The sequence below is a fragment of the Podarcis liolepis genome (assembly GCF_965112155.1).
Source record: "Podarcis liolepis genome assembly, chromosome: 4".
Taxonomy (NCBI): domain Eukaryota; kingdom Metazoa; phylum Chordata; class Lepidosauria; order Squamata; family Lacertidae; genus Podarcis; species Podarcis liolepis.
In genome coordinates, this window is record NC_139558.1 from 65,920,611 (window position 1) to 66,064,789 (window position 144,179).

Below are 144,179 nucleotides of genomic sequence, written 5' to 3' on the forward strand. Positions count from 1 at the left end.
TTTATGGTAGCATTTGCCAAAAATAAAACTAAAAAAGATTACTGCCTCACTTTTATCCACTGCTGGACTTGCCTAACTAGGCGTTAGCATGGTATTAGAAAGTATTGCATAACATGTTTAAATCTCGTCTGTATTGGGATTTGCAGCTGCATTAGCATCTTATTAAGAATCATAATCTTTAAAAAGTTCAGCTTCCAGATGGTCAGAGCTGAAGGGGTGTCACAGGTAACTGGCCGCCTTCCTTCTAACCTCATGACATACTATTATGGTCATTTTGCTCTATTTGTCATGGAGGCAGGGGGAATAAGAGTCCTGTTTAACAATAATTCCAGTTTTGCTATAAAAAGTATTAAGTGCTAGGGAAAGAAGCTGGATTTTAATATTAAGCTGCTTATTTAGGTCTCTAAGTTCTGGAGATACTTGCATTTCAAAACTAATTAGATTGACAGAAGCTTGGGTTCCATTACAGCATTTCTAGAAGCAGAAGATTTAGAAGGGGGAAATTAAATGACTCTTAAAAAGGCAGGATTTAAAAGTATGCACAGCCACCAATTATTATTCATCTAAAAAAACCCAGCAGAGAACAACAACTTGATAAGGCAAATTTCAGACAGCGACAGCAGCCCCAAAGCAGCAGAATTTCAGGAAGACAGTGATTTCTAGATTTTGGAGGAGCCCAATGAGGAATTCACGTTAACATTGTGGGGACCAATAAAATAACTTTTGTTGTTAGACTAGAGTCATTTTGCAATCCAACATATTTATCTTCAGTCAGCACTTGGAATAAAATAAAATAATAATAATAATAATAATAATTTATACCCTACCTATCTGGCTGGGTTTCCGCAGCCACTCTGGGCAGCTTCCAACAAAAGATTAAAAATACATTAAAACACCAGTCATTAAAAACTTGCCTAAACAGGGCTGCCTTCAGAGCAGAGTCTGTTGGAGGGAAAAGATTGCTGCATGTATAGCAATTACCAGTGCTTTTTTTTTCTTTAAAAAAAATGTTTAGAGGTATTCTCATTTTGACTCAAGAAAATCACCATTTTATAGTTCAAATCGGGGGAAATAAATACAGTAAATGGACAAAAGTGCAAAGATTCACAAAATGTTTAGGGGGTATGCGTACCCTTGCGTCCCCACAGAAAAAAAGCACTGGCAATGGATTGTTCACATGATCTTAAGAGAGTGAACATCACCTGTTTTAATGGATACAGGCAATCAAGTGAGGAACATGCATATACAAAGCAGTCCTATTGCTAGCCTGATTTCAGCAGCTTCTCTTCATTCCCATCAGCATTAAGTGATTCTTTTGTTTCAGATTGTTAATAGAGCCCCCCCCCCACAATATAAACTGAATTCTCTTCCTGCTGCTGCTCTGAATATTTAACTTGCTTAGAAGGGACTACCCACAGGCGTCTGCCTCTATTTCTCAAGGTCCATTAGATTTTGAACAGCTTTGTCTGGAAGCCTGGAGTTCTTTTTTCCTCCCTTTCTAAAAATGCCTCTGATCAGGTCTGAGCTTTTTTATATTCATTCACGTTTGTGCTTTCTGAAAGGGAAGTAGATGGATCAACCAACAGTAAAAAGAAAAGAGAAACCCGAAGCTTTCCGCTGCATAAACTGACCTGTATCTAAACACAGAGATTTAAAACAACTCTGGAACAAAGAAACGTAACAGCTACGGGGCAGACTGCGCATCGTAGTTCAGTGAATCTCATTCACTCCACACGAAGGCTAAGCTTCGTTCAGGAAGAACGATTCAGACCCTCTCAAAAGCTACAAGTGCCTTAAAGAGTCGAACGTTTATTAGAACAAAACTTCATTTGTTCTCTCCTTCCTTGCAAACATTTGACATAGAATTAGACTTGGTCATGTTTTCAAGGTTTCCCCTCAATGCTTTATATTCAGTAGACAAGCAGCTTCAGTCAACACCATGCTGAAAGTGTCTAATAACGTACAGTGGCAGTGAGGAGACATGAGGGTCAGCCTCAAATAGCAAACACCTAACTCAGCCCAGTGTTCCTATGGAGAAGCAGATGAAAGAAGCACTTGTATGCCCATCTGTAGGATCTAGCGGATACCGTGAGTCAAGGACAGAGTCCCTCAGAGGTTATTTGTCAAATATAGGGATTTTTATGGGCCTGTGACAGAATCTGGATTCCACTATTGGGACTCAAAAGTCATTCCAAATTTTGAATGGCTTAGCTCCTTGGATTATGCTATTCACCATCAAAGATTTCTTGATTGCAGTCTTTGTGGCCACACAATTTTACAATTAGGCATATACATCATTTCACTGGTGCCAAAACTAATTTTAAAGACTCTGGAACATGGAAGAGTTCCCTCCCTAGCCATGAATTCTCCCCAGGCAGGGCTATAGGATTGTGCTTACAATTCCCACAAATTCTTTGGCCATCACTCGTAGCTGTGTCTTCCATAAGATGGTCTTCCATAAACACGGTTTTAACAATGAGTCTGTAAGTGACTGCGGAGGCCAATTCTGGATCCACACGTCCTTCCACAGTGGGGACATTGGTTTCCAGGCGGGAGTTGATCACGGTGTGGATTTGCCAAGCGTGCCTTCCTCTTAGCACATTTCTCCCTTGCATCCTGAGTTTCAGTGTCTTCAAAGCCCATGATATCTTTGGTAAAAGCTGTTCTCCAACTGGTGCGCTCACAGGCCAGTGTTTCCCAGTTGTCAGCGTTGATACTACATTTTTAAAGACACTTTTGTACAGTAGTTCAGAGCACTGTAGCATCATCAATGTGATTAAACGGAGCATGTGGGCTGTCAATTCAGTTTCAGCACAAGAACCAAGCACCACACAGGTTGAGGACTTCTCTGTGGCAAGCCCTTCCCCCTTCTTAATCTATTGTTACGCACCCGCTATAAACCTTGAACACAACCCTTGCTTTTCTAAAGCTGCCTGCTCAAGTGTGAATCCTAGGAAATATGAATCTCAAAGTAACAACCACCTTTTCCTTTGTGTGGAAATAACTAGTTTGAGGTGCTCATCAAATGCAGCTAATCATCCCTTGCCAAAACGTCTGCCCATCCCTTAATCATGTGAATCTTTTTTTTTGGGGGGGGGGGTTGAAACCTGCTAGTCTATGAAGGAGATACAGTGAAAAAGTATTTTTTAACAGATTACGTTAGCTTCAAAGGAAGGACTGTCAATGCTCACCTGATCAATGTCTTAACATTAATTGACCCTAAATTGGCCTCAAATCAACTCATCTCACAGTATGCCTCTGAGGACCAAGTTGGAACGGACCCTCAAGCCACTTGTAAGAACTCCACAGCAGAGCACTCTCCAGATACAGCGGTGGTGGAAAAGTATTGCTTCTTCACAGCCATGGAGCTTTGAGTTGTGTGATCAGATTCTCAACTTGCTGCCTACCACTTACGTTCTCCACATCTTACCTACCTTTCATTTCCCCTCGCTTTCTAGTAAACCAGGAAGGTGAGGGGGCTCGACAGGACAGCGCCCAATTGTGCCCATTCAAAAGTGGTCTTCAGTCCCCTAGAACAGAGGGGAGGAAGCGCAGGCCTCCAAGCCTCTTTAGTTGCCCTCAGGACTCTCCAAAGACCACTCCTCCTTCTAGGCCACACACTTCACTGCTCCTGCTTCACACCCTCCTTGAATGTTTTTGCCAAGCTGGAACTCATCCTTGCATGCCTAGATGGAGGACAGAGAAGGGTGTTCAAATGTAAAATGCACATTAGCTCCTCCAGCCACTTTTGCTTCTCCTCCCTGCCACCAGCACTGGCATTTGGCCACTGGAGGGTTGCCCAGAAGTCAAGGTGCTCTATGGTTGGGGGGTATTCCCCATTCCTGCCCCACAGCAATTAGGACTTCAGCAAGAGCTACAGCCCATGACAAATGCAAGCTCTCCAAAAGCAGACAGGAAGGCTTCACATTCCTTAGGCCTCTGGGGGAAGACCATTCCAGTAGGTCCACTGCCCCTAAGGAAGAAAATTGCTGAAGCAAGTCTACATCTCTACAGGAAGTGCGTTGACCAGGCATAGGCAAACTCCAGCCCTCCAGATGTTTGGGACCACAATTCCGATCATCTTTAGCTAACAGGACCAATGGTCAGGGATGATGGGAATTGTAGTCCCAAACATCTGGAGGGCTGGAGTTTGCCTATTCCTGGGTTTGACTATGACGAGGGATTCCACAAAAACCCTCCCAGATCCAGACCATCCCAGTGTAAGAGAGGCAATTTTGTCAGCAGGACTTTGCCGTTCAGGGATGAGAAGAGCTTTATGTGCCCAAGTTTCCTCTTCTACATAATCATCAATAAAACAGCAGCTCTGCCATCCTCTGCATCCAGCCATTCCACTTAATTCATCTGTCAGAGAAAGAAGGAAAGTGAAGCAAAGAAGAACAAAAGCAAGTAAGTGGTACGGAAATTAGGGCTTGAGAGCAGTATTTCTGCAAGGCCTCTTGGCAGATTTTGATACGCAGCTTGAACTGTCAAGATATATAGAGATGCCTTCGCTTGTCTTCATCTTGAGGAGAAAATTGCAAGCAGTTCTGGATAAGAAGGGAAACAGGTCATGACCAGAGTCCCAAAACATGTGCCCACTTAACTGTGGCTTAGCTAATGAGCTTCATTGCCACACAGGCACAGATCTAACTCAATTTCGCCCGTTACCAGCTCATTCAACACATCACTCATTCGTTTTATTTGTATGCCTCTTTTCTGCAAAAAAATAAGATAAAAATAATATTCCAAGCAGCTTACGACAAATAAAGCAGGAAGACATTTTAAACAATTTCATAATAATGTAGCAAAACAATAGTGAATATAGTAACATACAAAAAAAAAACCCACATTACTTAAGCAACAAGCAACATCCATTAGCAAAGGAGAGTTGCAGTTTCATCTTAGTCCCAGAAACACCTCTCCCATTATATTGCTCAGTGTCCATTTCCTGTAGCCGCTTGCAAAGGCAAGGTGTGGAGTAGCTGGAAACAACCCTCCCATAAAGTTCATCTGATCCATTCCAAAACTGCAGTCTACATATGGCAGAAAGATCCTGCTGAAGCTCACTGCCCCAGACTCAAAATATACTGAGTACCATTCCCTGAACAAAACTACTACAGTGGTACCTCAGGTTACATACGCTTCAGGTTACAGACTCCGCTAACCCAGAAATATTACCTCGGGTTAAGAACTTTGCTTCAGGATGAGAACAGAAATCGTGCTCTGGCGGCATGGCAGCAGTGGGAGGCCCCAGTAGCTAAAGTGGTGCTTCAGGTTAAGAACAGTTTCAGGTTAAGAACGGACCTCCAGAACGAAGTAAGTACTTAACCCAAGGTACCACTGTACCAAAAAAATCAATGAACCTTGCAAATCAACCTAACTATCCTTATCCTAACTATTCAACTTCGGACTCAGTAGAATTTGAATGTGTATAGTAAAAGAACAAGCATATTAACAAACTTCTGGGACAATTTGTTATTGTTGGCAAATTCAATAATGATAATGGTACAATTGTGGTAATGTGCTAACTATGTAAAGCAAGAGATTGTAAACAAAACAAAAAAACCCTTTCAGAGAAAAACATTACAGGGGCATCTCAAGTCAATACAGAGCGGACCGTAAAGCATCAACTAATGGTGATTTTGAGATATTCAGTGCATCATTTTAGAGCAGGATGCAGCAATATTGACATTCCAAAAAAGGGGACTGGTCAAGAATGAAGATCAGGGCTGCTTTTGACAACATAGACAAGCAACAACATTATTTCATTTTCCTTTGACTAAAATGGGATAATACACCACTCCATGCAGTGGAAACCATAAAGTACACTGAGCACCACATATAAAGGGGGAGAAACATGTAATTTAACACAATGACCACAGAACACGATTTTATAAAAAGACAATTTATTTTCAATGTAAAAAACACATTACACAGCATCGTTTAACTGTTCAACTCATATCTTCCAAAGCCATGCTGAACACATTTCTTTAAAAGCTTCCAGAGCTGTGCCTAAAACCTTTCTTCAAAATCAACCAAAAAGATTTCCTGTCCTTTAAGAAAGATGCTTTTGAAATGTTACCCAATTCGTGTTCCAAATGTCCTGAATTCCCAACTGTGAGCTAGAAGCATGGAAAGAGACAAATCAGGATTGACAGGAGCCCTTAGAATGTTTGACTGTTGATTCCATGACTGCAACTCTGACAAATACTGTTGAACACCTAACTGAATCCCATGCAACTTCTTCTCCACAGAGATACCAGAGAGAGTTAACACAAAACAGAAGCAACAAATATTTTCTGGAGAGACAGAAGAGCTACTTTTTAAAAAGAGGAACAATATAAAATTGGCACAATTGGAAGGAGACTCTGGAGTGGTACTACTTCAAGGTATACTTAAGTACAAGGGAGAAAGCATAATCCCAAATCAAAAGGAGCAGTTGAACCTATCAGCCAGATTTGTTTAGAAGAAAAATAGCTCTCCACCCTCTGGTCTAAGAAGTGTGGACAACAACTTGAGAGAACCTTGCTATGAAAGGCAGGGAATCCCTGAACCAAAATAACCCTGAGTTTCTTTCCATGGAGAGGCAAAGTGTGCAATAAGTGTTCAAAGAAAATTAAACTTTCCTGGGCTAAGCCATTTCATAATTATTGCATTTAAATGTTTTTGTTTATCCCTCAACATGTGAGAACAGAAAGACTCAAGACACAATATGCATGGAAGGATAATTTGTGCTTTAGACAACTGCTTCTGCTCCACTTTAAAAAAGAAAGAAATAAGTCTTACAACGTGGAGAATGCAACTAAAACGTTAGCTTGCAATGTGAAAGGTTAAGACATAGGATTTGTCTAGATGGGTGGGATGTCGGATTAAATATAAGCCACCTGGGGCAATGTTCTAAATGTCAAGTGCAAAAACGGTTTGCCACAGAGAAGGCCCCAAAGGGGCAGATTACCATGGTCAGCCAACCAGAACTCTCATATTTACTAAGCCTTCTGGAGGACTCTAGCCATGTTGACTCCATACAACTTTAAAGTTTGCAGATTTCCAGTGGGTTCCTGCAGCTCTCAAGGAACCTTTCAGGAATCTGAGTTTGGACACCCCAGAATTAAAGCTTGCAAACCTAGCAATATGCACAATCTTACACTGGAGTCAATGCAAGCTGAAACTGGTGATTTGTGAACACCATCTGTGTCTTCATATGAATGTGCTAAGTTGATGTTCACACACGTAACATCCTGCATGCCTCCTTGTGTATGTGCACAATCTCCATTCAACTTGTATTAACCAGTTTACTCTGCAGGTCAACTTCACCTCCAAGCACAATAGAGTAGAATGACCATTTGCTCTTTGCATGAACGTTCCACTTGAGTGTGGAACTCAAGTCACACATGTTTAATGCCTAAAGTTTTCTGGAAAATGCCTCTGTTCTGAATTCTTATTGCTTAGATATGCTGGCTGTGCTGGAAGATTTAGATGCCTTAAGTCACAGGGGCAGCTCCTTGGATAAGGGATAAAGGTATGTGGAAGACAAGATCTAGGTCCCTCTACTTTAGCACCAGAGATCCCTATCATGATCATTTATCCTAGTGTGTCAGCAAAGGATATGCTGCATTATGCGGCATGCACAAGGGAATCCAGAAAGGGAGCACTATCCCCACGTATATCCACTGTATTTCTCCCTCCCTCTTTACCCCTACCCTGAGTTACAACTGCAGACACTGATCAATGCCAAAGTCTACTTGGTGGCTGCAAAACCAATTGTGTAAGTTCCCCAATAACAAGCTGCAGATCTAGACTCTTGTTCACTGATCTGCAGGGGTCTTTGTCATGGTGCACCTTAATCTGTCATGGCACACTGCTCTCTGTGACTTTTTTCTACTTGCCCCGAGTCAGGAATGTTTGTACAAGGAGGATTCTGCCTCAATTTTAGACCTTCTGGTCCTTGAGTTAGGTAGACCTGTGATCCACCTAAGAACATCTAGCAGTCTCCATCCAGTTTCTAGAGGTGACATGTTCGTTATGAAAAAAAATTCACCAGCACAGTGAGCAGAAGTGGGAAAAGTGGTGGCACTTCATGTTGAGGCTCTTAGGAATATGCAGGGCACAGAAGCTCAAGCCCCTCTTATCAGTATGATAATAGTGGGCACAATATGAAGCACAGTGGGAGGCAGGGCACTGTAAGAAAAGGTTTGTATTGCTGCCTACTTCCTTTGCAGGGCTGCTAAACCAGCACTATTTAAAAAAAAAGACTTCAGAAACTACAATCCAAGTTTTAGTTTTGGATGAATTCCAATCCCACCAACAGCAGACAAGAGGATTTCCTCGCCAGATTCTGTCCGGAGTAAGGGAACCTGTTCTCTCTTCTCTAGGGATCAGCTAGTTATAAAGGAAGACATTTATTGCCTCTGAGCTCTTCCAATTCCATCTTCCTATTAAACAACAAGGGGAAACGTTTTAAACACAAGCCTTGATAGTGAGTCTTAGCTAAAGGTCTGCAGGAAGCACACTGTGGAACAGTTTGCCTGTGGGGGGAAAAGAACTATCCCCCAAAAAGTGCCACTTGAAGAAGAGCTCAATGCTGACAAACACTACTTGTGCTCTAAATGTGAAACACTGGTAAAAGGAGAAGTTCTATGTCCAGGAGAGAAGGTCAGACAATTGTTGTCAGGGCATTTTGGCTTGACACACTCAAGTCTGAGTAGCCTCAGGCCTTCCAAAATCCCCTCCCTCCCAAAATCGTGTGCATCCACCTCAACTTTGAAGCTCAGTCCATTTCCATAGACATAAGTCGGCGTCTCTCTCGTCGGGTTTCTTGAACTTCCTTCTTGCAGCACCAACGGGAACTGCAGTAGCCAATCAGACAAGATAAGAGTCCAATGATTGTGGACAGGCCAATGCCAATCAACAGTGGGAATTTGAAAGCATTCAGCACTGAGGGTGAGGGAGAAAGAAGAAGAAGAAATGTTATGCACAATCCAGAGAGAGTAAATGTTTCTTGCAAGTTAGAAAACGTATTCCTTTGCCATTTGTTACTTGCACCTGACCTGGACAGAGAAAGTAACATAGATTCATAAGGATGTCAATGCAGTCCCAGGTCAATTTATAAAGATTAAAAATGTTAAGAGTACTGAAAGAAATATTTGTCAGCTACTGTTATCTATGATTACCTAAACATCCCACCTTCCATTCTAAATTTTAAGAAAAAGAATCAAACACTGAGACTTTCCACCAGCAAATGTCCAGTTCAATCTATATTTAAAAGGCAACCAATTACCATGAAGGCCAGTAATCGAAACAACACTGTAAGCCAGCATAACATGGTGGCTTGGAATGAGCATCTGCCTGTAGAGTAAAATGTATGTTGCTTCAAACAACTCACATTCAACAGAAAAACAGCAGATTTCTGCAGACTAATTATACAAACTAGTTAAATAAAACAAATAGAAAACAGAGCAACTACTACTACTACAAGAAATCGAATTGCAAGCATATTAGTGCGTTCTAGCAGTTTTGTCTGATTTTCCCTGGATCATCACTTAGTGATGCAAGAACGGGAAAACCCTCATGGGCAGTCATAAAAACCAATAGTGGTAGAAAGCATTATGTTGTTTGCCATTATGCTGAAAGACAAAGTATGTTGATTACTTCTCAATGACAACTGATAATGCTATATATAAACAAATTGGAGGCACTCTTACCATCCATTTTCACAGTTACAAGGATTGGCTTGGATTTGACCTCCATCTCCTGTTGCCAGATCCCTGCAGTTGACCGTACCCAGGGGGTTACCAAGCAGTAGTGGTTGCCAAAGTCCTGGTCTTCACAGCCATGAATCCTAAGACGGAATTCCATGGGGCTGATTCTTTCCAAGCTGACATCACTGCTTCCATTTCTTTTGGCCTGGGTGACTATCCCTTTCCGATCTAATGAAGCGAGGAAAACGGGGTCTCTGTCCATTGCGATTGAGTGCATGGCAAACCAAGAGACATCGAAGGACATGTCATCTGAATTGGGAAACACCAATGTAAAGGGTAGGTATCACTAAACACAACAGTCCCAGGTAGGTACAGAGTTTCCTCTTGCCCTTCCCAGAGTCAAGTTTGCTAAACTGAAAAGCCTTAATTGCATCCAACAATGAATGGTGTCCAATTTGTGGGTCCTTCTGAGCAATAGCCTCAACTCTAAGCTTGTCAGGAGCAGAAGGAAGGGCTAATGCAGGGGTCAGCAACCTTTTCCAGCTGTGGGCAGGTCCACCGCGCCTCAGACCATGTGGGGGGCCGGACTATTTGTTTTTTGGGGGGAGAACGAATTCCTATGCCCCCAAATAACCCAGAGATGCATTTTAAATAAAAGCACACATTCTACTCATGTAAAAACACCAGGCAGGCCCCACAAATAACCTAGAGATGCATTTTAAATAAAAGGACACATTCTACTCATGTAAAAACACGCTGATTCCCAGACCGTCCACGGGCTGGATTGAGAAGGCGATAGGGCCGCATCCAGCCCCCGGACCTTAGGTTGCCTACCCCTGGGCTAATGTGATTATTAGCAAAAGAAGCTCCATTTGCAGCAGTACATTTGGGGCAATACTACACAGTTATTCTGCTTCAGACTGATATTCTGCTTCAGACTGATGGGGAAGCAAGAACTCAGAGGGGCTGCATGAGACAGCCCTTCAACCTATGTTAATCTCCAGCTACACTGCATTTAACTCCACTATATTCACTGCAATATCACATAGATATGATCTAACACTGGTTTTGATGGCATCACCACAGTCCTCTTTTTCCAGTCTCTGTTCTCTAGCTTGAATTACTGCAAAGTTCTTTTTACCCACCATCTGGGTAAACTGCATAGTTCAAAAACTGAACCTGATATTCCCGTTATAAAAGGGCTGTTTTAAAGCATAATCCCCAATTCATATGTGATGACAAGATTATTACAGGCCAGTATGTGTTCATTCTTGCATCATTTACTGTAGTTTTAAGATATGCTTGAACTGTTCTTTATGAGGACATGGGAAGAGAAGAGGAAAATGTAGCATGGCTTTAGGAAAGTATAGTAATGCTCAGAGGAATATCCAACCTGTTTAAGGTGGAAGGGCAAGCTATTGCAACCTTCAAAACAAGACATCAAATCATGGGTTATGAAACAATATCAGACAGCAGTATTCCCCTAAAACTGAGGTAATGCGAGTATAAGCAGGTTGCCTTACAGACAGTAGAAACAAGTTTCTGTGACATTGCAAGGTTTGTTCCCTGTATGCATTGCCCCAATTCAGATCACCTACCTACCTACCTATCTACTTTGCGTGGTGTGCCATTAGGAACAAAGGCCTCCAATTTCACTAACAGACTAATCTCTCTCAAGTGTCTTTGCACTGACTTCCACCTCTAACACTGGATGACAGGTAGTCAGAGTCCATCAGTATATCCTGCATTCTTCCCTCCAATGTGCAAGATTATACTAAATCCATTAGCAGATCTGCACTTTTAACCTCATTAGACTGGTAGCTGAGGATGCAGTTTAATCGTTGCAACTGTCTTCTAGGCCTAGTCTTCAGAGAGCTGGAAAGCAAGTGTAAGATCCATCACATACTACAAAGAATAGATTTACCGTAACTATGCCTGCTACAATATTGCTTGGGCTGTACCCTCAAAGTCAAAGTTCATTATGACAATCTTTGCATGAAGTGGATGTCAACTGATTACGTTCATGATAACAGAAGGCAGTTGCCTCATCTGAAAAGAAGCATGATGCTTATCCATTTTTACTAGACTTGTGAAAGATGCTTTACACACGAGGCTTAAGTACGTGTACATTTTTATATCTTTGTTAAATTTATATCCCATGTTCCTCTGTGCAATACTCAAGGTGGCTAGCAATAAAATAAATCATCTTAAAATTACACTCACACCACAATCTAAGAAGAGAAGTTGAAAATCGTCTATCAGCATCCAGTTACAATAATATCAACATGGAAGATGTACAAGGCTCTAGAAGAGTGTAATGAAAATGTTCCCAAAATTACAAAACCAAAATCAACAAAAGTTTCATTGGAGGAGGGGTGCAATTATGCACATCCTGGGTTTATCTGACTGCAAAACTACGCCTTTGTCTACAGGGAACAGTAGGGAATGCAAATCAAAGCTTCATCAAAAGCATAAAGATTACAGAGGCATTAAGACATAGACTGGGAGCCAGAAGGAGGCTCCCAGTCTATATCTTGTAACTCATGAAAGTTACCCTGCCCATGTGAAATACAAAATGCAGCCTAGAGAACTCTAGAAGTCTCTAGCTTGGTTTTTGCCGCATTAAGATATTTTTTGCTGTTATTAGGTACTGCCATTTGTCATAAGCTGTTTATTGATTGCCCTTGTGGAAATTATGTTATCCTGCCTTCTGTTGCAGATAAAAAGGTACCAGAAACAAGCATTATTCACAAGCTGTGCACCCTAATAGGATCATTTCTATTGGATAACCTGCATCATCTGTGCAGTCCATTCATCCGCTGTAGCTGAAGGGAAGCCAATTAAAAAAACCTTGCATATTTGTAGTTTGTCATGTGGACAGCCAATCCGAAAAACTGCCCAAGACCCAACATTAAGATGTCCAACAGATGGGAACAATCTATCTTCATCCAGATGGGTTATCAGAATCTCTGACCAGAGGGATGCGAATGTCCCAGATACCTTACTTACAATCCCTAAAGCCATTCATTACCCACATATCTATCCATCTCATTCCTGGACTTCACATTTCTGACTAACTTGATCCAATTACACTAGAACACGCCAAGAGACTTAACTCCTAGGAAGAGGAGCATGTCTTAAGCTACTACCTATCTTTTCCACAATTTCATTTTCCTTTCATCTCTCACGGCCCTGACATTAACCTTTGTAACTTTATAATACATGTGGACAATATTTCAGTAAATCTGGTGAATATTTTGTGAGTTGGGACGATATTGGGGATTGCAGAAGCAGCAATAAAAGCAGAAACAGTGGCAGAAGCAGGAATAAAAATATCAGTCAGAAGCAAGATGCAGTGGAATCTAACAGAAGTCCTGGTCGGATTTAATTTTTATACTAATGGACTTTAAAGAGAGATGGCTGTAGGCAGTTACTATTCTAAGATGTGAATAATATTTGTCACACTTTGGAGAAGCTCTTGTGGCACTTTTGGGGATAGAGAAAGATAGCATTTGGAACTGTGACAAATTAAGCCTTAAAACTGTGCACATGGGGCAAATTACAGTGGTAGGACACTTCCTTCCTGGAAGGAACTTTGAAGTGGATCAGCATGTAAAGCACACAGTTATATGCATGTTTTGATTTGGCATGCAAATCTAAACTCTCTGACCTTTAGTCAATTCCCTTGGTCAACCAGCCTTCAAGATTCTGAGTCCCATCCCCAGCCTATCTGCTTGGCACTGTGTACATTGGCTTGACAGAATAGAGCTCCTTAAGCCTTGCCAAATCTCAGTGTTGAGACCGTTTGTATTTAACAAAAGAAAGCAAGGACATAGAGACTTTTCCTTCATTTTGTAATTCCCACGGTAGTGCTTACAAGTTGTAGTTGCAGCATATTAAAGTCTTCTATTCAAATGCTTCTCCATAAAATATGAACTCTGCACACGGACCTATGGAAAAGCTAACCTAAAAACCTGCGGCCCTCCAGCTGTTGTTTGACTACAACTTCCATCCCCCCGATCATGGGCTATGCCGGCTGAGGGTGAGGAGAGCTGAAGTCCAACAACATCACAACAGCCACAGGTGACTCACTCCTGCTTTCAGGGTGTATCTTCTCTACCAAGGACTTTAAGTCTACTACAGCAAAAATGAAAATAGGAATGATTCTGTTTATCAGAAACCAAGTGCTAATGAAATATCTGTAGAGTTATGGCTCTAGTAATCCAACTTTTGTTGTGAAGTAACAGCAGCAAGTATGTACTGCTGAATGGTGGAAAATACAGGTGAGGCTCCATGCAGCACAGCCAAACTATCCGTACCTGTTAACTCTCTATACTCCGGTGTAACTGAATGGGGTTGGTGATCACACAGACTAGTGACAGAACCAATCCCGAGGGAGTGTGGGGATGGGACATGAGAGACACAAGGACAAGGAAAGCAACCACTTTCCTCTGGCCTGGATAGAAACAGCTGCAAACATGGCAGCTGTACTCCTGGTTCCTTCCGGGAACCTTAAACCAGAAGGCTGAAGAAGACTTATAACAGTAGACACGTTTGGTAGGAATACTTGAAGAATTTGACGTTTGTGAATTCTGATACAAACTGACTGGATCTGTAGTTCTCAGGTCATAAAAATTTCAAAGTATGTTTTGAGAGAAGGCATTTAGAAATATGTATACAAACACAATTCTTCATTATTAACGAGGAAGAAGGATGTACTAGGCTTATGGGTGAACACATGCAAAAGTGATATGGACCAGAAATAGTCCAATTCACCCTTCCTTATTGTGAGAGTGATTAGCAATAAGGGTATAAAGTTGCCTGTCAGATTGTAGGTTTTTGCCTTTTATTGTCTGGACCAGTAGTTAAATGGAGTACTTTTGGCAGTACCATTCACTGGACATTAAGTAACTTAAGGTATTGTGTTAACAAATTAAAGGTCCAACACTTATAGTTACTGAACAAATTGATTTTAAAAAAAAGTTTTAAGGAAAGGAGCAGGCTGACAGACAAAAGGGCATTTGGCTTCTCAGCTCAGCAAGGTTTTTGAAATACTTCCTGTAAGCACTTTGAACACATCAACACAAATACTAAGGATTAAGGAAAAATGAATTGTTTGCCCTAGATGTGTCCTCAACATACTGCATAAAAAGTATAAACACCCATCAGAATTACATTTGTATAGGTGAGCTGCAAAGCTTAACTGAAAATAGCTAAGCCCAGATTTGTGTGCCGAACACCCACAACGACCAGGCTGCTCAGTCAAATAAGCATATTCTGAAATGTGCTGGGTGTAGTGTGTTTTCAAGAGGTATACAGTGATGATTAAACATGCAAGTCTTCCACAGGAGAAACAAAAAACAAAAAACACCACAGCAGGATTTTGAGTACAAAAGTAAAATTTTATATTATCTCACGAAGGACTAGGATTCCTTACTATGTGGACACTTTCAGATGTACTGTTTTGCTGAGATTAGTTATTGAAGACCTGCAATTCATCACAGGGTTCCATTCTCAACTGAGACACAGTACTCAGGTAATGAAAGAAAGTCTTAGTTCATTGCTAAACTATTAATTAATAAGCAACCATGTTCAAAATTAGATGGGCAGGCACTACAAATTGGCCTGAAAGATAGCTCCAAAAATCATCTGTCCTCTGGGAACCATCTCCAGTTGTGCACGATAAAACTTCTGTCCACAGTTTTTATTCTGTCTTGACAGCTGGGCAAACAGCTGGCATCTCATAGCATACAGAAAGGGTTTGAGTTAACAGTGGATAATGAAGTGTAGGACTGTGGCAGGTGTGGATCTCTTTCCTCACTTCCACGAGTTCTAGGGCTGCATCAACTCCATCTATGCTTTCATGGAAAATTCAGACCCAGAACTCCCTGGTATGACTAAGAAAGTGGGACTCACCCAAGCACAGCTGCAGCTTACAGAAGCACCTGATAATTATAATCCAACTCAGATTATAAGAAGTTTGATAAAGGGTGAAGCTAGCAAGTTATGTAAGTTAAGAGAGTCTTCAAGATTTTCCATGGTATTGTGGAAATGGATCATTTAATTCCAACTTCTACTTGCAAGCATAACACATCCGAAATTGTAAGCATGTTCAAAAATAAAAAGGGAAAAAGGAAAAGCCATTATCATTCAAGAGGTTCAAATCATACCTGGACTGATTACTGTCCCTGCAATGGAGATGATGCAATCTAACTTCACCAGCTCTCCTCGATAAACTGTTGTTTTATGCGATTCGACAGAGACATTGAAAACAGGACCTATGAAGAAAAACACATATTTCTCATGTGTGACCTCATATATTACACACAAACGGAAAACCTTTCCTAGTATAAACATATATTCATAAGCTGCATCTGGCCAAAGGTTCATGCCTCTAAAATGTACTTAGGAAAACTGAAGCAAAACAAGAAGTGTTCAGGCCCTGAGAACATTTTATGTGCTCAACACCATCAGAATTAGCTTTTGCACCAGTCTGTAGAGTATCAGACTTAATCTCAGGGTCGTGGGTTCGAGCCCCACGTTGGGTGAAAGATCCCTGCATTGCAGGGGGTTGGACTAGATGACCCTCATGGCCCCTTCCAGCTCTACTATGATTCTATGAAAATTCAACAGTACTTCACACATTCTGTTGTCAGTGCTGACATTTATGAGAGCACAAGAGAGCTCTTAAGGCTACCTGTTAGCTGTACAGTGGTACCTCAGGCTACATACGCTTCAGGTTACATACGCTTCAGGTTACAGACTCTGCTAACCCATAAATAGTACCTAGGGTTAAAAACTTTGCTTCAGGATGAGAACAGAAATCGTGCTCCGGTGGCGCAGCAGCAGCAGGAGACCCCATTAGCTAAAGTGGTGCTTCAGGTTAAGAACAGTTTCAGGTTAGGAACAGACCTCCAGAATGAATTAAGTTCTTAACCCGAATTAAGCTCTTAACCCGAGGTACCACTATACTTGCTTTCGAGCTTGGCACCACTAAAACTAGGATTTCAAAAAGCACTATAAATCCAATGATATTCCGTGCATATTTTGATGGTACCAGGGACATAATTTTTGCTACATTATTATGATTATTTGATGTATTTATATTCTGCCTTTCTCCCGAATTGGGATTAACATTATAAAATACAAAGTAACAAAAGCAAACTAGTTAAAAACAGTAATTAAAATGCAGCGGAACGTATTTTAAACCAGCCATTAAAATACAGTTCTTCCTGACAGCATTCCAGTGCAGCATCGCCTGCACTTTAATCTTCAAAGGCCTGTCTGAATATGAAGCTCTTAGCCTGCCGGTGGAAGGTTAACAAAGAGGAAGCCAATCTAACCTCTCTTCAGAGGGAATGCCAGAATACGGGAGCAGCCAAAGAAGAGGCTCTCTCTTGTGTTACCACCAACCATGCTTCGGGTGTGGATGGGACCAAGCGAATGTGCTCACGCTCATCCGAAGACCTTAGTACCCAGGCAGATTCATTATCTTTCAGGTTGCCTGTACTCAAGCCACAGAAAGTTTTACACGCGTTAAGTCCACCCCAATTTTGCTGCCTAAAACAAAGGGCAAGAACACCCTTCCTCTTTATACATACAGGACTGGCAATAGGACAGCATACTCCACTGCAGGGGCCAGGCTGTGAAAGACACACACACAGTTCTGCGCTCGAAATACCTTGCTCCAGCTCACTCCCTGCTTTGCAGCACCTGCTCTCTCCCCACTGAAACTGGTGGTGCCAGTGTGCATCATGTGGGTAGAACGATGCACATGTTGGGAATTCCATTCCACTCTTGCTGCAGATATGAGGGATTGTTACATGTCACATGTCTGTTTACATTCTGGCACAGATTGCTGGAGTCCTGTGAGCGGAACATCCGTTCTGTATTGCTTTTGTTTTCTCTCTCTCCGAAAAGAACGTCAAGGAGAGAGGACATGTTTTTTTTGTGTCCTGATTTATGTGTAATAAATGCGTAGTTTAGTATAGTACCCACACCTCAAGCCTGATCTGTTGTGTGTTTACTCTGCTAAGTAATGTGTGCTCTTGAATGCACAGCAGCTTGAGTCGCAGACGCACGTCGGAGGATGACAACTGATGGATCTCCGCAGCAGCAAGGCTGAGAAGGGAGATGCTCCGGCTGGGGCCAAGCCAGCTGGCTTTCCATCCAACGGTTCCGACAGCACATACAAGTCTGATGCTTACTAAAATGCATGGCCTCGTCTGCCGGCCACTCTGCTTACTTGCCCAATGGCACTGTTTGTAATGTGCTGCAGGAAGCTGATGAAACAGCATGCCAGCCCAGGCAGCTACAACCAAAGACCATTGCCCAGAATATGGGACTTCCTAGGGAGCTCAGGAGGAATGCCCATGGAGGGATGCCACCCAGCATCCACACCTAAGCTGCCTTCTTATTCTCCATCTTGGACCTTATACCTATTAAAGCCTACCCTTAACTTCCAGGAGCAGAAAGCAGTTATGAGAGAGGGAGAAGAGAGATGCTGAGAAGAAGAAAAAAGTTAATATCTCTGTTTATTTAAAGCATTTTTACTCCAATCTTTGGCCAAAAAGGCTCCAACAGAATCTTATGAAGATCAACAAAAAGATTAAGATTAAGAAATATCCCGCTCCCATGGTGTTGAAGATCACAGCCTCCAGGGTTGCTCCTGGCTGGCTAAAAAAAAAGATGGAGAAAAGATATATGTTCCTGCAACATGGCCTTAGTCTTTGTTGAGATTTCTGCTCTTTCAAAGTGAACCAGTACTCCAATATTTGCTGTTTCTCTTACAGTCAGGCTAGGCCAGTATTCTCAAGGGACACATTCAACAGCAAAGCAAGTTTCTGTTAAGGATGTTAGCAGCTTGCAAACCATGTTATTTTTTTCTTGGTCTATGCTGAATCAGCCATAGAAGTCAAACCTCTGTATTGCAAAGAGAATTTATTTTTATTAAGATAACTTTTTTAAAAAGGAAAACCTGATATATAACCACTCTCAAAGACACATTTTACTGTGACCAAATTCAACTGTTGGAAGCAGTTACTACCTCAATGATTACTTCAAAATTAACATGGTACCAAATTTCTCTTCTAAATTACATTTTTGTATCGTACAGCATGAGATTGAATTTATCTATTGCCCTAATTACTTAGATAAGAAGGATGCCCAACAATAGCAAAAATATTTTTTAAATAAATAAATATTTACATATGAGTACTACAATAACACAGAGGATGTAGTGAACCCACATAATCAAGACCATTCCAATGATTCACAAATATAAATATAAGATGGGCACATTTTCTTCCTCGCTGCTGAATTTTTGTACCGATAAAGCAATTCCTACATAAGAAGAGTGCCATAAAAAAAATCTGTTCTACATGCTTTCCACTTCAGACAAAAATAGTTACATTAAATTAATCCTGTATCAAGTTAAGAGGGAATTACTGCATTTTCTAGTGCCTTATCAGCCTATAAGAGGAAAACCAAATTTATGTCCCTGATGACAGCTCTTCCCTAGAAATTACTGCCAATCGTTAAAAAATGATGGAAGGCATTCCATATATTCAGTGTCACTTAGAATGGTCTATGCATAAGCAGGCACTGCAGAAAGCAGAAGGAACATGGCTAGAGCAATCCCACCTCACTCAGTAGGGAAGATTCGTAGGAGAGCCACTGCCATATCCAGAACCCTGCTGGCTTGCTACAGAAAGGACAGAGTTGCCATTTTCAGAGGTGGCATATTTCTGTCTGGCAACCCTGGAATGCCAGTTCCTGGTCTCAGGTTGTTCCCAGTACCGGCAGCACGTTAGTGATAGCAGCAGAGCTTTCCATGATCACACTGGCAACTATAACCCAAGAACTACCATACAACTCAATTGGTTTAACAGACGTTAGTTGCTGACCTCTGCTCCTCATCCAAGTTCCCAAAAGAGAACCCTAACAATTGGGCATCATACAAATCAACAGGCCCATGAGCCATAATCCCTATGCAAGACTTAGATATTGTGCAGATTTTACCTTAAGGAATACACCATCATGTAAAACAGGAGATAATATTGATACAGTGGTGCCTCGCAAGACGAAAAGAATCCATTCTGTGATTCTCTTCATCTAGCGGTTTTTTCGTCTTGCAAAGCAAGCCCATTGACAGATTAAAGGATTAGCGCTATTAGCGGCTTTTAGCGGCTTATCTGCTGATCGGATCAGCTGATAAGCGGCTTAGCGGCTTAGAAGAAAGGGGGGAAAGGGGGGGAAAACAGCAGGAACTTGCAAGACATTGTCGTCTTGCGAAGCAAGCCCATAGGAAATTCGTTTTGCGAAGCACCTCCAAAACGGAAAACTCTTTCGTCTAGTGAGTTTTCCGTCTTGCGAGGCATTCGTCTTGCGGGGCACCACTGTAATTAGTAACCTCCAAAGAAGATCTTTTAGTTTTCACTCATGTTATCATCACTGGGGAAGCTGCATTATTTTATTAGGATGAAAACAAACTGCTGTGATGAAGTATTATAGAGAACTCTATTCTTATTAGAACTATATTTGTGTGTGTGTGTGTGTGTGTGTGTGTGTGTGTGTGTTCTGTTGTGAACCACTTTGGGATCTTCAGATGAAAGATGGTATGCAAATTCAATAAATACTAATAAAAATATTTTGTGACATTTTAACTTGTTCTAGTGTAGGTATTACCCAGGTGTAGCATTAAAAGGCTTCTCTGTGGTACTTATTATCAAAAAGTGTTCATAATCAGGATGTTATGTATGTTTGCAGACACACATTTGATAAATGCACTTTAATTCTGTGTTGCTTGTCATTTTATTAAGTATTATGATTCAATGATAAGTGTGTTTTACTTTTAAATGGCACTGAATTTACAAAGGAGGGTGTGTGTTTTTTTAAAAAATGAACAGTGTAGTAATATGAAAATGGGAACAATTTTTCAATCAGAACTGTTGACAACTCTAAAAAGATTCCTATGGAGACGTTCTCAGCTCTTGCACTGGGTTTAGGAAATATGATTTGCCCCAAAGGTGAGGGGCAGAGTTCTGCTGAAACAATTGTTAGACTATCTAGTCTGTCATGCACCATTATTTGAGGTAGGATAAAAAGGTAAGAAAAGGTAAAGGACCCTTGGACGGTTAAGTTCAGTCAAAGATGACTATGGGGTTACGGCGCTCATCTCGCTTTTCAGGCCAAGGGAGCCGGCGTTTGTCCACAGACAGTTTTCCAGGTCATGTGGCCAGCATGACTAAACTGCTTCTGGCACAACAGAACACCGTGACGAGTGCCAGAAACGCCGTTTACCTTCCTGCCACAGTGGTACCTATTTATCTACTTGCACTGATATGCTTTCAAACTGCTAGGTTGGCAGAAGCTGGGATGAGCATCAGGAGCTAACCACATTGCATGGATTCGAACTGCCGACCTTCCAATCGGCAAGCCCAAGAGGCTCATTGGTTTAGATCACAGCGCCACCAACACCCCTACTGAGGTGAAGTATGACGTATCAGTGAGAAACCTGATTTAAATTGGATTCCCCCTCCCTTTTAAAATTTCGTAGATTTACATCAATCCACCCTAAAAAAGGGGGTGGGGTGGGAAGAAGGAATATACACATAATTGCTGTGTTGATCCCATCCTAACACAACTAAATATGCATTAAGGATCCCAGTGAAACAACTGTGACCTTCACAGAAATACAGTGCCAAAGCAGCAAATTATATTTAAAATATATCCTCCCCTGGGACAGAAAGAGACACACAAAACTCGATCCAACAGACAGTAGCAGCACGCAGTTGCTGTCTGGCCATCCTAGGTTCATAAGAATGCGACTTTCAATGCTACATTGAACACAGAGCATATAACAGCATGCCCATAGTATGAGATATAGGAAAAACTGATGTCATCCACAAGCCCTTCCTCTTCCAAAATATTACTCACATCTACCCTGGCCTCAGACCTTGCAATATTATTGTGAAGCTGCTATCATCTTGTCATTTAATAGGCCCTTCTCTCACATAATTCTAGTCATAACTGTTTTTTCTGTGTACATTCTTCGACCAGCACTAACCACACAGCAGAAGATATTACAAAAACAAAACGTTGTGTGTTTTAGCTGCGGCTTGTATTTCCAGCCACCAATTGACAAGAAGCCGTACCAGAATTATTAAAGCACTATCTTGGGCCTGTGCAGGGGAGGGAGGCTGACAGTCTCTCTTTTTGCTTCGCCTCAAAAAGAAGGAAAAGGCTAAGTAAGATTGTGTTGTGTGAACATAAAAATAGCCCTGCTGGATCAGACCAAAAAGTTCCATTAATCCAATGTCCTGCCAGTGGTCAACCAGATGCCAGTGCAAAGTCAGCTAGCAGGAGATAAGGCAAGACCCCCTCCTTCTTCACAGGAACTGGGACTCAAGAAGTCCACTGCTTTGAGTACAGAGTTACATAGCAGCCACTCGCAGCATTCTCCTTCATGAGATTATCCAGTTCCCTTCTAAAGCCATATAAGCTAGCGGCCATCACAACTTACAGCAGCAAACTCCTTCACTTTGTGAAGTTGTCCTTAATTTTAGCTGCCTTCAAGCCAGTCAGCTTCTTTGGATGAACCCAAGTTTTAGGGAGTAGGAGAAGAATAACAATACTTCTCTCTAACTACTTTCCCCGCGCCATTCATAATTTTGCAAACCTCCACCCCCTTTCTCTACAAACTTTTCTAAATCTATATCAAGTTTCCCCTAAGCTGCCTTACTATGATTATTTAAGTGAAAAGTGCAGATTATTATAGTCTTCTCTCACAGAAAAGGTGAAAGAGGGGAAGGAGCTTTAACAAACACAGTTCCAAAAGGAATTGTTGTGAAAATAAGAATTAATAAATGGGGTGGGGTTTATTTGGTGTTTTGGGTGTGTGTGTGTGTGTGTGTGTGTTTTGGGGTGTGCCAGCCTTCTTGTTCCTGATAAATTGAGAGGGGTTTGGCTGAGAAATACAGTATACTGTCTCTCTGGAAGAAACTGCTTTTGGCCTACCTGGGAATTGTAAGGGTTAACAGTGCTTGTGGAGTCAGCATTACTGAACAGTGAGGGACGCAGCTGCCCTTTCTTACAATACAGTGGGCGCAAGGAAGGGCATAAACAGGCTCTCCCCTTCCACTGCAAGCCCCACAGACTGCAGTGACTCGTACCGACTATAAGGGAAAAGGCGGCCTCAAATTCATGACTGGCTCATGGTGGCTTCATTTAGCCAGAGCTGCCTCGAGAATTCTGTAGTGGAACTGGAAGGTGGGATATACATGTTTAAATAAATACTTTGATGGTCTCATTTTGCATGCTGTACAAGCAAGTCCCAGGTACGTGCCCCAAGGGTAAACACCGACAGTGTGCTCACACACAGTTCTAATTGGCCACATGCTGAATATTAGTGCTGGGCTGTAGGCAGGCAAGTATAGAGACTGCTGAACACATGGGTCCTGGTTGGGATGAAGCACAAATTTGCAGAAGGGTCTAGGAACAATTTAAGAAGCTGTGCAGGGCTCCATAAGCAAAGCACAAGGAGGCTGGGATGCTCACTGCCCGGGATATTAAGCAGGAGTAAGCTAAAAATAGTTAACAGCTAGCGTATGGAATAGCACCACCAAGCGCGGAAACTGGGCATCCAGGTCCTGTACAACATTTCAGGATAGGACCTATGTGTGCAGTTCTCGCAACCCTAGTATTGAACATGTTGTTCTTCTCTTGCTAGGGGACATAATAAATGTGATATCACACTACCTAGAGCCCTGAAAGAGCACATACTACTTTGTTACTGAAAAGCCAACCTCTTTTATTAAAAGATATAAAGCAAGTTAGACAAGATGCGTCTGAGGTTTTGCCCTCACGTATTTTCGTTATGCCTCTGGTGCTGAAGTGTTGCCTTGTGCTATCTCTTGCCTTCAGGGAACTCAAGAGTTCACTGGCCAGGTTATGCAGCCATGCTTGCAAAAGGTTTCCTTTTGCAGTTTGCAACCATACAGCTCTCATACATCTAAAGCCCAGAAAAGTAGTGCTGAGCAGCTGAACGGTTAGGACATGTGCTTCAGGAGATGGGAGCCTCTCAAAAGCAAAAAAAACCCAAACCAACCCTACCCCTTAGATAATTGGCAGCCTTGTTGACAAGAGCCCAAGAATGCCCTGGAATGTCCTAAGACCAACATGATGTTCCAGAAACAACAATGGATCCATTATAATAAATGAGAGATCTTGCTACCAACCTGAAAGTAATTCCTCGTTCTGCTTAGCAGAAGGATATGCTGAAAGGGAAAAGAAAAGTACAAATGTGCCCAAAACCACCACACTGGCTCACATCATTACGAGCTCCAGGAATTGCAGCACCAAATGTTAAAGAAGGATCAGATATACTATTAACAGTTAAATTTGTATTCTGACCTTCCTCCAGGCTCAGACCTGCTTACCTGTGGTTTCCAAGATCTTGCAGACAAATTGGGGTGCCTGCATCATGCCAAGCCTTGAACAGATTTTGGTGCCTCTTGCCTTTAACACAATTTGAGGTGGGGTGTATATATAATTAGCTGAATGGGAAGTAGAATAGGGTTATGACTACAGCTCATGATTAGCGAGGAAAGAGCTGAACCATGAGCCCATGTGTTTGGAGAACACACTAATCCAAACCTTGGTTTAGAGTGGTGAGAGAATAAAAACGACTAGGGAAGAACAAAGCAGCCGCAACGCCACACAGTCCCGTTAAGGTACTGTTTGACTTACCAAGTTGCGTGAGTCAGGATTGTAAGTATGAGGTAGAAAAGGAAACTCAAGAGTACCTAAAAGACTACGTCAATTGGGTGAATAGAAAATGGAAAATTTTCGGCTGGTGAAAATAAAGGATCATTTGCTAGCAATGAGAACTCTTAGACTGTGAAATAGCCTTGAGCAAATTAGTGATAGTTCCTGTTTTAAGAGTCTTAATACAGTAAATTGAACAGAGGTTTTTGTTGCACAGTTGGGAACAACCTTCTATTGATACCGAATGAACGAGAATATAGATTAGAGCTCTTGTGTGTCCTGATTTATGAGCTCCAGGTTAGAAGATGTCCTTGCTTCAGACAAGTGTTTTAAAAAGATGTGCATTCATTGCACCACAGCAAAACAATGATCAGTGAGTGAGAGTCGTAGGGAAACTTTCCGTCTCAAGCTGGCAATTCTACTACTCCTGGGATAAACAAGGAAGCTTTGTGGCAACTAGAAGACTAACAAATGGACTAGGGCATAACCTTTCAGGGACTAAAATCCACTTCATCAGATGCAACCGATATCATAATAAATCTGTTTGGCTTTTAAGATCCTCAAGACTCCCTTGTCAAAATAAAAAAATTCCTTCCAGTAGCACCTTAAAGACCAACTAAGTTAGTTCTTGGTATGAGCTTTCGTGTGCATGCACACTTCTTCAGATATCTGGAAGGAATTTTTTTATTTTGACTATGGCAGACCAACACGGCTACCTATCTACTACAAGACTCCCTTGGTTTTTCTGCAACTAACATTGCTTCTCCACTGGAAAGAATCTGATACACATTCTTCTATGAGAGTTCATGGAAACCTTTCTAAAGCACATCTGCGTGTCAGGGCTCCTAGGGTAAAAATAAATAAATAACTTGGGTTGGAGCGCAGACACCAATTTACACAGGGGAAAAGAGACAGAGAGACCTCCTACAGTTCAGCTAAATTGCACATTCACATCCTGAAGAGCTTTTCTTGAAACATGAAACCATTCAGACAAAAGTGATGCTCCAAACAGCTCTGGCAGTAAGCCAAACCAGTGGTTGAAAAGTCTTTCGATCCAAATAAGTCCTCCCAGCTCCACGCAAAAAATCAATAAGAACAGACATCTATTGCAACAACCACTAAAAGCTTTTATGTGGAAATCTTTGAGATTTCCTTTAACCGTAGTCCCTATACCCTTTATTAGCTTCTAAGGTTACACAGGGTATTGCCTGAGTTGGGCATGGTTCAGATTGAAGGTCTTGTTTTAAAATAAAACAAGGGCAACATATTAGAGCCACTTCACACGTTTTGTTTTCACCAAACACTGTCATACCATTGAAGCTGTGTGTAGCGTGAAGGGAAATGACTGAGCATCTTCAAACACTGAAGAGCTACCGTTGGGTATGGCTCCTTTGGCTCATACTTCTTGCTCACACTTTTGGTGTCTACTGCAGCAAACTCTGGTGCACTGTTGAGTGGCCACCCATGTGCTTTCACACTTCGGAAAGGAGCTAGCACACCAGCCACAGTAGCAAAGGAAGGAATAAGTTGTAACACAACATTCATTTCTGCAATCCTGATTTAAGCCACAGCTACCGACAATTGTTGGTGGTTCTTGGGGTGGTGGCAGCAGTATCACCTTTCCACTGGTGCTGGGCGGATGCACCACTACTGGTACCTAACAGTTCTAGATCTGCAGGCTGCTTTCTAGGAAGGCTGCTGCAAGGAAGTTATAGGTATGTTTGACATTTTGCTATTGCTTGGGAAGCTGTAGCCTTTTCTCCTTTCCCAGTACCTTATGAAACATAACCTACCCAGCAGAAACAGTTCATTGAAGGTATGATGAGCAAATCTCTTCACACACACAGCTTGATCTCAACACTGCATAATGGTTGTTTTCCTCCCCAGAAAAAATTGTCAATATTATCCCCTTTTCACACAACACTGACTCTCTAGCTGGCAAGTGAGGCACTACAAAGAAAAGGCATGTGTCCTGACTAGCAATGCTCTGACTCTCTCAGCTGGACAGAGGGCACTATGTAGGTGTACATGTGCCAACCAGTAGGCAGTGGGCCCCAAAGCAGATTTATTTTCTTCCCGTTTTTGTTATTTATTTAATCATTTGACAAATAATCAGTAATCAACAGAACTCTGCTCCAAAAATATTACTTAATATCACAACACTCTGCAAGTAAACACAAATTAACGCAAAATTACAAGATTTATTCTATAAAAAATTCAAACCTGCTTGAATTTGCTTTTGCGGGAGGTAATTATTTCCTTGTCAATACTGTACTGGGCAATCAGTTTTCCCCAAATTTATTTCTATATTCACCTACAATTCTCGCTCTTAGGTGTTATTTTTTCTGTTACAGGCAAACTTTGTTAAGCCTTTCTTTGCAGGGAGGGAATACTGTAACTTTATGATTTGTTTATTGCTCCAGTAGTTATGGAAGCAGTCAGATGCCATAACTTTAGAACAATTTCCACTTACATTGGTGTTCAAAGGTGTTAAATGAATGATCAATTCCAGAGTTTGGGACAAACCAAGTTAAGAAGCAGGGATGCCGGAAGAAGTATAATGGCAAGTACTGGAAGTCCATGGCTACTTGCTTCTGAATGACCTTATAAAATAGTTGAATGCGCAGCTAATTATGTTCCTTCCTGAAGGGTACCAAGCTAGAGAAGGCTGTCTGATATCTACTATGACTAACCCAAAGAGGATTCTCCATTCAAGCACATCTGACTTCAGAGAAATTTAAGACTTCAAGTGACCATCTTTAAAGGCTCAACAGGCAACTGGCAAACATACAGATCAATACTCGGATGCCCGAGTACTGGTAACTTTTATCAAATTCATATGGAGAGAAGTAATAGATGTGTTCCTAAGAATGGCATTTCCATCCCAATTTCCTGGATTTCAACCAGCTATAAAGACTACAGAAATATTATTTGACAATACCATGACTGTAGGATTTCTTTGTGGAACAGAACTTCATGAATTTCTTAAATGCATTTAACACAGAAATATAAAGGGGACATTCTGATCCACGGACCACAGCTTTTCTGAATGAATCTCTGGGACAGGCACTATTGTCATGTTCTCTCACTGATTAACATTTTGAGCTTTGCACTGACCTGAGGTCTGGAAGTCTATCTGGATCGGGTTGGATAAACCATTGACTGCCTCTCGCCACATGCCTCCACCCCCTGGTGACCATGCAGTCACCACACAGCGATACAGCCCAGCATCAGAAATCTGTGTCTGGTACATCCTGTAGCGGAACTCGTTCTCCTGAACCTTTTCCAAGACCACACCATCCACCCGTTCCTGGTCTGTCCAATCTTCCCGTCTGACCACTGAATCTTGATTGAGAGAAATTATGCGAGTGGTCCCATTAGGAGTTGACCGATCATTCAGATGCTTCTCGGCTGTAATGAGGACTGAGTAACGAGGAGTCTTGATGTTCTGGGAAGACACCTTGCATGTCATTTCAAAGGTGTGCCCTGCCATGAAGAATGGCTTCAGTTTCACAGCCTCTACGGTCAGCATATAATCTGAGAAGAGCAAAGGAGGCACAGACATAAACTACAAGCAAAGGATGGACAAACATATACAGCAAGCAAGGGGTTAATGCTGCAATCTAACATTCAGCAGTGCATTTCATGTTAAAAAAAACTGAGGAGTGGGCATCATAGTCTGTTAGAGGCAAACACACAAAGAATCTGAGGACAATATGCAAACCTAATAGCATAATTCCCACTGTGTTCAAGTACTGTATGCACAAGACCACAGCCTATGTGACACAGCCCTTAGTGGCTACTTAGCAGAATGTTGTGACAGTACATGAGGAACAGAAGCAGCAAGGAAAGGTAGGCATGCAGAATAATTATATACTGAGAATTTAATCTTAATGCTTGGGTGAAGTCCTAATTGAGCCTTAATAAGAAGTTAGAGTTTCAATTTAACACTATGCAGTGGTTGCCTAAATGGGCATGGGTGAACTTAAGAGTCTGAAAAAATAGCTTTACCAAATTTTGTTTATTTATTGTATTTATTAATTATCTATACCGCCCTCATCCGAAGATCAGAGTAGTTTACAATATTTTTTTAAAAACCACAAAAATAAATAACATAGTAACAAACAAAAACAATATCCCCCACCACAGTTCAAAAACCATACATTGGGTAATTAAACAAAGGTCTGGGAGAAGAATAAAGTTTTTGTCTATTGCCTAAAGATATGTAATGAAGATGCCAGATGAGCCTCCCTGGGGAGAGCATTCCACTAATGGGGAGACATCACAGAAAAGCCCTGTTCCCCTGGCAGCAAACGAAGAAGGGCCTCAAATGATGGTCAGTTCATATGGGGAGAGGTGGTCCTTGACATATTGCATACTTCTGTCATTTAAGATTTTACAGGTCAAAGCCAGCACTTTGAATTGGGCCTGGAAACTAATTGGCAACCAGCGCAGTCAGGCCAGGATCAATGTAATATGCTCAAACCGTCTTGCCCCAGTGAGTAACCTGTCCACTGAATTCTGCACCCACTGAAATTTCCAAACCATCTTCAGAAGCAGCCCCAGATATATTGTTTTGCAGGAATATAACCTAGAGGTTAACAGTGCATACGTGACAGAAGTCAAGCTATACTGGTCCAGATAGGGGCACAGCTGGGCCACCACCCAAAGCTGATGGAAGGCACTCCATGCCACTGAGGCCACCTGAGGCTCAAGCAACAGCAATGGATGCTGAAGTACCTCCAAGCTGCGTACCTGCTCTCTCAGAGAGAATATACCCCCCCATCAAAAGAAAGCCATCTCCCATCCATCCGGTCTAGGGAACTGCCCACTAACAGTGCCTCGGTCTTATTGGATTGAGTTTCGGTTTATTGGCTTTCATCCAGTCTATTACCAAGGCAAGACAACAGTCCAGCACAACCATGGCATTATCTGCAAGTAGAGCTGTGTGTCATCAGCATATTGCTGACAGCAATATGCTAACAGTCCAAAGCTCCAGATGACTCCACCCAGCATGTTAAACAGCATGTTAAACAGCATGGGGAAATAAAAATGGAAGCCTGAGGAAGCCTCCATAGGGTCGAAGAACACTCTCTAAGCATTATCATCTGGAATCGACCATCCATGTAGGACCAGAACCACTGCAAAGCAGTGCTACCTACTCACTAACTCGGACAGCCGATCCAGTTACATACTATGGCTGATGGTATCTAAAAGCACTGAGAGGTCAAGGAGAGTTAGCAGGGACACATTTCTCTCCTGACAGGTGTAATTATACAGGGTAACTGAAGCAGTTTCTGTGCCAAAGCTGGCCTAAACACTGACTGTAATGGATCTAGAAAATCAGCTTCCTCCAAGATCATCTGATGCACCCACAGCACCTCCTGTTGCAGATGATTTAGGCGACATTTGAGTGAAACAAGCTTAATTCAGGATACAGCATTCATTTGGTTTTCGGATTAATCTCACAAGAATTGACAATACTTTAAAAAATCTGTAAACTTTTATCATTCTGCTATTATTATTTTTAAAAAATAACCAAAGTCTTCTATTTGATCTTTGACTTGTTTGCAAGAATATCAGATATGCTTCCACGATTAGGCAGGTTATGTTCCATTATCTCAGAAGTACTTTATCTCAGAAGTTACCTACTTGAAACAATTCAGCATAGTGTCAAGTTCTGGAAAGACACCTATTCACCATCTGCATACTGCCTCACCTCCATTTTTAAGACTAAGGTAAAAAGGTAAAGGTAAAGTACCCCGGATGGTTAAGTCCAGTCAAAGGCGACTATGGGTGTGGCGCTCATCTTGCTTTCAGGCTGAGGGAGCCGACATTTGTCCACAGACAGCTTTCTGGGTCATGTGGCCAGCTACTGGTGCATGGAGGATTGTGACAAGTTCCAGAGTGCACGGAAACACCGTTTACCTTCCCGCCACAGCAGTACCTATTTATCTACTTGCACTGGTGTGCTTTCGAACTGCTAGGTTGGCAGAAGCTGGGACAGAGCAACAGGAGCTCAACTCATCGCACCAATTCAAACTGCTGACCTTCCAATTGGCAAGCCCAAGAGGCTCAGTGGTTTAGACTACAGCACCACCCACGTCCCTCTTTTAAGACTACTGGACTTCTTAAGGCAGAATTGGGATAGAACATGTGCGCAGTCTGAGATGGTGGTGGCAATGCAGTCTCATAGGCCATATGAATATAAGATTGTTGACATTTACATCATATGTATAACGAACAGACAGAGAGAAATATTAAGGGACATATCTGTTTGGGAGGCTTGAGCATTATTATTATTTTGAAGATATATATATTTGAAAAACAGGTTAGTATCCTTGAGCACATAAGTAATGTGATGTCTCATTTTGTCCCAAAGATGTATAATTTTTTTTCTTACAGAACTTGCTATTGCTGCATTAAAAATAGTTACACACAAACACACATAGAGAATAAGAATTCCAACAGCAGTGAAGGAATTGCTCTATGAATCTGAGGGGGGAAAACACTATTAAATAGAAAAATACGTAAGATTTTTAGTGAATGCAAAGTAAAAAGTTCCATGAACTACCACAAGAAATTATTAGCAGACCTGCATTTGAATATTTAAGGAGAAATTTGGGGAGGGCTAGGAGAAAAAAAATAGGTAAAACATTAATTACAGCCAACCTTAAGGGGGAGAAAATATAAAACCATGCATCAATGGCATCTGACATCATATAAACTGAACCTAATTTATAAATCTCTCTGAGGATAACTGCATGATAAACCTCATGCAGATTATATGCCACATATTTTGGAGATGAAATAAAATTAAAAGTTTTTGACAGTTAGTGCTGTTTTATAATCAATCACAATATACAATATTCCAAATAAGATGGCTTAGCCTCTAAACCATTTTGAAGGCTGCATTGAATGCCAAAAAACCAATAAATCTGTCAACAGCAGCTAAAATATCAATTGCCATGTATTGAAAAAAGAAAGAAGTTCCAGCTCTACTTGATTGATACTGTAGGATTCAGGTTAGACCATTAATGCAGAAATTATAAATATAATATAGCATAATATAAATTATTATATTTAGGCCCATTAAAATAATCAAAGATCAACACTTATCAATGATAAAGTTGGTGATGATGTATGGCTGTTTATGCTGTTTACGTTGTTCTAATGAATCATCTTGCTTTTGCTTTATGCTACTTATTACCAAACTTGAAAGGACTTTATTTATATTTGTAGGTATTAATGCTTGTTTGTTTTGTATGTTAATGAAAGTATTAAAACTTCTCGTGGTAACCTGAGAGTTTAAATAAACAAAACAATTTGAATCAATAATACTGTTTCTATACTACTAAGACACATCCTGCAGTGACATGGAATACAGTGCCAAAATAAACATTTTTCACTAAACAGAAGTTAATATCATGTAGAAATGAGCCACATTCTGAAGGTGCACAAATGTAAATAAGATGAACTGTAAAACCGTATAGCTTACTGCTCATTTCCTACCATACAACCTGAGAAGTTGTTTACCAGTACTGGTAGTTATCACGGAGAGCTGCGATAAAAAGGTATTAAATGCAAACATGTTCGAAAGTATTGTTACACACTTCTCATCTACCAATATGGGCATGATAAAAAAAGCTTAATATATTATGAAGAATGAAGTCAGTATCCAGATTTATAAGATGGATTCATACCTACATTGGAGGGATTTTTTTTTGCCTGATCCTGCAAAAGTTTTGTTACAAAGTAGGGCAGCTTAGTTCAGATAAAGGCACTTTGCCAAAACTGGTCATATGTAAAAGCAGTAACAAACATTACATCTAGGCTTTGTGATCAGTTCACCACAAATCATCAGGACTACAGCTCGCAGGGCCCTTCATAAGAATATCAAATCTACTGCTTCCATCACCATCCTATTTTAGCAGGCAGAAGCTGACAATTCATGAAATATAGCATTTTAGTCATATTTTTGTGACTAGTCGATCAATCTAAAAAAAAAAAGTATAGCCTGTTGCTGCTATCTGAAAAGGGCTTGGAATTACACCAGGAAATGCAATTTGGTGGTGCCAAACACTGGTTTTCCCTCAACCTGCTCCCTCATTTGGCCTCTACATGTTTCTACAGGTACATCACATACATTTTAGCTTTTCGGTATGAAAGAGGCAGGTCACGTACCATGAAAGCAGGGCTTTTATTTATAGATTTGAACTAGCTTGGCATTTAGACTGTTTGAACAACAATCCATTTTCTTCCAATAAAAAAGCTGGCTGAATATTAAACACAAGGTGAATCTTTTACAAGGCAACAGGGAAATAAGATATACCAAGCTCGCAACACACTTCACAAAATTAAAACTACATACAATAATACTTTTGTCCTCCCCCAAGAGATCCGCAAGGTACTTGTTTGTGATTACATTTTGCAGTGCTTTTGCCTTCAAGCAGCAGTTTTCACAATGAGTAAACACTGGCTAGAAGATGAGAAAACTGGGTATGACAATCAGCCCTGTACAAAGGAGATCACAGTACAATGCTATCTAAAGGAAACAGCAAAAGGTGGGGGAAGCTCAGTGCGCAAACTGCTAAGCACCAAACTGCTCAATTGCTCACATTAAAAATAGTTTGATGCTGCAGACTCAATTCCTCCAAGGTGAAGATCATTTTCTTGAATGGAAAGCTCTCAACTTCCTACCCCCAAGAAAGCATGCAAGAGTGTCTCCCGTCCCAACAATAATTAGCACAGATACATAGTGTTATGCCTGGAAAAGGGGTGGTTTACTTGGGCAAGGAATGTGGCAATGTAGAACATACTTTTAAAGTCTCTATGCTGCCCTGCTGAGTGGCGTCGTTGTCCTCAAGCTATGAAACCTGGAACTGCTGAAAAGCGGCAGAAAACTAGAAAAGGGCACAAAGAAAGAACAGTGGTGTGTTTTGTGTATGGAATGAATAAATAATAGAATTCTGGAATTGTAGACTTGGAAGGGACCGTGAGGGTCATGTAGACCAACCCATGCAACACAGGAATCACAAATAAAGCATCCCTGATATATGGCTATCCAATTTCTGCTTAAAAACCTCCAATGAAGGAGAGTCCACCAACTCCCGAGGAAGTCTGTTCCACTGTTGAACAGCTCTTACTAATGTTTGGCATGAATCCCCTTTCTTGTCATTTGAATCCATTGGTTTGGGTCCTATCCTCCAGAGCAGGAGAAAACTAGCTTGCTCCATCTTCCATGTGGAAGCCCTTTAGATATTTGAAGATGACTATCACATCTGCTCTCAGTCTCCTCTTTTCCAGGATAAACAACCCAACCCCCTCAACCATTCCTCATAAGGCTTGGTTTCCAGACCCTTTATCATCTTGGTCACCCTCCTCTGCCCACATCCTAATTTGTCAAAACTCCAAATGTGGCCTGACCAAGCTAGAATAGAGCGGTACTATTACTTCTAGAGGTATAGTCTCCAGATCAAGAGAATAGCATCAGCTTTTTTTTTGCTGCTGTATCACCCTTTTTTGCCTCCTGTTAAGCCTGTGGTCCACTAAGAACCCTAGATCTTTTTCACATGTACTGCTGGCAACCCCATGTGGCATCGTAATTTAAAGTTGTCAGCCTACTCTTTCACATTTTCTCCTCAACTTCCATGTTTAATATATTAATAAGATGCCAATCACTTTTGTAGAAGACAATTAAGCTACTGTACTTGGGGATACAGAGAGATCAAAACCAGGTACCTTACCCAGGCACTTTTGTCAGTAGCGTCACAAGCGAGGGCAAGCTTGACCCCTACGTCACTGATATCACGGACTGTAGCCATTTGCAAGAAGGTAAAAACAGGCACAACACTTCTACCTCAGTGGTTCACAACCTCAACACCCAGGACCATGTAGAAATTGCTGAGGGTCTTGAGGGACCCTATAGAACTCAATTCCCCAGGGAGGCAGTTATGGCCACCAACTTGGATGGCTTTAGATGAGGATTAGACAAATTCATGGAGAAGAGGGTTATCAACGGCTACTAGGCCAAGGTGACTTTGCTCAAACTTTTCCACAGATGGAGGCTGCAATGCTTCCAAATACCAGTTGCTGGAAACCATGGAAATGGAGAGGGCTCTTGTGCTCATGTTCTGCTCATTGGTTTCCCACTGGCATCTGGTTGACCACTGTGAGAACAGGATGCTGGACTAGATGGGCTATTGGCCTAATTCAGCAGGCTATTATTTTATTAGCTTGTTGCAGCAACTGTATGTAATGCACTCTTCCAGATGCTGCATGATTTTTAATTGTATTTTTACACATTTAGGTATTTTTACACATTTCACCTAAATGAAGCTCGCAGAACATTGGTGCTCCATGGACCAGAGTTTGGGAACCCCTGTTTTACTTCATACCAACCCTTTGCCATCCAGACATCTGACTAAAGAAGCTATTGGGGGGCATGAGGGACAGGATGAGAGCTTTGCTGATCACTTATTAACAAAACATAGAGAGAGCAGTCAACTGATTTCCCCTCCTAAGGCCTTATAGGTAAGCATCTGCATGCTAATCTGAGCCAATGAACTGTCCTCATAGCACTTGGGTATGAAAGCAAGCAATCATATCCTACATTGGCCACTGGTATTCCATTAAATGCTGCATCTAGCCAATAAATGTCTAATACTAATAAATGTCTGAGAATGATCAGCATCACTGCCACAAACTCTTTCAGCCTGTGAATTCCCAACTGAGGGGATTTGCACTTGATCCCTTGGAGAGTCATCTTTGAGGCTCAGTGGAGATCTATAACGAAAGCTGCAAAGAAAGGGAAATAAATTTCCATTCCTCATTCTGTCCAGACCCTTCCCTTACTGGCACTATTCCATGTCTCTATTTGTTGAAAAGAAGAAAATACTGCCTTCAGGAAATACTTTCTAATGACACCTTGTTGCCACAAATCACTGAGTAGTTTTATAAACTTCCTAAGAACAGTTCATTGGCTACATGAATGACAACAACATGAATGGTTACAAACAGAAAATTTTAAGCCAAACATATTATAGTATGCATAGTATAGTATAGTATAGTATAGTATAGTATAGTATAGTATAGTATAGTATAGTATAGTATAGTATAGTATAGTATAGTATTATAAGCATGCATGCAGAATGTTCTTTTAGTTAAAAATATCATCTTCATTTACAAGAGGATTATCCAGTGGCTATTATATAGATTGCCTTAAATGCTTAGTAGTAGTAATGTTGGTCATCACTTACAAGCTCAATTACTACTGCATTATTTGCATTAAATAGAACAGTTACATTTCTTATTACAAGAGAGGGTCTCCTACACAGTTTTAACATAGGCATTTCAGAACAGTTATGTATGCAAGTCGGTCCAATGAACACCATGTAATATTTGCTGCACCAGAGGATTTGTGACTGTGCAGTACACTGCCCAAACAAATGCAGTTGCCTCAAAATATTCACCCTAATTCCAGGCACAAAATGCATCACACATTGGATAAGCAACGTTCTGACCAGATGCCTGCCAGAGAGGCAGTAAATGATTATGCCTTTATTTGTTTCAGCAAGAGTTTACCACTGACTTCAGGAGGCAGCCTCAAAGGCAATGTGAGTACTGCATTAAATGCCTAAATCTGCAAGATTCTTCTTAAGGGGTAACATCCAATCTCTGCAACGGACAGCTCAAACAAACTTGCATCTTATCTCATTAATGGTCTTAGCTGTCCTTCAAAGACAGAGTCAATTCTCTCCAAAGATGTCTCATGTGTCTCAAAAGAGATTGGGCCCAAACATGCTGTACTTGGTGCCTTCAGAGGTCTCCTCTCTCTCTGGTTCCTGTGTCTTCCCAAATTCTCTTCTACTAATTTCTTAAGAACTACAAATCAATTGCAATGTGAATGCCTGCAATAAACTCTCCCACAAGTACATTTCTTTGTGACAGTATTTTGACTAATCACTTAAGTAAGGATACATTCTTCTAATGTGCTTTCCCTATGAACTGCCCTTGACTATTTTCATTTTATAATAAAAACAGACTTTAAAAAAAAACTGGAGGCAGTTCAAGCTATTAAACTCTCCAGAAGCTCCAAGCTGTTTACACAGCTTTTACTTGCTCAGTGTTGATTTTATATTTCCAATTACGCACAAGCAAGGCAAAAAGCCGAAACATTCCATAAACCAATGTTAAGATGTGCTAGTAGTTAAATGAAGAGTATTTGATTGTACTTAGCGCTAATAGTGTGGATTTACAATGATGTATAATAATGAGAAAACTATTAAGAGTAGTTCCTGAAAATCATTACCATTATAATTAAATTCTGCAAGGAAGCAACAGTAGGCAAGTTGATTGTGAAGGTTGTAAATGACGTTGCCTTGATTTTACATCTCAAATCTATGCACAACAAAACATATTAGGAAAGAATATGACCACTCCAGAGCCTCCTTCCTCTAGGCTTCATTGAGATGAACAGCAGTAAACTCGCTGCCACATATTGCAATATTCTGCATGCTTTACTACCAGCAAAATCATTTCATTTTTTTTACCCACCCTTCACTCTAAGATCCCAGGGCAGGTTACAATTTTAAATACAGCATGAAAAACCATTTAAAACAGCTTACGAACACAAAAACAGAGTGGGTCCAAAAAAATATGCCCCTAAAGTGTCAAAGGCCAGGTTGTCCCCAGCATTTGCTGAAAGCTATATAGTGAAGCTGTCAGGTGCACCTCTGTGGGTAGAGAGTTTCACTACTTAGAGGCTGCAGCACAGGATGTCTCCAACCTTAAAGCAAGGTTAAAGATTCCTCTCCTCTGAACTTCATTTTGTGGCATTTCGGAATCCAACACGGCCTTTGGTTCCTAGAGCACCTGGGTCCCAAGAAGCAGCTTACCATCACACCTAAGAACGAAGACTATGCTAAGCATCAATACAATACAATCTATGTGGGTCTGTCCTTGTGCTTGGTCTGTAATCTGCAGTCAGTGCAGAATTATGCAGAGCAATTGTGGACAGGAGTGAGACCCTGTCACAATATTACAACTCTGTTCAGAGATCCACACTGGCTGCCTGTTTGTTACCAGACCAAATGCAAGGGGCAACAGTTGGTATTGTTGTGAATTTGCACGAAGGGGAAGGGGGCAGGCTCCTCATCAGAGGCACCAACTTCTCAAGATGATTGAGGGGGCCCAACACAATGTCCTGATGTCACACACGCAACGTCACCAGGGGGTGGAACCGAATGCCCTTTGAACATTGAGGTATGGTGGCTGCAAAGGGGAGATCACCTTTTCAGCTGTGTCATCTTCTCCTTGGGATTTCCCTCCCCTTATATATTAACCAAACACCCTCATGGATGGTGCTCAGAAAACAGACAAAATATGCTTTATTCTCTCACTGGCTTTTAATAGTATTTTATTTTAATGCAGTTGCTGATGGGCTGTTTTAACCCCCTTAAGGTTCTTTTACATTTTACCATGGTTTTTATTAGGTGATTGTTATTAGCCATCTTGGCAGAGGTGGGACATAAATATTTTAACAAGGAATAACTAGGCAAACACTTCGTCAACTTACTATTATGCAATTGCTATATAGAAAAGTAGAACAGTACTTCAAGACCAATTCTGTCTTTATAAAAAGCATTTCAAGTGTGGTATTTCACATTTCATGCCTATGTTATCAAGCTGAAGCTGGTGTTAAGTGCTGCAATTATGATCCTGAGACTAGGAAGTAAATGTCTAAGACTGACTTGGTGTTTTTTTTCCCCTTAATGCCCACATTCCTGAATAATAATGTACACTGAAAATAAATTGTTTGTGTTTCCATGTTTTATCACCTCAACTAAGCTATTGTGTAGAATAACTGCAGCACATTTTTGCTGGTGCACTTAGGCCACTGAATATTGACTCAGGAGGTGGAACTAACTGCAAGTATCAGATTGCAGTGCTCTGGGTTTTGGATAAAGCTTCAAGGCCCTCCCCCCCACCCCAGAAATCCCCACTTATTTCACTAGAACTGCTGCATAGTACAAAGTTTAAGGGTAGCAGCCTCCGTAGCATAATTGCTTTCTTTTCATATAAATTGCTTCCATGATCTCCAAAACGAGTGCACTGTTAGCATCTTTTCATAGTCCTTTTCTGTACTGCATTTCAGAAATACAAAGGCAAGGGATCATTTAATTTCAGACTGAAGACAAGGAGACAGAACAAGTTACATTATCACCACCTCTCTCTCATTTTCCTTGTCTTAATCTAGTGCTCAAAACCAATGATTGCAAGAACACTGAGGCTGTATACTTCTTTGCAAATAGTTTAACAGATGCCCCCAATATACCACTGCTTTCCTCTCCCGGAGAGGAAAAAAAATGGGCATGTTTTGCAGAATTCATGAGGCAGCAGCGTTCTCTGTATCCAGACTCTCTAGGAGGAAGTAAATAATCGTGGGACAGAAAACAGGGTTCTCATTACAAGGTTTCCACCCAAGTAACTTTCAAAATGTATTTAAATACCCCAGGGATACTAAATGGTGTTTGGGAGAGCAAGTACCCTATACTGGCACCTGCAAGCTAAAACAGATTAAAAGGAAACCCCCATGTTCACACATTTGTCTTCCAGATGCTTCTCTGCAGACTGGAGAGTAAGGCACACGGTAAGCGGATCCAAGGCCAGAGATAGTGATTTACAAAAGGGCTATTGCTGTATATAGCAATTTTGTCTTAAGCTTATCTGCAGTCACAGGGTGTATGGGGTGTTAGGGGAGGGGTAGTACCTCTGGTGAGGGACACACTGTGCTCCTTCTGGGGTAGTCTGTCCATCTTTGGTCCCCACTTTGAACTCATCTCTCACCTGTGGCTCATGGGAACTGTCAGCATGTGACAGTGGCCACACCTTGGGAACGGCTTCGACTGGCTGATTAAACCAGGGGAGGGTAGCCAAAGGGTCTCAAACCCTCAGTGTACGAAAGATCTGCGTTGTGTGTGAGAGGGTAGGGAACCCAAGCTGCATTGTTACAAGTTTGTACCAAAGCCTCCAACTTGGAAAGCCCAACAACCTAGTTTTAAACACATCCATTTGCTCACTTATCCCCTGGGTAAATTTGAATTTGACACCTTTCCAAATCCTGCCCTTCTGTTTTCCCGTGGGCTAATGTTAAGTACTTTAATAATGAGAGAGGTAGCCTGGCCTTCTGCCCTCCACTGCCCAGACAAATGCCTGCCTTCCTGTAATCACAGGGCAACAATCCAACTCCCTATTCACATTTCCTCCCTTCTTCTAGGTAAATTGCTTTTGCTATAATAAGATGCAAGTTTGTTCAGTTAATTCCCTCTCCTCTCCCTCACCCCCCATCTCACCTTGAGTATACTCAAGACAGTCTATACGGAAACCAAGAAACACTCCTCCTACATCTCCTGGTATCTCCCTTGTTCCCTGAAAGACAAGACATGCCAGAAACAATTTCCCCTTTTTAAAAAAGTCTAGGATTTTGGACAGAATTTTTAAACAACTAAGAACCAATGCCTTCTTTCCCAGTAACAGAAGGGAGCAATAAATACATTTATTTTGTTTGATTTTCTCTGTAATGATTTATTTTATTTTATTTTATTTATTTTTTTGCCAGAAGCAGGTTTCAAGGATGTTGATTTCACAATTCAGTGTCATGCCTGGCCCATATTAGAAACTCCCCTAGTTATATGGTGTTCCCTTTAAAGTGTTCGTAATTACTCCACAAATATTAGGGTCAGTTGTATACGGTTTCCAACAACCCTAAATTGGTAGGCGGTAGCACCAAGCTGGAGGTAACAGGAGACTTTTGAGTACCAGGGAAGAGACTGTCCCAAAGTAGTTCAGCCCAGCTGAACAGTACTGAGTGTATGGCTCAGTTATGATACTTAGGACATCTTAAAGATAGATCTTGAGAAAGCCAATTCTGCTGACCCTTTAGACCTTGTTCGCTCCCAAAAATATGTTCTTTTTTGCGCGGGGGGGGGGGGAGTTGCTGTCTAGGGAATTTAGATTTGATACACAAGATCTAAGATTGTGTTACTGAATTAATTTTGAATTAGCATCTCTAACATAGATCAGATTATCAGTGTTTAGCCGAACTGAACTGGCATTAGGTTTTCTTCAGCAAAGCTATACCCAAGGAATGATGAGTTCTTATGGCTACCTCTATACATCTAATTTTAAGCTGGGAATTGAATTTGGCTGATGAGCCACATACTTATTCCCCTGAACTCCTGTGGGTCAAGTTCTGACAGGTGGGTAGCATTGTCAGTCACCTGACATCACAATGATATCAGGTGAGCCACTTTACCAAAACAATCAGTTGACTATCCATACTTACAAACCACTGTGTACAGGGAATTGCACATGGCTTTGAAGATGCTGTCACTCAGCTGATCAGTGATCCTGGCAAAGCCCCTTTAGGCCAGATACATCTTTATCTGACCTGCACCTGGCATCATATATAAATAGTTTTTTTTAATGTGATGTGTAAATTGGACCAATGGCAGGAAGTTTAAATTAGAGATCCGCAGAGCTCCCTGAACATTCCATATGTTATATATGATGTCAGGCCTAGGGCAGATGGACATGGCTTGGTCAAATAACCTAGTGAGACAAACTGGGATGTCTTGAGGACCAAATTATGTCTGTGGTCTGCAGCTTCTTCACTGCTGTTTTAAATGAACTGATGAAGTAGAAGGGGACTTACAGAAACTGATTGACTTTGGTAAACATTTGTTTTCATAAAGCTTGAATCCTGTGTCAGTGTCAGTTTATGCTGTCCATTTATGACTATGCGATTTTAAAAGTGAAGTGGGCAGGGGATGTATGTTGATTTTGCTCACTGATGTTTAACCAATTTAATGCTTCTTTAATTTAATAGTTTATGGTATTGTAAATTTTAGTTTCAGGCACCGATCTCTATAATTTGCTATCTTCCTTTATCTGTTCTAAGCTGAAAATCGAACCAGTTTCCCTACTCCTTTACAGGATAAAATTTCAGCTTCAAAAAGAAAATCAGATTAGCAACAAGGGAAGTAGTTTATAGTGGCTTGACTGGTATATTGAACTCCTTCCGAACCCAGCCGTAATTTCTATTCCTCCTCCTCTGCCTCTAAAAACTTGCCTTTGATGATCAAGAGATATTAAATATGAATAAGAGATAGGAGAAGCTTGTCAGTAAAAAGCTACTGATTCTTGTCTCTGAAAGGCAGGCCTGTTCTTAAGAAGTACTCCTTGATTTGCCACTTAGCTCTCAGTTTCCGTTTGTGATCGATCTTACAAGGACTAAGTATCCATCTTAGACTTGTCAGTGGAGTACAGTATTTTGCATTTAATGCAATCCACAGTGCTCTAGATACAGTAGAGTTAACCTTCAAAAACACCAAGCGCCTACACTCTTATCAAGTGCATAGTGGCGAAATGAAAAGAGGAAAAATTTTAAAGGCTGAGAGAGCCTTACTAGTTTTGTGGCATGGCCACATACATACTTACACTGTGTGTGTGTGTGTGTGTGTGTGTGTGTGTGTGTGCGCGCGTGTGTGTGGTATTGTTGTTTTTTTAAGTACCATAGGTCAGTCCCAAATATGATGCTCACTTAGGATAGCTATTATGTCCTGCTCTGCTTTACTTTGAAGTCATCCTCTGATTGAAGGGCTGATCAGTCCAAGTCCAGTTTCAAATGAAAGAACTATAAGGAGGAAGAGCAGAGGCTGCCCATCAGCAGTTAGCTCCTGGATGGCAGAGTGAATAGGCACACAGGTCAACTGGGCCAGCCTTGCCCTTGACAGTGAGAGATGTATTGCACTTCTAGTTCTACTACAGTCATTGGGTCAGATTCACCTTACAAACCCTGTCAGCAGAAGGCTTCACAATAGGACTCTGCTCCCCTCCCCTGTGCCTCCCTAAATTGGTTTGGGGTGGGTGGGTTGGGAGAACAGTAGCGAAAGGAGAGGGGAGCTGATATGCTTGTGCTGATGAAACATTTGTAACAGTGTGACGTCAAATTCCACCCACTATTACTAAGTTTGCATATTATATAAACACATGCAAATTTATGCAAATCTGTGCCCTCTTTTTGGCAATATGTAAGCTTACCCAGCACGCTATTTATTTATTGGAAAACATGTAAGGGACCCTCACCGGCAGGCAATTATTCTCAAGCAATGTTTTAACATCCTACAACTACTGAAAGCATGTTTGAAAAGGGATGGATTTGTTATAATTCTGCTCTGGCAACATACAATCAGATAAATGCCAGATTTAGTTTTCTATTCTAGATGCAAATCTTCAGATTAAAAGGAAAATGTCTGGTCAAGATTTGCATTTTAACTAGCTGGCTGTTAAGTCTTTTTTAACACTAGGCACATTGTCTCAGTATCTTCAATATCCCCCACAAGCATCCCTTGAAAGCGCAGGGGATATTACAGACTCAGATTAAGTTACCTATAATTATTGTTGTATCAGCATGACATATTGAGAGAACGCCATTAAAATAGTCAAGTTTAGAAAATAGTATGTTAAAGGATCCAGGAGTACAACAGACATCAGGTACAATGTAAGGTGGGGGGGGGAGAGAGAGGTCAGTGGATATTGTTAAAAATAAGAGTCTAGTGGAATCCTATAGAGTATTTCAGATTGAATATTCCCTTTCCCCTTAGCCTCCTACCTATTTATTCTGCCCATCTTTCGCATTTTAGGGCTGGCCAGTGTAGCACATTGACCTTTTCTTAAGGTCACTACAGTGGTACCTCAGGTTACAGACACTTCAGGTTACAGACGCGTCAGGTTACAGACTCCGCTAACCCAGAACTAGTACCTCAGGTTAAGAACTTTGCTTCAAGATGAGAACAGAAATCGTGTGGCGGCAGCATGGCAGCAGCAGGAGGCCTCATTAGCTAAAGTGGTGCTTCAGGTTAAGAACAGTTTCAGGTTAAGAACGGACCTCCAGAATGAATTAAGTTCTTAACTCGAGGTACCACTGTAATGCCACTGCCCAATCTTCCTCCCCAGATATTCAGGTTTGCAGACATAGTGAAGGGAGTCCTATAGCTTCCTTAATATTTCCAAAAACTGGAATGTTCAGAGTGAACTCTACAGATCTCTAGTTCAAGTATTTCTGCTTCTTCAAGCCATTGGGCCAATTCACATTGCCTGGGAAAGTTTTGCCTATAGTCACAAATCGTCAGAGGAGTTGAGGGAGGTTCAACAAACTAAAATATGTGATGTGGAAAACGGAATGATTGAAGTTTTTATGGAAAATTTAATAAAAAAACTTTTTAAAAAAAATATTGTCACAAATTGTGGTTAAAAACTATAGGCAAAATGTTCCTAGGTCTCAATGGTTCTCATAAAACAAAATTTAAAATAAGTAATAACAATAGATATCCTTCAAACAAGAGCTGTGTGTAATCCACAGAAACTTAAGTCCAACACAGAGAACCTCCAGCCTATGAACAGCAGTGGGCCTGAGGTACTTAATCTTAACAAAATTCAGATTGCCACAAACTCTAGAATGCAATGCTGAAGGCTAAATCATGAGATAGTGTTACAGAGATGGTGGCAGACAACGGTGAGGAAGCTGTGAACACAGGACCTCAAATACTACATGACCTACCTGGGTCAACAGGAGGTCAGGACTATCGCAAATATGGAGCTAAGCCACATATTCTGACTGGTTTTATGTCCAAATCATCTGCCTGAGGCTAGGACCACCAATGTTCAGTCCCTGCAGAGAGCCATTCCACTGCAGATCATAATCAACAACCCTCAGGTCAAGTGCTTTAAGGAGCTGCAAAGTCTAGTAAAAACATATGCACAGATCTATGTAATTCAGTTAACATAGTTTAGTTTTAATGTTATTTGGTTTACACAGAGCAACTCAAAATTAAGTTAAGCACATGAGACCCAAACTCATCACTTGGTAAGAAGAAAAGGGATTTGAAAAGCAAAGGGGGGGGAGGGGGGAGAAACCAGCATCAGAAACAAAGATGAACTGTCAAAATACTGTTTTGCACATCTGGCAAGAAATGGAACTTGCTAAAATATCAAGGAAAACTGTGTTTACTTTAAAATAAATAAAAAAGCAGGGGGAGAGAATGCCACACATGCAGCCACCACATTTCAGATCACTCAAAGCACATCCAAAAGAGTATAAACAGATTTCCACAGTCTAACAAAAATGGGATAAACCTGTCTTTCACAAACAAGGCTACATTTTAAAGTCTGAGCAGCTATTATACTGTTTATGCTACATTTCTCTCAAGAGACACAGCAGCTAAAAAGCCTCGTATGAGTGACAAGCAATTTGGATACTGTACTTTACAAAGAAAAGCTTCCATTTCAGTCCAGGAGGAGGAAAACATTCTTAGCCCAAGTATGTCACACAAATTTTAAAATGTCACATTTTTATCAGCCACCAGAGGAATCCATACATTTGGTGCATGTATATAAACCAATCTGCAGACTTGTTTCACACAAACTAACTTCAGGTCACATCTGAAAACCATGTGCAATACCGCACAGCAGGCCCACATGCTCCCCCCCCCATCCCACACTGCCTGTTCTATATTTTGCTTTAGATGTTAGTCAGATCAGGGCTTGAGTTAACTAAGATTGCCCTGAAACCATGGTTTGCAGTCTACCAAAACTACTTTTTAAATTTTACTTTACAAAACATAGGAATTGCAGAGTTCTGTTTTTAAAATCAGATTTGGGTATTTCGTATGGATGTGGTATACACTTAGCTCCCCTCAATGAACTGGATGTCAGGAAATCTTGCCTCTCAGGAGAAACTGGCCAAGAGAAACTGACATAGAGAGGCTTTTGCCTTTGCTGAAGCCATCTCTTATTTCCCCACAGGATTCTGGGTCCCAAATATGCTAAGAATAAATTGTACTAAGGAAGGAAAACTATTATCTGAGCCACTGAGGTATATTAGGTCAAAGTTGCCTCCCAAATGCACCCTTGATAAGCCAGAGGCCCTGCTCCATGCTCTTCTGCCAACAGGAACATAGCAGGGGCCTATAAAAGACAGGGCCTTCTCTGCTGTGGTGCCAACGCCTGAGAAACAGCTGATCAGCTTCCAGCAGGCAGCAGAAACTGCCCTGTTTCACAATGTTTTTCTGGATGCTGCTTTAAAGCAAGATCCTATCTTATACTGTGATGCTTTTTGTTACTTTAATATTAATTTATTGATGCGTATGGGTTGTTGTGTATTTCTATTGACCAATGTAAGCTATCTTGATTATTATAGGAAGGCAGGGTACAAATGCTGGAAATAGATAATGCCACTGAGCAAATGGGAACAGGTCACTCATTATAATAAAAGAGGAAGGAGGAATAGATCACAAGCAGAAGGACTAGATCACAGATATTGTTGGCAATTTGCCATCCGACTCATAATCTAGAAAAGGTCAGAATTTTTAAAAAGGTCAGGCTCTCTTGGAACAGCAATATATATGATAAAGACTGCACTGCATCAAATGTATGAGAAAAGGCATTTTGTTTTTCAAAGGTCTTATTTTTCATGCAACGCTTTTGAATTTGGACACATATTCAAGGCACTGATCTCTCAGTCTTGCTCTGTTTGCCTGCACTGTTGCTGCTGCCTCCCTACTGATCCCCTTCCTCCTGTACTGCAGCAGGCACACAACCATCCCCGCCTTGTAAACCATTTGGAGACAATTATAGCTTTGCAGTATATAAATTGCTTAAATAAATAAATAAATAAATAAATAAATATAATAATAATAATAATAACAACAACAAATCAACAAACAAACATTAGTTTAAGGTTGGAGAACAGACCACAAATGCATCTGCAATACTATAATCCATTAGATAAATTTTGGACTCTAGACCTAATGGTATGAAAAGTGGAGGTGGGGTTCTTTAGATGGTAATGGACATTACTCCAGACAATCTTACAGGGACCCTTCTTTAATTCTTGCTTTGAAATGTGGCAAGCCAGTCCTGCTGCATCTAGGGGAATCCCTTGTCCAGAGGGGCCCAGGACTTCTGCCCCAATTCTATCCCTGACGGCAGCAACAGTGATGGCCCAGTGCTAAACATGACAGCTGTAGGCATGACTCTCCTCTCCTTTTTAGCCACAAAGGGCTACTAGCTCCATGTATGCAGCTGATGCTGCAGTGGACCAGCACTGCTCACCTAGCTCTCTGGTGAGCAGCAGCAAGTACGTGGAGAGCACAGGGTGAATGTGTTGTTTGCCACTCAAGTGCTTGCCCATGGGCAATACCTGCTTGGCCCAATGGAGCAAAAAATTGCAGAGCAGCTTGGCGGTCATCAGGCAGCCAATAAGCTGCTTTTAAAACACAGCAAAACTTAATTCTATGACCCAGAAGGATATCCCAAGAGAATGAGTTTTAGTGTTTGCGATGGAAGTCTGGGCTGCTAATTTAAGCATTCCTGCCTGACGATAGCGAGTTGTGCAATGCATACGTGTAGTTAGTTCTTCATCCTTTGAAAGATATTACTTTGAAAGATAGAAGCCCATGGCCAAGGAACATTCTCCTAGTCCCGTCCCACAGCTGAAGTGCACACTTGCTCTCAAAAAGTTTGCCAGTGTGGTGTTAGCGCCAGAAACTTCAGCTCCAAGCTTGGATGTTTCAATAAGCATCTAGTTACTAAAATAATCACTGCATGCCCATAAATTAAGTGAGCTACAGATCTTTCCTCCTGATCCACTAATTTATTCCTTTTGCACTGAACCTTCTGCACTGAGCTGCAAGCTGTCCATTCACTATGTGACACTCTTAGACACAAAGCCAGGATTTCCCTGCTGACTTGGTCCCTTCTTTATCAGTTAGTTAACTTTTCGTTACCAAGCAAGAGGAAGAAGGAAGATACCTATCTTGAAAAGCATGCCTCAACCAATGAACGGCACAGCAGAAACTAGTTCAGATTTTCTGGTGCCAGATTAAGTTTCCCCCCAGGCCTTTTAAGGTTGCTGCAGCCTTTTAAATCTGTTTTAGATTTTCGGTTTCATTCTTTGCTCTTTTAGCTTTTGTTTTAAAGTCTTGATTTTTACCTCCTCCCATACTTTTATAGTACTCATTGTATGACTAGTTTAAGCACAAAGCTTAAGTTTTTATTTATTTTATTTTAATTCTGTAAATGCCAAGAATGTTTATTATAGAGTGGCTTGTAAATGCCGTAAAAAAAAAACCTCCTGGTTGGCAGTGGGGCTTCAGTGCTCTGCATACCTCTTTGAACCACATCATTAAAAGAAACCAAAATAAAATTATGTAAACTAATGAAATTTGCAGAATAAGGGAAATTGTACAAAAAAATTTGCTTTTTTGCACTGTTAATAGAAAACACAGGGGTGTTTTTTATTTATTTATTTATTTTTGCCTTTCTTGTAATGCAGGGCTTTGACAATGAGCCTGTCTGCCATGACACTGGGATCATGACATCCTTCTCCAGGGTGGACGAGACCAGGAACTTAGGGTGGAAGACGGTCAGCCTCAAATTTACACTTGGGAAAAAAGAAGCCCATTGTGTCAGTACCTCTCCAGCTGCTGGATGCTGCACCGCCTTCCTCTGAGAACTTCAGCTCAGAAGCCTTAGAAGAGCCACAGCCTTGCCTGCTCTGCCAGAGTCAGTGAATAATAAAGCAAGCAGAGTCTGTTTAAATGAACTGCTCCCACGAGAGACAGAGCTAGCAACTCTGGTAAACTGCAGCTCTGAGACCTAGTCTGGGGATGACTGCTGCTGAATACAGCCTCCAGCCTGGGCCATACACAGAACTGTCCAAAGTACCACTGAAGCCTTGCCTTTGTATTGCTGAGACCATCACTCAAGAAGGAATAATAGCATGAATTGTTTCAATCGAACACTTCAAGCCCAGATTCAGTGCTTTAATTGGATACCTGGTGCAGCATACTGTACACTATCTAGCCTCATGGCAAAACTGCTTCTCGACTGGTTCAGTAAACACATACTCAAAGCAAGTTGACAGAAAAAGAACACAGCAACTCTTACAAACACCTTGTGGCAGATCCCCGCATGTAAAAATGGAGACAGAAAAACTCTGGTTCAGAAGTAGCAACTTGTCCCGGGCATTCAACAAGAATTGAAGCCATTGATCACATGAACTTTCAAGTCAGCCCTTAGTGCAGAGTATGACACAGTATTGTAGCTGCCGCCGACAAATAATTACATTCTGAAAAATCTTCATGAAGGTGACTGTTGACAGCTCTGAAGCTTGTGGATTTGGAAATGCTGTTTCTGTTTCTTCCACCCTTTACAGCCCAGACTTTGAGGCTGCTTTGGTCTGTTCTTGAATATCACAGGGCCAGATCACAGGGCTTTCGGGAACTAATGCAAGTTTCTGCTTGTGCTTTCTACAGGCAATGAACACAAGGTGTTCCAAGGAAAAGGGCAGTTTGCCTTTTTAAAGCATGTTTCCCACACTCAAGTTAAGTTATGTGCAGGAGTGCCCAATCAGGACTGTTGGCTGCTGTCTAGACACAACTTTCCATCAGATAAAAGCTCTAACCAAAAACAGCTGTTAGTTTACTGTATTAAAAGAACAGGAATCTGATAATGATCCAAGTCAATTACTTGATTTCCTTCATTCTAATCATGATGCCGAGGGGGCTGGATATCCAAGGCCACCGTGGCAACCAGCATTGTGGTCCATCTTCCATGTCCCCACCTCCCACATCTACTTAAGAGTAGAGAGTTGTGATTAAATGGTCTGCAAATCGTTCTAAACAAAACAAACGTAATATCATTTTTCAAATTTTTCTCTTGTCGCCTAGGTGTGAAAAAATATCCTGACTGTGTAGTCTGCATCTGATGAACTCTAAGAATTCCAAATATACCTTCAATCTCTTGCACAACTCCTTGCACCAATTCCCTGCGGCTGCTATTTCCTCAGGACTCCACCTTCACATACATTTCAAGCTGCTTCCTGGTACATTGCCAGAAGGAGTTTGGACAAGAGTTTGTGATGGTGTGGGTGATATTCAATTACGCTTTACTAAAAGCAGACTTGCTGAAATTAATTGACCTAACCTAGCCATGTTCATTCATTTCAGTGGGACCACTCTGAGGAAATTTTAGTTGAATAACACCCTGTGGAAGGAATTCAGCATTGCCAGAGTGCTTGCTGGATGGAATGATTTTCCCTCTTCTCCCTCCACACATTGTTTTGGGTGTTCTCCTGATGCCTCCAAGTCAATTGGGGGGGGGAGAGCTGGAGCTGGGGGACAGGAAAGCAGGGAAGCCCCAATGCATTAGTGGAAGTCCTTATGTAGACTCCTCCAAGTGAAACACATTAGTTAAATCCAGCCCTGTGTACGCTGTCCTAAAATATTTCTAGCACAGGGCTCTTAGCAACCTTAGCTTGGAATTATTGTGTATTGTGCTGAACATTCCTAAATGGTACTGTGATCTTTGATCTCATCATTAGCCACTTTCATCCACTTTCCCATCCAAAGATGGCAATGGCAGATGTATATACATCTATCAAAACCCTTTAGAAATTTTCCATCTCGGAGTCTCTAAAGGCAAGCCACTGAGTCACCAACAATTTGCATCACAAGTTTTTAAAGTCAGGCTGTACAAGATTCCTACCTTGTGTAGACCATAAAATGCTTACAGGCACAGAAGCCACATCCTTGATCTTTATCCAGCTGTTATTTCGTTGCCTGCTCCATGAAGAAATTACACAATAATAATCTCCTCTGTCTGCTTCAGAGGTCCACTGGATTCGTAAGCGGAAGGTGTCCACAGTTGGTTTAGAGAAAATAATTTCCCCATTCTGGGCCCGTTGTTTGCTTCTGTCCCCAACTACCAGCGTCCAGTCTGCATCCATGGTGGCAAGAAGTTCATCTTTCACTACTTCATCACTGCGCATAGGTAATCGGTAGTACCATGAGACAGTGAAACGCACATTTGTTTCAGTGTTCTGCGCCTCTGTGATCCTACATTCCAATTCTGTGGGATCTTCTGCATACTTAGGTGTTTTAGTCGCATTCAGAAACACATGGTAAGTTGGCTCTGCAGAGCATTTTGAAAAGCAGGGAGACAGACAAGGAAACAAAAGTATGAAATAAAGACCAATTCAGAATACAGGCTACATTTTCACATTTATCATTTCAGAACGGCAACATTCTTTTGGCATCTTGCAAGTCATGGCATAGGATGGGGCATTTACTACTTAGCTGGTGACAGTGGACCATGTAATTCCCAGAAATGGAGTATCTTCATGGCATGCAGCCCCAAGTCAAACAAAAGGCAGATTCTAAAGCCAACATTTAGTAAGTCACACTATACTGTAGGAATTTCATAATGCAACATTCTGGTTACAGAACACTGCATTGCAATTGCAAAGTCTGCCTCTCAGGGAAATGTTTCATTTTAATGAACATGCTCCCCATTTTGGAAGGGTATGCCAAGTGCGTGTCAGGTTTCTGTACACTGCTTTACCATTCATTTTATTGCCCACTTCAGCGACCTTGGCAGAGGAAAGCTGGCACTAGAGCAAGCCAATATTGGAGAGCATCCCACATTTACTTGTTCCTGGTGTTGAATGCCAGTGCTAGAAACTGAATATACCCTTCAAGTTAACTTTACTGGTTTTTTTAAATACAACTTCTGACAGTTTCATAATCACAAGTCTGAAAGAACTCTGAAGGGCCTACTCTCTGCTCTTAGCAACCATATTTAGGATCCCAGAAAAGAAGGAATACAATGCACTACCAATATTTATAAAGGTCGTGGAGGGAAAGGTAGTTAATGAGCCACAAAAAGGGTTGGGTTGGCCAATCATACCTCACCTTAATAAGTCAAGATCTGAATGAGCCTTATGGATGCACACACAGTGCCCTTGCTCCCCGCTTTGCTACAGTTTACTATTTTGTCCAAACAAGGAAACTATGGTTAACAGTTTCTGAACAAGCCAGGACATGAAAACTTAGTATGAAGTTGGATTGATACCTTTACTTGTTCCACAACAATTAATTTCCTGGTTTGGCTGATACAGGAAGAAATAGTTAATCAACGTCTCCCTGGTTTGTTAGCGGGAAGGGAGGAGCAAAAGAGCTGCTCATGTGCGGCCAAAAGGCTTGTTCTTGGCTCAGCATAATGGTATATGATAATCTGAACCAGCCCACATAATTCACTGGAGCAGCTTGCTTCCAAACAGAAGCACCAACAACATTTTTATGCCCTCATTAGGAAATAGAAGAAAGTTGAAGGTAAATGGGATGTCAGCTAATCATATCCAGCATTTGGAAGACCTATAGGGAATAGGATGGCTGGGGCAAGTTTTGGCTTTGAGAGGAGTGCTCCAGCTAGTCTCTTCACACTGACTCTCAGACAGAGGATTTAGCAGGAAGGAATAAAAGGCTTGCTGGATAAGCCTCATTCCTGCACTCTTGTCAGCTGTCAAAGAACAGCCTTGCTGACAGTTCAACGACTTAATACCCTGCCAAGCTCTCAAACTTCAATCAAGTAGGAGGGGGCTGCTGTTGAATTTTGGATGCAGTTTATGTACTACAGATGAGAATTCCTCTCCTGCTTTTCCCACCCGCAGGCAATGTAAGATCATTTGAAAAACATTTTGCTCCTCCCCCTTAACTGGGATCAAAATAATTACTAATTTGGGATGCAAAGGCAAAGAAATTCCCACTGACCAACAGAATACTTTCAATGCAGAAAAGAGGCACCCTATTCAAGGCAGCTTTTAAAGCTATGGATGCTTTCCAGATAGAGATAAGAGATAAGATAATATTTATTACGGCCATAGGCCCATACAGGTAAAAACAACACATAAGTGACAGCTTGTGCCGTGGGGGGAAAGAAAAAAAAAGAAAAAAGAAAAAACAGACGCTAAAACACCGCGATAACAATAAAATACTATAAGATGGAAAGGCAAGTTACGCCTTAATTAGCTTGTAGCGCTCCTTGGCGTCGCTTTTGGGAGAGGACTGCGACCAGGAACCTAGCCACTTTCAGGGTCGTGTGGGAATCCTTATCCTGCAAGATTTGGGCAAGATGGAATTTTGGTGGGGTACCCTCTAGTTTCTGTATGATTGATCCCAACAAATTTGCCCGTGGCACATTAAACAAGGGGCAGGTGAACATAATGTGCTGGAGCGACTCCGGCGTCACCTTATCACATTCGCACGTGGCGGGGTCTTGGCCCTTTGAGAATCTATGTCTCAGGACATTGGAGGGGAAAACGTTGAACCTCGCTTTGGTAAAGGCCAGTCTATGGGCAACAGTCGAAAGGGAGGAGAGGTATGATGGAACACAATAAGTTAAAGTGATACCAATGTTCTGGGGCGAACAAACACCTCCCCCCAGCATATAATTTTGCTGTAAGTCGATGTCATCCAGTCTTTGACGGCTTTCCAGATAATATTGGTAACAGAATACACTGAGTGTACAGAATCAGTGGCACCTCTCTGTTTAGTTGCATTTGATGGGATGTCTGATGGATGAGAAGAATGAGAGACAAGCTCACTCTCATAATTAGGCCTACAGCAAGCAGGATGGAAATCATTAGGCCATCTTGAGATTTCCTTTCCTTTCCTTTAAAAACTTGCACAGCTTATTCTCATTCCTCTAAGGCTATAATTCTAAACTACAGTGGTACCTCAAGTTACATACGCTTCAGGTTACAGACTCAGCCAACCCAGAAATAGTGCTTCAGGTTAAGAACTTTGCTTCAGGATAAGAACAGAAATCGTGCTCCAGCGGCGCAGCGGCAGCAGGAGGCTAAAGTGGTGCTTCAGGGTAAGAACGGTTTCAGGTTAAGAACGGACCTCCGGAACGAATTAAGTACTTAACCCAAGGTACCACTGTAACCTATTAGCCTATTGAACTCAATGGCTGTATTTTCACATAGCACTAAATACTAACTGAAGTTTCATAAACCATGCTAGGTAGTGCACAAGGGCTGTTTCACTATTCTAGTCCTTGAGAGCAGAGAAACAAATAATAAAAAGGCAGCTGGCTTAGTTTCATCCAAATCCAAGGCTGTGGTTTGCATTGCCTAAACAAACCAACATCACTAGCCAGGCTTACACTATTATCTCTTATCAGCTTATACTCCTGGGCTTGCTATTAAACGGCAACGCAGCCAAAGAGATTTACTTGCAGATAAACATGTTTAAAATTGGATTGTACAAATACTGCAGAAGTGGATTTTCAGCTGTCTTGGCTCTCTGAAGTACAAGAGATGCTGTGGCTGTCAGGACTGGGTTACCATCAACCAGATCTCCGATTGTGCTATGATAACATTCAGAAGTGTATATGCACAATGCTTGAATTTCAGCAGAGTATAAGTAGAAATGCTTGTTCCCACTGCTTGAAAGGCTGTCAAGAATCATCTGGCTCCTAATTGCAAAGTCAAAAGCCAGAAACTTGATTTTTTTAATTATCCTCTAAGAGATGCTGACACGTCAAGGCAAACTCTACAGAACAACATGGTTCTTTAGAAATTTGTGCTAGGGTTTCAGTTTTCCATATCTCTCCTGCCTGGATGCTCATTTCCTAGAACATCTGCATAAAAAGCAGATCTCAGTAGCTTAAGAGTTCAGCCAGGAAAACAGAGTTACTGAAAACACAGTTCTCCATAAAGTCAAAGCAGAATATTGGGGTAAGGAAAAGTGAAAAACAATGTTTTTGTCTAGACAAACTTCTGGTTCACCTCCTAATCTTTCCATATGATATAATGTCCATAAAATAACAGAAAGTGATCTATATTATTCTTAGGATTTCCCCAAGGAAATCTAGCAGATCTGACAATGGGTCTGAAAGAACCATTATAGTAGTGACTGTGGGATTAGTCCAGTCGTCCAAGCCACACTCAAGAACAACAAATCAAAGCACAAGAAGGTGTCTAGATGAGTCGCTGGACCACCTGAGACCAGATTCTACTATGCAGCTTTGCCAGACTACAGTCTTCCTGATAGAAACTACAGATGTGGCCTTCAGAACAAGTGTGCATTTGACTATATTTTTTATTTATCAGTTGTTTCCCTTCCTGTCTCTTGTCTTTGGAGCGAACACATTTTATTTTGTTTTGTTTTTAAAGAAGAACTTAAACATTCCCAGCTAAAAAAACTGAACAATTTTGAATTTTCTCTTTGGATGACTAATGGGAAAAATTACATTGCTACAGAGGATGGCAGCCCATGTATTTTCAGACAGGCTGCTAAAGAAGACCGAAACTTAACAACAACCAGCACTGCATAAGTCTGTTTTACGTCACGGCAGGTCCTGTGGGGATCTCCAGCTTATATATCCCACCAACACCACCTTTGGGCTTGTTGAAAGCTTTTGAATGTCCCCTCTCTCTTCCAAGACAGGGATCACTTTAAATATTAAGACTATTCCATCTTTGTGTTCTTTTAAGTCAAGTTAAAGAGCCACATTTGATCAGAACAAACGTTTCATTTTAAAATGTTTTCTCAGGACTGACACATTAGACACAAAAAGGCACCCATGACTAGTCATAAAAAAAGCTCAGGATGGCTGGTATAGTTAAGAGGCCATGTTGGACACACCACCAATGAGCATGAACTGGTAAGCCTTAAAGGGTTTAGCATTTTTAAGAACTACATAATTTTCTTCCAACACGGAGTCCAGGGCAGGAGGGATCACTCCTATTGAATGCCACTTTCTGTTCACTTCCATATTGTGGTATAAACCCAGGATAGAAAACTTGTGGACCTCCAGAGGTTGTTGGGACTACAACTGCCATTATCACTTTGCCACTGGGTCATACTGGCAGGGACTGACGCAAGTTCAAAGCACACCACCTCTAGAGGGCCACAGGTTCCCTATCATTACACAAGAAAAATTATCCATCAACTTTATAGCATCACCACCCAGCTACTCACCTAATGCCAACACCTCCACAGTGACAGGCACGGATGTCCTCTCTGCTACCTTGTGCCAGCTACCATTGTGCTGTGGCACCCAGAGAGTTGCTTGGCAGTAGTAGTAACCGGAATCTTCAGTGCTCACATCACGTACCAATAGGTGGTAGGAACTCCGATCCACATGGCTGAGGCTGATGAGGGTAGAATCACTAACAACAGAATCACGGTCTGCACTTAGCAAAACCTGAGCTTCTGCCATGGTGCTATCAGGTGATTCACTGAAGTACCACCTGACCTCTGCTTGGAAAATACCACTTCTGTCTGTTGTGAAGTTGCAGGTAAGGTCAAGGGAGTCCCCCTCCGTCACAGATACATTGCTTCTGGTGATAAACACACCTAAAGCTTTTGGCAGGAGGGAAGCAAGACAAAAAAGTGTTATTTTCAACTCTTTAATACAGCAGGTAGCCTAACTGTTGGCTTCTACTGCCTGCTTTTTTAATTAGTGGCCTACATATTTACAGGCAAAGCTCACATATATTATTGTTGAACTATAGAAAAACAGGCAGTGAACTCCCCCCCCCCAAGTTTCACTACTTATTTAATTCTATGTTCTGAAGCAAATCATTGTGCAATTTCAGTTTTCTTAGAATAAAAAACCAGCTAGCTTTGCCTTGTGCATGAATATTGCAAGGACACAACAAATTTTTCTAATCAAATTCACTGTCAATCCAGCTTCACACAATTTACGTCTAGCTATGACATCGTTCCAACAGAAGGTGTTCCAAATGGCTCTACATTTTGCTACGTACAATTAATCCTCCCGGGGGGGGGGGGGGAAACACCTCACATGCCTACCTACTCCAACATAACAAGCATTATAACTTCAAGCACAGGGAAGATCAAGGGGGTCTCTCACCATCACAGAGATGTTGTTTCTCATAATGAATACACCTAAAGCCAAGACACACTCCCAAAGGAATACAAATCAGATTTTACAAGCTAACTACTATGAAGAACTGAACCACATCTGAATGATTGTTGTGGCATTTTCAAATTCTCTGTGTGGTGATTAAAGGATTGCAAGTCCAGTATGAGCATACTTGCAAAAACATATAATTTCATTTTGCTGCCAAGAGGCCAACTTGCTTATTCTTCCTTCTCCAGAACTACCATTGTACACATTTTGCAGCCTGGCATGATCCATCAAAGCACATGCATTGCACACAGGTATATTTAAACAAAGGAAGGGGAACAGTCATTTAAAGACTACTGTCTAGTAGCTAAGCTATTGGGGGGAAAGTTGCAAACTTAAAACAACTGTAGATTTAAATTCTCCTTTAGCCCTAGGCAATCCCTAAAGCCAGGTAACAAGACCTTTTACACAAATATCCTATACAAACTACTGAAAAAGAAAAGAGTCCTCTGTTATGAAGCCTAGGCTTTAAATAGATTCCAAACACAACTATGCAGTAGGTATTCAAAGAAAATACAAATATCTAAGTTCTTATTTGCAGTGCCTTCACAACGTATCTAACACATGTACTGAGGAAAGTACACACTGTTACTATATTATATACTGTGCTGAGATACTTAAGGGAGCAGCCACTATGGCTTTACACCAAATGTTGGTGGCCTGCACATTCTGTCCCACAGCCACAATGGTGTTACAACATAGATGCTGATACAGGCAACATCATTTCATGAATACTGCATGCTCACCTGTTGGCTGCACCACAACATTTGCTATATCCACAGCCTTCTCTTGGATCTTCTGCCATGAAGCATCTGCACCTTTAACCCATTCACTCACTCGACACCTATAGGCACCTTCATCTGTTGGAAGAGCTTGGGACACAGACAAGCGGTAAATGTCATTGGCCATGGCATCTAAACGCACATCTCCACTGATATAGCGCTCGTTATACTCTGAACCAGGCTGGAACTTGCCCTCATGCGTCAAGGAGAGAATTTCTTGCCAGGCAAACCCGTTTCTGAATTCCCAAGACACATGCAGATGTGTGTGTTCTGAAGAATTGGTGGACGCTGAGCAGCGCAACTGAAACGCATCTCCTTCCGATAAGTTCCAAGTAGATGTGGAGCGGGCTGTTGACCTACCAACGGTTAAGCCATCCGCAATCACTATTCGGAGAAAAGAAAGTTATCAAGCGTGTGGGTTATAATAAATGGCTTTACATAAAGCAACGATGAAACAGAGTCAAGCTGTGGTAGATTGTCATGAAAGAGATGACTAATTATGCAGCATAATGAGTACGCTGAGCCAAAACAAATCACTCACATTGGAAAACATGCGCAAAAAAGTGTTTTCATACACCACACTTTCTCCCTTAACTCAATCAATTATTCAGCTTCAGAAAGACCTCCACCCACAATTACCTCTTCAAGTAAATCTATTAGCAGAGAAACTTCCCCTTCCAATATGCTTTGTTTAGAAACAAATGTCAGCAAAGAAGGGTGGGGGAGACTGGAATATAACAGGAGCTATTCTGAGCAATTTGCTTTGTTTTATAAATTAAAGTGATCCTGTTGAGATAGTCACCAACCCACTGCTTCAGTTAAGCAAACACAGGACAGTGCTATGGCACCAATGGGACATGGGGCAGTGTCTACCTTCAGGTTATACAAAAGTGTATTTGGCTAGATTTCATCTACTCCAGCCATTTCACGTATCACTTGCAAAATTACACTAAGACCCAATACCAATTGTAAATACCCCTCACCCTTTAGAAGTACCTTTGACTTCGACTACAGCATTGTAATTTCCCTGAACGACAGAATCTGTGCTGGGCGTTGTGCATCGGTACATCCCTTGGTCAGTGGGGCGGATGTTTCCAATCACGAGTTCCACAGAGTTGTTGCTGTTTCGCCTCAATGTGATCTCTTTACCGTCAACCCGATCTTTATACTCCTGAGACGTGAACCAAGGGTCCCAAGTACTCACTACTTGTACAAATCTAGAGTCCGGAGCAGAGATTCTAGAGAACTCCCAGTCAAAGTTCTGCTCGCTGGGTCCTTCATATTGACTAACGTTGCACGGAATCACCACCTCTGTGCTCTCAACTCGCACTAGAGGACCTGCAGGCACCTTCACAATACGCCCGTGGCAGGAAGCTGGGGGGGACGGGACAAAGGATTGTAAGTTAAAATTGCAAGAGAGAGAGAGTGTGTGTGTGTGTAATACACACACACACACACACACACACACACACACACAGGGAGCCGTGGGGAGGCAGGAAAGAAAAAAGGACACTATGGTTTGCCGTTTAATTGATGGTATATTGGAATGTTTTAGATGAAAATGTTTGTCAGTGAATTAGGAGAGTGCGCAGTGGGTTGAAATGGCAGAAGGCAAGATCAAATCCTTGCTTAGTTGTGAAATGCAATGGGTGGCCTTTGGGACATTGCTCCTCTTCACTACTTCCATATTCGACTTGTCATTGGATGCCATCTGGGATTGTGAATACTGTCAGCCACAATTTAAGAATTCTTGTTCTTTCCACAAACATGATTTCCTTGATCCTCCCTTTCATCTGCACTATGTACAGCTCCACTTTAGAAGAGTTAACAAAACTGAGTCAAGAATTTAAAAGAGTCCAATTACCACCTCATCTAGTTTGCAGATGAAATGGTGTGTCTTGTTTCAGAAACAGAAGTAATTTGAAATGAGCTGCCTGGCCATGACTGAAAAGAGAGTCACCAATTCTGGTGATATTCTGGTGTCTGGATATTCTGAAGGTTTTAATCATTTTGGTTAAAGAGGCATGCCACCAAGGGTTTGTTTCCTTTGCAGCATTTCAATGTTTTAGACATCTCTCATCAGTTAATGCTATTAACATTTTCATTGCTGTGATAAGTTATGGACTTAAGTGATTATTTAATGGTAACAGAAGAGGAAGTTCAAAACTGCAACTTTGAATCAAATTACGAAGTATGCCTTGTGCTTTTCTTCTATAAATAGCAATCAAAGGTTTTCTCCTGCTTCTCTTTTATTCATAGTAAACAAAACGTCCTGGAATCCTATAGACACAAAAGTATCATCTATCGAACTTCAGCAGTGTTGCAATTTGAATGATTTCACAATGCTTGTGTTTTTGATGCATGATCATGATATGAAAGACAACAGCATGGAGCGGGAGAGATCTCTGCCCCCTACAGCCCTTGAGCTTTCATTGTAAGAATGACACCCACATTTTGGGGGTTCAAATATTTCAAATGGAAAACACAAAAGAAATGCAACCCTTATTCCCCATCTCAGTGTTCACTGGTGTCAAGCATCTAGAGCTGCTGCTGGAGAGACAGGGAGCAAGACAACATACAGGGCACTAAGCATATCCTACATAATCCATTGTCTGTAGCCATGCCCCATGGCAGAACGGCATCTGTTTCTGATTGACAAAGACTCACAAGTTAGGGATTTACATCAGGACAAGAAGACCTGACTGATAACTCAGGAACAACCTATAGTGGTACCGCAAGTTACAAACGCCTCGGGTTACAAATGCTTCAGGTTACAAACTCCGCTAACCTGGAAGAGTTACCTCGAGTTGAGAACTTTGCCCCAGGATGAGAACGGAAATCGTGTCTGGCGGCGCAGCAGCAGCAAGAGGCCCCATTAGCGAAAGCACGCCTCTAGTTAAGAACAGTTTCAGGGTAAGAACAGACCTCCAGAACAAATTAAGTTCGTAGCTAGAGGTACCACTGTATTACAGGACAGCCCTAGAAGAGAAAGTGACTGAGCCATTTGTTGTCCATCTAAATCACCCCAATGTATCAATGATCAACAGCTTATCCTGGGTAATTATATCTTCTTTACCCAGGCCTTTGGTGGTAGGGAAGCATTTTCTTAGAGACAGCCCCCACCCCACCCTAAAACAGCTGCTTACCAGCTACAATAGACACAAATATAGGGATCAGACCCTGGAGCAAGCACAGATATGTCCACATATCTACTCAGGCAACACTATTACTGGACCTAATAATGTCAGCCATGTCATGATCTTTCACATACAAGATGTGTACAGTGTGAAAAATGCTAAGGTGCTGTTCTAAGAATGAAACAGTGTAAATAATTCTCTAGTTGTAAAATAACACTGTATAGTGACCAGTTCTGAAGCCCAGTTTAGGAAATATATGAAGGAGCATCAACAGGAAATTCAATTTAAAATCAATGATAATTAGCCTTATATCTTGCTGATTTAAATCACTTTGGTCTGAATCAATTCTCCCTACATAGAAGAACACTGAGCCTCATTAAATACGTTAGCTGCTCCTCACAAGTCCTAAGTGTTTCAGTCAGCCATGTGGAAAGCCAAAACCTCTTCTGCCTTGCAGTGGGCTTGTTTTGAAGCCCAAAAATCTCCAAGAGCTACAAATGGGCTTTGGTAGGATCTCTCATTTCCTAAGAATGCTAAGCAAGCACTGCTTTTATTTGCAGCTCAAGACTTTCCATAAAAGGAATAACCATTTCAGCTGCAGAGATGCTTCAATTTCAGCCTCCAAACAAAATCACTTTAAGGATGTCTAATCCCACACTGTCATGTGCGTGCTTGGTTTCTTGCAGGACTGTCACAGTAGCACCCCAAAATGCTGCAACAGCTCAACAGCAATTCTCAATACCACAACAGCCTTAAACATAGACACACTTTCCCTAGACAATTAGGGCTGGGGAAAGCCGTAGGATAAAGGTGTGGAAGCCAGTATTACATCAGCTTTCTTCACCCAGGAAGCTGGCAGCCGAGGAGGAAGCGTTTCAGCAGCCTTCAAGGAAGGCAGGGTGGGTCTGGGAAGGCCCATGGCAGCACATGAATGGACAAGATAGCAATACTGTCACCACCTGGATTGGACCGAATTAACTTTACTCTCCCTGATTACTTCACAATATTGTGGTGAGCACATGAGTCCTTTATTCCCTGTCTCCTGTTCCCTTTTCTTTCCCTTTTGCCCCCCCCCCCTTCTCCTTGAGTGTGTGGTTTCCGTGTCTGTGCTTTCTTTGAGCGTGTGGCTCCTTTGGCTGTTTTACTGGTGGCAGTTAGCTGAGAGGCAGCAGCGTAAACCAGCTCCTGACTCCTCAGCACTTCCATTGAGCAGCCGTGGTTCTGGCCCACTCCCTGGTACTTCCAACAGTAGATCTGACTATGCAGTTACCTATCCCCGCCCTGCCAGATCAGTCTCACAGCAAGCTCAGCAGCAGACAGTGATCTTTCGTTTGCCCCAAACATGCTGCCATGCCAAGCAGCAGCTGTCAGCAACTCTAGCCATCTTGTAGCCTTGTCACCGACCAGCAGGCCTTTCCAGCACCCTCTCTTTCTCTCGCCTTGTCCGACCCACCCCTCCCTCTCAGACAACTGCAGCAGGCCATTTTGGGCCAGACCTTAGGAGCTGCCACCACTGCTACTGCCCTGCTTCCCTCCCCCTCACTCCTTTCCCCTTATCCCCAAGATGGGCCAGGTTGGGCAGGGAGAGATGAAAGAATGGAGGAGAGAGAGGTCCCCACAGGAAGTCACCCCCACGCTGTTCAGTCCCACTTCCTGTATTCTTAAAAAAAACAACCTACAATTCCCAGGAGTCTGCCATTTCCTTATTTACCTCAGGTAGGAAAATGTATTTGGCTGGCCCTGACTCTAAGACAGGCATCCCCAACCTGCAGCCCTCCAGATGTTTTGGCCTACAACTCCCATGATCCCTAGCTAACAAGACCAGTGGTCAGGGATGATGGGAATTCTAGTCCAAAACATCTGGAGGGCCGAAGGTTGGGGATGCCCGCTCTAAGAGAACTTCTTAGGCCAGAGATGGGATGGCCCTCCAGATGTCTATGGACCACATCCCTGGCCATTGGTCATGGAGTCTAAGAACACCTGAGAACAACAGGTTCCCTATCCATGAGTTAAGCCCTACTCAGTCACCAAGGTCTTCCTAAGCTCTGGCATGTTTCTATATATTTTCATTGTTCCCTTTGGGCCTGATTTGCTCTTCAGCCCAGACTCCTGTTTCCTTCCCATGAATGCTGGTTCCCAGTGCCCAGCTCACATCAGACTGCTGAACCCTGGCCCTGAACCAAGGTTCTTTCTTTTACCCGGTATCCTTATAGTTTGAAATGCAAGAGACTGAACTTGGGAGCTTCTACATAGAAAGGGTCTCTATATAAAATTACGAATGGTGTGGTGCCATCCAGTGAAACTGAATGGTGGGAGATTCAGGACAGACCAAACAAATACTCCACAGAGTACACAGTTAGAATTATGGGATTTGCTTCCACAAGATGTAGCAATGGTGATCAACATGGATGGCTTTAAAAGGGGAGGAGACAGATTCATGGGCAACAAGACTATCAATGGGCTGTAGTTATGATGGCTGTATATCATCTCCAGTATCAGAGGCAAAGCCAGCTGCTATGAGAAATGAGTGGTAGGGGTCTATTGTATTCATGTGCTACTTGTGGGTTTCCCTTAAGCATCTGGTTGGCCAATGTGGGAACATACTGCTGAACTAAATAGGACTTTTGTCTGGTCCAGCAAAGTTCATCTCGTGTTATTATTAAAGCATACGTTTTTAGCAGTGAGCTATGGCCCCTTGCTGCCAATAATTATTTGACAGTGACAATAATTATTTCTCTCCATTCTATGAAGCATATGCTACACAATCCATTCCTGTCGATAATGGCCTCTGTTTCACTGAACTGATTATTCCAGTGTTACCTCTGACAACTACGATTCAAGTCACATATGATCAGGATCCCATTCTGCAGGCCATCAGGAACATTAGCCAATATTAAAAGCAGGCACGCAACCCATGAGAGTTTTCTGTAACAGCCCAGCCAACCAATAAAACAGATTATTACATCACCTTCACCACAGCATTTCTTGTAATGCACTTTCCTCAGGGCATATCTAGCCAGACACAGAAATACATTTTGCAAGGACATTTATTTCTACTGTACATCTGCATAATGCAGCAGGGTTAATGCTGTGGGAACCAGAGATAACTTCACAGTTCATATGCCATAACATTTTTAACCTTGGTGATGTAATAATCCCAAGTACTTTGCATGTGCTTAAATAGAAATCTAATGATACAAACTGCTAAAAGGGGAACATTTTAAATTTGAAAAAAGTAGAAGGGGTACAAATAAGGCAGGGGAGATACAGGCTTTTGGAGGATTTGCCGAGTACCACACATCAATAATTTTAGTCTCCAATTTGAGCCACATAAGCATCTCAAACAATTATAGCATTAAACTATAGCATTAAAACTATAGGGAAGCTGACAGGAAAGTCCACATTTTACCTATCAGCCATCCTTTAGCTGACATTGTCCTCATAAAACCTGTTCAGTCAAGTGTGTTCTCACTAGTAAAGAATCTAGCTGCTTGCCGACAGCTTCCACCAAATCAACATTTAGTGCAGAGATGTTCAATGTTGAGGCTAAGGAGAAAGATTCACACACACACACCCTACCACCACCAGATAACCAGGCACAATCCAAATATTCTGGGGTTGGCAATAGTTTTTTTAAAAAAATCAAGTTATTGCAGAAAAACATAGTGTTCCATGCTTCTCACAGAAGATGCTCACATTTCTAACAAACAGGAAGTTGCATTTTTCTTTGGGATGCAGATTGTAGTTGCTCATCCCCAAAAACAGCAACATTCCAAAATGGAGACATCAAAGGAATTATTTCTAACAAGGCCTGCATATTTATACAAGGATTAGCGGGTTCTGTTCAACCTACCATCCTTGCAAAGGTCAGTAAGGCTCTCTTCTATGTCAACTAAAGCACTGAATCTTGAAGCACTTGGTGAGGAGGGGGAAGCAAAAGGTTATTCTGCCTTCAAAAGGAACAGAGGAAGAAAAGAACACTGCTTATAAGAATTTTCTGAAGGGTTTTAAGAAAATTGAATCTGGCATAAGAAAAGGAATTAGATGCTGTCTATAAATGATTCAAACCTTCAGGGTTCTGTCTGATTTAACTCAGATTTATCCACAGTACTAACAAAACAACTTCAGGTATATTACACAGCCAATATACTATGTTGCAGAATCTGACTAAGTCAAAGACAACATCCCCCCCTCCTTTTCCCTCCTGTCACCTATGCCCCCCCCTTAAAAAACAACACCCCTGGAACAAAATGTGAACCATTATTGCAAAATTTGTTGAACCTGAATACCAATGCCCCAATACATAAAGCACACAAATTAATTATAAAAGCTACTTCTTCAGAATAAGGGTTCAATTAAAGTGATAGTGGTACATACACTGGCACAAACACAATTTTATAAATAAGCATCCAGTATGTTTTAAAAGCATATTATACTATAACATGAAAAATAAAATACAAAGTGATTCCTCCCCCCCCCCCCGCCATGACCCACTTAATAAGCCTGAGGGCCACACATACTGCCTTCCCCTGCATTAGTGATTTTTATCCTTCCCAACTCTGGATATGTTAAAGCAGCAGCACATTCTAAGGTTTGCATAAAAATCTCCATACAGGTTACGGGGTGTTCATTTTTCTGTTGCTGAGTGAGCTCTGTTCCCCTCAATTGTATTCCCTCAAAATCACACACACACTGCCTTCAGATTAAAAACTATCCTATCTACCTCCCCCGTCACCCAGCCAAGTGGACTATCCTCTTTTGTGGCTTCCCCCCAAATGCACTGTAGGTTCATCTGCTCAAGCGTTCGTTCAGCAGGGCTTTGGGGGTTTTTTTAAGCCCCCTTTTAACCTTTTTTTAAACCCAGGGCCTATAAAGGGGAGAGATGTTTTCTGCCGCTTGTGTGAGATGGGAGGCAAATTCTGTATTTGGGGGGGGGGTGAGGTTGACTATAATGATACAAGGTGATGTGCAGGAGCTCCTCAAGTTCACCCTCCTTTTATGAAAAGCAGAGGCAGTGGCAGAAATGCAATCAACAGCTGCATTCTACCCTCAAGAATGTCTGATTAGGAACAATGCTATATCAAAGGGGCATTGTTGGGGGGAAATGATGGTTGCCCCTATGGGCTAACTACCTCCCAATAATGCCAGTATTCAGCAGTGGCATTCAGACAGACACACACACACTTTCTGAAAGAGTCTAGGCCACACTCAGCCTAACTCTTATTAAAAACTGCTTTGAGGCATCTCCATGACTGATGCCAAGGGTTGGCTAATCAGTGCTTTGCAAATCCTGCTCCTTCTGAAAACAAGAACAGTCTGCAATGTGGGGGTGGGGGGGAAGGGTGCATATATGAGCAAGATGCATCAAGTATCATTCCAAAGCAGGCTCACTGCTAAAGTTATATACATCTGCATACACCTTAAAATGCATGCACTCACCTGGCCACCCACTGCTTCCAAGATACAACGATGGCTACTAACCAAGAATCTGAACACGATGCATTTTGTATTTAAATTACAACCCTCCATTTCATTTTGTTATAGCATGTTTTCGTAATAGCCTCCTCTGTACCAATTATCTAGAGTACATTGCTTTCTTGTGCTCATAATTTTTTAGCCATGCTATCTATCCTTTAGGTCATTTGCAAATATGATAAAAGCCAATCTCTTATGCTCTTCCATCATGGTGAAAATAAATTCGGAAAAAACTTTCTGACAGGAAGAGCTGTTTGGCAGTGGAACAGACTTCCACACGAGGTGGTAGACTCTCCTTCCTTGGAGGTTTTTAAACAGAGGTTGGATGGCCATCTGCCATGGGTGCTTTAGCTGAGATTCCTGCATTGAAGGTTGCACTAGATAACCCTTGGATCCTTTCCAACTCTGAGTTTCTATGATTCTATATGAAAGGCACTTGGCTACAACTGGCTTCTTTGGGGGCCAAATGAAAAATACCTTCAGTAGGATCCTATATATGTTTATTCAGATGCAAGTTTCATTTGACCCTACTCCCACATAAGTATAGGATAGCAGTCTTAAATTACTTTTCTCAGTAATTTTCAACTTCGCCCCACTAACCATTCCCAGCACTTCATTTAGATACTCCCCAGAGATTTGCTTTCCATGTCCTTCTGATATGTCACAATGCACAGTTTTCTCTATACTTCTGTGCATGGTACCATATTCCTAGATGATTATTTAGACTACTTGTTTTGTTATCTGTCACAACGTGTTTCTTAACAACACCAGAGCAGGTGGCTCCTTTTTCAGTAAGTTGCGATCAAAAATTGCACTGCCACGAATATCCAAAAACACACAATTTAGATGTGTACTTGTACACATAGTGCTAACTTGTGCACACAGAGGAAACAGTGGACCCCGGTGTGTCAAAAGCACATGCAAAGCGATGTGATAAACTCAAATGTAATTCATCAGCTCTTCTGTGGCATTGCAATCCTGTTTCTAAACTTGTTAAGAACTGACCTCAGCAATTATTTCCCACCAACCTTCCCCACAAATGAAAGAAGAAGAAAAAGCTTATGAACACTACTATTTAGAGTTATAAAACTGCTGAATATAGTGGGGTTATCCCTACGGTACCATTTATGAAGAGAATCTATCCAATAACAACCTTTACTATATACTGAGCTTGCAGTCGGACAAAAGCATATAGAATGGTTAGGAGTCAAAATTCTACTAGCCATTTGAAATACAATTGCGTAAATCTACTTTAAGGAAGTATGCCTTGCCCTAACCCCACAGATTCCTCCCACTTTAGATTTTTAATCCCTTCTTTTGGGCAGACCATTACAGCATGTGGCACAGTGTCTATCCTTAAAAAAGGTCATACTCTTTCCTTGCAATTGCCTTGTCCAGCACAGAAATCTGCCATCTTACTAGGCGCTGTGCAGCAAAAGCAGTACAAGCTCCATTAGAATAGCCCAAACTGGAATCTTTATGGCTAAGCTATAATCAGCCTAGAAGTGGTTAAATGTCATGCTCCAAACGTCACTTGCATACAATACAGTTTTGCTGCAGTCTTCAAGCAGGATTTTATGTCCCAGAAGATCTAAAGAATTACTATCCCATGGTATTTGGGAAAGGTGAACAAGAGAAGCCATCTGAGATACGCATGCATTGCTCGTCCCTTGTCGACTGACTTTTCTTTTAATGGATAATGCAAAGTGCTTATCAAAGGAATTAGCCTGGGTATAATTGCTTAAAACCTATTATCTCCATCAGGCTGAAATAAAGCATATTGCATCTTAAGCAAAGCCTCAGAAATGTGATCAGATGCTAATAGTGCTAGATTCTGCTAATCCAAGTACAACTTCAATTAAGAAAAAACAGATTCCCCACTCTACCCATCCCTAATCATGTTCCATCACCAGGATAAGTTTTGGTTATTCAAACATGTTCAAAGCCCTTGCGAAGAGTGTGCTTTTCTCAGCATCCATCCTTGCAATATGGAGATAATTACCAGGGGACTTTACAAGACTGTTGCATGGCTTGAATACATAATGGGTGATGTTTCCCCTCATATCCCCCTAGTAAAGGTAAAGGGACCCCTGACCATTATGTCCAGTCATGGACGACTCTGGGGTTGCGGCGCTCATCTCACTTTATTGGCCAAGGGAGCCGGCGTACAGCTTCCGGGTCATGTGGCCAGCATGACTAAGCCGCTTCTGGCGAACCAGAGTAGCGCACGGAAACACCATTTACCTTCCTGCCAGAGTGGTACCTATTTATCTACTTGCACTTTTACGTGCTTTCGAACTGCTAGGTTGGCAGGAACAGAGACCAAGCAACGGGAGCTCACCCTGTCGTGCGGATTCAAACCGCCGACCTTCTGATCAGCAAGTCCTAGGCTCTGTGGTTTAGACCACAGCGCCACCTGCATCCCCATGCCCCCCTACATACCCCTAAAATGGTGAGTTGAGGGGACAGCAGATGCTATATCACTGGCAAATATGCATGCACATTTACCGGAATATCTAGAATTAGTGTGCTCTTCCAATAACTTGTAACTATGTTTAGTTCCTCCTTTGGTTTCCAAAACTGATCATGCAAAACTAGTAAGAGAAAGACGAGCTCTTCTCTAATCATGCCACGTGTATGCTTCTTCCTTGCCAAGGGTAACAAGCTTGCTCTCAACATCTAAAGATAAATGTGCTTTAAAAGTGCCACTTGGTGATGAAGGACCTGAAACAGACTCCCTGTGACCTAATAGCAAATTGGCTCATTGCAGGACCAGCAAAAAGTTACTTGGGGGGGGGGGGAATCCACTGTGTAGAATCAATAGTTGTTTGCCTCCCTAGTTCCCTTCCAGAAAAGTGTGCTTTCCCAATAACTATTGTTAACTATGTTTAGCTCCTCCTTTGGTTTGCAAAACCGAACATGCAAAATAGTAAGAGATGAGCCCTTCTCTAATCATGCCACGTGTATGATTCTTCCTTGCCAAGGACAGCAAGCTTGCTCTCAACGTCTAGAGATAAATGTGCTTTAAAAGTGCCACTTGGTGCTGAAGGACCTGAAACAGACTCCCCGAATTGGCTCTTTGCTAGGCACTTCATAAAAAGCCAGCAAAAAGTTACTCTGGGGAAAACAATCCACTGAGTAGAAGAAGAAGCAGTTTGCCTCCCTAGTTTGCTTAGATGTCATGGAAAGAGAGTGTTCAATAAGAGCTGTCATAAAAGCAAAAGAAATACCATGAAGTCAGAATTCAGTGCTTCTTCCAACTATTGTGCCCAGGTGCCCAGCACAAAGTATACGCCCTATGAAGTTTGTGCCTTGTGTTCTTCAATCACATCTGTAAGCCAGCAACAGGTCTCTTCACCCAACCAATATGGCATCCTTATTGTTCCCTGTTCTTTACTGCCACATTAACAAGGAGAACCCTGCTTATCTTGGCACAGGTTCCTGCTCTAGCTGCAGGCAGAGAAATGAACTAGAACAACAGTAGCCAACGTGGTGCCCATCAGAGGTTGCTAGACTACAACTCCCATCATCTCTGACGATTAACCATGTTGGCAGAGGCTGAGCAAAGTTGGAGCCCAAGAACCTCTGGAGGGCCACAGGTTCCTCATCTCTTCCATCTTTTTGCTTGCTGGATATTTGCTGCTAATTCTGCAAGCATTTATTCTGCATTTGATATATTTCCTTGTTAAAGGTAGCAATATTCTAGTTCAGGGGCAGTCATCACAGGACCATCTTAACATTACTGGATTCCAGCTCCCACCAGCCCTAGCCTGCATGGTCAATGGTCAGGGATGATGTCAGTCAGAGCTCTCCATGGGTTTTCTAATCTCCGAGGCTGATTTATGGCAAGAACCTTCCTTCATTCTCTTATGCAGAGTCTTGAACTTGTGCTTGCACAAATTTAAAGACCTTGTTTCAGGGTCTAAGGGCCTATATTTTAAGCTCTGAAGCTACATATATTGATAGCATTGTTCATTTTTAAAATTTATGTCCTATAAATTTTTTTGTCAAAGGGAACTCAAGGCAGATAACAAATAAACCTTAAAACATGGTCACATCAATGATAATTAACTCCAACTTTGGCGGGGGGGGGGGGCAGAATCAGCATTCAATCAGGCCTGAATGCATTCCAGAACAAAAACTGAATGAATATGGTTAAGAAAGATGGAATGCACATAAGAACTGAGTTCGTGTAGTGGTGATCTTCCCAGTAAGATACTGATCTTGTGGAACTTTCCAATATTACAAAACTAATCAAGTTTAGCTTTACATTATGCTCAAGTTGTGAAAGCACCGAGAAAGGGTTTTTAATTCTTATGAATAAAGAATTTAAAAGGTCATCCTTGCCACAAGACCTATCAAATATTTAAGCTAGAATTTATAAGCTACTCACAGCAGGCTATAGTCAGAATTTCTGGGATAGTTATCTAGACATAATGTCACATGCAGACTACAACAAATCTGTTTGCAGTGATGAGTGTGATGACATCGTCTGATGAGGATGACAAGGTACCAGCTTCCCTTCATCAGGACAAGCAATTATTAGTATCTCCTTTCTATCTCTTTCTCATTGCCCTAATCTTGCTGTCTCTGAAACCTCATGCCAGCCCAAACTGCAGTCATTTGTATTCAAGATTTTTCTTCCTGGCGCACTTAGGTATCTTCCGCTGCAATTTGCTTGGCTCTCTAGTGCTTACCTCATTTCATATAAGACAATATCCCCACCTCTCTCAGTCTCTGTGATAGAAACCATTCAAGCTTATGGGCAAGGCCAAATGGGTTTGGGTTGCCTGTGCAATTTGTAGCAATGGACCATCTTGCTATTTCCCCCCCCTGAACTGACACTTCAAGCCACAAAGCCATTTTATTAACCGTCCATCATTTTGGGTAAATATATATTCTATATATGTTTGTATTGGCATTTGTTGGCATTTGCTAATTCCCACCAAGCCAGCAAAACAACGTTAGTATTTTAAAAGTAATTGAGTCCTTTTCTATTACTGTATGCGGTACATAATCACCTCCAAGTAACATCCAGGCAGAGGGCCTTCTCTCTAGTTGCCCCACTCTGTGGAACACCTTCCCATCAGATGTCAAGGAAATAAACAACTATCTGACTTTTAGAAGACATCTGAAGACAACCCTGTATAGGGAAGTTTTTAATGTTTGATGTTTTATCATGTTTTTAATATTCTCTTGGGAGATGCCCAGAGTGGCTGGGAAACCCAGCCAGATGGGCAGGGTATAAATACATTATTAGCCCCCAAAGTAATACAGTGCTTCCGTGAACACGCACGTAAAAGATGGGTTCAGGCATACACGTGTAAACATGCTAGGAGATCCATTCATTATATTCACCTGTGAATAAGCCCCATTCAACTCAGCGAGGCCTACCTCTGAGTAGACATTTATAAGATTGTGTTACAATCCATTTAAATAAAGTAGTCTATTCAAATAAGTCTTCGACAAAATGGAACAGAGGGATGAGATCAAATTAAACTTCTTTTACTTAAGAGACTCTACTAGGCAAACTATAGTAACACATGCCAACCCTAAATTATAGTTCTCAGAAAATCGCTACTCTTCCATTTATGCTAATAAATGTCCCCAAAACTAATAAATAAGACCATTATCACAATACAAGCAAAGCAATATTTCAAACACTTTGTGAACAGGGACTACTTTCTTCTGACTCAGTCCTCAAGTGCCTGATCTCTGAAACTTTATGCAAGCTTTATTTCACAGAGAACAGATGGCCTGCACTTCTCAACAGCCGGGTCCATTTACAGCTCATCTCTCAAGTTGAGCCCACCATGCTACTTTCCACTAAGAAAATCTTAGTGCATTTACATGTCTAGGTGGAACAACAGAACTCAAATCAAGAGATTAGCACTAAACTGCAGGCTTAATTCATTTTCCCATCTCTTCCAGGAGGTGCTACAGTGCTCGTTAAACTGCATCAAAAGTGAACAAAATGAACAAAGAATAAAGCAGAAGAGCAAAACAAGAACATTAAAATGCTAATAGAAATCAGCAGATTTATTTACACAGGGGGTGCATAATTCCTCCCCCCCTCCATTTGGCAGCTATACAGTGTGAACACACCTAGTCATCTTGAGCTAAACAGCAGTGCTTCTAAGCTAAGAGCAAGAAAGCAGCTGTAGGCCTGACCCTGCAAACAAAAGCCTCTGTACTACACTCCATATAGCCTGTGCTTCCATACAGAGTTGCCAGGTGTGTATCATTCTCATTATGCAGCTGCAGGGAGATCGGCTGTGTTGTCGTAAGGAAGGGCCATCCTTTGTTGGAATAAGCTGCAACATTTTGAATGCAAACTTCATCCGTGTGAGAAATAAAGACACTGAATTTATACAGGATCATGCCAACAGAAGCTACCTTAGTACCAATGATTAATTGCCAACCCCCACTCCAACAGTAACACAATTTCCAATCAAAAATGCAAAACCACTGTTTTCCAAATGATTTGGGGAAACATGTTATGAGCAAATATGCACAGCAAAGCCCTGGTACTTGCTTTTCTTTCTGTGCTTTTCTTAAATAAAAGCAAATTGGGGAAGGGGTCAATTGAGCATCCTGCTTTCTCTGGGACCAATGGGCTAAAGTAAACATTAAGGGCAAACGTTATAAAAAAGAAAGGCAACCTTGAAGATTGGGATTTTGAGTGGCAATGGAGATCCTTAACCCTTTCCTTTTATCTGCTCCAAGTCCACCCCCATAATGCCACACATAGTTTTAACCCCACGTTTCAAAGGTGATTTTGAATTCCATGGAGTTAAAGCTGTATGGAAGAGATCGATTTGGAGCAGACCAACAATGGATAGGGTGTTCACCTCCTCTGCCTCACCTCTTCTCTGCTCAAGATCCCCACACTCAACACTGCTTACACTTCAGCTGAAGGAAGAAAATACGACACAGACCAGGAGTCATCTAAGTGTTCCTAATCACTCGAACCCAATTGCATTAGAAAATGTGTGTTATGGGAAGCCAGCACACAATTTAAAATTAGCATCACACCTTTGCTGCTTCTGTCAGTTGCGATTCCCTGGAACCCACTCCCCCTTTTAAAACTCAGAACGAACTGATAAAAGCCACTTGTTTCACAGTTCTGCCAAGACTATCTAGGGAAGCGCTCCAGTTAATAATGGCAGACAGAGTTCAAACTGCAAGTCAAACTACAAGTCAAATCATAGTCAGGAAATGCAATTGTTTATCATGAGCTCCAACTGAAAGCCATGACAGACTTCTTTCTTTCTGAAGCTTAAAAAACAAGAGTCCTTTCTAAGAGTACTATATATAGACACAGAGGAGCTGTATGCCTGCAGTAAGCCACCCTTTATTTACTCAACCATATATTTAATTCACATAACCGTTTTCTGAAGCAAAACTGCACCATCAGCCAAATGAAACAAAAGATCCCATATAACACAACACCGGAGTTGGCGTTCTGTAATTCCCTCCAATCACCCGCATGGTTCTTTGGAGTCATGGCCTAACCACAACCTCTGCAACCACCTGATGATGCATGGCAAATTGCTTTTAAAACTGAGAGGAGGTTCAAAAGCAGCTTGCAGTTAGAATTGAGGTCAGCTGTTTCAAGCCAAAAATCCCATTAAACTAGCCCAAACTCCTTGCCAGAGCTGAAGTAGCTGTTTTGACTCCAGCCATAGTTGTTACTGCTGGTATGCCGAGCAAAATTAACCATCGCAATGCAGGATGGTTAATAGTAGAGATGGGGAATCTGCCATTATGTGTCCCTCCCAGAAGCCCTTGGTGAAACCTGCACAGCACCTAAAGAGCCTCATTTGAATGTCTGCTACCTCCTCCCACACTCCGCTTTAAGACGTTTACAAGACTCGGATAGCTTGGACACCAGCCAATTTTTCTCTTCCCCTTGGACCATTAACCATCTGGCCTTATGCAGAGTTCTGGAGAACGCAAAAGCTTGTGCCCCATTTTGTGATGTTGGTTAGCTGAATAAATGTATTGGCATAATACACAGAGAGAGGAAGGTTGCCTTTCCAGGACCTGGGGTAGCAAGAAGGTACACACACCCATCTGTGCACTTGGTTATTACCAAGGTGCAACCTTTCCTGCCTTTCCTGATGTCTTCCACTGCCCAGGAAAGAAAAGGGGGGGAAAAGCTGATCTGAGAGCTACCCATTTTCTTCCTTCCCCCTTCGTATTCCCTCCCACTCAAGTGGTGGAGAAAATAGTGTTATTTACTTAGTTAGCAACTGACGTTATCTGGGGAATAGTACTACATCTGCCACCTGGGCTTGTCTTGGGGTAAAAAGGTGTGTAGTAATCCTGCCCCTCTTAGCTCTTAGCTCTTCCATAATACAGTGATACCTTGGTTCTTGAACTTAATCCGTTCCGAAAACCGTTCGAAAACCAAGGCACAGCTTCCGATTTGCTGCAAGAGCTTCCTGCACTCAAGTGGAAGCCGTGTCGGAAGTTTAGCTTCTGAAAAACATTCTCAAATTGGAACACTTACTTCCAGGTTTGCGGCGTTCGGAAGCCGATTTGTTCGGCAACTAAGCCGTTCGATAACCAAGGTACAACTGTACAAGGGGAGAAAAACACATCAATTTTGTTTCTTGGCTGAACGGCTTTAGAACCATGTACCAAAAGTCCAATGTCCTTGACACAATCACAACAGCAGTATCCCACTGATGCTCTCTCCCCATTTTGCCCTTAGAGTGCTATCAGAAGCTGCTCTGCCAGCTCACACCTCACTGAGCTTAATGGGCCTCATGCCAGCCAAATGCTTAAGCATCCACTGTGCATAATACTTCGCTGTATCCAAGTGAGATATGCCTGCACTTGCCCCGTCCCGTCCCTGCCATTATAGAAGTTTACAAAGCAAGCTATCATGAGCAAAACTGAAGTGAGAGCACACAACATTTGTCAACACTTGCTGCAATCTACCATTAAGTCAGATTACTGGAATACCAGCTTTCCTCTAACTGTTACATGGATACAAACCGTAATATCGCCTTTCAAGTTGCATTTGAGGAAAAAAATGGTTTTAGGTACCGTACTCTATACAGATTCAAGACTTGAAATTTGAATGCAATTCAGATTTTGAAACAGAGGTTGTAAATTCAAAATAAGACTCCAGAAACTCAGCACTATCTACTTGTTGACACTCTTAATAGTTTAAATGTTTACAAAAGCAGTTCTTTTCTTCCTCCATTAACTTTCCCTACCCCCTTTTTCGTGTTTCCATTTAGACTGTAAGCTTGCAGGTATAGTTTTGTGGTTAATTCTATGTTTTGCACTATTTTGGGGTTCTTGTCTTCCTCTTCACCACATAGACCCCCTTCTGCTTTGCATTCCCCACCAAGAACATTAGTTACAGCAAGCAGGGCCACCTCCCTCACTCTCCCAGGACTCTAGCAAGAGCAGCTATAAGAGCAAGGTAAAGGTAAAGGGATCCCTGACCATTAGGTCTAGTCGTGACCAACTCTGGGGTTGCGGCGCTCATCTTGCTCTATAGGCCGAGGGAGCCAGTGTTTGTCCGCAGACAGCTTCCGGGTCATGTGGCCAGCATGACTAAGCCGCTTCTGGTGAACCAGAGCAGCACATGGAAACTCTGTTTACCTTCCCGACAGAGCGGTACCTATTTATCTACTTGCACTTTTTGGCGTGCTTTCGAACTGCTAGGTTGGCAGGAGCAGGGACTGAGCAACGGGAGCTCACCCCATCACAGGGATTCGAACCGCCGACCTTCTGATCAGCAAGTCCTAGGCTCTGTGGTTTAACCCACAGCGCCACCCGCGTCCCCAGATATAAGAGTAGGAAGCATCAATAAGTTTTGCTTTGCTGCAGACAGGTTACTGCTCCCTCTTGGCGCCCCTCCCTGATCTCCAACTCAACCTCCAGAGACAGAAGCATAAAAGCTGCTTGATAGATGTTTCAAGCAGAGACATAAAGTTTCTGGAAATTTTTAAGGACATGGAAAACTCATTTCCGCCTTCATTTGGTGGGAAACGGAAATTTCAGGATTATTATTTTTTTAATCTATGCAATACTTAACTTACTTATCAAACTCAAACCCATTTATTGCCTTAACAAATAATGCTCTACTTATAATACAATTAGCACATAAAATTGTACATTTGGCATATTTATTAAATGCACAGCATAAGCCTATACACATTTACTCAGGAATAACAGCCATTGTTTAGATGAACTATAGGATTACAGCCTCAAAAGCATACTTGCCTTAAGAGGCAATGCCACATGCATTCACTGAACCAGGTGGGACTTACTTCTGAGGAAAGTATTGTACTGTTAGTTTTGAGGGTATCTAGGAAGGGAGGGATGAAATAGACTGCTACAAGAGAGGAGTCAGATCAAAACGACAGCAGATACAGGATACTGCTCCTAGTACCCCCAAACTAGATTGAAGGTCAGAAGAAGGCAGCAAGCAACAACTGACAAGCAATGAAGGCCCTGTATGCTTCTCTCACTAAGACGGTAGCACAGAAATGCATATTGTATTTGAGTGTTGTATATGTTTACAGTATATACAGGAATTATTCTCTAAAACTGTAGATTGTCTAACATTGTACATGGTCTAGCATATCTTCATACTGCATATTAAGTGCAAGTAAAACCTGGAATTTTTTTTTGGGGGGGGGGAGACTTTCATCTCTCTGATTTTAGGAATGATACAGTCCAGAAAGGGGGCAGATAAAAAAGAGAAGAGAAGAGATTGGCTTGACCACTACTGGCTTTTGCCACACCCATGTCTGGCTGGCATGCACACCCTGACATATTGCAGCCCTTGACAGTGACAACAAAAGGTTTTGCACTTCTGTTATAAATAGAGTACCAAGACCAATTTTAAATATGTAAGTTAGTGCCTCATATGATGGCAATTCAGACAGAATGTTCGCTCCTTTGGGACCAGTTCATATGACAGTTTTGTTCTACGCAAGCAGTCTCAACCATCCACAGCAAGTACTCATGTGAAGAGTGTTCATCTGGGTCCTTATGGATACGCAGTTAACAGCAATTCCACCTACCGAGATAACAGGAATTGTTCCACCTGGATCTGTCAACTCTCACGCTACGTTTATGCTTACATAGAGGGTCAGAAGTTGGGACTGCTGACATATATAAAAAGGGCGTTTAATTGAGATGGTCCTTTGAAGCACGGCTCTCAAAGAACATAACACTACTGGACTTCACTGCAGCAGCAAAAGTTTCTAAAGGTGGCCTAAGCAGAGAATAACAGAAGAGGGGCAGGTGAAGGAGGGTGGAAAGAATGTCACATAGCAATAAACCCTTCCGTGGCACAGAATTGTCATTCCCAGTTATGAGCATACTTCAGTATCAAGATCTAGTCAAAAACTCAAGTTTGACAGGCAGGCAAATAATACTTCACTACCATTTCTCTACTTCTTCTTCCTCACACTGTTCACCTCCCATTGTCTCAAAGAGAAAAGAAGTGAGGAGGCTAGCCTATTTCCCCAAACCTGACCATGCTACTTGCTCACCCCAAATCCTTCAGGAAGTAAAAGGGGTTAAGTGGCATTTTAGACATTCGTATATCCATCAGTTACTCCTTCTCTTGAACCTGTCTCCTAAAGGAGGCTTAGAAGACAGAGGCAGCAGCAGAATCCTATTCCACACACACATATTACCCTAGAACTGCTTCAGGAAAGATAGCAGAGGCATTGTTCCTCCTGTTCATGAAGGCTAAATCACTAATGCCAAAGACTCTATTGGCATCTTCCCCCCACCTCCCATGTAAAGCTGACTTGCATCCATTGCTCCCCAAGCACCTTGCAAGGGCACTCCTCTACCCAGTAATAACAATCCCAGTTACACGTTTAACTCCTTTGTTTTGGTTTGTGTTGTATCATAACCAGTATCTGGCAAATTGCCACCTGGTAGAGCAGGACCAAGATTGCAATAGGATGAGTTTCTCCTACCACACCATTTGAGCATCCCCACAAATACTCAGCTTCAACAAAAGCTTATTCCTTGAGCACCAACTAAGTAGTAGTCAGACATGTTTAGAGTCACATGCCTGTCAAGTGTGTCAATAGTGGCTGAATAACTTGGCTTGTCATCTTTCAAACTCTACCCTACATTGCAGCCCATTTACTTTGCCTCAGAGAAGTCTACCTTTACAGTACGTTTATTCTTAAAATATGATAAACCACCACAAAATATTAATTTTCTCTTCATGGAAACTCAGCACTGTGTTGTGATCACAGAGTCCTACTACAAAGCTGACTGTGCAAACCCCAAAATGAGAACCGTCAGCCCATCCTGGCCATTTACTGCATTTCAGCGCAGATTCACACCTCCAAGATAGCATTCCCTGTTCAAACAAGCAGCTCTCAATTATTTCCTCATTCTCAGCTCTAAAGAACTATGCAATCTCTTTAGACTCACTCACAATACCATTTTCATTTTATAAAAGTGTCTAACATTGCAGTAAACTGTAAATCAAACCTGAGCTTCAATGATTCACAGAACCTGAAGTTCATTTGTATTGGGAAATCTACCCTTTATCTGCTGTCAAAACATAAGAACAGCTATAGTCATGCAATAACTTGTGCCAAAAAGCCCACCTAAGATTTGGTGGCCTCCACCTTATGCCATCCCAGAAACATGAGCAGTTTTACTCTTGCCTTCCTATATAGTATTCTTCATTTTTTCTCCAAATTACAAAGATTCTTACATGGAGAAACATATTATTAAAACCTCCCACTTTACTGAAACAGTACAGGGCCAGTTAATGTTGCAGATTGTGCAAATGAGCAACAAGCACAAGAAAAGAAACCCGATACACAGATCAGGTGGACAACGCACAGGTTAATTTCCTTTTGCACCACAAGTCCACAATGAATATTAAAACATGCATCAAGAAGAGTAAAAGTGAGAGTACATGGTCAGACTAGTTCAAGTCCCAGATCACAACATTGATGGCAATACACAGTGGCATTTCTCCCCCCAGACACAAGGGTGCTGAATTTCATGCAGCAAGCCAAGTATTATCAGAGAAATGTGATCCTCTTTAGATTTTCAGATGTTTTCAGCATAGGCACTGTGAGAAGGTCAAAGACAAAATTCAGTTTCAACTTAGTATTGGGTGAACCAATAGTGTAAGTAAATCCATTGATTATAATTAAACCTAGTACATTCTCCATCAAGTATCTTCCCCTCTCACACACATACCCTGTATCTGCTTTCCTTGATTATTAGCACTTTGCATCCTATATCCACAACACATTTTTGATCAGTTCTTCACTTGCCAGAAGTGCATAAAAGTTGTTTAATATCTTTGGTTTTCATATTTCATGAATTTTGGGAAATTAAATACAGTAATATTTTATTAGCTTTAGACTTGTCTATGTTTTGCATGAGCCTTTGTTCCAATACATAGTTTTAGAAGAGATATGCTCTCCACATCTGTATCCATCATTTCTCATTCATTAGCATTTTCCCAACTTCTTATTTAACAAACTGCCTCAGCTGCTTTCACTATAGCAATATGAAACTGTTAAGGGCACTGTGTCCTTGGAGATATTAGCATGGAGTCACACTGGCATTTTATTTAATTTAAATCAATAATCAACTGAACCCACAAGGGCTCAGCAAAGATAGTGTTTAAGACAAACGATGGTATCAACAAGGATATAGAAAATACAGAAAATTATATACTGCTAAATTAAGAATTTTTTCCCCTCGGTGGGAGTTCCAAGTACTTTTTGCAAACCACTTTGATGTGGTGGTGGTTGATTTTTACAATCAAGCAGTATACATTTTATGAATGAATGAATGAATGCTTTTCCATAAGAAGCTGTCTTACTAGATGAGACCACAATTCCTTCGAGACCAAAATTCCACTACCGGTACCTCCAATACTGGTGAGATATATATCTCCAGAAACTCACAGACTGGGAATGGAGATAATTGTCTTCTCTTGCTTGCACCAGCATCTAATACTCAAAGAAGCACACACCCTCTCAGAGTAATGGCTCTCTCAAGGCTAACAGCCATTAAGAGGCCAATCCTTCATAAATGTGTTTAATTTTCTAAAGCCATGTAAGCTAGTAGCCATTGCTGCATCTCATGGGAGAAAACGTATTTTGTTAAAAACTCGTAGAAGTACTTTTGGCAAGTGTTTCGATTCAACTTCAACTGGCAACCCCAAGATTACAGAATAGAGGAAGAACACTATCCATCATCTTGCCAACACAATTTTGTAAACCTCCATCATGTCCAACCATCTACAAAGTCCAGAAAAATGAGTCTAAAACACTTTAATCACTCTACAAATTTGTAGGCATTCTTTTCTTGAATGCTTCAGAATAGTAAACAGTATCCAAAAGTGGCACCATAGACAGCAGTCAGCCACCAACAATTCTCTCTACGCTCTTAGTATTCAAGCTCATCTTGTGAACTGTACAGTCAAAAGTGTATTTGTTGCTCAAATGAGATAGGACTATTTTATCTGCTTCATGTGAATAAATAAATTCTATAATTTGCAGCCTCGATATATATATTTTAAATATCAAAACAGAAATCCCGTGTGCATTCTGCTCAGACAGTTGTTACAAGCAGCAAGAAGGGACTACATCAATTTATCTGAAGTATGGATTTCACCTGCGTTTGGGAGGTTAGGGGAGAGGTAGTACTTCTGGTGGGGGATATGTCATGCTCCTTCTGAAGTAGTTTGTTCACCTTGGGTCCCCATGCTGTGCTCTGCTCTCAGCTGGGGCTCCTAGAAGCTATCAGCATGCAACAGTGGCCACACCCCAGGAAATGGTTTCAACTGGCTAGCTGATGGGCAGCTGATAGGTTTCAAACCCTCTGCAAGTTAGAAACTTCCCCTGCATGTGAAGACAAGCTCTGGCAGACTGAGCAGACAAGAGCAATAATGGGTGCAATGGCCAAGGGGGCGGTTTCTGCATGTGTTGTAGAGCAGTGTTTCCCAACCACTGTTCCGCGGCACACTAGTGTGCCGCGAGATGTTGCCTGGTGTGCCGCGGGAAAAATTTAAAAATTCGAAAGATTTTTTTTTTAAGTCAAATTTTCAATTGGGGCGCCGTCACTAGATGACCCCTGGGGCTCCCTCCCGCTCTGCGCCTCCCTCCTCCTCCTCCTCCTCCGGGGAGGCCCTTCCTGGCTCTCGGCCAAGGCTTGGCGGCTGCCACTCACTCACTCGCTCGCCCACCCGTCCCTCCATCCCTGCACCCGGCCTCTCCCCCTCCGTCCCCGGCACGGGGGCTGCCGGGATCCGTAGTCCCCTCGCCCTTGGGCTCCACGCCCGCGCGGGGTGCGCGAACTACGTTTCCCAGCGTGGCCTGGCGGGCCGGGCGTTTTGTTTGAAGCGCTCTTCTCCCGGCCATGGAATGAGCGCAGCGGCGGCGGCCGGGTGGGCAGGGGCTCTTCCGCTCAGACCCCGCGCAGCCTGCCTGCGCCCCCGCGGAGATCGGGCGGCAGGATGGAGCCCGGGGATCCCCGCGGAGGCGGAGCGGCGGAGGCGGAGGCTGCCCCCCAGGTAGGGCTGCGTGGGGGGGGGGTTATTTTTGCAATGCTGCATCCGCGCCGGAGGGGACGCATCGGACCGCGGGGAGACCCCTTGGCGGGCGTGCAAGGCAATGCATGCGTGTAGGCGTTGCATGGAGTGCAGTGCAATGCAATGGCAACGCGGCGCCCTGCATGCATGCATGCAACTTCCACCGGCGCTCCGGACTTGGCAGGTGAGGGGGGTCCCCAGTGGGCGGCAGAGAGAGCCGGGAGGGCGAAGGGGAGCCGGGGGGGAGCAGCGCTGCTCCCCGAGCCAAGCCCGGGGGGAAACTTCGGCGTCGTTGCGCCGGGTGTTGGAAGCGGAGGCTGGCGGGGGCCCCTCACCTGCAAAACCTGGTCGCCTCTCATATATTTCGTGCATTGCATTCATCGCCCGCTTTCTCCTCCAAGGAGTTCCCGGGGGCGCGCGTGGTTCTCCCCGTGTTATCCTCGCAACAACAGCCCTGCGAGGTGGGTCAGGCGAGTGGCCCAAGGGAGCACCCAGGGATTGTCCTGGCCAGGTGGGGTGATTTGAACCCTGCTCTCTGCCCGGTCTTCGTCCTCATTTAGCCCCCACATGTGCATGACTGTGCATGACTGAGGTTTTCCCCCCTCGTCTTGGCTATGGTGTGAGTCTGTGCTGTTAATTAATGGGGTTCTGCCTTCGGAGAAGATGAGCCAGCCCTCAAGGAGGTGATTATGTAATTTGCTAGCAATTCATGTCCCTCCCGGCGTGACGCTGCGCGCTGACGTCACGGGGCTGTAATGGTGGTGTGCCTCAAGATTTTTTTCATGAAACAAGTGTGCCTTTGCCCAAAAAAGGTTGGGAAACACTGTTGTAGAGGGAAGTGAGGGGCTGATGGGGTTCATCAACCTGGGAAGACAGCCCATCTAGGAAAAGGAAAACTTTGATCCTAAACCTCTGCTGGCTTGCGAGATATTTCAGGAGAAGGCTACACAAATCCCGAGCTGAGTCCCTAAAGTGGTTGGACAGCACCTTGTACATCTCCTTCTGGCAACCTCTGCAGCCAAGTTGGTACCAAACATGTTGCTCTGCTCTCCACACATCAGAGTGGCCAAGAAAGGGGGTATTGTTGTCTGGGTAGCCCAGGACCTCCATACACCCCAGGGAGATCACATCGGTGTGCTAACACAGTGGTTTGACTCTACCCCTGGAGGCATACTCCATTCCCTCTTGAGACAGATGGATGCCAACAACAGTAATGGTCAATAATGGGAAATAATTAGTGTGAAAAATATCTGCACCATCCACCTGGATGCAATCACTTTGCAGAGCCTTAAATTCTTATGAAATTTAGGAACAGAGGAGAAGAGCAAGAGCATGCAAAAAGCGGTTGATCTCAGTGAAGCAAAGCCACACTGGAACTCTCTCTTTTCATACCAAGTTGGGCAAACCCTACTCTTAAAAGTGCTGGATGACAGAGCAGAATTGTTTTTATTCTTTACCATAGAGGAATGAGGAAAATGTAATATCAGGTTGCTGGCAGTTGGAAAAGAACAGGTAACTCAGCACATATTAATTTCACCCTTTAATCCTTTCAAGCATCAGGACTTCCCCATATCTTTCCTCTGCATACTCATTTCTAGTATTGATCAGTGAAATAGCATATCTAATGGGCAAAGCCCTTTACACTCTCTCTTGCTTTGACTTTTTACTATAATTGCATTGCAAAGAACACTGTTTCATGAGGTTCATGATTACAAGCAGACAAGCAACTAATTACTGGAAGCCTTTAACTGCAGGGTTTTGAATTAAACCTTGATTCAAATTACTAACTGTTGTAGCATCAAAGAAATCAAACAGCTGGAAATGCAAGCCATTGCAAACAATGGACATGAAATGAAGCTCTCTGAAAGATCCCTAATGCTAGCCAGGAACTGGAGATTAGACAGAAAAAGCAATGCAAGAACTTCTGAGGCATGGAAGACAAATATTGATTACCTGGGGATTTTGAATGTTGATTGGGAATGTTCTTGCTGTGGTACAACATGAGTCACCTGCTTTCCCTCAAGCCCTTTCCCACCAAAAGAAAGAAGCAGTTTTTTAATTAAATGGAACAGTTATCTTAATTAGGACTGGAAAGGCTGACATTTGCTCAGGTTACAGATCAAATACACACAACTTGCATAAGAACTTGCAAGGTGGCTTTCCACGTGGTTTGGCAAAACAGACCTACTTGTGGGTATTTAATTTTTTTTCTTGCAGTTCTCATGCTGTTAAAAGGTAAACTAAAGACTGAAACGCTCATGCTCAGAATGCAATGCCACATGCCATCAGCAGGTTCAGCCACCTTCCCAAGACATGTACCTCAGCTGTTTCCCTATGAAACCATAGTTAGAAGACACGCTCTGTTGAAGGCAGAAATAGCAACGCGTTTCCTTGTACACTTACTTGGTTTGGTAAATATATAACTACGGTAGGTAATTACCCCGATAGCAGGAAAGACCTTTGGTCATGTCCCCTATACATGCCATACCAAACCTCTCCAAATATATCAGCAAATTATTTCCCTAAACTTCAACCTTCATAGACACAAGGCCTAACTAAATATGCTTGACATTTTCTGATACAGGCAACCTCCCATTTACACGTGTTCTGAGGCACTGCACGCATCAGTGAAATTGTGTATTTTTGAAACACCGCAAGAAAAACCTACAAACACCCTGTTACACCCCTGCTCTACCCCCTTTTTGTGACATTTTGGTGACTTTTTGCAACACTTCCAGGTTCGGTGCAATGCATGCATTCACAGTCATGCACATAATTGAACGTGCATAAATGGCAGGTTGCCTGTACCCTATTCACTTATATGAGGGAGACAGAATCAAACTCCCAACAAACTTGCCTCTCATTACCACTGTACAATCATGCAAAAATGAGAGAAATAATTTTAAAAATATTTGTCAACAGCCTTCTCTCTGTAGCCAACGTTAATACAAGGGCACTTTAAAACAAGTGATCTTCCATCAGCATTGTGGGCAGTGAAAAGGTTAAAAAAAAAAAAAGAGCAGAGGACCCCTGGACAGTTAAGTCCAGTCAAAGGTGACCATGGGGTTGCGGCGCTCATCTCAATTTCAGGCCGAGGGAGAAGGCATTTGTCCACAGACAGCTTTCCGGGTTATATGGCCAGCATGACTAAACTGCTTCTGGCGCAAAAGGAACACTGTGATGGAAACAATAGTGAACGGAAATGCTGTTTACCTTCCTGCCACAGTGATACCTATTTATCTACTTGTACTGGTGTGCTTTCAAACTGCTAGGTTGGCAGAAGCTGGGAGCTCACCCCGTCACGTGGATTTGAACCGCTGACCTTCTGATCAGCAAGCCCAAGAGGCTCAGTGGTTTAGACCACAGCGCCACCTACGTCTCTACTGGGCAGTACCACATGCACAACTGAATGTTGGAACTAGCATTTTTATTATCACACTATATGTGATGACACCCAGGTCTGTTCACATCAGGACTAGTCTTATCTTTAGATCAAGAGGGACACACAGATTAAGGAAAAATGAACCTTCCTATAACTGCAATTTACCTGTCTGTAGTCTCTTCCCTCTACCACCTCCGCCTTGTGAGTCTCACATAGCCCCTCTCACTTCCACTATTGGAGGCCAGCTGGGGGAGTGAAATGGGGAGGGGGAAATAAACTGCAAGGAAGTAAGTTTAGCACTCAGATATGCATCCACGTGTCCCCTTTTCTCTAAAAAGGCAACAAACCATTGGGTCCAACACCATTGCTTTTTATTTTATTTGGACAAACTTGGGTCAACAAGCAAGTCTGCCACAAAACTAGTACATGTACACAGCCCTAGGCCATGAAGGGCAGACCTGTCTTCTTTGAACTAAACAGACATGAACACCAGGTCCACTAAATATTTTAAGTTAAGGAATTATTTAAACCATTCATTTCATCTTAGAGGAGGAGGATGGAGACATGAAACATGGTGTGTCCAGATTATAATAAATCCAATATTTTGCATATGAAAATACCAAGAACTTCAGATTTGATGAAGATCTAAGTACTGAAGAAATGATTTTAGATAACGAATAATCCTTAAGAGAAATGGTTCTTCCATTATGCACCCCAAGGCCTCCATTACCCTCTGCTTAAGCCAATAAAATTATTGTAAATCTTGACATGTTAAACACTAAAGCTTTTCTATAAAACTTTACTGTGTTGTATAACTGATATCTTATAGGTTAATTACAGAAGCTCTGAAATATCTTTTCTTTAAGCTGTGATGCACTAGGAGTCTCATTTAAAAATCCCTCTACATTCTATATTTTCTAGGTTTTTTCACTCTCTCACACATGGTTCTTATTTTAAAATGTGTTGTTCTGAAGTGCTCCAAACACTAGAGCCCAAAAGCCAAGTATGGAACACTCCTAGTCTAGCACCGGAAAACACACCAGGGCAGCTGTTCCAGAGAGTCTACAAACTTTTAGCAATTATAGATGTGCCATGCATTAATTAGTATGGTATATTCAGAACTCAAATTAACAACACTAAAATTAGCGCCAGAGCACTTCTGAACACCAGAACACCTCTGAATACCAGAGCACACACACACACTCTCTCTCTCACACACGCACCCAATGCATGCAAAACTCTTTAATGCTAGTTCTTTAATGCTGCAAAGCTATGTGGGCAAATTTCAGCAGAAGCATGTTTCCATTAAACTAGGTGTCATAGAAAGAACTAGGAAGTGAAATCAACTGCTGGACGCACTGGCATGGCAACTTCCAAAATGAAAGAAGTGAATAAAATATACTGAAGGAAACTGTGAAAGGTTTAATCTAAGCACCGTATATGAACAATGTAAGAAGACGCCTTTCCCCCAAATCATTAAAAGTACCAAAGCTTTAGACAGAGTTCACAATGATTTAATGAACTCACACCTTAAAGGGCAGCCGCTAAAGCCAGCCATCCTATCCCCCCAAAGGTGACCATTCTCTATTCATGAGAAGACTAGACAAAAAACTAGACCTCCCGCTACATTAAGGAAGGAATTAGACACAGAGTTTAGTTACCTCTGCTATGACAGAGATATGAAGAAGAATACAAGAGTGGATCTGTTTCCAGTCTTTTAACACCCGCTTATAAAGTGGAGATTAAAGCTGCATTAATGTTTTGTGAGGACATAAGAGGAATATGGCACTGGGGAGGAGGGGGTCTCATTTTTGGTCACGGAGTAGGGCTGCCTCCTCCAGTCACATAAATCACTTGGGACTCTAAAAGTGTGCCGGGTCACTTCACTGGAGAGCTGGGTCCTGCACAGGGGGGTGGGGGGTGAGAGACCTGCAAGCATGGGCAGAGTGCCTTCCTCCACTAACAACTTGCGCGGGTATATTTTTCCAGGCTACAAAGGGTCACAACATACATGGCTCTCGAGCAGACAACCCTACAGTTCAACCCTTGATGATTTGATTTTAAAAAAGACAAAGACCAAAAAAACAACCCAAGGCACTGCTCATATCCCGCAACAGAGCTAGGTCGGGTCAGGATCCCCACCACCCGAGTCGCGCTAACATCGCCCTCACATCGTCTAGTGTCTCCCTCCCTTGCTCTCGCCCCCCACTCGCACATCCCACCCCTCTTTTTCCCACCCACCCCGCTCTCTCCCCATGTTCCAAGGACTCACCAAATAGCGACAGGAGAAGCAGCAGCAGGGGCGCGTCCTCCCCTCGGTGCCCCATGCCTCTGCGTCCAGAATTGGGGGCGGGCAAGAAGCGCGCCGAGAGCCAGCCAGCCGGAGCCCCCCCAAGTCGGTCAGCGAGCCAGCAGCCCCTCAGCTAAAGCGGAGCCTCCAACAGGGGTTGGGGCCACAAAGCAATAATAACCCGGGCGCGAGACAGAGCAGCGAGCAGCCCTCGCCCGCCTCTTCCCCGCTGGCTGGCTTGTCCTGGGAGCCGGCAGGAGCGAGGGAGCCGCCCGCCTCAGTCTCCGCCGTCGCCGCCGTCCCCCTCCTCAGCCCGGCCGCGCAGCCAACCACAGGGACAAACTTTCCCTGCCCCCGCCCCGCTCCCCCTCCCACAGGTGCCGAGGGAAGGCCGGCCCGGCCCCCACCCCCTTAAAGGGGAGGAGGAGGAGGAGGTGAAGCGGCTGCGCTCCCCGCCAGCCGGCAGCAGCGGCTTGTCCTCCGACGGCGCTGCCGAGGGATTCCCCGCGCCGCCTCAGCCCGGCCGAGGGAAGCCATCCACTAGTTCCATTGCATTGAACAACCAAGCAACCTCCGCACCTCGCTCGGCACGCCCCGCACCCGGCGCGCGCTCTCGGCCGGTGCGCGGCGCTCGCCGCCAAATCCCGCCCCTTCCACTCTCCGTCTCGGCGCTGGGATCCCGAAAGGGGGAACAAAGTGCCGGCAACTAGAAAGCGAAGCCCTTCAAACCAGGCGGGAAGAAGAAAGAAGGCGGGGAGGAAGGAAGGAAGGAAGTTGGCCGCTCAGGCGGATAAAGCGCGCAAAGAGGCTCAAAATCGAGTAGCCCGAAATAGTCCCACACGTTGGAAGTGAGAGAGGCGAAGGGTCCTGTCTCGCCTGTCAGCGTCGCGCGGAATCCTAAAGCATGTTGACTCCGGAGTCAGACTGACTGGGTTTTGCTCCCAGGAAACGTGGTTTAGGTTTGCAGCCTTAACGCACGCTCGTTTGCAAAGTAAATTCAGTTGAAATGTAGGGGGCAAGGAAGTGAGATGGGGGACGTCTTTGGGCGCACGAGTGCCCCCCCCCGCTTCTCCGCTTCAGGGGCCGTGTTTGGGCAATATGGGATTATGGGACACGCTGGGGATTACTGGTCAGAGAGGCAGACTCCACGGGAAGCGCTTCCCACTTGAGAAAGGGTGGGTTCTCGGCGCCACCTGCTTCCCAGTCGCAGCAAGAACGGCGAAACGTCCTCCGCACCTTTTGCTCTAACGGCTTTAAATCCCTTCCCCTGGCGATGAAAGACAGAAAACAATAAAACTGATTTCTTCACAGCAAGACACACACCTATCAGGGAAGGGGGGGGGGGGCTTGATCACATAGGTGTTGGCATCCTTCAGTCCCGAGAGACAATGGAGTGCGCCTCCGGGGGTGAAGTCAAACCGCTGCGTTAGTAGCACCAAAGTGGCCTCCCGGGATGCAAGAAACATCTTCGATTTTTAAAGGAAATCCTTTCCTCAAATCACAAACATGCCTCGCAATATTTCAGTGGTGCTTTATGTTATCTATTATAGTATCCTTCTGGACTGGCTTCCTGGGTTATGATCTGGAAAGATGGGACTGGTCGTCTTATTAGGTGGTGCTGGGTTACTGCTATTCTGTCCCATGGTCACCAGGCACCAGGAATGCTGAGAAGTTCTGTCTCTTGTCCCCATTTCTGTTTAATTCCTACATTGGAATTCAATGTCAACCATTTGTTGCTGGTTAAGTGTGGATAGTGTAATTATACAATGAAGTCAGTAGGTGGCACTAGACTTTGATACAGGTACCTCGGGTTACATACGCTTCAGGTTACAGACTCCACTAACCCAGAAATATTACCTCGGGTTAAGAACTTTGCTTCAGGATGAGAACAGAAATCGTGCTCCGGCGGCGCGGCAGCAGCAGGAGGCCCCATTAGCTAAAGTGGTGCTTCAGGTTAAGAACAGTTTCAGGTTAAGAACGGACCTCCGGAACGAATTAAGTACTTAACCCAAGGTACCACTGTACAGCGTATGGGTGGAATCGGGAGGATCCCAATGCTGTTCTTTGTTTGGACAGAGACAATAAAGTTATTGTCTAGTTTCTTTACTAGTGTGGCCTCTAAGCCTTCCATGACATTCTCTATGTCTTTTTAAAAAATGAAACCGGAGTGTTAATCTACAAGTGTTATCAATGTAATGGACAAAATGTCACTCCATTTAAGGAAAGTCAATTCTATTACCACCACATCTTCACAGGCCTTCCAAAACACCTCCAGTATCATAAACATTAACAACCACTGGGAATGATAATTCACAATAAGGTACTTTTTACATCTAAAAGCTAGAGTCATTGCTCTTTCTATTTGAATGAGAAGGTGGGCTATGAAGAACCCTCATGAGGAATTTATGAAAACAGACCCAGAGCCAATATATGTTAAGAGTATATCCTCTATTGTGTGATACTGTGCTTTCCTTTGTTATAAAATATATTGGTATAATAACTGCCTTATGCAATGCTCTTCAGCTGTTTAGATATTGATCTCCTCTTACCACACAATAAATGAGAGTTGTAGGTTTTGGCCTACAGCCTCAAACATTCTTGAATTCTAGGCGAGGCTATTTGCTTTTCAGATCAGGCAACTGATGCTGTTGATTTAATTACTGTGGGTGGTTGTTTGCTGTTTGAGTTTCATTTTTAATCCACAGGTTTGATGAAGGAAAGGTATGCTGGTTTAACACCACCTGGGGTCATCTGGAAAATAATTGTTACTGCTTCCTTGTTTCCCTGAACTGCTGTAAAAATACAAACCACAGCCCAAAAAAGAATTCAATTTCAATATATTTCTGTTTTCCAGGGCATTTATATGGCAAAACCTGCATGCTACTGCCTACATGTGAGTTGAGCTAGCCTTTGGAAGATAAAAATGGAGGCACATACATTCAAAAGATGGATCTCAATGCATATAATTAAGGAGGTGAGAGCTCTCTGTGTGTAGCAAGCATTGGTGGGCCATTTCTAACTTAATTTCATTTTTGCCATCCTGGTGCCCTCCAGAAGTTTTGAACTACAGCTCCAGCCAGCATGGTCATTGAAGGCTTCTCTACCTGGTTATTTTGAGGGTAAGAATTTATTGTGGGGGCAGGATGTTCTAAAACTTTTTAAATTACAGTTCCCTGAACCTGACACAACTTTCACGGGAACGAAGTCTGAGGAACTGAGACAAACAGTGGTGAAAAGAGGTGCAGTTCTAGATCGCAATGACAAAATAGAAACAGACAAATCACCAGGTGCAGATGGCATCCACCTGAAAGTTCTTAAAGAATTCAAATGTAAAACTGCTGGTTTTCTAACAATAAAAAAAAAACCTTGTCCCTAAGACTAGCCTCCATACCTGAGAATAGAAAAGTGGCCAATGTAAGTCCAATTTTTAAAAAGGTATCCAGGGATGAGATCCTGAAAATTGCGGGCAGTTTAGGAAAACAAATGGGCTGGCTGATGCGAGCTATTTTCCAAATCTTATGGACAATACTAGGTTGGTGAGGACTGCTGTTTTATGTGGCTACTTCATGGGCGAGAGTTTGGGTATGTAATTCTAATACAGTGAAACCTTGGTTCTCGAACGCCTTGGTACTCAAACATTTCAGCCAAAAACCCAGAAGTAACTGTACCGGTTTTTTAATCTTTTCCAGAAGCCGAACATCCGATGCGGCTGCCGGCTATTGTTTCCAGGGCGCCTGCACCAAATAAAAGCCGTGCTTTGGTTTTCGAACGTTTCGGAAGTCGAACGGACTTCTGGAACGGATTACGTTCAAGAACCAAGGTATGTCTTAAATGTACTGGTATCTTGATATATGGTGGGAAAGCATATGGAATTTACATCCAGATAGGAATGTGCCAATCCCCTTTGAGAAATTGTGTTGCTCCTATTTAAATTGTTTTCCTGGTTTCACTTGGATGTTCTGCCTGCGGCGGAATCTTTGAATTCGCTTCCAATGTGACTTCATGGAACTACAATTACAACCTAGGACATTGGAAATCACTATCTCTCACACACCAATCCCAGAAGTGTCATTTGGGGGGGGGGCGTCAAGTCAAGACAGTCCAATATTAAATTTTAATTTTAATTCAAAAGGAATCCCAGCTGTCCTGAAAATACAAAGTTGGTGAGCATACCAGAAACTCTCTCTTTATTCTCAGTCTCAACTTTCTTTCCATGCTAGGGTGGCCAACAAGGAGCCCTACAGATATTGCTGGACAACAACTCCCATCAGCCATGACCATTAGCCATGCCGGTTGGGATTGATGGGAGTTGGAGTCCAAAAGCATCTGGAGGGCATATTAGCTATTCCTGCTCTCTACACATTAGTGCTCAGCTCAGCAGCTCCCTCCATCGCAAAGGTTGGCTCTCATTGCACAGCAAGCAACGCTGTGTCACTGGCTGCTGAATCCTAAGCAAGAGGGATGTACTTTGTTAATTAGCCATAACTTCAACAGCAGTGTATATTTTGCCTGATCATCCCTGAGTAATGTTAGAGTTTTGTCACACTACTCTTCTGGATGGTAGTAGTTCTTGCTCAGCCCTCCCACTCCTGCCCAAGCAAATGCTGTTTCTTTCATCAAAACTCTGTGCCCTTCTCTGCAAACTGGCTAGCACATACTCCTTCCGCAGAACAGCTATTCTTCTCTACCTGCAGCAGAACACCAATTTCACAGAAAACAAAACTTTTGCTCTATTGCTGTATCAGTTCCTGACCAGCCACCACTACCAACATCTTTTTATTATTACTAGTAGTAGTAATAAAGGGGGGGGGACTTGGGTAACTACCAACTGATGAGCTTGGCACTGATAGCAAGAAACGTCCTAGAACAGATAATTCGGTATGTCTGTGAACACTTGGAAAAGGATACTATGATTACTAAGACCCAACATGTATTTCTCAAAAACATGTCATGCCAGACAAACCTCTCTCTTTTATATATATAGAGAGAGAGTTACAAGCTTGGTGGATCAGGGGAATGCTGTGAGCATAGTGTATCTTGATTTCATAAGGCTTTTGAGAAAGTCCCCCATGATATTCTTGTGAGGAAGCTGGTAAAATGCAGGTTGGACAAGGTAACTGTTAGGTGGATTTGTAGCCACCCAATATGATCAAAAGTCAGAAAATCAAGCCTTATGAAGAATACTTGAAGGGGCTAGGTATGTTTCACCTGGAAAAGAGGAGAGTGAGAGGAGATATGATAGACATCTTCAAATATCTTAAGGGCTGTCACATGGAAGATGGAGCAAACTTGTTTTCTCCTGCTCTGGAGGGTAGGACTTGATCCAATAGCTTCAAGTTACAAGAAAGGAGATTCCGACTAAACCTCAGGAAGAGCTGTCTGACAATAAGAGCTGTTCAACAGTCATTGGAGGTTTTTAAGTTGGATGGCTATCTGTCATGCATGCTTTAGTTGAGATTCCTGCATTGCAGGGGGTTGGACTAGATGACCCTTGGGGTCCCTTCCAACTCTACAATTCTATGATTCTATAGTAGTAGCAGAAATTATTTGTCGCTTTCCACAAATAAGCCTCAAATCCATAAAGCACACGGAACTTTTCATCATCAGAAAAAGGTGCCCCAGAAGGTAATTTAAACTACTATTAGATATATTCAGAGTTCATAGATATGTAGCTGTAAAACAGAGGTACTTTATAGCTACAACACAATGGCACTGCACTCAGTTTACACAAAAGTCAATTACTTTTCCAGATACTAAACAGTGAAAAATCAAGCCTATTGTGTTCTTTCTCTCACACTTTATTTGAAAGATGCTGAAATCAGAGGCTGTTTCACAGATCATGCAGATATAGCTAGTGAAGAGACGGGTTTTCTTTCGCAGTTTTGCTCCTTTTTGCATGCTTCAAGTCCTCCATTTGCATGTTGCTTATTCTTGCCTTATTTTTGATGGACTGATACACCGATTGATTTAGGCCATTTCCCCCACAATTTCCATTTTGTAGCAATTTAAGCTTTCATCTGAGGTGTCAGATTTAAGTCAAAGACTTCCTAAAAAAAACCATAAAGCAGTCAAGTACCTTTTCCCATTAAAAAAACACACCACTATATTTATTTATGAGGTTCACAGTAAATGTGTGATCAATGGTTTGTTTCAATGGGGAGTATCCAATTTGACTTTCATGTATGATAGTTAGATACTGTTTTATTGTTTTGTTGCTGCTGCAGCAGATTTATTTAGTTACATTTCCACGAGCACCTCTGTTAATTGCTGGCCCAAAGAAATCTCCCGTTTTCTGCACCGGGATAATGAGTTACTTCAGGCATAACTCAGGAGAGTGTCCAGAATAAAGAATTAGCTGAAAGGATATGTGTGTGTGCACTCACAGTTTATGACCCTGAAATTTAGATATAAACAGGATCCCCAAAGCACTTCCCAGAGAAACATTTCACCCACACCCCTAAGTTTTCTTTGGATGCAGGCCTGGCCCCAGCTGTCAGCCAGGTTGGGCACTGACTGAGGGCTCCGGGGCTTGGAGTGGCTCAATACTGGTCCAGCCTGGCGGCTTCATCATTCACCTTCCTCTGGATGCTTTTCAGTAGTGGGCAGCAGTGCCACTTTGGAACAGCAGCCAAGCTGAACTCCTATCTGCGGTTGCCTCCCATCACTCTGAGCTTACCCAAATGTGATGCCCTGTCCCTTTAGATCTATGTATCCAGGTAGTGAAGGAGCACGGATGAATCAGACCAAAGACCTATCTAGTCCAGCATTCTGCTTTTACAGAACAGATGCCTATCAGAACCCAGCAAGCAGGAAATGAGCACAATAGCCCTCGCCCCACTCACGTTCCCCACAGCTGCCCTTGGGCCTGGTTCGGAAGCTCCATCTGGTGCAAAATGCAGTGGGCCAGACTGCTGATGGGGGCATCTGGCAAGAACATGTGACACAATTGTTGAAGCAGATGCCACTGGCTGCCCATCCTCTACTGAGCAAGGCTCAAGGTCTTTGTATTTATTTGCGAAGCCCTGAACTACTTAGGTCCAGGGTACCTTAAGGACAGCTTGAACCTTATATCCCAAGTCAGTCCCTGAGATCTTCTGCAGGAGCATCACTGGTCATTCTCCAAGCTGGCAAGGCTCGCCTGGTAGCAACAAGAAATAGATCCTTTCATGTCATCAGCCCAGTATTGTGGAACACCCTTGCCAACAAAGATTCAGTGGGCGCCTTCTGTTTCATTTTTTAAGCTCCTGCTGGAAACTTTTCTATTCCATCAGGACTATGCAGGCAGTTTAGAATGTACGTTTCCACAATAGCTGATGCCTGTTTTTAACTTTTTATATGGATTTAATTGTATGGCTTTATGTACTGTCCTTGTAAACCACTTTGATATTCTTTATGAATAGCTGTATATAATAATAAATAAATGAATGAACTTGTGTCCAGAGGCATATCACATTCAATACTCCACCACTGTGCATACTTTTAAAAACCTCTGTCATGGCCTTGTTTTTCATATTGTTGTAAACTAAAAAGCTCCAGATATTATAAGAGAGTTAGTTGTTCCAGCCCCACCATCGTTTTGGTTGCCTTCTTCTGGATGTTATTCAGCTCTACGGTGTTTATTTTGGCCACAACCAGAACTTCACACGATCTTCCAATTGTGTGCGCATCATATATTTATATAAGAGCATTGTGAAATTGAGAGTTTTATTTTCAGTCCTGCTCCTAATGAACCCTAACATAGCATTCACCTTGATCCTAAGATCCCTTTCCTTGTCATTCACTGTCAGTTCAGAACCTATTAGCATTTATGTGCAATTATTATAGCAAGGTTCCTGAACGTGTCCAACTGGCTGAACTACCTAAGGAGGAATGAGCCATATTTAAATCACAGCCAGACAATTTCATGTGTTACTATTACCTCCATGGAAATTAATCGAGTACATGCAACATCTTCCCAGCTTGTGTGCTTGCAAAAGGAAGAACACTTTTATCACACTTCATATATTTTTATATATTTACTTCCTTAGTATATTTATTTATATAAGGCCACCCAATAACACTGCTCTTCAGGCACATCACAAACAGAAAATGCTAAAATGCAGTTAAAGCAAGAATGGCATAAAATTGCAACCTAAAAATGTGCAGCAGAAAGAAAAATAAAACCAGATAACTGAAAAACGAGGCAGCACATAAATACTGGCTGAAAATGGTAAATCACGGCTTAAACAAAGGCTGAGAGAATAAAAGGGCTTTCTTGGTGTGGGAATGGTGATAAGGAACACAGCAGATAAGCTGCTCTGGGGAGGACATTTCCTAAACAGGGTGTCACTGGTTAAAAGGCCTTTTCCCAAAAAGCCAGCCATCTCCCTTCACTTGGTGGGGCACCCAAATCAAGGCATCTGAATACAGTACAGTGGTACCTCGGGTTACATATGCTTCAGGTTACATACGCTTCAGGTTACAGACGCCACTAACCCAGAAATAGTGCTTCAGGTTAAGAACTTTGCTTCAGGATGAGAACAGAAATTGTGCTCCGGTGGCGCGGCAGCAGCAGGAGGCCCCATTAGCTAAAGTGCTTCAGGTTAAGAACAGTTTCAGGTTAAGAATGGACCTCCGGAACGAATTAAGTACTTAACCCAAGGTACCACTGTACTTCAAGAATCCTGGTCCCAAGTTGTTTAGAAATTTAACAGTTAAAATCTTGACTTGAAATCATAAATGGATTGGAGACCGATGCAGTAGGTTAAGCAAAGGAATGAAATTATTAAATCATCCAGTCAGCAGTCTTAATGCTCAGTTTTGGATCCCCTATGTTTCTAGCCTATTCTCAAAGGCAGCCCTGCATACTTGCCTGGACTACTGGATCGTGGCACTGCCCTTGAAGACTGCCTAGAAACTGCACTTAGTGCATAACATGGCTGCTAGGTTGGTGAATGGGGCAGCCCAAAGCAAGCATCTGTTGCCATTCCTAAAAATGCTACCCTGACTGCCAGCCAAGTACTGGGCCCGATTCAAGGTGCTAGTAAAGGTAAAGGGACCCCTGACCATTAGGTCCAGTCGTGACCAACTTTGGTGTTGTGGTGCTCATCCCGCTTTGTTGGCCAAGGGAGCCGGTGTACAGCTTCCAGGTCATGTGGCCAGTATGACTAAGCCGCTTCTGGCGAACCAGAGCAGCACACAGAAACGCCGTTTACCTTCCCACTGGAGCGGTACCTATTAACCTACTTGCACTTGATGTGCTTTTGAACTGGTAGGTTGGCAGGAGCAGGGACCGAGCAACGGGAGCTTACTCCGTCGCAGGGATTCGAACCGCCGACCTTCTGATCAGCAAGTCCTAGGCTCTGTGGTTTAACCCACAGCACCACCTGCGTCCCAAGGTGCTAGTATTAGTATACAAAGTTCTAAATGACTTGGGGCCCAGCTACATAAAAAGCTTCCCCAATACAGTACTGACTATCTCATGCACTAAATCTACAGAAGAAGCCCTCTATGGTGAAGTGTGTCTGCCTCCCTCATTCTTAACATTCAAGAGGAATTTAAAAACATTCCTGTTCACACAGGTATCTGATGGTTGAATGATACTGCCCCTGGAAACCTTGAAGTTATTGGCTGTAGGTGTGCGTGACTGGTTTTTGTTTTTTTAAAAAATGTTCTTTTTTATTTTTTTGCTATTTTGTTGTTTGCAATTCCTCCCAGAGGAGGAGCAGAAAAGAAATTTTTAATAATAATAATAATAATAATAACAATAGCCACATTGCCATAATTTCTTACGTGCAGATTGATTTCCATGTAGGGAATTGTTATTATTAAGAAGCTGCCGCCATGCATCACAAGAACTGCGCTCCTAAGTTGCAAAGTGCCCAGAGCGGCACAGAGGGTAAGTCTGGATGATTATTATGCTGCCATCACAAAACTTCTCCTTTATACTCCGGCAGCCCTGGGGACCTGGGGGAAAGGAGTGGGCAAAGTTTATTAGAATCTGTGAACAGCCCACTGACTTTGCAAAGCCAGCCTAAAGCTCCTTTGAAGCATAAATCAAGAGGAAACACGGCCTCTTAAGAGGATGGATGTTGAACTTGGAATAACGAAATATTTATTTAAAGATTCAGCCTCGCTGTAGAAAATAAAAGAGGACATAAACACTGAACACTCTATACGCACTGTCTCTAGCAAAGCAGATACTTTCAGCTAGGTTGTCACTCCTTTAATTTATGTCCAAGTAGTTACATTCTCACACTAAAAAGTCATGGTATTTTTTTTGTCGTCCCTGAAAGCAAGACAGATGCTAAAACCAATATGGATCTGCCACACTGACTGGGCCAACTTTTCCGCTTTTCCGCTTGAAATGGCTTTAAAGTATAGATCAGATTTACTTCTAGACTCCTGCTGCTGTTTTGCATTTTATAACTGATGTTTGCTCAGACATTTTCCCAGGTTAATGACCCCAGCTTTGCAAAATCTAAGCCCTCCTGTAGACAGCCACCCCAGCATGAGTTGGAAAGCTGGAAGGAATTGATTTTTCATGCCTGTGGCCTTCATTCCCCAAAACGGGATAAGCTCCTATAAGGAGAAAAAAGAAATGAGGTTCACATTTATATTGCAGATATCATCAGAGTATCTGGGAGAAGCAGGGCCAGCCCTGCCATTAAGCAGAGTGAGAAAGTTGCCTCAGGCAACAGACGCTGCAGGGTGGGAAGTAATGCCAAGGTGTCAGAAGACAGAGCTGTGGGTGCCATGTGACTTGCTCTGTGCCCCTAACCTAGCCTACCACCCTCGGCTGTGGTCAATGACTCTGTCCCGTTTCCACTGCTGAAGGACAATTCCACAACCAATCCTGCCAGCTTCTGCACATGAAATTGGTGGTGGGGTAGGGAAAAATCTTGCCCTTCACCTCAGACAACAAAATGCCTTGGACATTCCCAAGGAGAGGATTTCCACAAACGTGCCAGAGACGAAAGATTTGCATTTGAAAGACCAATGCCAGGCATTGGTCCACAGCCTGTGAGATCTCAAACATGTTTATAAAAGTGTATGTAGTTTCATATATCTTTCAAAAACAAAACATTTTAAACTGAGGTGACTTACAGATTTGTCATATTAATGTGTGAAGCTCCCCTCAGAGAGAAAGGCCAGGTGAGCTGCCAAGTAAAACAATTTGCAAGTTCCCTCTCTCCAGCGGCGGCCCATCCTGTTTAGCTGTCTGTACGGAAAGATTTCTCTGGGACTCAATCCTGCTCAAATGTCCTCATTCCTCCTGAGAATCATGATATGCATTGAAACGATCTTGGGCTGTGAGTTCCACATTATTCTTCCAGAATGCCACCTCCAGTGGGTTTATCATTCTTATCAACTCTGGTTGTTTTGTCCAATGTTTGGGGTGGGGTGATATCAGGTCAGTCATTCCCTGCACTAGGCTCCCTCATGGCCTCTTGCTCTGGGAAGTCTCTGTGGCAACCATCAAACAAAGAAGAGTCCACTCAGCAGGGTCTTGCTTGGTTCCGACAGCTACCCACTTTCTTCATGCTGAAGTTGTCCATACAATCATTCCTGGTAAGGAAGCTACAAAAGTGTAGAGAGAGCTCTTGATCTAGGGAGCTGGACAACTGCGGTGTGCCTTGTCAACACTCATCTAGCACCCACACTCATGTATGCAAGTCCAGATCTTGCACCTCTATATTCTGCACCCAAGTCTGATTTTCTCTCAGTTCTGAGGCTGATCCTAAATATGCCTACCTGGAACAACCAATGTTGAGTTCATTGTGAATTACTTCCTAGAAAGCTAGTGTTAGGAGGTGGGTTTTTCGGGGTGGTGTGGGGTGGAAATAGGCTGTACGAAAGATCCTTCTAACCCCTGGATCCAGCAAACATTGAAATATAAGCCAGGCTACTTCCCGATTTTGAGCCAATCGCCTGGGTGACAGGTCGTTATGGAGAACCAAGGAAGATGCTCTGTGTGAGAGCATACGTCTGTGTCAGGTGGGGCTCCTCCCTCAACAGATAAAGCGGAGTTTAGAGTAGAGTTTGCAGTGATGTGAGCTAGAAGCAATGCAGCAATCTGGAGAGAGAGAGCAACACTTGAGGGCAGCGTTTGATTTCCCTGGTTGAGTGGCTAGGACCTCTGGAATTTCATACCGCTTGGAGACTGAGGCGGCATGCAACCATACATATGGCAACTCTAATTCCATTTTTGCATTCCCCAGTTGTGATTTAGCCAAGCAATACCTGATACAGAAATGTACTGCTATACTGCAATGCCTTTTTAAATGGGAAACGTAGGAAGCTGCCTTGGTTCCCCTAGCTCAGTATTGTGTCTCCATTTACCGACAATATTTCTCCAGGGGTCTTTCCCAACCATGCCCAGAGATGCTGGAGATTAGACCTAGGACTTTTGCATGCAAAGCAGAGCCTCTACTGCTGAGCTATAACCCATCTCCAAATCTGTTCATTGTTTTTATACTGCCAGTTCTGTGAAGAATTTAGTGATTCGTTTAGGTAAGAGGCCAGTAGGACAGAAAGAGGCACAGTAGAGACCATGCAAGGAACTAACAGCTTGCCATCATCATAGCTAAGCTTGTCATCATTATAGACATGGAGCATTCAAACCTATCTCTACTGAACTGTCCAAGATAAGGCTATCTTGGCATTTGATGAAAAGAGTGAGGGATTCCTGTGGTTTTTCTTGCCGAGAATTTGCTTGGCCAGTTAACGTGAAAGAAAAATGCAATTAGATGGACTCAAGTAAATGATGTGTGGTATATTACTGAGACACTTTCCCAGAGGTATCTAGATCATGGAATAAAAATACATTTATAGGAAAATACCCATTGAAAATTGCCAGTTACATTGTTTAGCCAGAGACTGAAGCTCCTATCATTCACAGCTGTAATTTACTAACCCAGATTTATGCCCACAGTGAGGATGTATATGTATGTGTGTATATACACATAACTGCATTTGGTAATGTAGGGTACATTTTGTTGTGTATGTCACAAGCCACACTGTAAAGACTCTCTCTTTAAAAGTAGGCTATAAATCTGTTATATAAGTGCACAAGGAGGGAAGAAAAACCCTCACAAATTCAGGACAATGAATAAGGAACTAAAGAGCTATTAAGGATTAGAATATCATGGTGCCAAGTTTCTGAAATGCAGTCTAGAACTGGAATATGTGCACTAGCTACTAACTGGATTTTTTCTGTGCTCTCCCACAAAATTTCTGTGTGTGTATACACACACACACACACACACACACACACACGTGCTAATAGCAGTTGTTTAATAAAAAGAGCTATCCTGCTCAGACAGGGTATTATTTCACAACAAGCAGCTTTGCCTTTGTGCAAGAATATTGGGCTAACTTGAATTAAACAAGAATTAATAGATACCACCACAGTCTGAGCTGACCAAAGAAGCACCTTTATCAGGCTCAAGGAACAAATGGAATGCCTTTTAACCACGCTACTCTGGTTTGCCAGAAGTCATGCTGGCCATATGATCCGGAAGCTTTTACGCCAGCTCCCTCGGCCAATAATGTGAGATGAGCGCTGCAACCCCAGAGTCATCCACGACTGGATCTAATGGTCAGGGGTCCCTTTACTTTAATCCATACGAAGCATAATTTTTAAATTTCAGGACATGTAAGAAGAGCTAGTAATTGCAATGGTCCTGAATTTCACAATGAAGGTGAAGGAACTGGGTGCTATATTATATTATATTATATTATATTATATTATATTATATTATATTATATTATATTATATTATATTATATTATATTATATTATATTATATTTATAATTATTGAATTTAAGTCCAGTGGTTAATGAACATAACAACCAGCCATTGTGCACATTCCCCAGGCCTCCTGGATAATGTGCACATAATCTGTCCATGAAGGGGAAGTTTGCACATTTTCCCAACAAGCCTTCAAAAACATGCATATATTGAGAGAATTATGTACATTCTCAGGTCATTGTGCATAATCTCCAACAGACCTTGGGATATTTGCATATCTCATTTGAATTTTATATGTTCCCCAGCCATTGTACAGAATCTCTTATCACGTCTTGGGAAATGCCCATTTCTTACCTGTATTTTGTACATCCTTCTGGTAATAGTCACATTCTCAGGCCATTATTCCGTCTCCAAAAAACATGCCTTCCTCCCTCGGCATCTCTAGTTCAGATTTGTGCAATCTTTACACACAGAGAGAGAGCTGGGCTGCTTCTGTCCCACAGTGTGATATTCCAGGGGCCACAACATACCTTGCCACTTATCAGCAGGAGAAAGGGGGGAAACTTCTTTCTGCAGTCCTGCTTCCTTTTCAGAACTCTTAGCTGTTCCCCAGTCAGCTGAGCAGCACAAGGGGAAATGCACCTTCTCCATGGCCTGTTTGGTATTGACAGGAAATGTGCACACTTCTCTCTTCATGGATAAATGATGTGCACATTCTCCATGAGGCCTGGGGAATGTGCACAATGATTGATCGTTCTACACACTGACTGCTCAATTTCCCCTTAACGTATAAACACACACACTTAATAATTTGTTTTTTAAAAATTATGTATCTACCACCCACTCACAGAAAACATCAAGACGGTGTAGAGCTCTATATGCCAAAACCATAAAACATAAGCTACGTAAGAACAATACAAAGTGATCATAAAAATGAGTGCCTCATCTTGAAAAAGATGGGAACAACTTGAAGAGGCCTGTCAGGATAACATATAATCAAAAGCCAACTGAAAGTTAGCAGCAAGGGTGCCTGCCAACCTCTGCTGAAATGTATTTATATTTATAAATATGAAACAACTCAAGGACCTGCTTGCACTGTGGGAAGAAGCAGGAGAAGTTACCACGTAATATGAAAAGTGTGTCAGCAGGATTTCCCCATAGAACCACCGTATGATCCAATCAGGGAGAGTGTCAAGCTGTCACTTGTTTCCCGCACTGAGGGACCAGCTCCAAGTTGTCTCACCATGCAATTTTATGGGGTGATTGTGACATTGATACGCAATTATCCGAAAAGAGGGGCACCCTAATACAGCTTATTGCACCCCCCTCCCCGACGGTTCCCTTAAGTACAGTGACAGAATCTCAACCAAGAAGTTTGTCCTGCACATTGTCATTCCCCCTCCCTCTTTTGGGGATGACAAGTTAGATAGTTATCCGCCTGGCAGGAAAATGGGTCAGATTGTCTCCATGTATACATTGCCAATGGGCGTGTAATAACAAGCCACCGCAGGGTGCCTTGCTGATCAACTGGTTGGCCTGTAACCTTTGAGTATCTCTGTGCTTGGTGCATCTTTCCAGGACCTTTTGCTGTTTGTCCTGATGAATTCTCAGGAAGACCATTCGTGTGGCAATTTTTCATTTAAACCACCACTGATACATAGGCCCAAATTTGCTTTCAGCTGGGGAATTCTGCGAGCTTATCTGATTCTACCAGGTGCCTTTGTAAATCATTAATTCTTGGCAATTATCACATTAACAACAGGTAATGACCTTCAAGTAAGCCAGCTGGCAGATGTTAAAGTGCGCTTGTTGACCAGTCTCAGTTTCAAAGAGTTCAGAAGATCGTTTTTTTCTCCCCCAGCTGTAGGGGTGAAATGGTGACTGCAACAAAAAGTCTCTCTCTCTCTCTCTCTCTCTCTCTCTCTCTCTCTCTCTCTCTCTGTGTGTGTGTGTGTGTGTCTTGCTCTCCCCTGCACACATACATTCACATATACAAGCACATCTAGGGACCACATATATATAGAAGTGCTAGCTAAAAAAGAAAAACAGCAGAAGCAAAAGGAAGAACAAAGAAACAATGGGGTCACTCAGAGGAGAAGATGGTGAAATGCAAACAGGGGACACAGAAAGGGCTGAACTCCTCAATGCCTTCTTTGCCTCAGTCTTCTCCGATAAAGAAAACAATGCCCGACCTGAAGAATTTGGAGCAAATGATTCAGCAAAGGAAACACAGCCCAGAATAACTAAGGAGATAGTACAAGAATATTTGGCTAGTTTAGATGTATTCAAGTCTCCAGGGCCAGATGAACTGCATCCAAGAGTATTAAAAGAACTGGCAGATGTGATCTCAGAACCACTGGCAGTCATCTTTGAGAATTCCTGGAGAACAGGCGAAGTCCCGGCAGACTGGAGGAGGGCAAATGTTGTCCCTATTTTCAAAAAGGGGAAAAGAGAGGACCCAAACAATTACCGCCCAGTCAGTCTGACATCAATACCAGGGAAGATTCTGGAACAGATCATTAAGCAAACAGTCTGTGAGCACCTAGAAAGGAATGCTGTGATCACCAATAGTCAGCATGGATTTCTGAAAAATAAGTCATGTCAGACTAACCTGATCTCGTTTTTTGACAGAATTACAAGCCTGGTAGATGAAGGGAACGCAGTGGATGTAGCCTACCTTGATTTCAGCAAGGCATTTGACAAGGTGCCCCATGATATTCTTGTAAAGAAGCTGGTAAAATGCGGTCTTGACTATGCTACCACTCAGTGGATTTGTAACTGGCTGACTGACCGAACCCAAAGGGTGCTCATCAATGGTTCCTCTTCATCCTGGAGAAGAGTGACTAGTGGGGTGCCACAGGGTTCTGTCTTGGGCCCGGTCTTATTCAACATCTTTATCAACGACTTGGATGATGGACTCAAGGGCATCCTGATCAAATTTGCAGATGACACCAAACTGGGAGGGGTGGCTAACACCCCAGAGGACAGGATCACACTTCAAAACGACCTTGACAGATTAGAGAACTGGGCAAAAACAAACAAGATGAATTTTAACAGGGAGAAATGTAAAGTATTGCACTTGGGCAAAAAAAATGAGAGGCACAAATACAAGATGGGTGACACCTGGCTTGAGAGCAGTACATGTGAAAAGGATCTAGGAGTCTTGGTTGACCACAAACTTGACATGAGCCAACAGTGTGACGCGGCAGCTAAAAAAGCCAATGCAATTCTGGGCTGCATCAATAGGAGTATAGCATCTAGATCAAGGGAAGTAATAGTGCCACTGTATTCTGCTCTGGTCAGACCACACCTGGAGTACTGTGTCCAGTTCTGGGCACCACAATTCAAGAAGGACACTGACAAACTGGAACGTGTCCAGAGGAGGGCAACCAAAATGGTCAAAGGCCTGGAAACGATGCCTTATGAGGAACGGCTAAGGGAGCTGGGCATGTTTAGCCTGGAGAAGAGGAGGTTAAGGGGTGATATGATAGCCATGTTCAAATATATAAAAGGATGTCACATAGAGGAGGGAGAAAGGTTGTTTTCTGCTGCTCCAGAGAAGCGGACACGGAGCAATGGATCCAAACTACAAGAAAGAAGATTCCACCTAAACATTAGGAAGAACTTCCTGACAGTAAGAGCTGTTCGACAGTGGAATTTGCTGCCAAGGAGTGTGGTGGAGTCTCCTACTTTGGAGGTCTTTAAGCAGAGGCTTGACAACCATATGTCAGGAGTGCTCTGATGGTGTTTCCTGCTTGGCAGGGGGTTGGACTCGATGGCCCTTGTGGTCTCTTCCAACTCTATGATTCTATGATTCTAGGAAGAGGCAGTTTCTAAGTGTGCCTTGATGTTGTTTTAATGGTTTTCAGAAAGGCATGTGTTGTATATAGGTTATCTTTAAAGTCCTTGATTTCAAGAAAGGTAAGAATTAATTGAATGTTAATAAACAAGCCCATATTTTGACAGACTTAGAAATTAGTAAATGCAGAGGTGTGTGAACCGTTCTTTGGCTTATTAAAAGGGTTTAAGTTGGTTTAGATACTAGCTGTATACAGGTTGTCATCCATTTGTCTCAAGAGACAATGAAGTGTGCCTCCAGGGCAGGGAGTAAAACCGCTATGTTAGTAGAACCGAAGTGACCTCCCCTGGGCAGTGTGTATAGAAGTGCTGGGCTGCGCAGATGACAAGATCCCCATCTTCACCTCTATGATGTGGTCCAAAAGAAAGGAAAGCAATACATTTGGCACCAGCTTGGCTGCAGGAGTTGTTAGGAGGAGGCATACAAGGTGCCATCCTACCATCTTAGGGACTCCACTCATATTTGTGGAGGCTTTACTCCACTCGGGTGGTGCTGTGATCTAAACCACAGAGCCTAGGGCTTGCGGGTCAGAAGGTCAGCGGTTCGAATCCCCGCAACGGGGTGAGCTCCCTGCTCCTGCCAACCTAGCAGTTCAAAAGCATGTCAAAGTGCAAGTAGATAAATAGATACCACTCTGGCAGGAAGGTAAACGGTGTTTCCGTGCTCTGCTCTGGTTTGCCAGAAGCAGCTTAGTCATGCTGGCCACATGACCTGGAAGCTGTCTGCGGACAAACACCACCTCCCTCAGCCACTAAAGTGAGATGAGCACCACAACCCCAGAGTCGTCCACGACTGGACTTAACGGTCAGGGGTCCCTTTACCTTTACCTTTACTCCTTAGCCTTTTCTTCTCCTGAAGATATCCTGCAGGATCTGAGCTTTCCTTCTCCTAGATGGACCATATGACCTTAGAGTGGTACTGTGCAATGCCGGCTCAGTGACCAAGAAGACCAGTATCATCAATGACATCATCATGGGTGAAGGAATTGACCTGGCATGTGTAACAGAGACGTGGTTGGACACAATAGCTGGGCCTGTTCTTGCCACTGCTTGTTCACTGCTTCTCTTACACACCACAGCCTAGTTTTGCAGTGATTTTTAAAGAAGTCCTAGTTTTCACCAGGTGTCCTATTAGGGAAACCCAACCTTCTGAATGTATGTTCTGGAAGCTGGGCAATAGGAGCAGTGCAGGATTCCTACTGAGGTACCGACCTCCCTGCCCTCCCTACCGACCAAGCATTCCCTGCCCAAGCTGCTTCAGGTCATGTCAGATGAACCACTTGAAAATTGCTGAAAATTGCACTGAGTGGTTTTTCTGCTTGTAGCAACTGCAATGCTCTGTGCTAGATGTTGTGTACTTTTTAATTGTGTTCTTATTGCTTTTTTATTTCTTATATATTGTATTTTATTACAATTTGAATTCCATGGAATTCAAATTGTAATACAATAAAATACAATGTAAGGAATAAATGAAGCAATAAAAACACAGTTAAAAATCAGTATGAATGTTTAATGCGATGGATGTTCTGCTTCTTCTCTCCAGCCACATATCTACAGAAATGCCACAGAGTTCCTGAATGAAGTGCGCACACCACAGCTTGGGAACCCCTGATTTAAATTATGTCATAATGGGGCATATGGGATGTCTCATTAACAAAAGGGCCCTCTAGGAAAGGAAGTATCTAGCTTACCTAGGAATCTGTAAAGTAAGATTGGACTCGTGGTGAAGACATGAATGGGAATTTTTATGACATGAAAGTGAAATGGGAAGGTAACAATAGCTGTGGAAAAGCTGTGGTAAGTGACATGCAGTGTGATCATTTTCCTAACTTAAATTTAGAAGGGAAAAAAGGTCTAATGGTACACTATGGGGCATGTGCTATTCTACATGTTTGATAATGCATTAAATTTTATTGAAACAAATGCATGTAAACACAGTATATCTGCAAAGCAAAACTACTGAAAAAGGAGATTCAACAGATGTGAAGAAAAATTACTCTCATTAATGTGCACGTCACAGATGTGAAACTTTTCTAACTACGTTCTAGTGCATGCATGTAACACTAAAGCATTAGTACTACATGTGAACCAATGTAATGAAGTGAGGAATCCTAGCAGTTTCCTCAGATGTTGGGGGGTGGGGTGGCAAGGAAATAACAATGATTAATTGCCCATTATTTATTCTGAGACCATGGGATATTTGGCACTGGTCTACCTTAGAGCTGTCCACAACTAGGATTGGGTTTGGTTTTTTTACTTCTATCAGATGGGTTTGGAAATGTCATTCTGTCGTAAACAGAATATGGCTATTCTGTGGACAAGGAATGGTGCTTTCATTCAATACAATGTTTGAAGGGGTTAAATATGTCATCATCCTAGAGAGAATTTTTGGCAAAATGGTCTTTTACAGAGCCAGAAAGGAAGATCAGGAATTCATACAGAGGCATTTGCATCTGAGATGGAGTAATATAAACCCTCAGGATATTGGCAGGTCTTTCTCCGCTGTAGAGGATACTGTCCCTTCCTTTATTGGAAAGCTCTTATAGCCAAGTTGCTACAAGGTTATTGCAGCTCCCTCTCTGGAAGTAGAGGGGTCTCCTCTTTCATTTCATAGGGAGAAGGCTGAAACGCATTCTGCTTCATGAGGCAGCTTTCCATTGGAAGATTTGCTCTAAGGCATGTTCATGAAATGATCCACTGGATGCTGCAAAGCTGAAAACAAAGAGGAGGACGCATCTGCAATTACACATATAAATGTGTAAGTAACGAAATAGAGATTATCTCCGTTTCCATGGCAATCATTCTCTCAAAACAGCTGGATTGGCAGTTAAGAGGAATAGCTCCGAAAACTTAGGCAATAAAGGTCTTGTAATTGCATGAACTGATAAATAAGAAAAAGACATAGAGTTGCAGAGTTGAAAGAGATCTCAGGAGGTCATCCAGTCCAGCCCTCTGCTCAATGCAAAAACCTGCAAATCAAGATGCAACTACACCATCCCTGGCAGGCCTCTGATTCAACACCTCCAGCAAAGAAAAGCCCACCCACTCCCAAGGCAAATCTTTTCCAGTGTCAAATAACCCTTACTGTCAGGAAGCTTCTCCTAATGTTCCAGCAAAATCTGCCTCCCTGTCGTTTCCACCCTCTGGTTCTAGTCCTGCTCTCTGTGGCAAGAGAGGACAAGTCTGCTCCATCATCTACAGATATTTGAAGGCACACGTGAGGTCTCCACATTGTCTTCTCTTCTTTTCATGCCCAAGCCTCAGGCCCATATGCAGATTGCTCCATGTCATATTCAGATTCTGTGCCCCTGCCCTGTCACAAGCTAGGCCATGTGGCTTGACATTCCCACATTCATACACCCAAAAAGACAAGCCTCAAGTCCTCTACAAGCTCCTGAGCAGGTTGAATGTGTTCCTCTGATTTCTTTCAAGATATTACAGCAGGCTTCCCTCAACTTCGGCCCCCCAGATGTTTTGAGACTACAGTTCCCATCATCCCTGACCACTGGTCCTGCTAGCTAGGGATCATGGGAGTTGTAGGCCAAAAACATCTGGAGGGCCGAGGTTGAGGAAGCCTGTGTTACAGTGTGCTCAAATAACTTTTTTTTAAAAAGCAAAACATCCAGAAGCACATGGTCTAGTCTATATAAGCTGATTTTACCTAGTGTGCCCCTGAAAATAAACCAGCAGTGTGTTTCTGTGACTCTGCTAACATTATTTCATAACAAGTAGAGAATGATTCTACAATAACAGAAAATAATCCCCCAAAAAGGAAGTCTGCCTGTTGTGAAAGCAGCCCATGCTGCCTTATGTGATATTGAACTCCGCCATTCCTTAGCCCTGTTTGTTTGTTTGTTTTTGTTTGTTTGTTTGTTTGTTTGTTTGTTTGTTTGTCTGGTTATTGTGGTTCCCGTGATCAATAGATATGTAGCCCACCCATGGTGCATGTTCCTCTCCTACAGAAGCTTAAGCCTCTTTATTTTGCCATATGTTTCCTTTCAATGCTACAGAGGAAACTATGATGGGTTATGGATACTTCCTGGAGATGAAGTGCAAAAGAATAGGGATGATTTCTAACTCTCTTCCATCCACTGCACACTCATGGGCAAAATGAATAGTGCCCCAGCTCCCCCTTTTGTACACTCAAAAGCTTTTCATTTCTCTGCAAGTATTAATTCAAGAAATATTTTCTGCCATGAGACCATGGCACTCAAATTGGCCAGCACTATGACCGGTTTCTGATCCAACACAGATTTGGGAGTTGCTCTTTCACAATTTTGTCAAAGTTTGGGGGTTTAATCTGAAATCAAGCAGGATTTGAGTTTGCTGATGTCTATGGTAGCTTCTCTCTCTTACACCAAGGATGTTGGCTTATATTATGAATGTATGTTCTGCATTATTTTATTAATAATACTGCCACAAGTTTGTCATGGCCTTTAGTTAGAAGAATAAACTTCGGAACTGAACTTTTGTTGAAGTGAAAATATTTATGGAAGAGGCAAACCCAACATTTGAAATATCCAGTTGTGATGGAAGGATTGGGAGGTGTAGGGGTGCCATATTTCAAAAAATGAAAATCCAGACACAAAAGTTGCTGACCTTTTTTCCCCAATGGCCAAATCCCAAATATGTCTGGGAAATCCTGGACATATGGCAGCCCTAGGGAGGTGCACATATTCCAAGGAATGTTGTGAGATCTGAAGATTTTCTGTGCTGGTGATAGTTGATTTTATGTGGGAGGTCTCTGCCCCAAGAAGACCAGACTTCGAATTGGGCAGACTATCTGGTCCAACTGTGGCTCCACTTTGCTATGCAAGCAGGATTCTTTTTGGTCAATTTTGCAAAAATGATAGGCTCAGCCGTGCATTTTCTTGAGCTCCTGGACTTCCAGTGTTGCAAAACAGAGAAGTACCCCAGCACCATTCTGAGAAAGGCCACTAACTTGGAAACATGGTCTCATTCGACATCATTATAACTATTATGTTGAACGCACACACACTAGTTAGTACTAAGACAGTCTCCAAGTAGTTTACAATACAACAAATGCAATATTGTCTATATGGCAAACAACAAAACTGAGAAACTGCCAGTATAATACAATGCAATGCAATGCAATGCAATATAAAACAAACCTATAGTACAATTAAATATAAAACAACAAAAAACCCAAAACAGAAATATAGCAGCACATCTGGGAAGCTTCTTAAGAGGCAGGGATCCCTGATGTGTGCCCCTTTCACAGTGCAGTGCAGTGCAAAACAGGGAGAGGAGTCTGTGAGATGAGACACGTACCTCTAAAAGCAGCAGCATCTACATCATCCATCCTTATATTTGTACTTCTAGATATTGCCCAACAAAAGTTTGAATTCCGCTTACACTTTTGAAAACATTACCCATCTGTTTCATGATTCAGAGAAGTGGTTTGGTGAAATTTCTTTGGCACAGAAACATCTTTAAGATGAATTTTTTACCAGTTCTGATGCTTGCAAAGTGATGTCGTTTTGTCTTCCATCTCCCTTAGCTTTTCTCCCTCTATGTCATATCCTACAGATGCCTCATTAGTGTGTCTGGACAGGTTAAGATTTTAAAAAGAAAAAAGGAGCCCCTGTCAGTTGGAAAACACAGTGCATGGCCAAGAAGAAAAATGGATTCTGCTTCCCACTCGACTCTCAATAAGCTCCGCTAAAGAGCACAGAAACCATAAACCTATTGCATAGAGATGCAATGCTTGGACGTCCCTCATAGTGTATACTGTGTATAGGGATGAGCCAATTTGTCTGTTTTGGTTCCCTCTGTTTCTTATTTCACTTAAATTCAATTCTTCACATTTCCACATCAGTTTGTCATCATTGCATTTTAGTGCAAATTTCTCCCAATATACACGATTTGTTGGATTCCAATTCTTGACCATTGACCACGCTGGCTGGGACTAATGGGATCTGGGAGTCCCATAATATCTGGAGGGCCACAAGTACCGCATCTGGGCTCTCCTGCCGCCGGACTTATAATCAAGCCTAAGCACATGTTGACTACTGAAACATGTGTTGACCCCTGCTTCCTTTCGCCACCATTTTTAACTGTGTGAAATTTTAGATCGCGAGCTTCTCAGGGCAAGGCCTTGCTCTCTTCTACTCTGAAAAGCACAATGCAATTGACGATACATTGATGAAAGAAACATCCTCAGATCCACACATCATCAACTCTTGAGAAATAGTAAATTCAACTCAGAGGGAAAGGACACTGACATAAAATACAGTGAGTAAGAAGGGAGGGACTCAAACACTCACTCACACCTACCTGACCTCTCAGAGTCTTAAAAATAAGTTCACTTCAGTGGAAAACATATCATGTGCTCAGACTACAGCAAGGCACAGTCCTTCCTAGATTAAAAGGAAAGTGAGCATGGAGAGAAACATGTCCATGAAGGACAAGACACTTCTTAGGGTTCCTTCTAAACACGAGAAACTCTCACTAGAGGTACAATGATTCCAAATCATGGCATTGCAGGCAGCAGATTAAAACTGTCCTCTTTTACTCAGAAGAATGAAAAACAGGGCCCATTAAATTTTTATATATACTCTCTTTTTTATTTTTAAAAAGAGGCGAGGCATTTCATCCCACACTGTCCTTAGACATCCGAATTCTGTGCTAGATGAACATCCTTTAAAACAGGGGTAGCCAACTCCCAAGAGACTGCGATCTACTCACAGTTAAAGACTGGCAGTGATCTGCGGGATCAGGTCAAAGCTGTTGAGCTTTTTTGGGAAGGGAACCCTGTTTTGGTGGGTTCAGGTTGAACTTTTTTTTAGGGGAGCCAAAGTAGTTGGGCTTCTTTGGGGGGAGCTACTGATCTGCTGGTGATCTACCACAGGTGTCCAGTGATCTACCAGTAGATCACGATCTACCTGTTGGACGTGCCTGCTTTAAAACATGTCTGGGGCACTTCAGGGTGAAAGCATACTCTTTTGGTGGGTGCTGAGATTAAGAGAGCTAGGAATCATCATGGAGAATTTGTAAGAGGACATTAATTAAGTGTTGTTCAAATACTAAGTTAAGCATCTAAGCATTCTTGTTACTCATTGCTTGTTTAGGTCTATAGAGATTTCAACACACACACATATCCATATCCATACCCTCACTTACAACACATACTTGACTATTCAACTCCATGACTAATAACCATGCACATCAATTGGTTTATACTGTATGTGAAGCCATCAGGATTTATCGAATGCTTGCAGTGTGCTTAAACTAACTGTGTCCAGGACAGTCAAATTTTCCATTGAGTCACACACTCAAGAGATTCCCAACAAAGAAGAAAACTTTGGTCTGGTCTGGATCATTAAGGAGAGCAGCACAGAGATGGTTGTACATTTTGCCTTGTCAAACAATTATATAATAAAATTCCATTCCTAAGCATAGGACTCATATACAGCTTTATGTGCCCCTGCCACCCCCAATTCATACACAAACTGCTTGAGGAGCCATTTGCAAGTGGCCTATACATGTACCGTATTTTTCGCCCTATAGGGCGCACCGGCCCATAGGACGCACCTCATTTGGGGGGGGGGGGAAATGAATAAAAAATATATATTTTTTCCCCCAGCCGCGGGGCTGGGGCGGGGAAAGCCTGAGCTTCCCCCAACCCCAGCCCCCTGAACAGGCTGCTGCCCGCAAGCCTTGAAGGGAAATCCCACCGGGCACGCAAGGCTTGCGGATAGCTTCCTGAAGCCTGGAGAGCGAAAGGGGTCGGTGCGCACCAACGCCTCTCGCTCTCCAGGCTTCAGCGAAAGCCTGCATTCGCCGCATAGGACGCACACACATTTCCCCTTCATTTTTGAAGGGGAAAAAGTGCGTCCTATAGGGTGAAAAATACGGTACTTCTTCAGGGAAGGCTGTGGTTTGGAACCTGCTTTGTTGTTTTGGATAGTAGGTCTTCTCATTTTGGTGTTTTGGACTGATTTTACACTTTGGTGAACATTTGAATCAAAACTTTGCTTTGGTTCATTTTCCAAAAGTTTAGATGATTTCTCCATTGATTAGAATGAAGAACAACAACAATTGCCTTTAACTTCTTCCATTTTTTGCAAGATTGAGGGGGGGGGGGAATCCACAACCTTAGTGGACTCTAAGACTGACTAATATCCAAAAAACTTGATGCATGGAGGAGTTTTCTGTTTGTAAGATACCTTGAAAGTTTGAGCTATAACTTCTTCTTCATTTGAGAGGCAGAATGTGTATAGGCTCTGATAGTACCATTTCCTGCAAAAGTGGAGGACACTGATCATACTTGCAAAGTCTACACACACAGGCTCATGCGCTGAGGAAACATCAAATATGTGGACATGGGGGAAGGAGAGAGGTGCCAGCATAAACAACCAGCTTCCTCTCCACACATCCATTCATACAAGTTAGACTGCCACTCTCTTCAGGCTTCTATGCACAAGCAAATTCAGAAACGCCAATGGATGCCGTAACATGTACACAAGAAGAGCCTGCTGGGTCACATCAGTGCCTCAACTGGTCCAGGATTCTGTCCTCCCAGTGCCCAACCAGATGACCAGAATCAGGATCCAATGACAACACCACTCTCCCTTCCTGCAGTTCCCAGCAACTTGTATTCAACTAGCATGCAGCCTCTGGTTGTGGAGGCAAAGCCTTTGATAGCCTTGACCTCCATGGATTGGTTGAATCAGTTCGTTAGAGCATGGACAGGGACTGGCTGGATGGGAGGCACCAGCCGGGGAACCCCCAAGGGAAACACCAGAGGAGGACGGCTCAGAGCTAAGGGATTGGTGGAGGGACACAGAGGAGAGGTCAGGGGGAGAAGAGTGGGAGGAGGTGTTGGATACTGAGGGGGGCAACATGATTTCATAGAATCATAGAATCATAGAGTTGGAAGAGACCACAAGGGCCATCGAGTCCAACCCCCTGCCAAGCAGGAAACACCATCAGAGCACTCCTGACATATGGTTGTCAAGCCTCTGCTTAAAGACCTCCAAAGAAGGAGACTCCACCACACTCCTTGGCAGCAAATTTGGTGAAGAGGGGGAGCCTGTGACTGGAAGCAGTTCCGACTCAGTGGCTGAAGCAGAGCAGGAGGGGCAAGAGGCTGTAGAAGAATGCCTCTCCTCCTGTGGCAAGCTCCTCTTCCCCCACCCCTTGTCTCCAGGGACATGCAGAGTAATGAGTAGAGTTTGAGACTGCTTGGGAAACTTCTGGCAGAGGAGGATCCTTAGAGGGGGTAGAAGGTGAAGTCCTGACAACTGCTCTGTAGGGGCAAGACTTACTGGGAAGTGTTGCTGAGTCATATGCCATTTATTTGAATAAAAAGTTATCTTCTCAGTCAAACACCGCTACTCGCTCATTGACCTGCGTCTGACTCCAGCCCTGACACCTTGCAAATCTGCATATCTAGGTTTCATTTGACACACTTCCACTAGTGAATAGTGCATTACTTCTAGGTGCTGGCTCTCACGGCTGCCTGAAAGCCTTTGCCATCTTTACACCTTAACCCAGATATGTGGAAGCTCATTCTTCTTTTTACTGATTACTGAGAGGAAAGCCCTCTGCATGTGCTCAAGGGAAAACTTTCAGGATTGCCTCACATGTCCCAGGGCTGAGCCCTGACACTAAAAACAGATTCTGGCTCAGAGTAAGAAAAAGAAAAATTCACACCTAGGTACATGAAACTCAGTTAAATATATCCCTCCCTCTTGGTCTGGCTGATGGTGCAATCTTACTGGATGGGACTCAGCAATAATATAAAATGAACGTATCAGCTTTGAGTTGTTGTTGTTGTTTACTTCCTCTCTGTGTCTTTGTGTAAAGGCTACAGCACTCTTTGCTTTCGTTCTGCAAGTCAAATTTGTCTCCAAAATGCTGCTGTTTTCCCAACCAGACACTGTGCTTTTGCAATCTCTCTCTCCAGTTATCCTAAGGGGCTTCTCTCAAAAACCTCAGTCAAGACAGCTCATCTCAGTGCCCAGGAGCTTTACATAAGCAATGCCCATTAGCGTTAATGGAAGATGCTTGCATAAATCTCTCAGGCGAAGAAGGGAGAATAGACCCTTGGGTATATACACATGCATCAGTGCCGGAGTTCTTATCAGCTAAATGGAGGAAGATGCATTTGCACCTGCTAGTGTTCTGCTCCTTGGGCCTCCCCAAAGAAGCTTCTTGCACATGGCAATTCAAGAAGCAGCAAAATCCATTGTAGTGCATCTAGTTAAGTCAATTCTACAACTGTAGAATCCAGGGCAGCATTTCAGCACTGGAGACATGAGGCAGTTGTTGCTTGTATATCTCAAGCAGGAGCTGGAAGTCTCCCCATTCCCCATTGTGATCTTTGCATTCCTGAACAGTAAATTAGTGGAATTACTTTTGCTATGCAAGGTGGATTTGGGTGACTGGCGTCTCATTCCCACTCAGCCACTCCTCACCCCACAAGTTCTCTTGGGTGTGTACCAGATATTTGCCTGACTAGAAATAGTCAGAGGAGGCAATAGTCAGTTTTGCTGTGCAGTTGTTTCCTTTACATGCAGTATCACAACACAATTCACCTGTCAATTAAACTTTGCTAGTGAGGATCATATGTTAGGGCCACAGTCTCCATCGTCTTCCTTTCCATATTGATCAATGATGGAAATGAGTTGCCAATTTGTCTATTGCTCTTTTTGTTTATTTGTTATTGTTGTTATGTCTCTCACACTGTTATATTAGCATTAAACACAATGATAAATTTTGGTGCATTTGTTTTGTGGAACACCATTTTTAATGGAACTCTTGATACATGTTTTTGTTGTTTTTTTGCCAAAATTAAAAAGGCATTAAAATGAACTTTAAAAGAAAGTTTTAAAGAATTCCTGCACAGTATAATGTTAGGTTAAAGAAATAAAAAGCCAACTGCATCTATGGGGTCCTCTATTTTTTGCTGAACGTATAAAACATCCCAGCACAGTCTATTACAAAGGATGAATCATGGCTTAATAACCAGAGGAGTTCCCCCCCACCTTTTGCAGACCACCTATTTAAATATTTAACTAGCAGATCAAGCCATTTCTTTCAAAGCTTAATATAGCAGACATGTCAACACATAACACACAAGGTCTATTTCATCCAATTCACATGGACATCTACCTTAAAAAGAAATCCTGTTCCCAAATTGCAGCAATGTTAATCTTATTAAAGTACAAGCAAGTAATGTTTCCCACGTTTTAAAATTTAGCACAGTTGTTAGCTAATATACCAGTGCAATGGGGTACTTGAATCATCACAGAAAGACAGTAGCAGGGGGCAAATTTACAGCTAACAGAACAGGCTTTCCAGGATCCTTTCCCTGCCTGTTCCTGTCCACATTCGTCATCACGAATGGATGGTGACAAGAGCAACTAGAGCTGTCTGTGCCAGAAGCTCAGTGCTTCTGGATGCACAACAGGCACAAATTCATCAGGTAATGCCTCTCCCTAGCAGGGATATGTGGTAAGAGCAAAGGCTGCACCCGTTGAATTTCTGCCTGTGAAGCTGCCACTGGCAGGAAACAAGCAGTATAGTGATGCAATCATTGCTCATTGTCCTTGTTTGTGATCTGGACTTAAATTGCCCTTTCCTTCATCTGTATAAAAGAAAACAACAGACAATGAGGCTGATCTTTACATAAGGAAGTGATAGGGCACTATGGCACTGAATACCACTTGCTGGGGAAAGCAGGAGCTTGTCAGCTTTCCAGGAACATCTGGTTGGCCACTGTGGGAAACAGGTGCTGGACTACGTGGACTTGAGATTAGACATAACAAGGCCCCTCTTATATTCTTGCAGCTCCTTGACTGCATTTTCCCCTCCTATGCCCCTGTGAGATAAGGCAGATGGTGCAGAGACATTTCAAAAGTGAGGGCCAGAGGCACACCCTTCTATTCCACTCAGAAAGGAAGAGATGGCAGCTGTTGCAAAGAAAGCTGAGCCACTTGACATAGATTTTGCTCCCGCGTCTACAAAGAGAATGCATCAAGCAGTGGAATGAACCGAATCCACCGGGGCCTGGTGACGTTTGCACAGATTCTGAAGGAAACAGCCTATGCAAATCTCAGAGCTGCTAACAAAGGAGCTTCATTAGTGCAAGGATTTCTGTTGTGGTTCGAGGACCCGACCCCCGCAATGTGAAATGAATACGCACGTGATATAAGGTTAATGGGCAAGAAAAGGCCACAACTTTATTGATTACAGCAGTGAAAAGGTATTGGCTTAGGCATTGGATGTCTAAAACAAGGGGGTTTATTCACCAGTAGGTGGAGCCTGTTGATGCTAATCCAACTATAGGCTCTCCCCTGATGTCACCGAGGGTCGTGCCATGGCCTCCCGCCAAGCAGGCATCGGACAGAGTACACGACCGCCAGATTCCTTTAATGGAATACCCAAAAATTGAAGGCATAGGCGATGGCCACACCTAGCCCTTCAACACACCACAACACATTATTCCAATGCCTAACCTACCCACCAATACCACGAAAGTTGTGACGATTGCTACGAGGTAGGCGAAAAAACCAAAAAGCCTAATGCCAAATGGAAAAATTCCTACCAGGCCCCCTGGACAACCAGGGTGACCAACCTAAGGTCCATAGCAAGGCCAATGAACTAAGACCCTGAGCTCAAAGGGAGTGGAGGGTGGGTGACTCACGACGGGACGGCGGAGAAGAATGAGGCCAAGGAGAGGCTGGCGCCGCAGCAAAAGGCTGCTGTACACGCCCCCTCGGAGGCACCTGGTTGGGTGCCGGCCAACGGGCAAGGGCGCCAGCCAGGTGAGAGGAGGAGCCAGGGGGCTAACGCCCCCTGCTAGGGGCGGAGCTCGGGCTCCCGCCCACAACCACTCCCCTCTCTTCCAGGGAGGAGAGTCTTTTTTGTGCAATGGGAAGTCCCCCCTTCCCCTCCACGCACTCCCCTAATCTGATCTGTAGAGTTCAAAGGAACTTCAAGGATCATCTCGTCCAACCCCCTGCAATGCAGGAATCTCAACATTTTGTTCCCCCGTCCAGTTTGAAACCATACTCAGGGAGAAGGAGGGGAAGTTCAGTTGCAAAGCCAGAAGTTCTTGAGCAATGGAACTACTTCACCAGATATTGCCCCTAATGTTGATAGTGCAGGAATAGTGTGGAAAAGGAAGATAAAATGACAGAAGAGCCAGACTCCAATACAGGCCTGACTCCAGGTTTTGAGGGTCTCATAGGTGGTGGCCCCTCACCTTTGTAATACATGAGTGAAGGTCCCTGGCACTTACCGAAGTATATTGTCTGATGGCCCTAAAGAGTGCAGTTTCTAAGAACGAGCAAAAAGTTGGAGAATCATGAAATGGATCTGACTATGTAATATAAGAGGCATCATATACCTAAGCTTTAGCAAGGCTTTTCTCATCTCTATAAAGGCTCAGGGAATGTGGACTAGAATGAAGGTGGAGGCACATTTAGCTGAGACACAAACTGACATCAGATTCAAAACGAGTATCCAAAGGCATCAGTCCAAAGTCTCGCATTGTTCAGCACAATGTGCTGGAAATAGGCTTGGAAATAGGTTTCGTAAACTTGTTGAAACTGTTGGCTGTTTTGTAAACTTATTGAAGATACTGGCAAAGATAGAAGAGGGTAGGCTACAGTTCAAAATGAGCTCCATAAACTAGAGAACGAATAATTATGACAAAATGGAACTTGACAAAGACAAATGTAAAGGATTATAAATGCTCCTTTATACGATGCAAAATACCCAACTAGGCAATAGTACTGCCAAAAATGATTTAAGTGTTACAGCGGATCACTAAACATGAAACAAAGCTATGACACTCTGCTTTTTCAGTACCTGTGTTTGGGTAGAATTCTCAGTCAAACATTAATCACTACAACATGGAGACTTTCCCTATGAAGTGTGTGAAGAACTAGGTCCAAAAAGAATTCTCCATTGTAAATTTTTGTGTTGAATATTCTCTAGATATATATGTGGATCATTAACATCTGGCAAAGAACCTCTCTGTTTGCTGCAAAAAATGGCATGTTGCAAACACCTGCAACTAGGGGGTGTGCACAACCCCTAGGGCTTGCACAGATCAAAGTAGGATCCTTCTGACATGCCCTGAACCAAAATGCAAACCTGAAAGGGCAACTCAGATGTTTAAAACAACGGTGCAGACAAGTGGGGAAAACGATACTCCCCCCCCCCTTATTTCCCCATAATGGGGAATGGGGAATACATGAAGCTTTGTTTTGCTGAATCAGGATTCAGATTTGGACCTGAACTTAATCAGGCAGCATCCAAAGTACTGTTTTTCAAAGTGCCAGGCTGTTTTTCAAAGTGCCAAGTTGGTGATTGAACCAAATCTTGTGGTCTGTGCAGCCCCCTAGGGTGAATCCTGGCCAGTAACGTCATCTTTCTTTATTCTTCCAGCTCCTGCCACCACAAGAAAAGCCTTGCATGTTAATTGGGGAGGTGGGGTTGAGAGACAAGGAACAGAGCAGTCTGCTTAGGAACAAACTCTTCAGGATTATTGTGAATGAAGCAACACTAAGATAAGTGAGAATCAAGCCCTCCCAACCTTTACAGTTTGAAGCCAGGAGCTAACATCGCTGCATGCTGAATTCACAGCTCAACAAAGTATGACGTGAAGAACTGCTTTGCTTCAACCAGGACCAAGTTAGTTTGCTACCGTCAGCGATGGGTAAAGAAACCTTTTCCCAAGCATGGACATTTCCCAGGCTCTGGCAGCAGCTCCAAAATTCATTTCACCCTTTAATTCGATTTCATGGAGCAGAGTAAAGAGAGGTGGGGCGGAGGGAGAGGACCAAGGGGATAAGGGAAAGGGCATCTTACAATTCTTCCTTTGAATGCAGTGATGCTCTTGATCAGTGAGGGGTGGGATAAGTGGTTTCCATGGCAATATATTCCCAAATACACACACACACACACATATTTGGCAGGGAAGGAATTCAGTGCCCTGTATTGAGTGTCAAATTTCAGCAAGAGCACAAGTCACTTCCATTTCATCATCTTCCAAAAAAATAAAAAAATAAAACCTCTGGCTTTAACTAGGTCACATTTTCTTACCAGAGCAGAAGCTGCTGCAGCCTTGCTCGGAATGGCTTAACCACCCGAGAAGAATTTCACTAAGAGGCGCCTTATATGCCAGAATTGGTGATAAAACCCCCTTCCCTCTGCTCCAGAAGGGGGGGGGAGCCCTGTGTGCAGGGTGGGGGCAAAGCCTTTGGAATGGTGCCGTTAGAACAGCAGTTTAAAACAATGACGCAGTCCCCCAAGGCAGGCCACAGCTGTACACACACTGAGCACATTTGGGGAGAAATGGGGAATGGGGACAGAGAGAGAGAGAGAGAGAGAGAGAGAGAGAGAGAGAGAGAGAGGGAGAGAGAGAGATTTGCAGAAAGCCTTTATTCCGCTTCTCATTTCCCGGGAAAGGCTTTGCAACATATGCTATTAATTCAGTGTGAGTGGGTATGCAGGATGTTTAGTATACGAAGTAAAATTTTAGTTTCATCCCATTGATTTCAATGCCAAAGCGTCCTGGGCAATGTTTCTGAAATGCATTTCACTTAGGATTGATATCTTTGCCCATTTTTGTAACTATGTTGATTTAAGTATCTGGCTGTTTCATTAAAAAAAATAAATTGCAGTGCAATCCCATCTTTGATTTACAATGGCTAGGATGAAGGTGGAGTGTTACTAAATCCCGTATAGCGGCTTAAACCCTAAGCTTCCGGTACCATTTGCCTCCAGACACATGTGGAAAAGGAAATGGGGTTGCACCCACTGGTCTCACCTTCAACCTTCACACATGCAACAGAGAACCTGCAAGTCACCCTGTATGAACACAGTAACTGCATGTGGCTGGAACTGTCAAAAGTGCCTGGAAAGCAGGCACAATCAGGATTTCGTATCATGTAGCCACAGATCCATAGTATCAAGTCAAAGTTGGTTGGCCATTACCAGTCACTGCCTTTTATGTGTGAGTTGAGCGGTTGCTTTATCTATGACAGAGGTGGCCCTCCAAAAGGCTGCTGGATTCCAGCTCCCATCAGTCCCCAGCTAGTGGTCAAACAACATCTGGAGGATGGTAGGTTAGCCACCCCTGGTCTATGGCATCTGCTTGTATCTATGAATATGGCCAGTGGAATACCTGATCTATGTTCCTATTGAGAAGCTTGAAGACAGTGGCACTGCTGGTTCCAAAACAGTATGTGCACAGGCCAACTCAAGCCAGTTGGCTGCCTTGGGAGCAAAGGACAAAATGTAACCTCTCGTTTCCAAATCTTACTTCAGCACTGGCAATGGGTCAGTGTCTTGCACTGCAGGCTAACTTGGGGGTGGGGGGCTTCAGGGCAAACCACATAGCTCAGTTCTCTAACATCTCACTGCTGTTCCCCACCATCTGCCACCAGAGGCAGCCATCTTACGCTGTCAAATGATTAAGTTAATCTTGTCCAGGAGCGCAGGAAGGATTCTAGAAGCAGGCAAATGCTTTTCCATTTGCACAGCCTGGTCAGCCTGCATCAGTTTTGTCTATGCTGGCTGATCCCTCTCAGATTAGCAGCCCCCATCATCTCCAGGAAGGACTGGGAACGTCCCTTGCTTGAAATCCTGGACAGCCCCTGCCAGTCAGTGAAAACAATACTGAGCTAGAGAGATAGTTGTGGATACCCAACAATTAGAGCCAATAAGAGATGCTATGGGGAGGCTCACACGGTCCAAGTCTGAGCATTCATTGCGGAGTGAAGTGGGAATGGCTTTGCTGTGCATCCAAATGTTCCGTCGTCTCTTGAATTTAACAGAGCTCTTTTGGCCTCCGCTATCTTATGGCAATGAGCTTCACACATTAATAATGCATAGGGGCCAGTTTTAAATATATTGCCTTTTAAAGACATTAAGGTCCTCTTGTGCCTCTATTATTAGAATGGGAAACAGGGTGTAGATAATTTACTTTCATTCATTATTTTTAATGCGTCTGCCATGGCCCTTATTCTTTGGCTCTGTAAATTAGGCATCCAGTATTTTCATTCCATCTTCATCTTGGGGGCTTTCCATGATGATAGCACATGGCTTTTTCTCTGTCTCTGGGCACCTTCAGATTCAGCTGTTTCTTTGAGATAGGCTGAACCTGGTGCCCTTCAAATGTGCTGCAGCTCTCAACCTTCAGACATGCTGACTGGCACCCTTGGGAGTTGTCATCCAAACATCTGGAGGCTGCCCATTTAGGGGAAGACTAGATGAACAGTCATAGTTCTACTATTCCTAGTGAAGAATCCTCAAGGATGTTTACAAAGCAATTATAATACCAGATTGTGACTTTATAGTAGGACTGAACATTTCAGTTTGTAGATTCAATGTACAGCACCCCAGTGGGGCTTTGCAGAGAGGTGAGGTTGCTGTCTTGACCACAGGCCTGTTGCTCACACTGGCCACAGTGAAAAGAGGATCAGGAGTATCGGAATTGATCCATGCTGATGACTGTGCCACATCTAGCAGTGAGGCTGGCTTGAGATCCTGCAGATTCCTGGCCAGCTCAGCCCTGCCACCACCTCAAAATGCCCAGTTGAGGCCTTTTTGATGGCTCCCACCAGCCTCCAAGCCTGACATTTCCCTGCCCGGTCTTAGATGAAGCATGATGAAAGCAGAGGCCAATGGTGCAATCAAGCCTGTACACGTCTACTCAGATGCATGTCCCATTGAATTCAAGGAATTGTCCACACTTCCATTTGTCCCATGCCTAGATAGCACAAATCTGAGTGGTTTTCAACTTCACCTGCAGTTTCTAGGTGTGGGTCCAAGCGATTTTCCACTTGCCCTATTCCTTTCCCAGGAAAAACTTGTTCTTTGGTGCTAAACTGGAGCAAGAGTTAATCCATAATAAACCTGAATTGCTGTTTGCGCTGATTGAGCACTAAAGAGCAGTTTTACTCAGGGAAAAGCAATGAGACAAGATAAAGTTACTCCCAGGTAAATGGGTTTAGGATTTGCAACCTAAAGCACATGCGTTACTAAACCTTTTTAGCTGTTTTAGATGGTGAGAGAAGGAAAAGCTCAGTGTACAGTTGCAAAGAGAACCAGATGCAGACAGATCAAAATAGACTTTCCTAGAGCAGAAAAAAGGCATTCATTTCAGTGAAGTCTATTTATCTGCCAAATTGTAATGCATTTCCAGCTGGATTGGCTATGGCTAGGCTAAAAAGAAAATTCGGGGTTATTATATGGTTTTTTTTGAAAGGCAAAACATATTTATTTTAGTTTTCCTTGGCTCTTTTGGGAAAATGGCTGATTTATATTTGCTCAAGCTTTCAAGCAAATTTCACATCTAAAAAGAAACTGGGCCAGGGAAGCTGCTTCAAGTTCCAAACAGCTGGAAATGAGATGGTGATGACAGTGAGGGAGGAGGCTAAAGTGGAAATCTTAATCCACTTCAAAAGTGAGCTTTCTCTAATATAATACAGAAGCCCCTCGCATTTACATGTACCTCACATTTACAGGTTGGTGGCAGAGCCATTCATGGGCTTACTGCAAGCTCAGAGTTGCTACTGCTAGTTGCCCACACCATTATTTGACTTCTCCGGTCATATGGCAATCTGCATCTTCCCATGTAGTCCAGCATTCTGTCCTCACATTGGCCAGCCTATGAGAAGCCTGTGATTCCTAGCAGATGGCATTCATGGGCATACTGCCTCTGACATCAGGTGTAGAACATCGTGTGTCCCAGTGGCCTCAGAGTGCAGCAGCCATCACAAACCAGAAACTATGGGAATCTCCAGCTAAGGTGTTGGACCAGGTTCAGGGCCCTGAGCCTCCTGCTGGAGACTGAGAAACTGACAGACAGGAGCCCGCAGGGTGCGAAGCAGAACTGGTGAAGGTGTTCTACCTGGGCAGTGGCATAGCGTGGGTTCTCAGCACCCGGGGCAAGGCAAGTAATTTGCGCCCCCTAACCCGTGGATTTTAGCACTCGAGTCTCTTCCGCGGCCCCCTAGATGTTGCGCCAGGTGCGACAGGCCCCCCCTGCACCCCCACGCTACGCCACTGCTCCCACCACAAGTCTTCAGGACAGCCTTCCGAAGCCTGGCGGTGGGGCGGAGAGCCCTCCTCCCGCCGCCAGGCTTCGGAGCATCCTTCCGAAGCCTGGCGGCGGGAGGAGGTCTCTCTGCCCCACCGCCAGGCTTCGGAGGAGGTCCGAGGACAGTGGGGAAGATGCGTTGCGCTTCCCCGCTGTCCCGGAGATTTCCCTATGGACTTTTGTCTTGCGAAGGGCCGGCCAAACGCCCCCCCCCCAATGTTGCGCCCGGTGCGGCCGGCACCCCTGGCACCCCCCACGCTACGCCACTGTACCTGGGTAGAGCCCCGAGGGCCAGGTAAAGAAACAGGGGCTGCACATTGGTCCCCTGGCCCTGAGATTTCCTATTTCTGGTCTAGCAGAAGTAGAGCTACCAGTGAACTGTCCAAGACAATAGTCCCCTCCCCTTCCACTTGCAGAAGATGACTAGACTGGCAGCTGAATTGGATGGACAGTATTCTGAACAGCTGAAGGTGGCAAACTAAATTAGGAGTCACTGAACTCTTTACATGGTTCACTCAGCTCCATCTTCTAACACCTTTGTGCCATTTCCCTCCCTGCAGCATCTGCTGCCTGAGGCAACTGCCTCACCCTTCCTAATGGCAGGGCCAGCTCAGAGCGATATATTTACAGGAGATCCGTGCCACGTGGCTGCTGCCAAAAGCCACAGCCGTGTATCTCTTCCTCCTTTCTTCCTTGGTAATTCAAAACATTTTTCACTATTTTCTAGTTTCTTTATCTTACTTCTTTACAGATATTAATGCCTTCCTCCCCGGTCCTTCCAATAACTGTTTTTCCCCCATTTGTTTTCTCTGTACTGTCTTCCACAAAACCAATTAAAGGCAGGTATTTTGACCAGTTTGCAAATCTCCCTTCCTCTTCTTTGAAAATGGGGGCTTATTGCCCCAGTTCTGCACATCTGAAATGATTTGGGGTGGGGGGGGGCATAAGATCCCTTTACTACCACATAAAACTTGCCAAGCTAACAAATGACACTTTGTGAAAGAAGCTGCAGAGCTGTCCAGATGTCCAGAATAACAGTGACCTGATAGGAGATAATGATGAAAAGGAAACATCATCTCATGGTGCATTCATACCTCAAAAGCAAAAGTGGGCAGTGGAGATATATCAGTAGAGATAGAAGGAAACAAAGCAACATTGCTAATTAGGGAAGAAACACTGGCCATTTCTGAACTTGACTGTAATGGCAAATGATAGATCTGTCACTTGACAGAAGGGATTCATTCAAATTGATTGAACAGAACTTTATAGTCTAAATTGTTGTTGCATATCATTAGAAGCAATTAAGGTGTTCACACTGTGCATCACTTACAGGGCATATTCCTGAATTATCTGTGAGCAGATTGTGTGTCTATGGATGTGGTTCGCAGTTGCTTAACACAGCAACAAAAGAAATTTTAACATGTGGCTTATTTGCAAAACTTATTTGCATTTGATGGAGTATGCGATGCTAGCCTGTGATAGCTTACGCCAGAATAAATTAACCTTCAAGACGCTACAATTCTGCTTTTCTTTTTGTTCCTCGAGAGCTCTCCTGTAAATAGCTATCAGCACCACATGAACTGTCACCTCAGGTAGATAATATTGTTTGGCTTCTCTGATTGGAACACATTAATTCTGTAGTTTCTTTCCTTCTTTCCTTCCTTCCTTCCTTCCTTCCTTCCTTCCTTCCTTCCTTCCTTCCTTCCTTCCTTCCTCTCTCTCTCTCTCTCTCTCTCTCTCTCTCTCTCTCTCACACACACACACACACACACACACACAGAGAGAGAGAGGAATCTATTCTTTTATTGCCAGCAAATACTCAATTGTTATGGAAATCCAATTTATGTGTTGTTGTATTTTAGAAAGGCTGGGAGTGTGTTTTTATAATGAATACCCCAATGGATCTTAGATATTCCAGAGAGGATTTAGATAACCTTAAGTGGCTTAAAGTCTGCAACATCCAGTTTTAATTCCGAGGAAATATCTGCTGGAACTGCCCAGTTATAAAGTCCTTTGTGAGAAAACTGGTAGATATAACGATTTATCTATCAGAACTCATGATGTGACCCCCATGACTGTTCTGTTGGGTTATCTAGATATTAGACTTGAGGAGGGGAAAGAGTCCGTACGAAATTTAACATATACAGCACAGATATCTGTGGCACAAAAATGGAGAAACAGTTCCCCATCTACGATAAAGGAATATTTGGCAAAGCAAATAGGCTCCTGAAATTACTAAAAAGTGGTGTGGAAGACGAAAGTCATAAGAATTTTACAATAATTGATTTCTGTTTGTTGAATATATGAAGAATAGATTTGGCATAGTTATTGACAAACATGGAAACTTTTCTATGTGGTGAATAATAAATATGCAAAAATAAATATTTGTGTGGTATATTTCCAACTATGACAGAGCTTATCTTGTAAGTATTATCGATATATTATTTATAAAGTTGTATGTAAATATTAAAAGTGAATGTACATAGTTTTAAACTTATTTCTGTTGATTAAATCTTAATACTTAAAAAAAGACTATCTGCTGAGGATCCAATTCATGGGACAGTGTGAGGTCTTTGCTCCCTGAGGTTAAGGACAAGATGGCTCCCATTCCACATACAGAAGCCAACTGGGCTCACAGCTAAATTTCCCTTTGACACCAGTCATGGGCCAGTCTTCCACTGTACCCCAGCCAGTTTTGGACGGTCATAACGTATTCTGCAGTATACAAAGTTCTGTCCTTCAACAAACGAGAATGGCCAGAGGGCTTAGAAGAAAAATCACAGGGCTACCAACACTGTCCCACCAACGTTTGCTGCTTGGGTGGTCATCTCACTTTGCTCAATAGCATTTATTTTGTTTATTTATTTATAATATTTCCTACCTGCCCCTTGCCATAAGCTCCCAGAGCATGTTTCAACAATGTAATAATGCAACATTTAAATCAGTTAAGACTGCTGCATAACTGAGTTGCACACTTAAGAATGACTTTATTCTGTCACTGGGAGTAGATGGTAGTACAGAGAAGGCACCTCTAGATGAGAACTATCTTGAAACACCCCACGTTTCAAACTCTGATGATGGACAACACAAATATAATTGTTTTTCCTCTGGTTGCCTTGATATCAAAGCTCTTGCCAGCTGTAGATTATTGATTGTAGATGCATTTAAATTGGCCAGGAAAAATAAGGTTTGTTGTGGATATTATGCTACCAGAAATACTTATTTACAATATGTATACACCATCCAATAACAGAAAGTTTTCTGGACAGTTTACAGTAAAAGTGAAAACTACAAATTATACTAGGACCTTCTCCAGCCTGGTATTCCCTCCAGATGCTATTGCACTAAAACTCTCATTATCCCTGTTGATTTGAAAGGCATCAGGTTCGGGGAGGCTGAACTATACAAATTATCTCAACAAAAAACCATTTACAACAGTGCAAAATGTCTAAAAATCACTAAAAAAAATTTATAAAACTGAGAGGCCTAGGAAAACAATAAAAACAGAAAGTTTCCACTTGGCATTCTGCTCTAACAATAACAAGAAAAAGCAATGTTGCATCATATTTTGACATTTAAATGAAGATTATACTTCAAGGTTAGAAAGAAAAGCACCCAACATCCAAATACTCAGAAAATTTTATTGCCTTTTCTACATTTGAACATTTATCTTACAATTGTCACTCTTATTTGGATATCTATTTGGACATATGGCCTGTTTATACTAAGATATGTCTTTACATCAGGATTAATGTACTGTGGTCTAAACCACTGAGCCTAGGGTTTGCTGATCGGAAGGTCGGCAGTTTGAACCCCCGCGACGGGGTGAGCTCCTGTTGCTCAGTCCCAGCTCCTGCCAACCTAGCAGTTTGAAAGCACGTCAAAGTGCAAGTAGATAAATAGGTACCGCTCCGGCGGGAAGGTAAACGGCGTTTCCGTGCACTGCTCTGGTTTCTCCAGAAGCAACTTAGTCATGCTGGCCACATGACCCGGAAAAACTGTCTGCGAACAAACATTGGCTCCCTCGGCCAGTAAAGCAAGATGACTGCCGCAACTTCAGAGTCGTTCGTGACTGGACTTAACTGTCAAGGGTCCTTTAGAATAGAATCATAGAATCATAGAGTTGGAAGAGACCACAAGGGCCATCGAGTCCAACCCCCTGCCAAGCAGGAAACACCATCAGAGCACTCCTGACATATGGTTGTCAAGCCTCTGCTTAAAGACCTCCAAAGTAGGAGACTCCACCACACTCCTTGGCAGCAAATTCCACTGTCGAAAAGCTCTTACTGTCAGGAAGTTCTTCCTAATGTTTAGGTGGAATCTTCTTTCTTGTAGTTTGGATCCATTGCTCCGTGTCCGCTTCTCTGGAGCAGCAGAAAACAACATTTCTCCCTCCTCTATGTGACATCCTTTTATATATTTGAACATGGCTATCATATCACCCCTTAACCTCCTCTTCTCCAGGCTAAACATGCCCAGCTCCCTTAGCCGTTCCTCATAAGGCATCGTTTCCAGGCCTTTGACCATTTTGGTTGCCCTCCTCTGGACACGTTCCAGTTTGTCAGTGTCCTTCATGAACTGTGGTGCCCAGAACTGGACACAGTACTCCAGGTGAGGTCTGACCAGAGCAGAATACAGTGGCACTATTACTTCCCTTGATCTAGATGCTATACTCCTATTGATGCAGCCCAGAATTGCATTGGCTTTTTTAGCTGCCGCATCACACTTTACCTTTACCTTTACCTATTGATAAGGTGAGCCAACGTAGTTTCTTTCTCTTATATCTTATTTTTAATATAAATATTGTGTGCTTTTAAAAGAACTAAATTCAGAAATTGACTTTTTATTTAAAAAAAAAAAAGTTTGCCACACTTAACAAAATACAATCCAGAGCTCTGCTACTATTCATCCTCCTTACTTTTCTGCACCCACTGCAAGTGCATGAATGTTTGCTCAAAAAAGGAAGTTGAAATGAATTACAGGATTGTGATCCCAGGATAATAGACTGTAAAAAAAAAAAAGGGAGGGGAGAAAATTAAAGAAGCTCATTGACTTACACATCAACAGATGGAGAAACAAGAGACTTTGAGAAACAGCTTCAGGAAAGCAAAATTAAACATAACAGATATGGCTTTCATTAACAAGAGCAGCAGTAAAAACTAATTTTCCATGGATGCAAATGGTTCCTCTGCTTGCTCTGTAGCACGCCATTTGGGGAACTTGGGTATTAGGTTGGGAGGGGGTTCACCCCGGTTCAGTCTTTTATTGCCACAGCTCTCCGAGTCTGTCAATATTTGTAAAAGAGCATGTGCATATCTCAGGAGACAGATAGGTGTGTATTGGATTTCCATGGTGAGAATGAGAAGAACAGACAGAAGCTGTAATGTAAGGAGCCCGAGGAGACTAGCAGGGCCAAGTAAACAGCCTTGTTTCATTAGACGAGAAATGAATTCCCACTTCAAGCTCCATGGCTGGAACAGGCAGGGGTCTCTATTGACAAGCAGAGGCATAAGTACACGTAAGCACGCGTCAGGATGTTGCCTTGCTTCACTGACAGACAATCCCCTTGACGTGAGCCAGCCACTTTCAGCCAAGAATAGTAACCATTACACAACTCTCCTGTGGGACAGCCTGCAGAGGCCGGGATGTGGCTGTTACTACGGTACAGAATGTAGCACACTGAAAACGCTCTCGGGGGAAGAGAAAGAGAGAAAGAAAGAGAGAAAGAGAGAAAGAGAGAAAGAGAGAAAGAGAGAAAGAAAGAAAGAAAGAAAGAAAGAAAGAAAGAAAGAAAGAAAGAAAGAAAGAAAAGAGAATTATATCCACTTCCTTGAGGAAATAAGAAGCTCCACTAACTGTCAGATTTCCAGTATCTTATTCTTTATTTACATTAAGACCCCTGAGTATAGGGTGGTATATACATCCAATTATTATTATTAATAATAACACACAGGGCTTCACCTTTCCTACCTTCTACCACCAGTTTCGGAGCGAGTTTAATACTTGTCTAGTTATGTCTTGCTCTCTGCCACAATATTTTTGAATGATGGGCAGGCTGCAAAATGATCATAGCATATTCACAATTTATTTTTGGCATCTTCTCAAGAGGCACAACCCTGCTTAAAAAGTCAGTTGTTAATACAATATTAGATTCATCTTTTGAATGTATCGATGAATTTAGATGATCCATAGCTCTAGTGCTAATAGCTATTCACAATAGTACCATTATGCAGAAGAAAGAAAATCCCCTGCAAAGGTTTTAAGGACATGTAAACACCATACATATCTATTTTAAGGAAAGGGAATGAAGCATAATAAAAGCATTATTTCACAGATGATTCATTTTTACTCATTTCTGCAGTCACTTCACTTGCGCTTCAACCGCAGTAGAATATTCAAATTGTAGCTTCTTTCTTGTTTTATTGTTTTCTAACCAAACCTCCAGAAAGGGTCGTAGCTCAGGGGTAGAACACTCTTTCCATACAGAAATTTCCCGATTCCATCTCCAGCTAAGACTTGGAAAGGCTCATCCGAACCCTGGAGAGCCACTACCAACCAGTATAGTCAATGTTGACTTAGATGATCTAAGGTTCTTAGATGGATGACAGGTTCTGCAATTGCCAGGCAGGCTGGGTTCAGGACTCTGGAGGGCTGCATCTGGCACGCGGGCCGTAGTTTGAGGACCCCTGGTCTAATGGATCGACCCAGTAGGACAAAGCTTCCTAAACAATAAAATAGAGATCCTGCTAGTTTTTGGATTTATTATTCAGTTTACTTTTGTCACTTTTCTGATAGGGCTATGTATTATACGCATCACATGAATGCACAGTAAAGTGTAAAGGCACAGGTCAATTCTGTGACCAGGGTAGCTGTCTACCAGCTCCATCTGGTACACAGGCTGAGACCCTACCTGCCTGCAGACTGTCTTGCCAGAGTGGTGCATGCTCTAGTTATCTCTCGCTTGGACTACTGCAATGTGCTCTAAGTGGGGCTACCTTTGAAGGTGACCTGGAAACTACAACTAATCCAGAAAGCGACAGCTAGGCAGGTGACTGGGAGTGGCTGCCGAGACTATTTAACACCGGTCCTGAAAGACCTACATTGGCTCCCAGCATGTTTCCAAGCACAATTCCAAGTGTTGGTGATGACCTTTAAAGCCCTAAACAACCTCGGCCCAGAATACTTGAAGGAGTGTCTCCACCTCCATTGTTCACCCCAGACACTGAGGTCCAGCTCCGAGGGCCTGTGGAACGCCCTCCCATCAAATGTCAAGAAAGCAAACAACTATTTGATATTTAGAAGACATCTGAAGGCAACCCTGTTTAGGGAAGTTTTTAATGTTTGATGTTTTATCGTGTTTTAATATTCTGTTGGGAGCACTATGGTTTCATAAACTAGTGGTATTTCATGTATTTTACAGACAGCATAGCCTGCACTGAGGAGGAGGTCAGGAGAAAGCTGGGTGGAAATAGCTCAGTAATACAGAGTGCAAGAATCCCAGTTTGCTTTCCTAAGAACATATCAACAAAAGGAGAATCTGGTCAAAGGTCCATTTAGTCCAGCATTCTGTTCTCACAGCGGCCACAAGCTTCCAACTTCTGATTCCCAGTAACTTTTCTTCATAGGCATACTGCCTTCAGCAGTGGAAGCAGATTACTAGTCAGGGATAACCTTTTCCTCCATGAATCTGTCTAATTTGTCTCTTCCCACTCACCCCCACCTAAACAAAAAAACAACAACATATATTTATTCAAATCTAGCCAGGATCTTTAACTTAAACCTGTGGTTTAAGATCCCGGTTTGCTCCAAAGCTGATAACTATAGCTTTCCAGTTTAGACGTAATGAGAAATTATGGTTAAAGATGAGCATCTGGACACATTTTGGTTAAAGATGAGCATCTGGACACAGTCAGGCATAGCATGTCAGACCATCTTCATTCTAGACCACAAAAGAAGAGTGTTGACATGTGGAGAATGTGGTAGGATGGAAGCTTCGAAGATGTGCTTTAAAAAGCCCAACTTGAGTGGAAAGTCAAGTTCCAAGCTCCTGTCTTACTCTTGCTTGGCTGCAAAGAGGTGGGAGATACACAAGGAAGCTGGTGGAGAAAGAAACCATAAGATGAGAAGAAGAGAACAAGGTTATGGGAATATGCCTTGTAGGTTTTCCCAGGCTGCCTTGCCTCTTCCTTATCTCTCTTTCTATGCAAACATGTGTGTGCAGATCATCTTCACTCTCACATTAATAATATCCTGGAACTGATTAACTGCATTCTTTAATGCTTCTTTCCACAGAAGGATCATCAGGAAAAGTGTATTTAGATACAGGGCGTGCATTTACCCAAAATAGAATTAATCCCAAGCATTTGGATTAATACATCCCTAATACTGTGAAAGGTATCAAGGGGGGATTCTTTTATTTATTTATGAAAATATAGCTTTGTTTGGCTTGGCCTACCCCAGGTCTCATAGAGATCACTCCCTCCATATAACAGACCTTCTTCCCCTATGTCCAACCAAATGACCCCAAACTCCTGAACTCCTTGCATATTTACTGACATTTTGATTTTTAATCTACTCAATCCCAGCATTATGTCCACTCTCTTTGCTTTTGCAGTAGACAGTCTCAGTTCTAAGCCCACCTATGCCAGTAGTGGCTGGCATAGTAGGGCCGAGCCGCAGAGCTGCTTAGGTTTTGTTTTTTTTTGCAATTGTGGCTTGCTTCAGTAAGGAGTGGATAATGTGCAGACTCACCACCAGCCCTGCCACACCCAGCCCCATCCAGTTAAGCTGCCATGATGGATAAGCCGCTTTGCCCCACTACACCAGCCACTACTGTCCTATGCCCCACCCAGCTCTAGAATTTCCTCTCAACTCAGTGTTTATCCCTAAGGGCCAAGTCTAATGATTAGGCTGTAGTCCTTTCCAGGTGTGCCTGGGAGTCAGTGGTGCCATCAAGGGAACGGACATTCAAGGCCACACTCAGCAGAGTTAGCAGGACAACCTCCAAATGCAGAAGGGTTGACTTGCCACATTTCAAAGGAAGGGAAGCAGTCGCCTTGACAAGCTGAAGAGTAGGACCCCTGCAAGGCCAGCAAGTCTAAAATAGCTGCTCCGCTGATGGAAATCAGTCCTACGGAACTCAAGGCGGCTTACCTCTGCATAGGCATGTACAGGATTGCCCTGCAGATTAGTTATCCATTACTTAAGCAACCCAGAATTACAGCAAAGCCGTAATCAGACTTGAACAGAGCAGGAAATTAAGCAGCTTTGGCCCAGGGAGCCAAGAGAATGACAGAATTGCAACCTCGTAAACATTCTCTGCAGCGTGCCCAACACTGCTATTATTACAGTCTTGAGCAGATCCAGTTATTTGGGGAGGGGGGGAGGCAGACAAAAAAAACCACTTTATTCCATATGTTCCTTCCCACATGCTCTGGTTGCCATCTGAGGCACTGATCCAGATTCCTTTCACCCTATGAAGCATGGGGAAAGGGGGGGGGTGGACAGTAACTACCAGGTATAACGTCCTCCCTCTATATTTAAAGAAATATAGGCCTTCTGCCGAAGAGGGCACCCCACATTAATTCAGCCTCCCAAGGACCAGAAGGGTAAATTAGGGATCAGATCAGGTCCATGATCTGACTCGGTGGGCCTTACTAACATCTATTACCCCAAGCTATGCTGCACAATTATAAGCATCATAAGTTTCTCTCTGTTTCATAGGAGTTCTTCCCAGTTAGTATGTACAGGACTGCAACTTTGATGCAGCTAATAGTCGCACACATATTTTTCAAGGGAAAGAAATGTCTGCTTCACTCCAATAAGCCCCCTATGTGATGCTATTATCACACTTGGCACAAACCCTAGAATCAGTGCCAAAATCATGCAAACAGAAGGCAAGATGTTTCACTGAACATTTCAATTGCCTCCCAAGGATTCTGACCCTCTTTATGGAGCAGTGCAAGAAGTGAGCTTTCATAGTGTTGTGAGTTTTGGGTGTTAAGCTGTGTGCCAGACTCCCCAATCCCTGGATCTAGTGAGTGTTAGAATTTAATCAAGGCATCTAATTCTTGGAATAGGCAGGCTAGCCTCCTGGTGAGGCGATAGCCTGGGTGATGAGCCATTAAGGGGGATTAAGGGGGTCAGTGTGAGATGGCAAATGGGTGTCACTACCTCAACAGACAAAGCCAGAGTTTGGAGTTTTGCAGTGGTGTGACCTACAATCAAAGCACAACAAGGAGAGAGAGCCACAAATCCAAAGCTGTGGCTAAGGGAGAAGCAAGACCCTCTTTTAACATCTTTGTCTTCCAGGAGCACTTCTGATCCAAGTCTATCAGTGACATTGACATCTTTCCATATCAGACAATGGAAAGCAAATGATGGACTCTGGCCCACATTCACCCACACTGCATTAACCTCTCCACTTTCATTGCTAAACATCTGGCATTGTTCTGGCTCACACAAAATGAAGCCACAGACTCCCAAGGAGAGAACCCTGGAAGGCAAAGGCCTTTACAGTGGAGAAGGTAAGGGCTACATCTGTTTTCCATGACTGCAATATTTTATTTATGCACTCAGCTCTTTGGTTAAGTGAGCCTGAGGGGCTGAGAATCTGCATCCATAGAAGCTTTTAGCTATTGTCTTCTTGGATGTGGCTGGAAGTCTTGGAATGGAATGAATTGGAGCAGGACCCCTTGACAAGGCAACAGCAAATGGCCAAATGCAAGGAGATAAGAAACCCTGTTAAAAGGTCAATCTGTAGTGATTGCTAATAGCTCGGGGTGACTCACAAGCCACAGGAGTGGTCTATTTCTGATATTCCATTATGCCCAGTATGGCTTGCTGGAAGCTCTGTAGTGTGAAAAGGCAAAATAGAGCAAGTAAATCATTTCTTATTGATTGGCAACTGAGAGGCAATCCACTGGCCATCTTGAGAATTCTTCCAAGGAAATCACCCAGAGAATAAAAAGAGGATTCGCTTGTTTTGGAAAGGCTTGCTGGTCTTCTGGGGGTAATTTAAGAACAAAAATTGAGAATCTGTGACCTTTGGGCTCTTCTGGAAATATAACTTGTATGTTTTATTATTTACCAAAATGGATACAAATCTCTGCAAGTTAGAGTATATATGCCAGTTTGTTTCTAGGCCCAATTCAAGATGTTTACATTGGTGTTTAAAGCCCTAAATGACTTACTCTTTGACCACTCCTGTTGCTTTTACACACATTATGATCTTGATGCCTTTACCTTGCTAGGGATGTTGCCATCCGTCTCTCTATTAGCCACTGATAGATCCTCACTCAAGATGCATTCCTGCTACTGTGCAGGTGGTCCTGTTGCTACCCAAAACCTGACCTCTTCACACAGCTGCTATTATGCAGACCAGTGGCTTGCCACACATATCTGTGCTACTGTGTGGAAAACCTCCACAGAGGAAACTGGTGACAACATAGGAACCTTCCATACTAAGGATGCATACACACTATAACTTTAAAGCAAATTTGAAGCACATTATTTCCCTCAAAGTATTCTGGGAGCTGTAACTTTGCCCCTCACAACTGCAATTCCCGGCAATCCCTAAACAAACAACAGTGCCCAGAATTCTTTGAAGGAAAGAATGTGCTTCAAATGTGCTGTAGGGTTACCATAGCTTTTTTAAAAAGCTATTTTTTTTTACTAAATGCACACACACACACACACACACACATTCAACACTTCTGACATGGGTTGCCATACGACCAGGTTTTCCCGGTCATTTTTACCGATTTTCGGAAATTCCATCCGGACACTATTTCTGACACATCCCGGATATGTCTGGCAAATTTGACATATGGAAGCCCTATAGTGCTGTGAAGGTATGGTGTGATCTACTACATGCCGCCATCAACTGCTTTTGTCCAATATGTGCTTCAGCTGGGACAAGGCATGTGACCAAGGGAATCCTTGGGCTGAAAAACATTCAGAGACACCTTGGCCTAGAGAAATTCTTGCAGCGATATTACAAGAAAGGTAGGTGCTGATGGGCTATAACTGCCATCATAGCTAATAACTGGCCATGCCAACAGAGACTGATGGAAACTGGAATCCAACTGCATGTGTTGGGTCCTATTCTGGCCTTGAGCAGGAGCTCATGGAGCGAAGCAGGCTGGTTATCGCAGCACCAAGGAGAGCTCCCAGAGAGCAAGGTTATACCCACTCAATACATCTAATGCATGTGGCTTCCCACAAAGAATCCTAGGAACAGTAGTTAAGGGTGTTGGTAATCATAGCTCTGTGTGGGGTAAACAGAAGTAGCCAGGATTCTTTGCGGAAAGCCATGTGCTTTAAATGTATGGTGCGGTTATGACCCAAGTTGCTACAACAAAGGGTGGATGTAAATTGAGGTCTTTTGCCCCAGTTCACCTGTTCTATGCTCCATCTCCCTTTGTCAGGTCACAAAGTACTCTAAAAGGCCCAGTCCTCTGGCCTGAAGATGGGAGATCTTCCTGATGTGCTCCCTGCATCATTGAAAAGGCAAGGTAGTATAACAGTCCATCAGTTCCTTGGGTCTAGGGGAGGCCCCTGAATACTGCTTGGTGTCACATCACAGAAGGCCCTAGGTTCCTTACCCCTACCATACAGCAACCCAAGAAGCAGCGGATCAAATATGGATAAGTTGTTGCTTATCTTTATCCCATAATGGACAAAAGTGAACATTAAAAAAAAAAAATCTTACAAAATTAGAAGTGTCATTTGGACTGCAAAATGCATTTGATCAGCTTAAATTCAGCCTCTCTAAATTTTGATGGGTATTTTTCTAAAACACATCACTTCACTGATGTCCTCTCCAGAGATGTCTTTATCCTCTGCTAGCTCTTGTTAAGACGCATCATTCTAGACATCATGGAGAAGCCCCAGGAGAGCCATTGAGTAAAAGCAAAATCACAAGCAACAACCCACAGCTGAAGCATTGAGATTTAACAGCATCGCTCAACAGCTTAGTACTTGGTTGCAGCGCTCTTGGCTGACTGCAAAATTAGGTTGGTGCCAACAGCCTAAGAGCTTTATATTCCATATTCACAACAAAAACTATGATCATTTTTGCTTTGGTGATGGCCTTTCTTTCCCTTGCCAGCCCTGGCTCTTCCCCTTGCAGGAAAATCCTCTCTTAGTCTGGCCATGTAGAAAATCCTCTATATGAGAATTCCAAAATTGGTGGGGATGAATGCTTTCCTCTTAAGTTACTCTCCTGGCAAGACTAGTCTCAAGGATCAGGATCAGGAAGGTCAGGGACTCACTAAGGTGAGACTGGCAGAGAACCCACCATTGTCATGAGACCCTGAGCGAGTATCCCATTTCCTAGTGGAGGAAGTACCTGCTGGCAGAAGGTAAATCAGACAGGGCCACGTGCTGCACGTGCTTCAAGTGCAACTCCCACTGCAGAGGCAAGCTACCATTTCCCAGGGGGAGGGGCCCCTGGAGTCTGTAATCCTCTTGGGATCTGCTCCCTCTAAGGTAAAGGTAAAGGGACCCCTGACCGTTAGGTCCAGTCGTGACTGACTCTGGTGTTGCAGCGCTCATCCTGCTTTCTTGGCTGAGGGAGCCGGCGTACAGCTTCCGGGTCATGTGGCCAGCATGATTAAGCCGCTTCTGGCGAACCAGAGCAGCGCACGGAAACGCCGTTTACCTTCCCGCCAGAGTGGTACCTATTTATCTACTTGCACTTTGGTATGCTTTCGAACTGCTAGGTTGGCAGGGACTGCTCCCTCTACCAGAGGGCAAAAAGGAGAAGAGAGGGCTGGTGTTGGGATAAAGTTAGCCATTATGTCCCCACCCGTAGCCCCAACTGTCTCACAGCTGAGAATTAAATTTAAACTTGCAATAACTTGTCCAGAACTGGAGCTCTAGTAACCAATGGTGAAAATGAAAATCAGCGACAAGACCCAAATACATTACTGTGGATTTTCAGTGTTGGCTGGGTTGACTCATCGAATTGGAAGAGACCCCGAGGATCACCTAGTCCAACCGCCTGCAAGGCAGGAATATGCAGCTGTCCCATATGGGAATTGAACCTGCAACCTTGGCGTTATCAGTACCACGCTCTAACCAACTGAGCTATGCTGAGTATAAATGCATTCTTATTTATGGTAATTCACATAAATAGGAAGGTATGTGGAAACAAGAGTGCCTTTGGGCATTTGGGGTGCTGCTACGGATTAGCCACCTTTTAAAATCTGCAAGATAATTGCTTTGAGAAAGTCCCACCCAGAGTCTCAGATTCAAGTCTGACATAACTGTGGGTTAAACCACAGAGCCTAGGACTTGCCGATCAGAAGGTTGGCGGTTCCAATCCCCACGATGGGGTGAGTTCCCGTTGCTCGGTCCCTGCTCCTGCCAACCTAGCATTTCGAAAGCACGCCAAAGTGCAAGTAGATAAATAGGTACCTCTCCGGCAGGAAGGTAATCGGCGTTTCCGTGCGCTGCTCTTGTTCGCCAGAAGCGGCTTAGTCATGCTGGCCACATGACCCGGAAGCTGTACGCCGGCAACCACGGCCAATAAAGCGAGATGAGCGCTGCAACCCCAGAGTCAGCCACAACTGGACCTAATGGTCAGGGGTCCCTTTACCTTTACCTTAAAATCTGCAAGATAATTGCTTTGAGAGAGCCCCACCCAGAGTCTCAGATTCAAGTCTGACATAAGCCCTTTTTAATATGTTGTGGTACCAAATGAATGAGGGGGCAGCAGGAATATGCAGCCCAGTTCCCTAGATGACACCACGCACATTGGCCACAAACCCCAGGCAATGCATGATGCAGCTTAGTCTGAATCGGGCTGCCTCCTATGCTCTAGGGTTTGCAGTTTGGGGGTGGGAACTTTGATTTGCCAAGGTTTCTATTCCCAAGGTCTTGAAGTAGCTACTTTCACACTCAGCCAATCAAACATCAGCTGGGAGATACTGCTGGTGTGTGCAGTGAGGTCAAGTGAGTGGGCCTAACCCTGTGACTTCCCACTGGCCCCTTCATGCATTTGGTAATGCACACCCTAGTAGGGTTTTAATGGCAAACCATGCTTTTAATGTTACATGATTGGGTCTTGGGCTTGCATGCTCCTTCTTCCCTCTCCTCCCTCCCCGACATCCTGTTTGTGGCAAAAGTAGAATTTGGGATTATTTCCAAACTGTGTTTTGCACCACGAGTTGCTGGCCCTTGGGCCACATGTACCCCACCCACCCCAGTGGTTGCTCCAGCCTCTCTGACCTTTTCTTCAACCTGAAAAAGGTTAGCCACCCCTGTTTTACACACATCACAGCCTGCCTACAAATGAATACAGTCATACCTCATTTTATGTTTGCTTCATGTTACATCTTTTCAGGTTGCGTCCCGCGGCGACCCAGAAGTACCAGAAAGGGTAACTTCTGGGTTTCGCCGCTCGCACATGCGCTAAATCGTGCTTCTGCGCATGTGCACAAGTGCCAAATCACATCACGCACCTGCGCAGATACGGTGCTTCAGGTTGCGGGCTTTTCATGTTGCAAACGGGCCTCCCAAACGGATCCCGTTGGCAACCAGAGGTACCACTGTACTGGAAGCCTTCATCCAACTAGGGTTTTCAGTTTGGGATTGCGGTCACCTATGGTTTGTGCTGACCATAATTTCCCTGGTTCAGATGTAACAGCAACCAAAGGTTTGCTTCTGAAAGGAAGAGTGGGAGAGAATCAGGCCTTGGCCAGGAAAGAGGGAAGACTAGGAGTGAGCATGTGCGCTCAAGGTCATTCATGAGCTCATATAAGAAAGCAAGAACTAATATCAGCAGCCATCACCAGGGCATAGCTACCACCTTCCAAGCCAGGGGTCAGCAACCTTTTTCAGCCATGGGCCAGTCCACTGTCCCTTAGACCATGTGGTGGGCCGGACTATATTTTGGAAAAAAAATATATGAACGAATTCCTATGCCCCACAAATAACCCAGAGATGCATTTTAAATGTACATTTAAGTACACATTCTACTCCTGTAAAAACACACTGGTTCCCAGACTGTCCGCGGGCCAGATTGCGAAAGCGATTGGTCCGCATTCAGCCCCTGGGGCTTAGGTTGCCTACCCCTGTTCCAAGCTATGGGGGAAACAATGGTTAGGGCTGTCTATCTGCCTGGGTTCTAGATTCCAATGAACAGAAGGATCTTTTTAAAAAACAGGAAACCAAGTAATTAAAGCAGTCCTTTTCCAAAGGCAGTTGCCTCTTTAATGCCCGAGGGCAAAACATGTGCAACTTATCAAAACAGGTTTATTTACCAACATACATCAAGATAATCATAGCATAAAATAAATAACCACTTCTAGCTATCTCGACTCATTGTTTGACAATGACGTAGAAGGTCAAACAAGCCTTGAAAGCTTGCAGTTACATTACAATGATCCTTTGTGCAAGATATCTTAAAAGCTCTAAGATGAATCTCAGCTGCCCAGACTTAACCCATGGGTGGGTAACCTACAACTTGCATAAGGTAAAGACAAAGGATGGTATACAACTAGGTTTTCCTCAGAGTAGATACATTGAAATTAGTGGATCCAAGTTAGTTAAGGTCATTAATTTCAGTGGGTCTACTCTGAGTAAAAGGCCCAAGGGGCCTTGTTTAAGGAGAAAAAGCAAACAAATATGCCCTACTTCAGTGGCATGGAGAAATCAGGATCCTGAATCTCGTTAATGGCACCAGGCCCACAAAGTGTACACATCTTTTAATTGAAAATCCAGCAGGGCATAGAAAAAGGTTTGCGCTACAACTTTTCTCCACAGGACTCCCTGGTGCAATTTAATAGGCCAGCCACTAACTGTGGAGGAATTGGATGAAACAGAAGAAATAAAGACAATAGGTATTGCATGAACATTGATTACAAGCCACAGCGAGTGAAGATCCAAGGACTCCCTGCTTTCAAAACAGAGTTTTGTAGTCAGGTCAAGCAAGCCAGAAATGTGATTAAGATCATACAGGCCAAAGTTCAACATTTGCATCTCCCCCTGTATGGAGAACTGGAGCAAACAATAATCGGGGTTTCTGTGGACTGCCGTTTCTTCCAATTCAGTAGTAAAATACAGGTTTCCCTGGGGAAAGTGGTGGGGCAAAACAACACCACCACTCAGATACAGAGCTGGATATCCCTTACCTGTTCCTAGAAAGCACAGCACAAAAGGAAGTGTGACTGAGCCCCAAGTTCAATGAGACTAACAGAGACCACATCTGCACTATTTAAAGCAGTACCATACCATTTTAAACAATTAAGGCATCTCCCAAAGAATTATGGGAACTGCAACTTGTTGAGGGTGCTGAGAGTTGTTAGGGACTCCTATTCCGCCCACCCCCCAGAGTTACAATTCTGAGAGCTGTTTAACTGTCATAGTCTCATTGCTGGGCCACAACGTACAGAGCTCAGTGGAGTGGGAGACCAGCCAACCAGACAGGTCTCTGAGGTGTACTCTCCTGGAGGCAGAGACAGCATCCAAAGTTGGGTCCAGTCCTGGGGTGAGGCAAACAGCAATCCTCAAGGTCATATGGTCCAGGGATTTAGGAATCCAATGATCTTGGGGTCAAGATGAGCAGGAAGCAGCACGGTCATGCCAGGAACTACAAGCATCGCCAGAAGCATCTGACTGCTGCTGGAAGCTCTGCCTAAGAAGGCTGAAGCCAGCTGGTTCTCATCAGTGCCTTCTACTCTGTCTCCTTGAAGGCTGATCAGCTGCTGGTGGAGTCACTCTGCCTTCTCCCCCTCCAGGCAAAGCTGACTCCTGGCCCACGACATTAACAATCAATCCCTCTTCTTAGGGAACTCAGGAATTTGTTGTTCTGTGAGGGGAAACAAGTTATAGTTCCCATGTTTCTTTGTGGGAAGCCACCATAATTGCTTAAAGTGGTATACTCCTGCTTTAAATGTTTTGGGTGGTATTCAACTAAGTTTTACCTAGACTAGACCTATTGAAATTAACGGGCCTAACTTAGTCATGTTCATTCATTTCAGTGTGTTTGCTCTGATTAAAAACCTAGTTGGATGGCAGATGGGGCCATAATTTGGATCCAACCATATATGCTTACTTCAGGAAACTCCGCTGTGACACTTCTCCACACACATTTACAGCCTGTATTTTGGTGGTGTACAAAAATATTTAATCTTTTAAGGATTGCACTTCTGCTAGAAGGGGGACCCCAGTGTTTCAGAAGGACTCCAGCCTCCTGACTGCTGAGTGGAACAGGCAGTTTCAGTGTCCTCCTTTTATATTTATCTTTTGAACAGCCAAGTTCTGCATTTTGTGATCAAAGAAGCATTTCAGTTAAACGTTGTAAACTTTGTATGAGAAATCGGGTTGGCAAAAAGAGAACTTCACAGCGCCATCTGGTGTCACAATATTATAATGCATCTAGGTAAAGGTACCCCTGACCATTAGGTCCAGTTGCGGACAACTCTAGGGTTGTGCGCTCATCTCGCTCTATAGGCCGAGGGAGCCAGCATTTGTCTGCAGTTTTCCCGGATCTTGTGGCCAGCATGACTAAGCTGCTTCTGGTGAACCAGAGCAGCACACAGAAACGCCATTTACCTTTCCGCCGGAGCAGTACCTATTTATCTATTTGCACTTTGATGTGCTTTCGAACTGCTAGGTTAACAGGAGCAGGGACCGAACAACTGGAGCTCACCCCGTCGCGGGGATTCAAACCGCCGACCTTCCAATCAACAAGCCCTAGGCTCTGTGGTTTAGACCACAGCGCCACCCATGTCCCATAATGCATATACAATGCATCTAAAGCGCTTTTTCTTTGCCAGTGTAGCTGAGTCCAAAGGCCTGCAGAATTTTACTGGGGGGAAAGAAAACTAAGGCTAGCAAAGTGGACTGGGGTGTATGGGAGGAAATGAATCCATTCAATTTGGTAGAACAAAGATGCTCTTCTGCTATGAACATTCTACAAGTACAGAATCTGGTGCAGAATGGGTGTTTTTTTTTAAAAAAAAACAACCTATCTGCTATACTGTATTTCTTAATTAAAAATTCAAGTTGTAGAGTTTCTCCCTTTTCAAGCAGCAACTGTAAAAGGCTCCAGCATCCGGACTCTCCGCTCCTTCAAGGCCTTCATTTATGTTCATCCTTTAGAAATACATCCCCCCACAGCCCCCTGCCAACCTTTATCTGTCTTCTGACAACATGCTTTTGACTTGCAGTCTCTTGGAGACTTTTTTTATGCTGACAGGTCTACACAATTGTTTAAAATTTTCTTGAGTTGCCAGTCTTTTTAATGGTTGCTCTTTACTGCTTTTAATGTGCGTGTTCTTTGTTTTATATTGCTGTGCATCACCCTGATATTTTGTGAGAGCGTGATATAGAAATACTGATACAAATAAAGAAAATCAATAAATACACATGTCAGTCCTTGGAAAAATCTGTTTTCAAGTCTACAGATGCTCAAATGACAGATCCCTCCACCCTCCGCACAAGGAGTGGAAATGTAGATATTGTCTCTAAAGACCAGGCTCAATTTATGCTCCTAGCTACGTGACTCACTATCACTCAACAACTTCCACAAACCACAATCTGAGGTACCAATTATTGCACCTAAGTCCAATAGCAATTTTTAATGTTATGTGATAATGAGATGTGAAGCTACCAGTGTAAATTGAACCTGGTCTTTAGAGGCAATGGCCTTCTCCACATTTCACCCTGATTTAGCTGTTAATGCACTTTTCTGCCATTCAGATTAGACTGGAGCAGCCCACACCTGCACATATTTCAGTTTGCATATGAGAAGGTGCAACTTCGGTCCCTCCTGGTCGTACCAGCAGCCATTTTGTGTTTGCCTGTGGCTTCTGATTTGTTGATTCTGTACCAACAGAGCATGCATGCAGATGCCTGCACACTCATCTTATTTTTTATTTTTTATTAAAAAAAAATATCCGTCCCTGTGAAGTATGCAACAGCACACACTCACTCAGCACACACTCAGCACACACTTATGGGACATGGGTGGCGCTGTGGTTCACCAGTTGTTAAATTTGCTTGTGCATTTTCTGGTTTTGTGCAAATCTGAGGGATCAGTTGTCGGGGGAAGCAGAACCCTCTGTTCAGGAGCACACCAGAATGACCGCTCCCCACATTAAATGGGGGTGCCCTTTGCGTGGTTGCACACAGCCCCCTGGACCCTATGTGGCACCATTAACAAAGTCTCCGCCTACCGCAACCAGTTGCCCAATCCCACCTGGAGAGGCGTTGCCAAGGTGATCAGGCCAGGTAGGGGGAGGGACCACCCTGCCCACACAAAAGGGGGAGGATCTTACCTGGGAATCGTCAGTTGGCTCCAGAGCTTATCCCACCCTACCTACCCTCAGTTAAGACTTATTTTGCAGGTTAACCTTTTCTCCACAGCTACGCAGGCGCTGCTAAATCAAGGTCACTGTTGAAGGGCCGGAAAGGAATTCTCCTGCATTGGCAGGATTGCCTTTCCCGCAGCAAAACGTCACAACTTTGGCGGTATCAGGCCTTGGACGGAATCCTTTAGTCTGTCTTCCCTAAATGGGTGACTCATGCTCCCCTTCTCTTTGCAGCAGTGATACC

The 144,179-nt window shown here is 43.0% G+C and overlaps 1 protein-coding gene across 2 annotated transcripts; it reads right to left on the minus strand.

Annotated features, from left to right (window-relative positions):
* Positions 1-5,889: 5,889 nt before the first annotated feature.
* On the minus strand, positions 5,890-87,665 carry PTGFRN (prostaglandin F2 receptor inhibitor). Of its 2 annotated transcripts, XM_083498597.1 has the most exons (9): positions 86,923-87,665; positions 58,085-58,462; positions 57,053-57,472; positions 55,352-55,735; positions 50,073-50,498; positions 27,582-28,001; positions 15,869-15,976; positions 9,702-10,007; positions 5,890-8,934 (listed from the first exon to the last, which is right to left on the minus strand). In XM_083498597.1, exons 1-9 carry the CDS (start codon positions 86,975-86,977, stop codon positions 8,768-8,770), a joined length of 2,664 nt encoding a protein of 887 aa, XP_083354723.1. In that variant the 5' UTR covers positions 86,978-87,665; the 3' UTR covers positions 5,890-8,767. The 2 variants fall into 2 exon arrangements, with proteins under 2 accessions (XP_083354723.1, XP_083354724.1); XM_083498598.1 differs by lacking the exon at positions 27,582-28,001 and having other exon boundaries at positions 86,923-87,529.
* Positions 87,666-144,179: the final 56,514 nt, after the last annotated feature.

Excerpts from the sequence above, each read along its gene's own strand:
- PTGFRN (XM_083498597.1), bottom strand. The coding sequence starts at position 86,977 with ATGGGGCACCGAGGGGAGGACGCGCCCCTGCTGCTGCTTCTCCTGTCG. Across the intron at positions 57,473-58,084 it reads TGCTGTAGTCGAAGTCAAAG|TGATTGCGGATGGCTTAACC; the intron begins GTACTTCTAAAG and ends TTCTCCGAATAG. Across the intron at positions 15,977-27,581 it reads GATAGACTTCCAGACCTCAG|GTCCTGTTTTCAATGTCTCT; the intron begins GTCAGTGCAAAG and ends TTTTCTTCATAG.